The sequence below is a fragment of the Dendrobates tinctorius genome, unplaced genomic scaffold (assembly GCF_039654945.1).
Source record: "Dendrobates tinctorius isolate UK_male_01 unplaced genomic scaffold, ASM3965494v1 ptg000046l, whole genome shotgun sequence".
Lineage (NCBI taxonomy): Eukaryota > Metazoa > Chordata > Amphibia > Anura > Dendrobatidae > Dendrobates > Dendrobates tinctorius.
Genome location: NW_027361714.1, coordinates 14,769,654 through 14,913,832, shown reverse-complemented (window position 1 = coordinate 14,913,832; position 144,179 = coordinate 14,769,654). Strand labels below are relative to the sequence as shown.

Here is a 144,179-nt window from a genome sequence, read left to right as displayed (position 1 = left end):
AACAGAGACTTATGAAACACGTTATGGATCTTAAATGTAACAGGAAGAGCCAATCGAAAAGAGACCGGATTAAGAATCTCCAAAATCTTGTAAGGTCCGATAAATCTAGGTTTAAACTTTGGAGAAGCCACCTTCATAGAGAGATTCTTTGATGACAACCAAACCATATCACCCACCTTAAACCGGGGACCAATGGTCCTATGCCAGTTGGAAAACCGCTGGGCCTTTTCCTGGGAGAGAGACAACTTATCCACCACTTGGTCCCAAATCTGGTGCATTCTCTCCACCACAGTGTCAACACCTGGGCAAGCAGAAGACTCCACCTGCCCTGAAGAGAATCGAGGATGAAACCCAAAGTTACAAAAAAAGGGTGACATCAAAGTGGCAGAACTAGCTCTATTATTTAAAGCAAATTCGGCCAAGGGCAAAAATGAGACCCAATCATCCTGATCAGCAGAGATAAAACATCTCAAATAAGACTCCAAAGTCTGTTTTGTTCTCTCCGTCTGCCCATTGGTCTGAGTGTGAAGCGCAGAGGAGAAGGACAACTGAATTCCCAGCTTGGAACAAAACGTCCTCCAAAATCTAAAGACAAACTGAACTCCTCTGTCCGATACAATGTTCTCAGGAATCCCATGCAAGCAAACCACCTGTTGCAAAAACAAGGGCACCAACTCTGAAGAAGATTGCAACTTAGGGAGTGGTACAAGATGGACCATCTTAGAGAATCTATCACAAATCACCCAGATAACAGTCATTCTCTGAGAGACAGGTAGATCAGAAATAAAATCCATTGAAATATGGCCTCCTGGGCACCGGCAAAGGCATCAACAACCCACTAGAGCGAGAACAAGGTTTAGACCGAGAGCAAGTCCCACAGGACTGCACAAAATTCCTGACATCACGAGACAAGGTGGGCCACCAAAAAGACCGACTCACCAAATCTCTAGTACCAAAAATACCTGGATGACCAGCCAATGCGGAGCAATGAACTTCAGACATCACTCTCTTCCTCCACTGGTCAAGAACATACAATTTTCCAATGGGACAACGCTCAGGTTTGTCCTCCTGAAACTCTTCCAGAGCACGTCTCAGATCGGGCGAGATGGCAGAAAGAACTACCTAGGATGGTAGCAGGCTTGGTCACAATAGGAGACTCAGCAAAGAAACTCCTAGAGAGGGCGTCTGCCTTGACATTCTTAGTGCCCGGAAGAAAAGAGACCACAAAATCAAAACGTGTGAAAAACAAGGCCCACCTAGCCTGTCTAGGATTCAAGCGTTTGGCCGACTCCAGGTAAATCAAATTCTTGTGGTCAGTGAGGACCACGACTTGATGTCTAGCTCCCTCCAACCAATGTCTCCACTCCTCAAATGCGCATTTCATGGCTAACAGTTCCCGATTCCCCACATCATAGTTGCGTTCAGATGCGAAGAACTTTCGGGAAAAGAAAGCACAGGGATTCATTTTAGATGTTACCGGATCTTTTGGGGGCAAAACAGCTCCTGCACCAATCTCAGAAGCGTCCACCTCTGCCTGAAATGGGGGTGAGACATCAGGTTGCCGCAAAACCGGAGCAGAAGTGAACCTCCGCTTCAGCTCCTGAAAGGAAGAAACAGCGTCAGGAGACCAATTCAGCACATCAGCACCCTTCTTAGTCAAATCAGTCAATAGTTTGGCAATACCAGAAAAATTAGCTATAAATTTACGATAAAAATTAGCAAAACCCAAAAACTTCTGGAGGGCCTTCAAAGAAGAGGGCTGAACCCAATCATAAATGGCCTGTACCTTGGCCGGGTCCATTTCAATAGTTGACGGAGACAAAATAAATCCCAAAAATGAAATCCTCTGTACACCAAAAAGGCATTTCGATCCCTTAATATACAGGGAATTCTCCCTCAAAATCCGGAACACAGTCCGAACATGTTCCACATGAGAGTCCCAATCCCTGGAAAAGATCAAAATATCATCCAGATAGATGATCAAAAATGTATCCACAAAGTTCCGGAAAATATCATTCATGAAGCACTGGAAGACAGAAGGGGCATTAGTGAGCCCAAAAGGCATCACCAGGTACTCAAAATGTCCCTCCGGAGTATTAAACGCCGTCTTCCATTCATCCCCATGCTTAATGCGAATAAGATTATGCGCCCCCCTGAGGTCAAGCTTGGTAAACCAGCAAGCACCTTTAACTCTGGAGAATAAATCAGAAATCAGGGGTAATGGATACTGATATTTAACAGTAATTTTGTTGAGGGAACGATAGTCAATACAAGGCCTTAATGAACCATCTTTCTTGGCCACGAAAAAACCCCAGCACCCAAGGGTGAAGAGGATGGTCTAATATGACCCTTCTCCAACGACTCCTTAATATAAGATCGCATAGCCTCATGCTCGGGTACAGATAAATTGAAAAGTCGACCCTTGGGAAATTTACACCCAGGGCTCAGCTCAATTGCACAGTCATAACTCCTATGAGGAGGCAAAGACGCAGACTCATTCTCACTAAATACATCATAAAAATCAGCCAAATAGTCAGGAACATCCTGCGACTGGGGAGAGGTGGAGAAAATAGGAGCATCACTAAGGGCACACCAACAACCCCAACTCACCACAGACACAGATTTCCAATCCAAAACTGGATTATGGATTTGCAACCAGGGAAACCCCAGAACGATGGTATCATGCAAATTATGCAACAGCAAAAATCTGCAATTTTCTTGATGGTCTGGGGCGACCCGCATTATCACCTGGGTCCAAAACTGAGGTTTATTCTTCGCCAAAGGAGTATCATCAATACCCCTCAAAGGGATAGGCGTCTGCAGAGGTGTCATAGGAAACCCACAACGTTTAGCAAAATCCAAGTCCATCAGGGTCAGAGCTGCCCCTGAATCCACAAAAGCCTTAGCGGAAAATGTGGACAGGGAACAGATCAGAGTAATTGCCAGAAGAAACTTAGGTTGTACACCACCCACAGCAAATGTATGTGCAGAACGTTTCTCTCGTTTAGGGCAGACAGAAATAATATGAGAGGCATCTCCACAGAAAAAACACAGCTTATTACGCCTTCTGAACTCCTGATGTTGCGCCCTAGAAAAAACTCTATCACATTGCATAGGTTCAGACATTTGTTCAACATGTGGCAACATTTCTCGTGTAATTTTACGTTCATGTAAACGCCGATCAACCTGAATGGCTAATGACATAGAATCGTCAAGACCAGAGGGAACAGGAAATCCCACCATAGTATCTTTTACGGTTTCTGACAAACCCTTCCGAAAGAGAGCTGCCAAGGCACCATCATTCCAGGTAGTAAGGACCGTCCACTTTCGGAATTTTTGACAGTACAATGTTATGATTGAGTCACCGTAGGAGGCAGACACAAAAATAGAAGCTACGTCCAGAAAACCAGAGAAGTTGGCAACTATCAGATTGCAGACCCCTGAACCTATCAACACAACTAGCAGTAGCCGTGGGGGGTTCCTACGGTGCCCTAGACCCCTCGATCACAGCCGGAGAGCTAAATAGCCTAAAGACAGAAAAGGAAATCTAAACTGCCCCAGAGCAGACCCCAAAGTAAAAAGGCAGCCCCCAACATATAATGACGGTGAAGCAAGATGAAAAAACACTCACACAGATAGAAAGATAGGCTGAGCAAACGATGGGGCCCAAGCTAACTAAACAGAACAGGAAAGGAAGGTTGCTGTCTGCAATCTGCCAAAACCCTATCAAAGACATAAGCCAACAAGCTGATATGGAAAAAGACCCTGAAGCAGCTAGGCTTCAAAAACTAAATCAGCACTCAGGTATTTTCAGAAGACAGAGCTAAAGGAATTCAGCTCACCCCAGCAGGGAATGGCAGAAATCCAGAAAAACAAAGCAAAACAAAGTCAAAGCAGAAATGCAAAAAGCCGAGCAGAAAACTTAACTTCAGAAGAGCAGGAATTCAGACTGGTCTCCAAGGATCCCACAGAGAAATTACCCGCAGGGCTGAAGGGCGTCGGCAGCCTTATATCCAGTCAGTAACTCCACTCAGCCAGTCATCATCATCAGGCTCAGGTGTTTGATAATCAGGCTCACTACCTTTCTTCACCAGAAGAGGGAGTTCCTCGGGCCTCAGTAGTGAAGGGGAAAATGAACTCACAACAGTACCTCCCCCTTGAGGAGGGGTCACCGAACCCTCATCCATGCCACCAGGGCGATCCGGGTGAGCCCGATGAAAGGCACGCACCAATCTTTTGGCATGAATATCAGAGGCAGAGACCCAGGAATTATCCTCCTGACCATAACCCTTCCACTTAACCAAATACTGGAGTCTCCGTCTAGCCAGACGGGAATCTAGTACTTTCTCTACCTCATATTCCATGTTACCTTCAACCAATACAGGGTCTGGAGGTGCCACCCCCGGAACAACAGGTTCAACAAACCTCTTCAACAAAGATTTATGGAACACATTATGGATTTTAAATGTGACAGGAAGAGCCAAACGAAAAGAGACCGGATTAACAATCTCCAAAATCTTGTAAGGTCCAATAAATCTAGGCTTAAACTTAGGAGAAGCCACCTTCATAGCAATATTTTTTGATGATAACCACACCATATCACCAACCTTAAACTGGGGACCAATGGTCCTATGTCGGTTGGAAAACCGCTGGGCCTTTTCCTGGGAGAGAGATAACTTATCCACCACTTGGTCCCAGATCTGGTGCATTCTCTCCACCACAGTGTCAACACCTGGGCAGGCAGAGGGCTCCACCTGCCCTGAAGAAAATCGAGGATGAAACCCAAAGTTACAAAAAAAAGGTGACATCAAAGTGGCAGAACTAGCTCTATTATTTAAAGCAAATTCGGCCAAGGGCAAAAATGAAACCCAATCATCCTGATCAGCAGAAATAAAACATCTCAAATATGACTCCAAGGTCTGGTTTGTTCTCTCAGTCTGCCCATTGGTCTGAGGGTGAAAAGCAGAGGAGAAGGACAACTGAATTCCCAGCTTGGAACAGAAAGTTCTCCAAAATCTAGACACAAACTGAACTCCTCTGTCAGATACAATGTTCTCAGGAATCCCGTGCAAGCGAACCACCTGTTGCAAAAACAGGGGCACCAACTCAGAGGAAGACGGCAACTTAGGGAGTGGTACAAGATGAACCATCTTAGAGAACCTATCACAAATCACCCAAATAACAGTCATCCTTTGAGAGACAGGCATATCAGAGATGAAATCCATTGAAATATGGGTCCATGGCCTCTTGGGGACAGGCAAAGGCATCAACAACCCACTAGAGCGAGAACACGATTTAGACCGGGAGCACGTCTCACAGGACTGCACAAAATTCCTGACATCACGAGACAAGGAGGGCCACCAAAAAGACCGACTCACCAGATCTCTAGTACCAAAAATACCTGGATGACCAGCCAAAGCAGAGCAATGAACTTCAGACATCACTCTCTTCTTCCACTGGTCAGGAACATACAACTTTCCACTGGGACAACGCTCAGGTTTGTCCTCCTGGAACTCTTCCAGAGCACGTCTCAAATCGGGCGAGATGGCAGAAAGAACTACCCCTTCGCCTAAGATGGTAGCAGGCTTGATCACCACAGGAGAATCAGCAAAGAAGCTCCTAGAGAGGGCGTCTGCCTTGACATTCTTAATTCCAGGAAGAAAAGAAACCACAAAATCAAAACGTGTAAAAAACAAGGCCCACCTAGCCTGTCTAGGGTTCAAGCGCTTAGCCGACTCTAGGTAAATCAAATTCTTGTGGTCAGTGAGGACCACGACTTGATGCTTAGCTCCCTCCAACCAATGTCTCCACTCCTCAAATGCCCATTTCATGGCCAATAGTTCCCGATTCCCCACATCATAGTTACGTTCAGATGGAGAGAACTTTCGGGAGAAGAAAGCACAGGGATTCATTTTAGATGTTACAGGATCCTTTTGGGACAAAACAGCTCCTGCACCAATCTCAGAAGCATCCACCTCTACCTGGAACGGAAGTGAGACATCAGGTTGCCACAAAACCGGGGCGGAGGTGAATCTTCGCTTCAGCTCCTGAAAGGAAAAAACAGCCTCCGGAGACCAATTTAACACATCAGCACCCTTCTTAGTCAAATCAGTCAATGGCTTGGCAATACTAGAAATTTTGCTTTAAATTTCCGATAAAAATTAGCAAAACCCAAAAACTTCTGGAGGGCCTTCAAAGAAGTGGGCTGAACCCAATCATAAATGGCCTGTACCTTGGCCGGGTCCATTTCAATAGTTGACGGGGACAAAATAAATCCCGAAAAAAGAAATCCTCTGTACTCCAAAGAGGCATTTAGATCCTTTGACATACAGGGAATTCTCCCTCAAGATCCGGAACACAGTCCGAATATATTCCACATGAGAATCCCAATCCTTGGAGAAGATCAAAATATCATCCAGATAGATAATCAAAAATTTATCGACAAAATCTCAGAAAATATCGTTCATGAAGCACTGGAAGACAGAAGGGGCATTAGTGAGCCCAAAAGGCATCACCAGGTACTCAAAATGTCCCTCCGGAGTATTAAACGCCGTCTTCCATTCATCCTCATGCTTAATGCGAATAAGATTATACGCCCCCCCGAGGTCAAGCTTGGTAAACCAGCAAGCACCTTTAACTCTGGAGAATAGATCAGAAATCAGGGGTAACGGATACTGATATTTAACAGTAATTTTGTTGAGGGCACGATAATCAATACAAGGTCTTAATGATCCATCCTTTTTGGCTACAAAAAAAAAAGCGGCACCTAAGGGTGACGAGGATGGTCTAATATGACCCTTCTCCAACGCCTCCTTAATATAGGATCGCATAGCCTCGTGCTCGGGTACAGATAAATTGAAGAGCCGACCCTTGGGAAATTTACACCCCGGGCTCAGTTCAATTGCACAGTCATAACTCCTATGAGGAGGCAGAGACGCAGACTCATTCTCACTAAATACATCATAAACGTCCGCCAAATAATCAGGAACATCATGCGACTGAGGAGAGGTGGAAAACACCGGAGTCTCACTAAAGGCACACCAACAACCCCAACTCACCACAGACACAGATTTCCAATCTAAAACTGGATTATGAATTTGTAACCAGGGAAACCCCAGAACAATAGTATCATGCAGATTATGCAACACCAAAAATCTGCAATTTTCTTGATGGTCTGGGGCGACCTGCATTACCACCTGGGTCCAAAACTGAGGTTTATTTTTAGCCAAAGGAGTAGCATCAATCCCCCTCAAAGGGATAGGCGTCTGCAAAGGTGTCATCGGAAATCCACAACGTTTAGCAAAATCCAAGTCCATTAGGTTCAGGGCTGCTCCCGAATCCACAAAAGCCTTGGCGGAAAATGTGGACAGGGAGCAGATCAGCATAATAGCCAGAAGAAACTTAGGTTGAACACCACCAAGAGAAAACGTGTGTGCAAAGCGTTTCTCTCATTTAGGACAGACAGAAATAATATGCGAGGCATCTCCACAGAAAAAACACAACTTATTACGCCTTCTGAACTCCTGACGCTGCTCTCTGGACAAAACTCTATCACATTGCATAGGTTCAGACATTTGTTCAACAGGTGGCAACACCTCTCATGCAGCTTTGCGTTCAACCTGAATGGCTAATGACATAGAATCGTCAAGACCAGAGGGAACCGGAAATCCCACCATAGTATCTTTTACGGCTTCTGACAACCCCTTCCGAAAGAGAGCAGCCAAGGCATTATCATTCCAGGTAGTAAGTACTGCCCACTTTCAGAATTTTTGACAGTACAATTCTGCAGAATCTCGACCCTGGTTCAATGCCAGCAGGGTCTTTTCAGCCTGATCAATGGCATTAGGTTCGTCATACAACAACCCCAAGGCCTGAAAAAATGCGTTCACATTAGTCAGAATAGGATCATCTGGTTTCAAAGAAAACGCCCAATCCTGGGGATCGCCACGCAGCAAAGAGATGACAATTTTAACCTGCTGCGTGGAGCTCCCTGACGAGTTAGGCTTCAAGGCAAAAAATAATTTACAATTATTTTTGAAATTCAAAAATTTAGACCGATCCCCGAAAAATACATCATGTGTAGGAATCTTTGGTTCAGCAGCAGGTGAATGAGCAAGGTAGGCGGAAATTCCCCGCACTTCCGCAGCGAGCTGCTCCACACGATCAGACAATTGCTTTATCTCCATTGAGAGGAAAAAAAAATTCCCCCTACGGCCTCAGAGATATAGAGGAAAAAATATACACACTTTTTTTTTTTACAATTCTTTCCTGCTATTGAGTACCCTAGGATCTGCGGTATGGCGGGTGATTCTGTTATGATTGAGTCACCGTAGGAGGCAGACACAAAAATAGAAGCTACGTCCAGAAAACCAGAGAAGTTGGCAACTATCAGATTGCAGACCCCTGAACCTATCAACACAACTAGCAGTAACCGTGGGGGGTTCCTACGGTGCCCTAGACCCCTTGATCACAGCCGGAGAGCTAAATAGCCTAAAGACAGAAAAGGAAATCTAAACTGCCCCAGAGCAGACCCCAAAGTAAAAAGGCAGCCCCCAACATATAATGACGGTGAAGCAAGATGAAAAAACACTCACACAGATAGAAAGATAGGCTGAGCAAACGATGGGGCCCAAGCTAACTAAACAGAACAGGAAAGGAAGGTTGCTGTCTGCAATCTGCCAAAACCCTATCAAAGACATAAGCCAACAAGCTGATATGGAAAAAGACCCTGAAGCAGCTAGGCTTCAAAAACTAAATCAGCACTCAGGTATTTTCAGAAGACAGAGCTAAAGGAATTCAGCTCACCCCAGCAGGGAATGGCAGAAATCCAGAAAAGCAAAGCAAAACAAAGTCAAAGCACAAATGCAAAAAGCCGAGCAGAAAACTTAGCTTTAGAAGAGCAGGAATTCAGACTGGTCTCCGAGTAGATATTAGGAAAAACTTTTTGACAGTTAGAGTGATCAATGAGTGGAACAGGCTGCCACGAGAAGTGGTGAGTTCTCCTTCAATGGAAGTCTTCAAACAGAGGCTGGACAGACATCTGACTGGGATGATTTAGCGAATCCTGCTTTGAGCAGGGGGTTGGACCAGATGGCCCAGGAGGTCCCTTCCAACTCTACGATTCTATGATTCTATGATCCCACAGAGAAATCACCCGCAGGGCAGAAGGGCGTCGGCAGCCTTATATCCAGTCAGTAACTCCACTCAGCCAGTCATCATCATCAGGCTCAGGTGTTTGATAATCAGGCTCACTACCTTTCTTCACCAGAAGAGGGAGTTCCTCAGGCCTCAGTAGTGAAGGGGAAAATGAACTCACAACAGTACAACTCTGCAGATGCCTGACCATGGCTCAATGCCAACAGGGCTTTTTCAGCTTGATCAATAGCATTAGGTTCATCATACAACAACCCCAAGGCTTGAAAAAATGCGTCCACATTAGTTAGAATAGGATCATCAGGTGTCAAAGAAAACGCCCACTTCTGGGGATCGCCGCGCAGCAAAGAGATGACAATTTTAACCTGCTGTGCAGAGCTCCCCGATGAGTTAGGCTTCAAGGCAAGAAATAATTTACAATTATTCTTAAAATTCAAAAATTTATACCGATCCCCAAAAAACACATCAGGAGTAGGGATCTTTGGTTCAGCAGCATGTGAATGAGCAAGATAGGCAGAAATTCCCTGCACTTCAGCAGCGAGCTGCTCCACACGATCAGACAATTGCTTAATCTCCATTAAGAAAAAATTCCTCCTACGGCCCCAGAGAAAAAGAGGAAAAAATATACATAAAAAAAATTCTGACAAAATTTTTTTTTTTTTTTACAATTCTTTCCTGCTATTGAGTAACCTAGAATCTGCGGTATGGCTGGTGATTCTGTTATGAATGAGTCACCAGAGGAGGAGAAAACAAAAATGCAAGCTAAGTCCAGAAAACCGGAGAGGTTGGTAGCTAGCGGATTGCAGACCCCTGAACCTATTCACAACAACTAACAGTAGCCGTGGAGCGTTCCTACAGTGTTCTTGGACGCCTCGTCACAGCCGGAGAACTACATAAGCCTAAAGAAAGAAAGGGGAAATCTAAACTGCCCCAGAGCAGACCCCAAAGCAATAGACAGCCCCCAACATGTATTGTCGGTGAAAACAGATGAAAACACAGACACAGACAGAAAGAAAGGCAGAGCAAACGATGGGGCCCAACTAACTAGATAGGACAGGACAGAAAAGATGCTGGCTGCAATCCACAAAAACCCTACCAAAGATGTTCAAACACGTCTGATAGGAAAAATGGCCCTGAAGTCACTAGACTTCAAAATCCCTATATCAGCACTCCGATATATTCTGAAGACAGAGCAAAAGAGATTAAACCGATCAGGGTCAAAAATGGAAATTCAGCAAAGCCTCAGCCGGGGCGGCTGAACACAAAACTAAGCAAATCAGACAAAGTCTCATGGAACAATAACAGAGCAAAACTTAGCTTTAGAAGACCGGAACTGAACTGGAGACCAGAGCTCAGAGCAGAGAAATCACCAGCAACCCTACAGGGCGTCGGCTGCCTTATATCCACTCAGAGATTCCTGATGTCCAATCGCAATCCACCTGTTCAGGTGACAGGTCTCTCCCATCCAAATCAGTTTCACCACCTCCTTTCACCAGCAGAGGGAGTTCATCGGACATCAAAGGTGAACAAGAAAATGAGCTCACAACATTGCAGGAAACCGAGTTAACAAGTAGGCACAATGTAGGGGTGTGGGTCTCTGAAACTTTTAACCCCTCTCTGACATCAGACGTACTATCCCGTCCATGGGACCCGGGCCCCTATGGCCATGGACGGGATAGTACGTCTAGCGCGATCAGCGTCACCCACGCGGTGAGCACCGCTGATCGCGGCCGGGTGTCAGCTGATTATCACAGCTGACACCCGGCACAATGTGTCAGGGGCGGTCACGGACCGCCCCCGACACGTTAACCCCTTGCACACCGCGATCAAACATGATCACGGTGTACCGGGGGTTAAAGGGAAGCATCGGCAGGGAGGGGGCTCCCTCCGTGCTTCCCTGGGCCCCCCACGGCAGCGCAATGTGCAGCGCTGCTGCGGGGGGCTCGTTCCCTGCAGGCCCCCGAATCCAAGATGGCGACGGGGGCCTTCGGGGGCCTGCAGGGAGCTGACTTCCTCAGTACCTGCAAAGAGCAGGCATGAGGAAGTCTACAGCAGTGTCGGTGACAGATCGCTGATCTGTCACAGTGATCTGTGATGTGACAGATCAGCGATCTGTCACAGGACAGTGATGTCCCACCTGGGACTATGTAATAAAGTTTAAAAAAAAAAAAAGTGTTTAAATAATTTTTTAAAAAAAATCGCCAAATAAATTAGAAAAAAAAATAAATTCCCCCAATAAATCCATTTTTTGGAAATAAAAAAAAAATAAAAGTACACATATTAGGTATCGCCGCGTCCGTAATGACCTGCCCTATAAAACTGTCCCATTAGTTAACCCCTTTAGCAAACCCCTTAAAAAATAAAAAATAAAAAACGAAGCAAAAAATAATGATTTTTTATCATACCGCCAAACAAAAAGTGCAATAACGCGCGATCAAAAAGACGCATATAAATATCCATGGTACCGCTGAAAACGTCATCTTGTCCCGCAAAAAACGAGCTGCCATACAGCATCATCAGCGAAAATCAAAAAATTTATAGCTCGCAGAATAAAGCGATGCAAAAATAATTATTTTTTATATAAAATAGTTTTCATTGCATAAAACCGACAAAACATAAAAAAAGACCTAAATGAGGTATCGCTGTAACCGTACTGACCCGAAGAATAAAACCGCTTTATCAATTTTACCGCACGCGGAATGGTGTAAATGCACCCCCCCAAAAGAAATTCATGAAACACTGGTTTTTGTTCATTCTGCGTCCCAAAAATCGGAATAAAAAGCGATAAAAAAATGTCACGTGCCCGAAAATGGTACCAATAAAAACGTCAACTCGTCCCGCAAAAAATAAGACCTCACAAGACTCAGTGGGTCAAAATACGGAAAAATTATAGCTCTCAATATGTGGTGATGCAAATACTATTTTTACAATAAAAAGCGTCTTTTAGCGTATGACAGCTGCCAAACTTAAAAACCCGCTATAAATAGTAAATCAAACCACCCGTTATCATCCCCTTAGTTAGGGAAAAATAATAAAATTAAAAGAAAATGTATTTACCGTATTTTTCGCTTTATAAGACGCTCTGGATTATAAGACGCACCCCAAATTTTGAGGAGAAAAATAGGAAAAAAACTTTATTTTTAATAAAATGGTGGTGCATCTTATAATCCATGCGTCTTATTGCTTTCCAGGGGTGGTGATGGAGGAGGCCGGAGTGGAACATTGCTGCTGGGATGAGGGGGTGTTTTGATGTGCAGCGTGCCGCTGCCGGTGTCTGTTACTGCCGCCGCCCTCTGTCCCCTGATGCTTGCCACCACCGCCACGCTCTGTCCCCCGGTGCCTGCTTGCCACCACCGCCGCACTCTGTCCCCCAGTGCTTGCCACCACCGCCACGCTGTCCCCCGGTGCCTGCTTGCCACCACCGCCGCGCTCTCCCCCGGTTCTTACCGCCACCACCGCGCTCTGTCCCCCCGGTGTTTGCCGCCATCGCCGCGCTCTGTCCCGTTCTGAGGGTACTTGCCGCGGCACTCTGTGCCCTGATGCTGCCGCTGCGCTGTCCGCCACCGCCGCGCTCCTGTCCCCCGGTGGTTTCTTCCGCCCCACCGCCGCCGCCGCGCTCTGTCCCGTTCAGCGTGGGGGGGTCTCTGTCGCTCCATGCCTGCTTTCTTCCTGGAAAATGGCCGCCGTGCATGCGCAGACGGACATCTCGGCGCTGAAATCTATCTCCCGAGATTTCAGTGCCGAGATGTCCGTCTGCGCATGCGCGGCGGCCATTTTCCAGGAAGAAAGCAGGCATGGAGCGACAGAGACCCCCCCACGCTGAACGGGACAGAGCGCGGCGGCGGCGGTGGGGCGGAAGAAACCACCGGGGGACAGGAGCGCGGCGGTGGCGGACAGCGCAGCGGCAGCATCAGGGCACAGAGTGCCGCGGCAAGTACCCTCAGTGGCAGCGCAAATGTATATCCTCTTTGTAAGACGCACCCCCTTTTTCCCCTCAATTTTGGGGGAAAAAAAGTGCGTCTTACAAAGCGTAAAATACGGTATTTCCATTTTCCCATTAGGGCTAGGGTTAGGGCTGAGATTAGGGTTAGGGGTGTGTTGGGGTTAGGGTTGGAGTTAGAATTGGGGGTTTCCACTGTTTGGGCACATCAGGTGCTCTCCAAATGCAACTTGGCATCTGATCTCAATTCCAGCCAATTCTGAGTTGAAAAAGTCAAATGGTGCTCCTTCCCTTCCAAGCTCTGCCATGCACCCAAACAGTGTTTTACCCCCACATGTAGGGTATCAGCCTACTCAGGACAAATTACAAAACAACTTTTGGGGTCCAATTTCTCCTGTTACCCTTAGTAAAATAAAAAATTGGGGGCAAAAATATCATTTTTGTGGAAAAAAATGATTTTTTTATTTTCACGCCCAGGCGCTATAAACTTCTGTGAAGCACTTGGGGATTCAAAGTGCTCACCACACATCTAGATAAGTTCCGTTCCGTGGGGGGTCTAGTGTTCAAAATGAGGACACTTGTGGGGAGTTTCAATAGTTTAGGTACATTAGGGGCTCTCCAAAGGCAACATGACACCCGCAGACCATTCCATCAAAGTCTGCATTCCAAAACGTCACTACTTCCCTTCCGAGCCCCGACGTGTGTCCATACAGTAGTTTTCTCCCACATATGGGGTGTCAGCGTACTCAGGACAAATTGGACAACAACTTTTGGGGTCCAATTTCTCCTGTTACCCTTGGGAAAATAAAAAAAATTGGGGACTACTTGATCATGTTTGTGGAAAAAATACGATTTTTTAATTTTCATGCCCGGGCATTATAAACTTCTGTGAAGCCCTTGGGGGTTCAAAGTGCTCACCACACATCTAGATAAGTTCCTTGGGGGGTCTAGTTTCCAAAATGGTGTCATTTGTGGGGGTTTTCCACTGTTTTGGTACATCAGGGGTTTTCCAATCGCGACATGGTGTCCGATCTCAATTCCAGCCAAGAACGTCAAATGGCGCTGCTTCCCTTCCGAGCTCTGCCATGTGCCCAAATAGTGGTTTACCCCCACATGTGGGGTATCAGCGTACTCAGGACAAATTGCACAATAACTTTTAGAGTCCTGTTACCCTTGGTAAAATAAAAATTGGGGGTGAAAAGATCATTTTTGTGGAAAAAATATGATTTTTTAATTGTACCGCTGTACGTTATAAACTTCTGTGAAGCCCTTGTGGGTTCAAAGTTCTCACCACATATCTAGATACGTTCCTTGGGGGGTCTAGTTTCCAAAATGGGGTCACTTGTGGGGGGTTTCCACTGTTTAGGTACATCAGGGGCTCTCCAAACGTGACATGGTGTCCGATCTGAATTCCAGCCAATTTTGCATTGAAAAAGTCAAACGGCGCTCCTTCCCTTCTGAGCTCTGCCATGTGCCGAAACAGTGGTTCCCCCCCCACATATCAGGTATCAGTGTACTCAGGACAAATTGCACAATAACTTTTGCAGTCCAATTTCTCCTGTTACCTTGGTAAAATAAAAAAAAATTGAACCTGAAGTATTTTTTTGTGAAAAAAAGTTAGATGTTCATTTTTTTTTTAAATATTCAAAAAATTCCTGTGACGCACCTAAAGGGTTAATAAACTTCTTGTGGTTTTAAGCACCTTAAGGGGTGGTTTTTAGAATGGTGTCACTTTTGGGTATTTTCTATCATATAGACCCCTCAAAGTGGCTTCAAATATGATGTGGTCCGTAAAAATAAAATGGTGTTGCAAAAATGAGAAATTGCTGGTCAATTTTTAACCCTTATAACTTCCTAAAAATTTTGGTTCCAAAATTGTGCTGATGTAAAGTAAACATGTGGGAAATGTTACTTATCAAGTTTTTTGTGTGCCGTATCTCTGTGATTTAAGGGCATAAAAATTCTAAGTTGGAAAATTGCGAAATTTTCAAAATTTTTGCCAAACTTCCGTTTTTTTCACAAATAAATGCAAGTTATTTGAATGAAATTTTACCACTGCCGTGGACAATGAGTAGACATAATGAGAAACCATACTGAAGTTTAACAATTAAATTACAAATGTGAAGCCACTTATGAAAGAAAATAACAAAAGGGAGGGGCGAACACAGGTTCATCGATATAAAGCCACAATGTGTTCGACAAGATATGTTTGTCCCTAACAACAGCTCAGAGACAGTAATATAAATAGGAATATTATATGATAACCTTACCAAAAATTGAGTTACTTTTACATCACACAATCCCTTCTCCCTGGTGTTTTACTGTTGTGGATGATGAGGATAAGGAGGAGGCTAACAGCAAACAGACCAATTCAGGAAGCGGATACCCATGTGTGGTTGTGAAGAAGTGCCTGAGAATATACCTCCCCCAAAAAAGACAATGCATTTAAAGGTTATATTTCGGTGTTTTCATTTGGAGGTGTACAGAAGTCTTGCCCAATCCAGCCCTTGTTTATTTGATAAGGGTCAGCCTGTCAGCATTGTCAGTTGACAGGCAGATGTGCTTATCTGTTATAATTCCCCCAGCAGCACTAAAAACCCGCTCTGACAGAACGCTAGCAGCAGGGCAGACCAGGACCTCCAAGGCATAGAGAGGCAGTTCATGCCATGTATCCAGCTTGGATACCCAATAATTAAAAGGCACAGAGGAATCCCAGAGGACATCCCAAACATTTAACTTCTTGTGACAGCACCCCTTGCCTCAGTGGCGGCACAATGGGAGGGTCGGAGAAAATTTTCCCATGACTTAGCCATTGTTCCCCTGCCTGACCTGAATTCCTTGGCTGTACAACAAACTGACGTCTGCTGCCGGTGTTCTCACATAGGAATTTTTTCACTAATTCCAATACAAGGGCCCTATGGTAATGCACCATTTTTAGACCCCTGTCTGACCCTGGAATAAGAGATTGAATATTTTAGCGTGGGTCTAAAAGTGTCACCAACCAGTAATGAGTGTCACCGAAAATTTGTATAATGCGAGGGTCATAGGAAATGCAGTGCAACATAAAGTCAGCCATGCATGCCAGACTACTAACAGGCATGCCTTCCAGGTCCTCACCAACAGGACAACTGACCATGGTATCCTCCTCCTCCTCCCTGTCCTCAGGCCATTCCCGGTGAACAGATGGTATGACAGCTGTGCTTGTAGTACCGTCTACAGCGCATGAAAGTAGCTACTGTTCTTCCTCCTCCTCTTCATTGTCTACCAATCCACGTTGCAATGGCATGAGGCTGGGCTGAGTGTTATCAACCGGTATGTTTCCTGGCTCAATGTCCTAGTGCTCTTCCTGCAATGCATCCTCTTTTATTGTGAGCAGAGAGGTTTTCAGAATGCTGAGAAGCGGGATGGTGATGCTAATTATGGCATCATCGCCGCTCACCATCTTAGTGCAGTCCTCAAAGTTTTGTAGGATGGTACATATGTCTGACATCCATGTCCACTCCTGAGGTCTTATATGTGGAGTCTGACCTGAATATCAACGGCCTTGTTGAAGCTGGTACTCAACAACTGCCCTCTTCTGCTCACAAATCCTTTGCAACATATGCAGTGTAGAGTTCCAACGCGTGGGGACATCACACACCAGTCAGTGAGCCGGAAGATGCAAACGCTGCTGAAGCACAGCAAGGGCGGCCGAAGCTGTCGCTGACTCTCGAAAATGGGCAGACATACGATGTACTTTCAACAGCAGATCCAGCAGCTCCGGGTAGCTTTTAAGAAAACGTTGAACCATGATGTTAAGCACATGGGCCAGGCAAGGTACGTGTGTGAGCTGACCTTGCCTCAGAGCCGCCACCAGGTTCCGGACATTGTCACACCACCATGCCTGGCTGTAGGTTCAGCGGTGTCAGCCAAATATCTGATTGCTCCTTCAGCGCTGTCCACAACTCTTCTGCATTGTGCGGTTTGTCACCTATGCAGATTAGCTTCAGCACAGCCTGTTGCCGCTTGGCTGAGGCAGTGCTGCAATGCTTCCAGCTTCTGTGTTCATTTCAGATATGGAGTCTGAAGAAGAGGAGGAGGAGGTGCAGGAGCTGTAGACTGTGGGGGCAACCCTGACTGACATAGGGCCCGCAAGCCTCGGCCTGTGGAGGATGTGTTCCATCACAAGTTCCGACAGAGTGCCGTCAGTGAGATGTACGGTCCCTGCCCACGTGTCCGTGATTAGGTGGACTTTACCAGTAACAGCATTGTTAAGGGCACAGGTAATGTTGTGGGACACATGCTGGTGTAATGCCGGTATGGCACAATGGGAGAAATAGTGGCGACTGGGGACCGAGTACCTTGGGACGGCCGTCGCCATCAAGTTACGGAAAGTTTCCGTCTCAATGAGCCTAAAAGGCAACATTTCGAGCACAAGCAGACAAGAAATGTGCTAATTAAGTACTGTGACATGGGGGGTATTGGCTGGGTATTTCCGCTTGCGTTCCAATGACTGGGGTATAGACAACTGAAGGCTGGGCTGGGACAAGGACATGTTAGGCGTCGGGTTCCTGCAGCGGCACAGCAGGAATCCAGAGCTTCACATTCTGCGGTCTCCCATTTTCCATCGACCGCAGAGGAGCTTGCTCTGCCCAGACCTGCTCTGTGGGTCTGGCTGTTGCTACCACCTTTGGGCCAGCAATAGCAATGCAGGCTGCTCAGCAGCAAACCGCTCCAGAGGCTACTGTCGCTCCACTGAGCATGCTCACGAGACAATCTCCCATTGGAGATCGGGAGTCACATGCACAGGTCCTTCTCCAGATCTGATTGGTCCATCTCGGGGATCTGGAAGCTTCCGGAAGGTCCTGGCTATAAAAGGTTCGCATGGCCGCTCGGCCATGCGCTAGTATAGACTCTAGTTGCTAACTGTGTGAATGGTGATGGATGTATGGACTTGCAAATGACTCCCTTGCAAGATTCCCCTCCCTCTGATATTACGAGTGTGTATAGAGAACTAGTGATGGAGTCAGCGCCAGTCAGTGGCAAGCCATAGGCCACAGTGCACATCCTCCACAGTGCTAGCATCCGACAGTACGCCTGCTACCGGGCATTGTCGTATAGCGCCAGTGTCTGTCACCGCGCTGCAGTTAGCAGCTCTTCTTGGCATCCGCAGTTGCGGCGCCGCACGCACGGTAGGTCTAGACGGACGTGGACTCTGTCTCTTAGGCCAAGTCCTGTGACCATATACCGTGCGTGCATTCCTCTGAACCCTGTGACGTGAACAGGCTCAGCCTTTGTGTTTAACACTTCGGCGCCTCTGTGAAGGAACAGAGATCGCCCAGCGCACTCCGGGTGATGTTCAACCTGCGTGCATTATACCGCCATATAGTGTGTCTGCCATTACATAGCAGCAGTGCAACACCTACTGCACGGTGGACCCCAGGCGGCGAACGCACTTATTTAGTGCGTTCCGCCATCCCTAACAGGACGTGGACGGGCTTGATGATGGTGCTGGATGACTGTGGGCATCAACAGGTGCAGGGCCCGAGGCATCTTCACAGGCACGTGGAATTGGGAATTGGCATGTACTCAAAACAGTGGAAGAAGTGTTGTCACCTGGAGCCTGGGGTTCTGCCCACTTTGTTGGGTCCTTGGCTGCCATGTGCCTAATCATACTAGTGGTGGTCAGGCTGGTAGTTTTACTACCCCTGCTGATGCGGGCATGGCAAGTGCTGCAAATGGCCTGTTTGAGGTTATCGGCAGAGTCCTTAAAAAATAACCAGACTCGGGAAGATCTAACAGTTGGAAAGGCAACTCCTGTTGGTGTTACGGGGAACGGATGCATGCCTTCTGTCTGCGGCCACCACACTGCTTCATCCTGCCTGTTGCGGTGATATGCCTCCTTCCCCATGTGTGCTGCTGTCCTCGCTCTCCATGTCCTCCTGCCAGGTTGGGTCAGTATCTATGTCATCAACCACCTCGTCTTCAACATTCGCACCCAGCTCCTCCTCCTGACTTTCTGGCAATTGGGTCTCATCATCGTCCACCTCTTGTGACCGTGGCTGCTCAAAAATGTGGCCATCGCTACATGGAATATCATCTTGCCCCGCTTCAAGTGGAGCAGGCGAGAGGCCAGAATCTGCAAATGGGAAACTGAACAGCTATTTGGAGTGTCCGAGTGTGGGATCTGTTGTCTCAGGGCACTCGGCATGGTGGGAGGAAGGAGGATCAGGGTTAGTAATATCTGGTCCACACTCACGGCTACTCAGACTTGACCGTGTTGAAGACATGGTGGTGGTGGCTAAGTGACTGGTAGCATTAACCGCTATTCAACCAACAACCGTTTCACACTGCTCTGGCTTCAATAGTGGTGTGGTGCGGTCCCCTATAAACCTGGACAGGAATTTTGAGCGTGAAGATGTGAGTCTATGCTGTGGCCCACTGTCAGCTTGGCCACGGCCTCTGCATGCACCATCAGCATCATGTCCACTTCCCCGTCCCTTGCCTTGCCCATTTTAAATGGACTAATGAAATATGTGAAAAGCTGCCTACAAATAGATGTCTATGGAGAAAAATTAGATGTGGTAAGTAGGCCTCCAAAGCGAAGATTTTTCCAACACTGATACAGGCCTCAGCCTGAAATAACAGACTGTATTACTTAATTTTGTTTCTTTTTTTGGATACAAAAGACTGCTGGGTATAACAACAGTGACAGCCAGACCAAAAAGAAATAAGCCGTAAACTGCCCAAACTTTGAGCACACACAGATAGGAGATAGCACGAACATAGCACACCAAACAATATGTGGCCTGTATGTTTTTCTTTTGCCTAAATAATACTGTATTTTGACAAAAATGAGAGCCAGGAAAAACAGAAAAATAAGCCGTAAACTGGCCTAAATTGCTGCACGCACAGATATGAGCAGCCACGGAGATACCACTACAATGAATGTGTGGGTTTTTTTTTTAAATTTTGTGGGCTAAATAATGCTGTATTTAAACAAAAGTTACAGCTAGGCCCAAAAAATGAAACAGCCATAAACTGGCCAACGTTTGAGCACGCACAGATATGAGCTGCCATGGAGATACCACTACAATGACTGTGTATTTTTTTTGGGGGGGGCTAAGTACTGCTGTATTTAAACAAAAGTTACAGCTAGCCCCAAAAAATGAAAGAGCCGTAAACTGGCTATAGTTTGAGCATGCATAGATAGGAGCTGGCACCGAGACACCACTACAATGAATGTGTGGCCTGTATTCCAATTGCACCTGGGGCTAGCTATATGCTACCAATATATCCTACAGGTAGCAGCAGCTGCACCAGAAAACAGGAAGGGTATGGACCCTCTTGATGTATGCAATGCTCTATATACACACATACAGTGCCTGCAGGCCTTGCACTGATGTGTATACATTGACGTAAACTACCCTGCCTGCCTAAAACTGGAACCTACATACTCCAGAATTAGTCCTTAGAAGGACTGTTGGTTTAGCTGGATGTGAGGATATAGGATGCTAGACCCCACACTAATAAAGCACCAATTTTGACCCTATATCAGCTGCAGCTCTCCCTACTCTCTCTGATTCCGGACGTGACTGCGACGAGCAGGGCGGTGTCCAGTCTCTTATACCCCTGATGATGCTGTGTGGCCAGCCAATCACTGCACGACCACAACAAAGATGGCTGTGGCGTTTCATAGCCTGGCAGATAATCCCTGCAGCGTGATTGGGTCTCTAAAGTCTGCCAAAAAAGCTGGGTGGAGACACGAGTTCCCGCCGAGCAATCCCAGAAATGCTCGCTGCTTGCCGAGTACACCGAGCACACTAATACTCGGGCAAGTAACGAGTAGTGGAGAACACGTTCGCTCATCACTAGTAGTAAGCTATGTTCCCGCACTTAATACGCATGTAAGTAGGAAGATAATGCGGTTTTACCGCATCTAATGAAAGTCTATGGGTAATTTACACAGAAGAGAGTGAGCGTCTCCACTACAAAAATTGACATGCTGCGGTCTGGAAAGACACGCCTCCTGTCCATCTCTGCGGGTGAGCCGAGGGCATCGGTGCTCACATAGTGGGCATGGGATTTATTGAAATCCCTTCCAATATGTTGTAACATCTGGATGCTGCAGGTTGGACATTACAGATGTACGCAGCGTACAACCCACAGCGTTTACTGATCGTGGGAACATACCTCAATCAGGGCAGGTTTTAGGCAAAGTGGGGCCTGTGACGGTAATGTAAAATGTCAGGTATGATTTCTATGGAACATTCCAGAATCTTCCATTCTCTACACTTTGTAGAAGGAGTCATAGCAGCACAGACCCCCCCTTCTTCCCCCCCTGGTCACACATTGCAGCTCTGTGCCTGCATCTGTAACAGGACAAACAAAAAAACTGAACTGAAGTAGACTTGAATGACATGCATGATGTAAAAGCATGTTCACACTGGCCATAAGAGCAAGCAAAACCAAAGGAAAAACAATGTATGTATATACCCTAATGAAAATCAATAAGTAAAAAAGCAAGTGCATTAAATAACATAGGGTACTTGGTAAACACTATTTTGATCAAAAAAGTATAAAGCTGTCCCACCACGGCAAGGTGTACCCATTTGAGACAGTAACTACACTAACGGTTAAAACCTACCTAGTGTGAATAGTGGCAGAGTCTCTGGGTCCCAAACGGACACCCAGCTTCAGAGGGACTATAAATGAACTACACAGCTCAGTAGAAAGGAGGCCACACCCTATTTGTACTGAATACAAAAATGCTGAAGAAAAAACAAAAAAACTGAACTGAAGTAGACTTGAATGACATGCATGATGTAAAAGCATGTTCACACTGGCCATAAGAGCAAGCAAAACCAAAGGAAAAACAATGTATGTATATACCCTAATGAAAATCAATAAGTAAAAAAGCAAGTGCATTAAATAACATAGGGTACTTGGTAAACACTATTTTGATCAAAAAAGTATAAAGCTGTCCCACCACGGCAAGGTGTACCCATTTGAGACAGTAACTACACTAACGGTTAAAACCTACCTAGTGTGAGTCTCTGGGTCCCAAACGGACACCCAGCTTCAGACAGCTTTATACTTTTTTGATCAAAATAGTGTTTACCAAGTACCCTATGTTATTTAATGCACTTGCTTTTTTACTTATTGATTTTCATTAGGGTATATACATACATTGTTTTTCCTTTGGTTTTGCTTGCTCTTATGGCCAGTGTGAACATGCTTTTACATCATGCATGTCATTCAAGTCTACTTCAGTTCAGTTTTTTTGTTTTTTCTTCAGCATTTTTGTATTCAGTACAAATAGGGTGTGGCCTCCTTTCTACTGAGCTGTGTAGTTCATTTATAGTCCCTCTGAAGCTGGGTGTCCGTTTGGGACCCAGAGACTCTGCCACTATTCACACTAGGTAGGTTTTAACCGTTAGTGTAGTTACTGTCTCAAATGGGTACACCTTGCCGTGGTGGGACAGCTTTATACTTTTTTGATCAAAATAGTGTTTACCAAGTACCCTATGTTATTTAATGCACTTGCTTTTTACTTATTGATTTTCATTAGGGTATATACATACATTGTTTTTCCTTTGGTTTTATCTGTAACAGAACACCAGACCCTTCCTGCTCTTCCCCCCTCCCCAGCTAAGGAATACTCTTTGTTTGAGCCATGTGGTGAGGCATATGAATGGGAGATATTAGAGAAGCCATAATGCGAAGGCAGTCTGTGCTACAAAAATGAAAATGGCATATGGTAACGTGCTCCAATCCGGCTTCACTACGGTGGCTCTTGCTAAGTTCTAGCCCCAACAGAAACCGAGAAATGGATTTCTTTGGGACAGAGGCAAATAGACAGCCGGTGTGTGGACTGATTGGAAAGCTAAATTCAAGAGAAGATGAATGATGTGTCTGGGGATACCCTGCTAGGTTCTCACGCCCAGTTATATAGCCGAGAAGGTTTCAGAACCAAAATGTAACTTAGAGAAAAGGGGACGACCCCGGTAACTCAGCCCCTTTTATGATGTCATGACCCAGAACTATAGAGTACACTCACTCAGTTGGGAGGTCATTCCTGCCTGAGATGCCATGCAATAGGAAATCAAATGCATTGGGACATCTGGCTCCTCCCCCCAGCATGGTTCTGCCTGAAATGATCTAAGTACCATGTGAGTGTTTTCTTCTTTAACCCTGTTTTATTTTTAATTGTATTGTACATTGTTAGGCATCAGGTTTCTGTGTCTGCTCTGCAGGAATCCAGAGCCTCACATTCTGCGGTCTCCTGCTGTCTTTCTACAGCAGAGATTACTTTGCATCAGACCGCTCCAGAGACTAAGTCCCTCTATGCTCCTACTGGGCATGCTCATGAGACGATCTCCCATTGGGAGTCATGTGCCCAGATCTCATTGGTCCATCTCGGAGATCTGGAAGGTCCCGCACGGCTATAAAAAGTGCGCATGGCCGTTCCGCCATGCGCTAGTATAGACTATACTGCTATGTGTGAATGGTGACGGATGTATGATTCTCGTGACTGACTTATTATGAAACCCCTTCCCTCTGATATTACGCATGTGGTTAGGGAATTAGTTCAGTAGTCTGCGCCAGTGTGTGGCAAGCCTTAGGCCACTGTGCACACCGCACTTCTGCGCTAGCGTCCGATATAGCGCCTGCTTTGTAGCTGTGTCGTCCTGCAGCAGTGTCCTGCACCACGCTGCAGCCCTTCTTGGCGTTCGCAGTAGCGACGCCGCACACACGGTAGGTGTAGACGGACGCAGCCCCTCTGTCTTTAGTTCCTGCTCCTGTGACCTTATACCGTGTGTGCATTTACCTGAGGCCTGTGACTCTAACAGGCTCAGCCTTTTGTACGTTTTTGTTGCAGAGCCTCTGTGTGTGAACAGCGCCCGCTCTGCGCACTTCGGGTGAAGTTGAACCCGTGCGCATTATATCGCCATATTGCTCGTCTGCCATTACTCAGCAGCGGTTGTAACACCTGCTGCACGGTGGACCCCGAGCGGCGAACGCACTTTATTATTATTTTTATTTAGTGCGTTCCACCGTTCCTAACAGTACATATATTATTGTCTCATTTCGTAAAGCCTTTTTATCGTCTCTAAACACTGCCCTTCTTTTGGGAATAAACTACAAAATTTTATTAGTTCTGCCTCCATGCTCTGTGAGGAATTCATGCGCCTATAAGCTAGTTACGCTACTGATTCGGGTTTGCTTTGAACCCCTCTATTAATTTTAAATATTAATGAAGAAATTGAAGCTGGTGGCAGCGAAGTGTGATTTGGCCGGGTGGGCTAGCTGGCAGTGACGGAAGGGATTTTATAAGCTGGTTGTGTGGCTGCGGCCAAAGCATTTATAATTCCTTCACTGCAGCGGCCTAATCACCAGTACACAACAAACAGCCCGTCCGGCGACTAATTATCCTAGTTGTAGTTCCCTGACTGACCTGAGGGTAAGCGGGGCGCCGGAGAGCTGCAAGTCCCAAAGTGGAACTGGGAAAGTGGGATATCCATAAATCCCGACAGCTTGTAACATTTTGGCAGTGGCGGGATAACCAAAATAAACCCCCCTGCGGTAAATTGTTAGGGCAAGACCAGCTTGCTGTTTTTTTTAATCACATGGTGACAGCAGTGGGATAACTAAGATAAGCCCTCCTGTGCCTGTGATAGCCGTGTGCGGCCAAAGGTCACATCTCCCTGTCCATGACATATCGGTGTCAGGGGTAAGATTGTGACAGGGCCCTAGGCAAAGTTTAAAATGGGGCCCCAAATTCTAGCATATTGCACATCACACAGAAGTATTTTGATTGTATTTACATGCGCTGAGTTCAGGCCGCTAAATGAGTGTGATTGACAACATTGAAGTCATTCAACACTTGTTTCCCGGCCTCTTTCCACCGTCTGGGAAAGAATGATGGGGACAGAACAATCAATCACTAACAGATCCCCATACAGTATCATGTTATCAGCAGCACATCTACAGTTTACACCCCATAGTCCTCCATATAGTATAATACACTACCTATAGTCCTCCATATAATATAATGTGCCCCATAGTCCTCCATATAGTATAATACACTCCTCAGTCCTCCATATAGTATAATACACTCCCTATAGTCCTCCATAGTATAGTACACTCGTCATAGTCCTCCATATAGTATAATACTCTCCTCATAGCCCTCCATATCTTAAAATACACTGTCCTCCATATAGTATAATACACTACTCAGTCCTCCATATAATATAATACACTACTCATAGTTCTCCATATAGTATAATACACCGCCAGTCATCCATGTAGTACAATTCACTTCCCATAGTTCTTCATATAGTATAATTTATTCCCCATAGTCCTCGATACAGTATACCGCAGCCACCTCATAGAGCATAATGCAGCCACGCCATACATTATAATATAACCCACAGAGACTATAATGCAGCCACCCCACAGAATACAATGTAATCCCCCCCATAGAATATAATGCAGCCCCTCCATAGAATACAATGTAGCCCCCTCATAGAGTATGATGCAACCACCCCCCCATAGAATACAATACAGCCCACCTCCCCATAGAATATAATGTAGCCCCCCATATAACAGCCTCCCCCATAGAATATAATGTACCCCCCCATGGTATATAACACAGCCACATATAACACAGCCCCACATGGCATATAAGCCCGACCCACCGAGAATGGCCTCATAATCCAGTCCTCCCTGTTACTTTAAAAAAAAAAAAACACTCCTCACCTCTCCTCTTGCCCGTGCTGCTCCTGGCTCCTGTCTCAGCGGCTGCTCTGCCTGGCACACAGTGAGTGTGTGATGATGTCATCGCGCACCTGCTGTGTCAGAGGCAGAGCGGGGAATGATGGGAGAGGCAGCGTCAGCTGACACTCTCTCCTCCATCATTGCTTTGAACTGTACTGGCAGACACCGGTATAGTTCAATGCAGCGGCGGCAGGGGGAGTTGGTGCTGATGGCATGCATGGCCCCCTGCCTCATGGGCCCCATAGTGGCTGCATGATGTGCTCCTGGCTGGGGGGCCCCTGATGGCGCGGGGGCCCTAGGCAGCTGCCTGCCGCCAACGCCGGCCCTGACCCCAGTATATCTGCTCATAGGAAATTATTTTTTTTCCATCCCAGAAGCCAATTTTCAATTAGCTTTATTTCAAGTGACAAAAAAAAAGCGTGCAATGAAAAAATACATCAAAAACGCAGGTGACCTGCCAGTGACCTCAGATGCAAATTTGGTGAAAATTTCTGCATAAAAACAGGACTCCTTCCCAGAAAACGCGCGCTTTTTTCCACGTTTTATGCGTTTTTTTCGCGCGTCCCCAGACACATAGAAAATAGCAAGAAATGCAGAATTTTCCGCGAAATTAATGAGCATGCTGCGTTTTTTACCGCAAAGCGTTTTTTTTGCGGAAAAAAAAAATATGCACAAAAGTGCAAAATGCATTAAAATGAATGGGATGCTTCTTTTAAGTGAATTTTGTGGTAAATCTGCGAAAAAACGCAACGTGGGAACACAGCCTTATACTTCAACCTTACAAAACAAAAACTTCTACACTCATGGAAACCCCGTCTCCTTCTGTAAGGACCGTCCGGGCAGCTGCGGCACTGTGAGCAGAATCTGTGCAGCCTGGGAGCCATTTCTCCGGGTGCCCCCAGACAGGACCCTCACACCTAGCGGCCACAGCGCCCTCTCAGGCTGCGCCTACTTTCCCTCCATTCCATTGTGTCACGCTAGAATGCTGCAGCGCGCCCGCCCCACAACACCGCGCCCGCCGCCGATAGGGCCAAGCAGAGGGTGCGGCCACGCACAGGATTGGGGGCGGCCCTGAGGGACGAGGCAGTGACGTCACAAAGGGATGGGCCGCATGCCCGTGACGTCATGAGAGACAGGGAAAAATTGACAGAGGGGAGGGACAGAGTGCACGGAAAGCAGAATCAAAACAACGCGACACGCCTTCTGCCCCTGCTGCACACCGCCACCCATGTCCCCGGGCACACTGCATGCCACTCAGTGACGCTCAGTGCCTGCAAGGGCGACACCGGAGGCTGCGGCGCTTGTTTCCCGTAATGAAGGCCGGCGGGGCGAGCAGCGCTGCGCACTGAGCTACTGCGGGCTCCGAAATGCCTAACGTGAAGAACAGCAAGGGCAAGAAGAACAAGCGGGCGAACAGCAGCGGGGACGAGCAGGATAATGGAGCCACGGCGGCTGCAGCAGCGGTGGCGGCGGCGGCGGCAGGAGGAGGCATGGCCGCAGCCACAGCGGGAGCCGCAGCTTCATCCGCGCTCTCTGCAGCATCGGCGGCGCCGCCACTGGCAGCGGCCGCACCTTTCAGTGACAGCAGGACTGGTAAGAGCCCTTATCTGAGCCCAGCTCACCTGTCACTGCAGGCGGGGGCGGGAGCCTGGACGTGACCAACCCGGGGACACCACTCACAGGGTGACAGGGGCACAACCCTGGGCCATGAAAGGCGACACCTCACAGCTGAGGGACGTGAGCAGCTGAGCACCCAGTGCCACCTACTGTCCACTGGCTGCTGCCTACTGTGTGTTGGGTGCCACCTACTGTGTACTGGGTGCTGCCTACTGTGTACTGGGTGCTAACTGCTGCTAGGAAAGTACCTGTACAGCTGAGGACCCAGTGCCACCTACTATGTTTTGGGTGCTACCTACTGTGCACTGGGTGCTAACAGCTGCTGGGAAAGTGCCTGCACATTTGAGGACCCAGTGCCACCTACTGGGTACCACCTGCTGTGTACTGGGTGCTAACTACTGCTGGGAAAGTACTTGTACAGTTGAGGACCCAGTGTCACCTACTCTGTTCTGGGTGCTACCTACTGTGTACTGGCTGCCACCTACTGTGTACTGGGTGCTACCTGCTGCTAAGAAATTACCTGTACAGCTAAGGACCCAGTGCGACCTACTGTGTTCTGGGTGCTGCCTACTGTGTACTGGGTGCTAACTGCTGCTAGGAAAGTACTTGTACAGCTGAGGACCCAGTGCCACCTACCAGGGCCGGACTGGCCATCTGGCAATTCTGTCAAATGCCAGAAGGGCCTGTCTGATCGTGGGCCTGCCTTGTCTGCTATGTTGCTTACAGAATTGGTATTCTCAAGACACCCATACTGTTAAGAGTTGTGACGGAGCACCAAGTCGCTGACTCTTACCCCAGCAAGCCACGGGTATCATTAGAAATATGAGTCTTGTAGTAAATCTTCCTTTCCTCCATCCAGGGTAATATTGGTAATATATCATATCTGGCTCTTGGGGACAGGGACAGCATGGGCCTGTGTGATTTCAAATGCCAGGGCTGAATTTCAGCCCCAGTCTGTACCTGCCACCTACTGTGTATTGGTGCTACCTACCATTTTCTGACTGCTGAAAGGAAAGTACCTGTACTGCTAAGGACCTAGTGACACCTACTGTGTTCTGGGTGCTACCTGCTGCTGTGAAAATACCTGTACAGGTGATGACCCAATGTCACCTACTATGTTCTGGGTGCTACCTGCTGAAAGGAAAGTACCTGTACAAGTGATGACCCAATGTCACCTACTGTATTCTGGGTGTTACCTACTACCTACTGTGTTCTGGGTGCAGCCTACTGTGTTCTGGGTGCAGCCTACTGTGTTCTGGGTGCTGACTGCTGAAAAGAAATGACCTGTACAAGTGATGACCCAGTGTCAGCTACTGTGTACTGGGTGCTACCTACTGTCTTTTGGGTGCTGACTGGCTTCTTGGAAAGTACCTGTACAGGTGATGACCCAGTGTCACCTACAATGTTCTGGGTGCTACCTGCTGCAAGGTAAGTACCTGTACAGCTGAGGACCCAGCATAATCTACTTTGTTATAGATACTATCTACAGCCATGAAAATAATTGTACAGCTGAGGAGCGAATGCCACATCTATAATATAACCGTGGGAAAGTCACTCTGTCTGAAGCCTTTAAAGACTGCGCAAGCGCGACACGCCTGCGCAGTCTGACTCCAGACAGAATGAGGCATCCAGTGGTGAGGAGTGTGTATGGCGCTGGAGATGGCGCTACAGTGCACACTGCATACCGCGATTTCTGGCACCATACTTGCATATACTTACCTGACCGGGAGGAGCATTGCCGCAGCGCTTCTCTTTGGCCGGAGAACGGGTCCAGAGTGCGCGTGACTATCGCGCATGCGCATAGCGCTATCAAGTGCCAATTTACTGAAGACACATTTGCAGTGTGTCTTCAGCAATATGGTGCCGGACCGCGCGGTATGGGCATGTGGATCGTCCGCCAGGGCCGTGGGGTACTCTGTACCGGGCCCGTGGAGTTCAATGGGAGTTGTCACAGCGGCAGTGACCCGGTTTGGGGCCCTGGGCGTCCATGCAAAAGGGAGTAGAGTGATGGGGATAAAGTCGTTGAAATGATTTGTGACGCCACCTGTGGTTTCTGGTCTTTTTGACCAGCGCTGCAGAGTTTTTTCTCTGGGACAGATGTTGTGGTGCAGCAATGATGGTGTAGCCCTCCACAGGTAGGGCTGTAGTCCCAGGGCAGTGTAAATGGAGGGATAGTGAGGAGAGCGTAATGGTGCAGTGTTAAGGGCCAGTCACACTAAGAGATATCGCTAGCAATATCGCTATAACTAGTGACGTTATAGCGATATTGCTAGCGATATCTCTGTGTGTGTGATACTTACCTCCGACCGCTCCCCCGCTGGTTATCGCTGATCGCGCGAGAACGTTCAGGACTGTTTCTCGTCGTCAGCTTCCCGCGGCACTTCCTGCTGTGAAGACGAGCGACGCTTGGAGCCGGGCGGGAGGACGCAGGATCGCCTGGTCTGACAGGTAAGTAGCGACCCCCGTCCCCAGCGATGTCGCTAGTGAGATCTGCCTGTGTGGCAGCTCACTAGCGACCACTTAGCGATGCACCAGCGATCCTGACCGCGTCATATCGCTGGTCGGGATCGCTGGTACATCGCTAAGTGTGACCGTACCTTTAAGCACAGAGATGTAGCAGTGCTGAGTGGGTTGGCGCAGGAATAAGTGGAGGACACCAGGGCATGTAGTTCCAAAGCTTTACTCACAGTCTGTTGTGCATACAGGTGCCCGCCTCGGTGCTGTGTCCTCCAGGTCAGGGGCTCAGCCACCCTCCAGGCAAGATGAAGCACTCCATTCCAACACTCCGCCAACATATGCCTTTCCTGAACGTCTCCTTTCTAGCGCTTGTAATGAAGTACTTGTGGTTGTGTGTTAAACCCAAGTTCCTCCTTTATGATGTTCCTTTGAACTCTACTTGTACGGCAGACAGCTGTAGCCTGCTTCGGGGACTCCTTGCTACCAAGTCCTGGCTCACTCACGTTGCTGTTGTGTCCCCAAGTCTTGTGTGGGAATAAAGTGGTGACAACTTCTATTCCTCCGGTGTCTGCTGCAGGACCATTAGGCCGGCCATGCTCTTAGAACTGGAGGAAGGGTTCCACTCCGACCCTAGTCCTTAGTTCTCTTCTTCTCCTTACGTTCCGCACCAAACTATCTTCCTTTTGGAGAATCAGGCTTTCTATATCTCTTTCCTGTGCCAGCAGCTCCAGGTCACTGAGGTCTGCTGCAGCACCTCCTTCCATCCATCCCACTCAGGGGATCTTCTCTCACAGACTGACCTAGTCCTAATCATCTCCCGCTCTCTTGTGCAACTTAGCTCCACCCACCTCCCAGCACTCTTTGTGTTCCAAGCAGGGAGCCACCAAAGGTGCTTTGCTACACTACTATGTTGTGTGAGATGCAGGTGTTGGAGTGTGGTCAGGTGTCTCCACCTTACCTGAATGGTGGGGTACCACACCTCAGGAGGAGGTGCAGTACCTCTGTGGCGACTGAACCCTCAGGGGCGCCACATACACAGCACGCCCGCGGGCTGCAAGTGAAACAAAGATAAAACAAATAAGGAACATACAAAATTTTTGAAATGCTTGATAAACAGTTCTTAAACTAAGCTTCCCAATATGGGAGGCATTGACTCATGAACGTTGCAGAACAACATAACAGACTATAACTTAACATATTACCTAACTTAAAGTGCTATTTAAAGTAATTATTGCTAATAAGTTTACTACCAGTTCAAGTATTACCATTTTTCACTTCAACACATTTTCATTCACATTTTTACATACAACGGTCTCTGCTAAACCCAAAGGTGACAACCGCTTACTCCTGGGTCGTCAATGGATTCAAACCTTTATTCAAATTTTTTTTTTTTAATTCAGATCTTCACACATCTTTATTAAAACATTACTTATGAGACTAAACTCTGTAGAAAATATCCACTTCTAATCAGATACCTAAACATTGCTACCAGCTAAATTCTGTAGAAAATCTGTAACTATGCTCTATTGCTATTAATATTTTTAAGGCAAATTATACACATTAAGACAATAATTCTTGCACGTGCTGGACACCGCTCCCAGCCGGGATTTCTTGCAGTGTCCTTGGAATTGGAGCAGAACTCCAAGTCTGAGGTAGTTCTTATCTAAAGAAGACTTATGTAAAACCAAGAGAGGGCACCTTAAGAGGCGCAACTATTTACAAGACAGTTTGTGATTCATTTCCAGTTCATGATCACAGCAGTTCTGTATAAAAAAGGGGAAAAACTGATGCCAAAAACTAGGCAAAACTGGCAACATGATAAACAATGGGGCACAACGGTGCCAACACCCTCCTGGGTAGCAATACAGTTAGTTAGTTTTAGGCATGTTCTTTAGTGGTGGTCTCCTCCTGGGGTAGTAGAAGCAGATTTCTTTTGCTGCTTCCAAGGAAGACTGTCTGCTTTTCCACCTCCTGGTCGGTTAACAAATTGCTTGTATTCCTTCTCCCAAGTAGTTATGTTAGTGTCTGCCTGTGCAGATGGGGTGGCAGCTGGTGGAACTGCTGCCTGTGGTACAGCAGGGGTAGCAACTTCTACCTGGGGGTGTTGTACTCTGGTGGACGTGGCTTGCTTCGCCTTTGTAGGTACAACTACTACAGTGGGAGGCATCCCTGCCGGGGGAACGTATGTTTTTCCTTCTTGTAGGCCGCTATAAAGTCCTCCGGTATGCGGCGCACGTTCAGGGCATACCAGCCGCATAGCCCCTCATGCCGGGTGAAGGTGACATACTCTCCCGGGTACAGGTCACGAGCAGGGTGTCCCCTCCGGAGGTGGGACTCTACATCCCTCCGGCTGAAGAAGGGGTCAGAAATCCTCTGGGGGTCTGAGATAAAGCCAAACCCCCGTTCCTGGTTGACATTAAGGACCTGAACCCATCCTGCTGAGTCCCGGGGACCATAGTGACCGGCACGGACCCTTTCTTTCCAGTCCATGTCGGGGCCCAGCACTGCCAGTCTCCGCTGCTCCCGCTCTCTCTGCTCGGCTGCCAGCTTGCGGATAGTCTGTTGGCAGTAAGACTCTTCCTCCTCCACCTCTTGGGGCCGGCCTCTTCCCACCGTGGACAGGGGCACCACTGCCAGGGGTTCAGGTGTTTCCCCCCCCCCCCAGGGACTAGAATCTCGGTCCCAGACTAGGTCCAGCACGACCTGCCCAGACTTTGTAGCAGACAGCCACCCCGAGGCCTCCCCAGCTGCAGGGGCGGCGGTCATACCTGGCGTCTCCTGGCGGTGTCGTCTTGGCTCCGGTGCAGGTACTGGACGGCAGCTGGTGGCAGCAGTGGTCACTGGAGCTGCCTGGTCAGAGGCCAGAGACAGTGGTGAAGCGGATAGCGTCTCCGGGTCCGCAGGGGCCTCCAGCGGGACCTGCGCGGCTGCGCTAGGTCCAGGCAGGAGCACAGCTGCTTCCTCCTCAGCTCCCAGGCCCTCGGGTAACTCCTCCTGGCAGGCAGCACTCAGCGGCGGTTGCAGCGTGGAGGTGGTGACAGGCGCTGCCGATGGCATCCGCAGGTTCCGCAGGTGCTGCCTGAGGGAGAACCAGTGCAGCGGCGGTGGGTACCGGTGGTGAAGGTACCGTTGGTGTAAGCCCCTCCTGGGCGCGCTGCAAGTTCAGAGTCCACAAAGCCTCCTGCTTCAGCTGCAGATGGTGGGTCAGCTGGGCAATTTCATCCTCCAGCTGCTGGCGGTCCATGGAGGAAGCGGGGTTGGAGCCTTCAATCAGTGCGCCGAGGAAGATCTGCTCAGCCTCCTCGCGCTCTTCAGGCCTCTGTGCTTCTTCCAATATGGCATCCTGGTGTTCTCTCTCCTTCCTGGGCTCCCTTCCCGCCACAGGGCCTCGCTCCTCCTTCTGGGGGCGGCGTCTTCTTCCTCTGCCTCCATACCAAGCCAGTATACGAACCCCTCTGGGGGTGGGCCATGTTGCTGTTGCATAGAAGTTCAGGCAGGGGAGGCCCAGGACAGTTTGCGCTCTTTTCTTAGGGCCACCCATATTGTCACGCCCTTCTTCACCGCGCCGGCGGCCATTTGGAGAGTCCATTTTACAGTCTATTAATTTGGTTATTTTGCACATTTTCAACAATCTTAAGTCCAATGTAATAAATCTTCAACACACAGGACCCGGTGGTACCGGGTTTCGCCATCCTGTTCGTGACGCCAAAAATGGGTCGCCCGCCAGGGCCGTGGGGTACTCGGTACTGGGCCCGTGGCGTTCAATGGGAGATGTCACAGCGGCAGTGACCCGGTCCGTGGCCCTGGGCGTCCATGTAAAAAGGGTAGAGTTATGGGGATAAAGTTGTTTGATTTATGTGACGCCACCTGTGGTTTCTGGTCAGTTTGACCAGCGCTGCAGGGTTGCTTCTCTGAGACAGATGGTGTGGTGCAGCAATGATGGTGTAGCCCTCCACAGGTAGGGCTGTAGTCCCAGAGCAGTGTAGATGGAGAGATAGTGAGGAGAGCGTAATGGTGCAGTGTTAAGCACAGAGATGTAGCAGTGCTGAGTGGGTTGGCGCAGGAATAAGCGGAGGACACCAGGGCATGTAATTCCAAAGCTTTACTGAGTCTGTTGTGTATACAGGTGCCCGCCTCGGTGCCGTGTCCTCCAGGTCAGGGGCCCAGCCAACCTCCAGGCAAGATGAAGTACTCCGTTCCAACACTCCGCCAACATATGCCTTTCCTGAACGTCTCCTTTCTAGCGCTTGTAATGAAGTACTTGTGGTTGTGTGTTAAACTCAAGTCCCTCCTTTAAGCTCTTCCTTTGAACTCTACTTGCACGGCAGACAGCTGTAGTCTGCTTCGGGGACTCCTTGCTACCGCTCACTCACGTTGCTGTTGTGCCCCCAAGTCTTGTGTGAGAATAAAGTGGTGACAACTTCTATTCCTCCGGTGTCTGCTGCAGGAGCATTAGTATCCATACAACCTCGGGGACTGGACCCCGGCCATGCGCTTAGAACTTGAGGAAGGGTTCCACTCCGACCCTAGTCCTTAGTTCTATTTAATGCTCACTGGACCTACTTCCGGTGTCAGTTATACTCCTGCCCTCGGCTGAGTTAGTTGACCTTGTGCGTACGTGTGCCTTGTGCCTGATATCTTGCTTGCTTGTTTGGTTTTGATTCGGTTCTGTCTCTGTTACGAGTTCTGCCTGTCCCTCTTGTACTGTGCTACCTCTCGTGTATGACTCTCTGCTTGTGACCCGACTTCTCTCTGCTCATCCCCTTGGTACCGCGTCGCCCTCTTGTGTATGACCTTTGGCTTTGTCTGACTTCCCGTCTGTTTACCCCTTCTGTACCTCGCTGTCCGTACTGTGAACGACCTCCGTTTTGCCTGACTCTGAGTTTGCTGTCTTCTGTGAAAGCAGGACGCTAAACCCCGCCCCCTTGCAGTCACATGACCGTAGGTCCCCTGCCGGCTTGCTAAACTTCACCACTAAGGTCCTGTGCACCTATACCTTCTGGCTATTCTGGTCCCCAGAGGTCCCTACAGTGCGGGTAAGTCCCTGTTCAGCGGAGGCTGTACCCCGGCGCAGTCAGGATCCTGATATTATAACTGACCGATACCATTTTTTTCTCTTCGCCACGACAGCACCCACTGAGAGAGGGGATCCGCCCCCGGAACAGGAAACCTACAGAGAGATAAATGGGGCGGTCCCCCTCGCTCCCTCAGTTTGGTTTCCTGTTCCTGGATAGGAACCCGCAGAAGAGGATTCCTGGTCTGGTAGCCGCCTGCGTGCAGAATATGAGCAGCAGGGGCCCCAGGACTGGAGGCAGCATCGGGCGGAGAGGTGTATGTCCCCCCCCACAGCTGGTAATGCAGGTGAGGCCGGAGGTGACAGTGGTGCCAAGGCTCACTAGGGGAGAGGGACATGGCTATACCCCCCCCCCCCGAGGGGGCAGGCGCATTACAAAGTGCCAGATGGGCATACTGGGCCGCACGCCCCCCCCCGAGGCAGAAGAGCTCGAGCGCTGTGCTGAGCAGCGCCACCGGGAATCGTACCTGCAGCAGGGGTTAATGGACCCCGTGGATGGCGGAGCGCAGATGTGCGGTGAGCAGCGCCGGCCGTGCGACCAAGCGTTCCCCAGGTGAGGCAACCCGGAAGCGGTAGAGGACTTCCGGGGTCAGGACAGCAGGCAGAGACCGCGGGACAGCGCCCGCACATGCGCAGTGAGAGGGAAAAAAAAAAAATGGTGGACAAAAAAAAAAAACTAGAGTGGAGCAGCTATAGCGAGGCTTTAAGAGGAAGCCACTGACACAGCGCTAGTGCGCAGTCATGTCGTCCTTAGATGACCCAGCTTCGCTCCCGTTAGGTCAGCCAGTGGAATCCCCACATGGCAGTAGACAGAGCAGCGTTACAAGGAGAAGCAATAGCACCAGGAAAAGTGGCAGTTCCAGGAAGGAATCTAGTGGTCCTTCCAGGCAGGATGAGCCCTTAGAGAAAAAACGCAAAGAGAAGAAATCGTCCCATGCCTCGCCTCAGCCTGGATCGCGGACACCGCAGCCGGTAGTTACTGACGAGACTCACGGGTGAGTGTTTTTGGTCAGAATAAATAATTGATGGCCTTCTTTTCTGGTCCATACCCCTTTAGGCTAAAAGAACGGAGAAGGCGAAACATAGAGAGTGTGCCTTATGTTCTCAGCCCCTCCCAGACGGCCACCCTAAGAGATTATGCCAATCATGTATTGAGGAGGCCTTACAGGAGGAATCCTCACGGAAAAAGGAGGATATCCGGGCAATGATAAGAGAGGAGCTACGGGCCTTAGGCGGTACCAGTAGTTTGGGGGGGCCACTCCTCTGTGAGAGAAATGTGTTCGCCAAGAGGAGGAGTCTCACTGGCGTCAAGGTCGCCATCAGAAACCGGGGATCTAGATTCCGATAAGTCCCAGGAATACCTTTCCTCAGAGGACGAGGACCAGACGTGCTTCCCCACGGACAGTGTCAGTAATTTAGTGAAGTCTGTCCGGAATACCATGGGGTTGCCAGAGAGTAAGGACCCCAAGACCCCTCAAGACATAATGTTTGCCGGCATTCCCAGTGGTCCCAGCTGTAAAAGAGCTAGTGAAAAGGGAGTGGGAGAAACAAGGTCAGAGAACCTTCCTCCCCTTAACGTCAAAGCGTAAGTATCCCTTTGACGATGAGGACTTAACAGCCTGGTCGAGAGCCCCCAAGGTGGATGCGGCAGTGGCCTCTACCTCTCGTAGATCCTCCTTACCGGTAGAGGATTCGGGAACTTTGGCTGATTCTTTGGATCGTAAAACCGATACATTCCTTAAAAGATCCTGGGAAGCATGCACGGCAGCCTTTAAGCCCGCAATAGCAGCCACGTGCACGGCTAGATCAATGTTGGTGTGGCTGAATGACTTAGAGGACAATATTAAGAATGGAGTAGCTAGGAACAGACTCCTTTCCTCTATGCCCCTCATTAAGGGAGCAGCGGCTTTCCTCTCCGACTCCTCCGCAGACTCCCTCCGGTTATCGGCTAGAGCGGCAGGACTGACCAATGCTGGCAGGCGGGCCTTATGGTTGAAGGGGTGGAAAGGAGACACACAAACAAAAACTAGACTGTGTGCTATACCCTGCCAGGGTAAGTACCTGTTTGGCACGGAACTGGATGAGATTTTGACAAAAGCGGGGGAGAGGAAGAAGGGTTTTCCTAACCCGTATGTTCCGTTCAACAGGAGGGCCTACAGAAAGCCACCATTTGGTAAAAAGAAGGACTTTAGGCCCCAGGACCGCTGGGGAAATAAAGACCCCAAACAAAGGGGCAACCTATTCGGGAAACGTCCCTTCAGGGGAGACAGATCCCGATAAAACCATTACACCGGTAGGTGGCAGGCTATTGAAGTTCAGCCGCCAATGGGAGAAGGTGACATCAAACCCATGGGCCATAGATATTGTGTCATCAGGCCTAAAATTAGAATTTGTTCGGCATCCACCGAACTCCTTCCTATTGACTTCTATGAAGTCCGGGACACAGCAGGAAGCACTGGAGATGGAGATTGCAGTACTGCTAACTAAGGGTGGTTTCACATTAGCGCTTTTTAAGCGCGTGCACGGCCGGGGGTAGCTCCGCCCCCGAGCCGGCTCTCTGCCTGGCGTGCCCGCCCCTTGCTTGTAGCGCCGCCTCCTAGCGCACAGCGGCGCCTGCGATCGGCGCACCCTATCTTTAGCATAGGGTGCGCAGATCGTGCGCAGGCCGTGCGCTAGTTGCGCTTTGACCTGCGCTGCGCACTTTTGACGGTGCGCCGTGCGCGCCAAAATCAAACTTTTCGGATTTTGGCGCGCACGGCGCACCGTCAAAAGTGCGCAGCGCAGGTCAAAGCGCAACTTGCGCACGGCCTGCGCACGATCTGCGCACCCTATGCTAAAGATAGGGTGCGCCGATCGCAGGCGCCGCTGTGCGCTAGGAGGCGGCGCTACAAGCAAGGGGCGGGCACGCCGGGCAGAGAGCCGGCTCGGGGGCGGAGCTACCCCCGGCCGTGCGTGCGCTTAAAAAGGGCTAATGTGAAACCACCCTAAACAGGTCCTGGTAGAGGTCCCAGAGGACGAAATAGGAATGGGCTTTTATTCTCCTCTATTTTTAGTCCCAAAACCAGATGGCTCTTTTAGGACCATAATAAATTTAAAGAAGCTTAATATCTTCTTAAAGCTGAGGTCGTTTAAGATGGAGTCGATAAAGTCTGCAATAAAACTTTTGTTCCCCAGGTGTTATATGGCAGTCTTGGACTTAAAGGACGCCTATTACCATCTCCCCATATATCGGGGGCACCAGAGGTTCCTGCAGGTAGCAGTCTGGTTCAGAGGTCGGATTCAGCATTTCCAGTTTGCGGCAATGCCATTCGGGCTATCCATGGCTCCTTGGGTATTTACAAAATTGATGCTGGAGGTGATGTCGTATGTAAGGCTGAATGACACCCTAGTGATCCCTTACTTGGACGACCTACTCATAGTAGGAAAGTCTGTTTCACAGTGCGAAGCCAGAATAACTAAGATTATCTCATCCCTAAAAATACTAGGCTGGCTGATTAACTGGGAGAAATCTAGGCTAGAACCAGTAACCTGTCAGAGGTTTCTAGGCCTACAAGTAGACTCCGTGGCTGAGGAGTGTTTTCTGCCGCACGTCAAAGTGATATCCATAATCAATAAGATACGGAATACTACAGGAAAACCGGTAATATCATTAAGACAGGGTATGTCCTTGCTGGGGTCCTTGATATCATGCACTCCAGCGGTGCAATGGGCCCAGTTCCACTCCAGAGAACTACAGTGGGCTATTCTGCAGGAAACAGACTGCAGGGGCGGTTAGAGGGGAAGATGTCCCTATCGCCCGAGGTGGTTGAATCCCTAAGATGGTGGTTAAATCCTTCCAATTTATCGAAGGGAGTGCAATGGTGGGTGACTCCCTCCAAAATACTCACCACGGATGCAAGCCCCTTAGGTTGGGGGGCCCACCTAGAGGAGCACATGGTACAAGGCTGGTGGCGTAATGATGAAATAGAGTTCTCCTCTAATGTAAAGGAGCTAACAGCAATTTTCTATGCGATATCCCATTTTCTCCCGCAGTTAAGGGGCGCCCACGTAAGAATCCAGACAGACAATACCACCGCAGTGGCCTATATAAACCGACAAGGAGGCACGCGGTCAGTGCCACTGATGTCTATCGCGGGAGAGATCCTGGAAATAGCCGAGGTACATCTTCTCTCCTTGTCAGCACTCCATATAAGAGGAGTAGACAACTCCCGAGCAGACTATCTCAGTCGCCAAGCCCTATATCAGGGCGAGTGGGTCCTCAGCAGGCACGTCTTCGAAATAATAGCGTCAGAATGGGGCACACCAGAGATAGACCTATTCGCGACCAGAGCCAACAGGCGCGTAAGAAGGTTTGCTTCACTCTACAGGTCAGACAACCCGGACATTCTAGATGCCCTCCAAGCACCCTGGACATTCCAGCTAGCCTATGCCTTCCCTCCAATGGTTCTACTACCAACAGTAGTCAGGAAGATAAGGCAGGAGAGGGCGAGGGTCATCTTGATAGCCCCGTTTTGGCCCAAGAGGCCGTGGTTTTCATGGCTGAGAGCCATGTCAGTAACCGACCCGTGGATCCTGCCGCTGCACCAGAATCTTCTCTCGCAGGGACCCTGCTACCATCCACAGGCCAAAGCCCTGCACCTAGCGGCCTGGAATTTGAAAGGGAGCTACTAAGGCAGAAAGGTTTCTCAAAGAACCTAATCAATACCCTGCTGCAAAGTAGGAAAGAATCCACAACGAAAATATATGCTAAAGTGTGGAGAAAGTTCCTGGCCTTTCACCCAGCAAAACTAGCCGGGGAAATACCTATTACGACCATTCTAGAATTTCTGCAGAGAGGCCGAGAATTAAGGCTCTTGGTTAGCACTCTAAAGGTCCATGTGTCAGCCCTAGGAGCCCTATTTAACTATAACGTGGCAGCAAATAGATGGGTGACCCGTTTCATCTTGGCTTGTCAACGCTCGGAACCGGTGCATATTCCTCAGCTACCAGCATGGAACCTTACTCTAGTTTTGGATGCTTTCACTCAGGCACCATTTGAGCCCATAAACACAGCATCAATTAAGTGCCTCTCTTTAAAAACTGCCACGCTAGTAGCCTTAGTATCGGCTAGAAGAGTGAGTGACCTTCACGCTCTGTCAGTAGACCCTCCATTCCTGTCGATAACACGAGACAGTCTGATTTTAAAGACAGACCCGTCCTACCTTCCAAAACGGGCAATGAAATTCCATAGATCTCAGGAGATATACCTACCTTCCTTCTATGAGAACCCGTCAACACAAGACGAGGTGAAATATCACACTTTAGATGTGAAAAGAGTAGTGCTAGCCTACCTAGATAGGACCAGTCCCTGGAGGCAGAGTAGGTCTCTTTTTGTCTCCTTCCAGGGCAACAGGAAGGGGTCTGTGGTTACATCAGGCACGATATCCAGATGGATTAGAGATGCGATCACAATGGCATACTTGGCAAAAGGAGAAGACCCTCCACTGGGGATTAAGGCGCACTCTACTAGAGCCATATCATCCTCCTGGGCCGAGAGAGCAAACGTCCCAATTGAACAAATATGTAAGGCTGCAACCTGGTCTTCTCCATCTACCTTCTATAGTCACTATAGACTAGATTTGTCCTCTACCGAGGATCTAACCTTTGGTAGATCAGTCCTTAACACGGTGTGCCCTCCCAAGTGATTATCTCTGAAAATCTCTCAGTGGGTGCTGTCGTGGCGAAGAGGAAAAACCGGATTACTTACCGGTAATACTCTTTTGTAGAGTCCACGACAGCACCCGCTCACTTCCCTCCCGTATAAATTTTTCACACATGGGTCTCCTTGGTGGTGGAGATTATGAGTTAAGTTAGATATGTGATTAAACTTAGTAAACATAAAAAAAAAAAAAAAAAAGCTACATAGGGGTAAGATAGATGAATCGCCCAAACAAATTGACTAAAACATGTATGGCGGTTCCTCCGTTGTTCTCGGTAACACGAACTGACGGAGCGAGGGGGACTGCCCCATTTATCTCTGTAGGTTTCCTGTTCCGGGGGCGGATCCCCTCTCTCAGTGGGTGCTGTCGTGGACTCTACAAAAGAGTATTACCGGTAAGTAATCCGTTTTTTTTTCTCTGCTTCCATTCACCTGTGTGTGGTGATGGATCCTATGCACGCTCTTTCTGAGCAGGTTAAACACCTAACCCAGATGTCTCAGAAACTCCTTGGAGAACAACGAGTCCTGGCTCAGTCTCAGCAGCTGATCGCTGACACTGTGCAGGTGGCTTTTTCATCGGGGGCTCAGGATATTACATTTGTTTCCCCTGAGACTCCAGTGAAGTTACCAGATACCTATTCAGGAAATAAAAAAGAGTTCAGAGTTTTCAAGGAGGGCTGTAAGCTTTTTTTTTTTTCCTTAAGACCACACTCTTCTGGGGATGAAAGTCAGAGAGTGGGGGTCATTATATCTCTGTTAAGGGGAGCCCCCCAAGCTTGGGCTTTCTCCCTTCCGACCACGGCCCCTGAGCGTATGACGGTAGATGCATTTTTTAAGGCCCTGGGGCATATTTATGATGAGCCTGATTGCATGCGTATGGCTGAGGACATGGTGATGAGTGTGTGCCAGGGAAAGCACTCAGCCGAGTGGTTTTGTACAGAATTCAGACGCTGGGCAGCGGAGGTCTGTTGGAATGATGCCACCCTTCGGGGTTTGTTCCGTAGAGGCCTGTCTGAATATCTGAAAGATGCCTTGGCTCTCCACCCTCCGCCTGATTCCCTGGAGGAGGCTATGATACAGGCCGTCCGAATGGATCGCCGGCTACGGGCGAGGGGAGTGATGCAAAGTGAAAGACCGTTATTCTCCCAAGGAAGGGGACCCAGTCCTATTTTGGAGATCGCGGAGATGGGAACCATCGACCTCAAGGGAAGTGAAAGGAGACCACGACGCGTGGGAAAAGACTGTTTTCACTGTGGCGATTCTGGACATTGGAGAAAGGTGTGCCCCTCCCGTCCACTAACCAAGCGACTGAGCCCGGGTGATTGTCGTGGAGGTCACCCAGGCTCTCAGATACCTTTTTCTGCCTTCTCTAAAATGTTGTTGCAGGTGGAACTTTGTTGTGGGAGTGTCTCCACATCCACTTCTGCCTTCGTGGATTGCGGATCAACATTTAACTTTATTGACTCTTATTTGGTATCCAGGTGTAAGTTAGGGACAGTTAGGTTGGAGACTCCTATTCACCTTGTGGCCATTGACAAAACACCACTGGTAAAAAATGACATGTTTCGTACTGAAGAGTTTCTCCTTAAAGTGAGTTCCTTGCACCAGGAACGTATTTCATGTTTTGTGATGGACAACCTGCCAGCGGGACTGGTGTTGGGGTTCCCCTGGTTACAATTGCATAATCCTGTAATTAATTGGGAATGTCGGGACATTGTTAAATGAGGTCCTTATTGTTCTGAGAAATGTCTTGATACTGTGTCTGTGTCGTCCGTGAGTCTGGAAGGTATTCCGGAGTGCCTGATAGACTATACAGACGTTTTCTCCGAAAAGGAGGCTGAGGTTTTAGCACCACACCGCCCATTTGATTGTGCCATTGGTTCCAGGTGCTATATTGCCCAAGGCCCGCTTGTATAACCTTTCGGGTCCAAAACAGGCTGCGATGAAGGAGTATATTTCCGAGAGCCTCCGTAAGGGACACATTCATCCTTCTGTTTCTCCTGTGGCGGCGGGGTTCTTTTTTGTAAAGAAAAAAGACGGTGGTTTACGCCCATGCCTCGATTTTCATGAGTTAAATAAGATAACTGTGAGGAATACGTATCCCCTTCTACTTATTCCTGATTTATACAAACAATCGTCCGGAGCCAAGTGCTTTTCAAAATTAGATCTACGGGGAGCATATAACCTTATCCGAGTCCGAGACGGAGATGAATGGAAAACCGCTTTTCTCACTACTGAATGGTTGTTTGAAAATCTGCTCATGCCTTTCGGCTTGACGAATGCTCCAGCGGTCTTCCAAAACTTCATAAATCACGTGTTCTCTGATTTTATTGGATGTTTTTTGGTGGTATATTTGGATGACATATTGATCTATTCTCCTGATAAACAGACTCACATTGGTCATGTTCAGGCAGTTCTCCAAAGGCTCTGGGAGAACTGTCTCTTTGCTAAACTGGAAAAATGTTTGTTTTTTGTTCAGGAACTGTCGTTTCTGGGGTTCATCGTGTCTCCTGAAGGGTATCGCATGGATCCTAATAAGGTGCAGGCCATTGTCGAGTGGGTTCAACCTTGTGATTTGAAGGCTTTGCAGCGTTTCCTAGGATTTGCCAATTACTATCGCAAATTCATAAAGGGGTTCTCACAGACATGACTCAAAAGGGGTCTGATATCAAGAATTGGTCAACCGCAGCACTAGCGGCATTTCAGTTTTTGAAAACATGTTTCATGTCGGCCCCGGTTCTTGTTCAACCGGACCCGTCTGAACCATTTTTTGTTGAGGTAGATGCCTCAGAGGTGGGGGTGGGGGCGGTATTGTCCCAAGGACCCACCACTTTCACCAATTTAAGACCTTGCGCCTTTTTCTCAAAGAAATTCTCTCCTGCGGAGAGAAACTATGATGTGGGAAATCGAGAACTTCTAGCCGTTAAGTTGGCCTTTGAAGAATGGAGGCATTTTTTTGGAGGGGGCTGTCCATCCTATAACCGTAATTACGGACCACAAAAACCTAGCTTATATTGAGTCAGCTAAGAGGTTGACTCCTAGACAGGCTAGATGTTCACTTTTTTTTTCCCGATTCAACTTCTCGATCACTTTTCGGCCTGGATCTAAAAATGTCAGAGCAGATGCCTTGTCACGTAATCTAGATCCGGTGTCCCCCCCGGAACCTCCATTCTTCAGCCTGGGGTGGTGGTGGCAGGTATTTCGAATATGTTGGACCGAGAGATTCGGGAAGCCCAGTCTCTTGCACCGCCGGCTAAGCCGGTGGACAAACTTTTTGTGCCAGCTTTGCTTCGCCATAAGGTCCTCCGGGAGTTCCATGACTCAGTTCTAGGTGGACATCCAGGGATCTCGGCTACCCGGAAGGCCATTGCTAGAGTATTCTGGTGGTCTGCTTTAGCCTCTGATGTTGGGGAATATGTGTCTGCTTGTGATGTTTGTGCCCGTGCAAAAAACCCCCCATAACCGGCCGGCCAGGGAATTGGTACCACTGCCAATTCCTGAGAGACCATGGACGCATTTGTCCATGGATTTCATCACCAACCTTCCCCCCTCCAAGGGTAATACCGTCGTCTGGGTTGTGGTGGACAGGTTTAGTAAGCAGGCACATTTTGTACCTTTTGGCAGCTCTACCTAATGCAGAAACATTGTCCAGATTGTTTGTTGAGCATGTGGTGCGGTTGCATGGTGTACCCTTGAATGTGGTGTCTGATAGAGGAGTGCAATTTGTTTCCAGATTTTGGAGGGCTTTTTGTAAAAGGTTGGGTATTGGTCTGTCCTTTTCATCCGCTTATCATCCAGAGACTAATGGGCAGACCGAGCGGACCAATCAGTCTCTGGAGCAAATTCTGCGTTGCTTGACTCCAGACCGACAGGATGATTGGTGTTCTGTGTTACCGGTGGCTGAGTTTGCATTTAACAACCGTGTTAACCAGTCTACGGGTACATCTCCTTTTTTTTTTTGCAATTATGGGTTTCATCCTCATTTTGGAGAATTTTCCCGTTTGAATTCTGGGTGTCCTGGGGCGGATGAGACGATCCAGCGGTTGAGGGAGGTATGGTGAGAGGTCCAGAGTAATATTATGAAGGCCCAGGACAAGTTTAAATTTTTTGCGGACACAAAACGATCCGTGGGACCGGTATTGCAGATTGGGGATAAGGTATGGTTGTCCACCAAGAATATAAGACTCAAGGTCCCCTCTGCGAAGCTTGGACCCAAGTTTATCGGTCCTTATGAAATTACCGAGGCAGTTAACCCGGTGGCTTTTCGGTTGCATCTCCCGCCATCTCTGCGGATCCCAAATGTTTTTCATAAGGCCCTTTTGAAACCTGTGAGGTCCGCTGGGGAGGGATCATCAGCTTCCCCAACACCGGTTTTGGTAGACGGGCAGTCGGAGTACGAGGTGGAACGAATTGTCGACTCCAGGTTGGTCCGTCGTGCCCTTCAGTATCTGGTACATTGGAAAGGCTACGGTCCTGAAGAACGCTTGTGGGTTCCTGCTCGATCGGTTCATGCAGATCGGTTGGTCCGGGCCTTTCACGCCAAGTACCCTGAGAGACCTGGGGGTCCAGTGGCCCCCCATTGAGAGGAGGGTACTGTCATGATCCAGGACGGGGTTTCGCTTTGGCCCTTCCTGGTCTGATTGGGGGTTAATTATTCCGCCTCTCCTTGGCAGAGGGCGGCTATTTAATGCTCACTGGACCTAGGTCCGGTGTCAGTTATACTCCTGCCCTCGGCTGAGTTAGTTGACCTTGTGCGTACGTCTGCCTTGTGCCTGATATCTTGCTTGTTTGGTTTTGATTCGGTTCTGTCTCTGTTACGAGTTCTGCCTGTCCCTCTTGTACTGCGCTACCTCTCGTGTATGACTCTCTGCTTGTGACCCGACTTCTCTCTGCTCATCCCCTTGGTACCGCGTCGCCCTCTTGTGTATGACCTTTGGCTTTGTCTGACCTCCCGTCTGTTTACCCCTTCTGTACCTCGCTGTCCGTACTGTGAATGACCTCCCGTTTTGCCGGACTCTGAGTTTGCTGTCTTCTGTGAAAGCAGGATGCTAAGCCCCACCCCCTTGCAGTCACATGACCGTAGGTCCCGTGCCGGCTTGCTAAACTTCACCACTAAGGTCCTGTGCACCTATACTTTCTGGCTATTCTGGTCCCCAGGGGTCCCTACAGTGCGGGTGAGTCCCTGTTCAGCGGAGGCTGTAAACAAGCGCTGTCAGGATCCTGATACCTGTACAGTTGAAGACTCAGTGGCATGTCCTGTAATATGGTCTAGCTGCTGCCAGGAAATTACTTTTACAGTTCAGGAACCAGTACCATCTACTGTTTTACAGGTCAGTTCCTGCCAGGAAAGTACCTGTACAGTTGACAATTTAGTGTCATCTAATACAGGTGCTTCTCACAAAATTAGAATATCAAAAAATTAAATTATTTCAGTTCTTCAATACAAAAAGTGAAACTCATATATAATATGAGTCATTACAGAGTGATCTATTTCAAGGGTTTATTTCTGTTAATGTTGATGATTATGGCTTACAGCCAATGAAAACCTAAAAGTCATTATCTCAGTAAAATAGAATACTGCATAACACCAGCTTGAAAAATGTTCAATAAATGCACTCAATACTTAGTTGAGGCTCCTTTTGCATCAATTACTGCATCATTATTGTGTGGCATGGAGACGATCAGCAGGGCACTGCTGAGGTGTTATGGAAGCCCAGGTTGCTTTGATGGCAGCCTTCAGCTCGTCTGCATTGTTGGGTCTGGTGTCTCTCATCTTCCTCTTGACAATACTCTGTAGATTCTCTATGGGGTTAAGGTCAGGCGAGTTTGCTGGCCAATCAAGCACAGTGATACTGTTATTTTTAAACCAGGAATTGGTACTTTTGGCAGTGTGGACAGGTGCCAAGTCCTGCTGGAGAATGAAAATTCCATCTCCAAAAAGCTTGTTGGCTGAGGGAAGCATGAAGTGCTCTAAAATTTCCTGATAGACTGCTGCGCTGATTTTGGTCTTGATAAAACACAATGGACCTACACCAGCAGATGACATGGCTGCCGAAACCATCATTGATTGTGGAAACTTCACACTAGACCTCAAGCAGCTTGGATTGTGTGCCTCTCCACTCTTTTTCCAGACTCTGGGCCCTTGATTTACAGAGGGCCGGATGTGGCCAGCAGGCCTCATTTTGAATATTTATAACTTCATTTGTGGATATAAATTGGCATACTACATTTGGTTAAATATATATATATATATATATATATATATATATATATATATATATATATATTATTTATACACTTAATGCACCCCTAATGTGATGGTTGGAACTGCTTCTTTGGTGAGGCGTGAGATGTTAGGTGGCATTAATGATGTTACTACTTGAATCTGCCTTACCAGGTTTGCGTTGGTCAGTCTGGAGTGCAGACAACTCTTTGTGATGGTAAGTTTTGTATTGAATTCATTGCAGCAGTAAGTACACTTTAGGGTGACGGCCCATTTAAGAGTCAGGGAGCGCATGCCCTAAGCAAAGTGCCCGGAGGTCTGAGCATACCTAGGGCAGCTGACGGGAAAGAATGCAGGGACGCCGGCGCTACGTTGCTTATACATCACATACAATACAGTGAAACTGCTGTACACATATAGGATACACTAAGACTGGATACTGTTACACACATGTCTGGGCTCATCCATATGTAATCCTTTTGCCCTAGTGCCTTTTGATGTGCTCCACTTTGCTTTTGCAGATGACCAAGCGTGTTTATATGATCTGCAAAAATCTTGAATTTAATGGGGTTGTCCGGGCTTTTCACATAATCTCAGTGCATATCTGGGCTGCAGAATGCTGACAATAAGTAATTTACCTTCTGTGGCCAGTTTGCAGGGTTTCCAAGATATGATCTCTTGCTTCTAAGAATAACGTCCGGGGGGGGGGGTGTTCTGGCATTGAAATGACAACTGGTCGTACTTATTGTCAACATTCTGCAGCCCAGATATGCTCTGAGACTATATGAAAAGCCCGGACAACCCCTTTATGTCTGTTTGCATTCCCTGAATCTTCTGCATTCTTCCTACATCTGCCATACCTATTCCTTCACCGTACGCTTCTTAAACTGTTACAAGAGGCTGTTCAATTTACCTTCATCTGCTGCCATTTAATTAATTGACTGCTGTGAACGCATTGAACTGTTATTTGAGTCTATTTGTATTACCTGAATCTGCTGCTGTTTTCTTACACCGAGACTCTGCTCTTTACATCAGATAGACACACTGAGACTCTGCTCTTTACATCACATAGGACACACTGAGATGCTGCTCTGTACATCACATAGGACACAATGAGACACTGCTCTGTACATTGCATAGGACACACTGAGCCACTGCTCTCTACATCACATAAGCGAAACAAGAGTGCAGAACACCCTAACTCTTCCCAGCCAGTGTCAAGCTTTATCCAGCATGTGCAAGTGCGTTACAATAAAAATAGATAGGGCTGGTGGACCATGAACTGAAACCCACCATAAATCTGCACGAGGGCTGGAACAAATGATATACATGACTCATGCTCCGAATGTTCCTCACTCCTGGGCTATTTGCTGCTTGGAAAGTTCCTGTACTGCTGATGACCCATTTACTATATTATACTGTACTGTATTATGGGCTATCTGATGCCAGGAAAGTACCTGTACTAGTAGCTTACTTGCCTGGCACATGACTTCCTTATTGTAAATGCTTATAACCATCCCCAGCATAGATGTCTTTTTGTTGGCATCACTTCCTGTGACCTGGTTGCTGAGCAGGCGGTATCAATTTCAGGATAGTCCTTTATATCCATCCTGCTGGTGTGCAGAAGCCTCAGAATGTCTACAATGGGATAGTTAGTGCTGAAGAACTAACGTCTTATGCATGTCTTCTTAAGTTTCTGTTTGTAGGAAAGCTGGGTAACATGGAAAGACTTCCATTGCAGCTTCCACAGGAACTGACATACTGCTTTTTTAGACACATGAATGGTAAATGGGTCAAGACCCACAACAATCATCCCTTGAGCAAAACCACTGACTGAATTAAAGGGCTCGTCCACCTTTTGGAGTCCAGTTGGGTGTTATCAGATCATTTTCTCTGAGGGAGTGTACGTCTTTACCCTGTCTGATGATGACCAATAATAAGCAGGCAGCTATACTGAAGAGCACGACCCCACTATAGCTTAGAGCAGATTTCTCCGTGTGAGATGTACTGATGCCGCGCAGATCTCCTGGTCTATTATCCTGCATGAAAAGGCATACATCACCTGTTGGCTCTTTTGGACTTTTTTAGGCCGCAGCAGCATGCGCAGTCATGTAGCAGATTATGCATGTGGCTATTGGAGAGACTTTTTCTAGCCTTCGTAGCACTTTGATGGGGTGATTGACAGTGGACAAAGTGATCCACCTCCATTGATCAGACATTCAACTCCTCTAACAAAACATTGACTACTACCCCTAATATCCCACATCATCCCGTCAGAGCCAGTAAAAGTAGAATAGTGAAATTGCACAGAAACATGGTTTACTAAGATCCCAGGTTTTTTACTGATCAGGCTGATATTCTCACTTATCTGCCACCATAAATATCACAGTCATGCTTTTCACCAATGGACAGGCACAAACCTTATACATTAGTACAGTAGAGAAACCTTCATACACATTTTCATGCACCGTCAACTTGTAAGGCTGAGTTCACACGTGGCGTTGTTTTCGCGGCGGTTTTAACTGCGCGATTTTGCAGCGAAAACGCGAAAAATAAGCATCCCATGCATTCCTATGGGATTCCGCAATACTGCGGTTTTTACCGCGGCGGAATCGCTTCGCGGTAAAAAACGCAGCATGCTCATTAATTTTGCGGAATCGCGGCAATCCCTCACCCATAGGAATGCATTGTTCTTACTTTCCGCATGTGGCTGTGCACACCATGCGAAAAGTACGCAATTGCGGATGGTACCCACGGTCCGGAGGAGAGGAGACTGTCTTCCGGGCTCTGGGTACCATATCCCTGTAAAAGATAGAATTTAAAATAAAAAATGTTGTTATTTTCACCTTCCGACGTCCCGCGCAGCCTTCCCGCCTCGCTCCACGCTCTCGTTCCCAGTAACCCTTTGCGAAAATGCCCGCGATGGCGTCCGTTCTCGCGGGATCGCGAAGTCTCGCAGTCATTCGCGAGAACGGTGTTGTCAAGTTGCAAGGAAAAGTGATGGATCGTTTCATGAACCCGAAGAGGGTTCAATATTCGGACCAACTGCAATTCATAGCACGAGCAGGAACTTGCGTAGGTAAATTATAGATATATTTTTTATTTTGTTAAAATTTTAAGTAGTCTTTTATTAACATGTGTTTTTTCTTCCTTCTACGGAACTGACGGCAACATGAGGGCTGAAAAGCCTCCAGCCCAACCAAACAGCCTGGAGCAGGGTCTGGGAGAGGAGGCCGAGGACCTGGACCATCTGCTGTACTCCCCGGATGCTTCGGAGGCCAGGCCTTCATCATCGTCGCCCTCGGATGTCACCGCTTCAACGGCAACCTGTTCTGTGGCTGGGATTTCGCCATCTGGGGTGGAGGTGGCGTTAGAGTCCTGTGTTGCTGCTCCTGCCTTGGGCGCTGCCTGTAGCTCTGCTGGTGGCGTGTCAAAGCCCACTAAGATGGGGGCTGCTTCTGCCCGTCCCGTGCCATCGAGAAAGGCGGCACCCAAGAAGGACCAAAATATTGAGACTTCAACTAGTGCGTTACAAAACCTCAATAGCCGAACCCTCTGTATGCTCGACACTGCGTCGAAGCAAGATGAACTGGACAAATTCGGCTCATTTCTAGCCGGCCGCCTAAGATCCATGCCACGGGACCGGCAGAACCTGTTTATGTTAGCAGTCAATTTACTTTTAATGACTGTTGACGTCCCATCCCCAATTCCCTCGTCATCAGCTATAATGACGGGAATTCTTAATATTTTTAATCCCAAAAGTGGTCCTCCACCAGCAGCAGCTGCATCGCAGCGTTTTGGGCAGGCGGCAGCATCCAGGCCTGACGCTGCAGCAGCATTTTGTTATAGCCGACTACCTGCACCTCAAACCTCAGGCCATAATGTTATTGCCCCCAACTCTATGATGTCTTCACAAGACATGTTTCCAACATATGGATACGATCCAGATTATGAAAATTTTTATAAAGTTTTTTGGTCTCACCACCTACCAAGCTGGACGTCCCACCCCCCCTACTCTGCCCTGTTGACGGTGCTATTTGCTTGTCTTTTTTTTCTTTTCTTTTTTTAAATTTAAAACATTAATTTATGTTTATTAAAAACATTTTTCTAAAGAAACTCTTTGTGTGTGATAATTTTGTAAAAAATAAAAAGATTGATTACTTTTAACAGTAAAGGCCCATGACTGGGGATGATGTAACAGCTGGCAGCAGTATGGGGGCACTGTGTAACAGCTGGGAGCAGTATGGGGGCACTGGCTGGGAGCAGTATGGGGGCACTGGTTGGGAGCGGTATGGGGGCACTGGATGAAATTGGACAAATGCAATCCGATAAAAAATCGGAATGAATTCGGACCAAAGTTATTCTATGATTGTGTGTTCATCTGCGTTTTTTTTTTTCCAGCTCGAATTGGATCACGATCGGACTGGAAAAAAAGTCGCAGCATACTGTGATTGTAATCGGAAATCTGATCGCATCCTGCAATAGAAGTAAATGGGTGCGAGACAAAAATCACACAGCACTCAGACCGTGCGCTAGCGCTGTCCGATTTTTACACATCGATCGCATTTGAATAAGTCAGCAATTCATGTGCCGCGTACAGTAAAATCACACTGACACGTTAGAATAGATAGATATATAAACATAGAATACACAGATGTCAGTGACACACAGACTCTTACATAGAAGAAAAGCCGACAATTCATCTAGCCTGTATTGTAAAATCACTTCAGGAGCCGACAGGATAGAAGAAATGGATTACATACAGTAAATGCAAATAGAATAATTAGATATATAGATGTGACAAATACAATTAGTAGTGTGTGCAGCTTACTGTACATATATTTAATAAAAGATTATTTTTCAGAAAAAAATTCTCAAAATTTTCATAACCAGCAAAGGGAAAGCCGACGGCTGGGGGCAGATGTTTATAGCCTGGGAACGGGATAATACCCATGGAGCTTCCCAGGCTATTAATATCAGCTCACAACTGTATACTTAGCCTTTGCTTGGTAGTAAAAAGGGGGCCCCCCCAAAAAGATGATGTGGGGTTCCAAAATAATTAATAACCAGCATAGGCTATGCAGACAGCTGCGGGCTGATATTAATAGCCTAGGAAGGGGCCATTAATACTGACCACCCCGTCACATTGTATGAAAATACACCCAGAAAAAATCCTTTAATTGAAAGAAAGACACAGACTCCTTTAATAATCTAAATTAAACCATACTTAAGACCTCGCCTATTCCCCCGATGCCCTCATCATCTGCAAAAGAGGTAAACAAAAAACAAAATTCCTCCCTTTTCCACAGAGATGCTTTTAATCCATTTGTCCCACAACGGGTCTAGCTTTTCTACATCTAGATGGCATGCTGCATTGTTTCATGATGCAACCATACAGCCTGTCATCGAGCAGAGACACTAAGCAGCGTCTGCTACTGCTGCTCACTGTCTCGCGGTGAACTTGTATGACCTGACTGACGTCCCCACAAGCGTGAGAAAGTTCACACACTCGCGGTGCCGTCAGAATGGCCCTGGGAGCTCACAGCCACTAACTTACATCAGCGCGGTGGGAAAATTTCTAACGGGGCTTTAGCAGGTGACAGGGGCTTCGGGGAATAGGTGAGGACGTAAGCATGGTCTAATTAAGAATATTAAAGGAGTCTTTCAATTAAAGGACTTTTTTCTGTGTGTCTGTTTTCATGCAATGTGACTATGGTGTTAGTAAAGGGGGTGTCTTATTGATGCTTCTCCATTACTAACCTAGGGGCTTGATGTCGCCTGATAATACAAAGGTGACTTCAACCCCCCCCCCAACTATCACCCCACTTGCCACCGTTACAGGACAAGTGGGAAGAGTGAGGCTAAGTGGCAGAACTGGCGCATCTTAGAGATGCGTCTTTTCTGGAGTGGCTGAAAGCTGATGTTTTAGCCTGGGGGGCAGTATCCATGGCCCCTTCATAGGCTATTAATGTCAGCCTGCAGCTGTCTGCATAGCCTTTGCTGGTTATTAATTAAGGGGGAAGCCACATCATTTTTTTTTTGGGGGGGTACCCCTTTTAAATAGCCAGTAAAGGCTAAGAATAAAGGTGTGAGCTGATATAAATAGCCGAAAGGCGTAAAAAAAAAACAAAACGCATGTGCAGTCTTGCGCACGGAATGCGACAAGATAACGTATTACAATCTATGGGAATGCAGGCGTGCGCATAGACATGCGTTCATCTGCGTTTTCGTGCACTTGCGGTTTTGGCACAAAAATGTGTAGACACTGGCTTTAACCCCTAGAGAACCAATGTGCATAAAAAACGCAAACGCAAGCAAAAACGCATGATGCGTTTTTTGCATGCGTTTCTATTGCGCACAATGCGCTGCGCAAAAAAACGCTAGTGTGAAAGTAGCCTAATATATATTATAATGTGTGAGTTTTGAAGAATATTTCCTTTAAAAATGATGTGTAAATGAGAATTTCTCTGTTAAAGCTCATGTTAAAATCGCTTTGCAGTTGGATAGCAATCACACTGCATTCAGATGTAAATCCGATGCTAGGTGTGAAAAATCGGATTTTACTCACATAAAAACGCATGACACTCGCGTTACACTCGTCCGACTCTCCTGCATCAAAATCGGACCGATTTTAAGATCGCAAGGGTGTCTCCAGCCTAAAGGATGAAATCTGCTTTTATGTTTACAGTCTAAACTGAAATTCTGTGGATTTCGAATCCACAGCTGGTCAATTTACGATGCAGGTTAGTTCTGTGTTGTGTGAATGAGATTTACTAATACTGTAGCTGGGTCACAATTCTGTTATAGTAATACACTGCGTATTCGCTATGTGAGAGCGTACCCTACTCTTGGGCAGACGAATGTATTTACTGTCCGAGTGTGATCCGACAAAACATCAATGTTCGTCTATCGGGCCCAGCACATGTGTGCTTTATTTTTCCTTAGGCATAGACTGTTCGTGGAAAAGAAATCGCTGCATGGCTAAATTTGATCTGATATTCAGATTGCACTTAGCCGTGCAAGTCAATGAGTGCGTGGGAAACATTGGACTGCACTTAGATGACATCTGAGTGCAGTATGATTTCTGCACACTGACACAATGGAGAAGATGACGACTTTTTTTTTTTCTCCATCTTTTCATCTGAGCGAATCTGATCACACTGTGCTGATCGAACTCTGATCTGAGTGTCTTTTGCATAATCGTCCTGAATCTCTCGGATAAGAGAGCCTACGGCTGTCTGCACCTGCCCTAACAGTAAGTTCATATGTGAAGGAGATTTCTAGAATATTTCAGAATCTAAAAATCTATTCCATCAGCCTGACCAGGATTATTTCTAGTTCTACAACATGTGCATGGACCTCTGTGCTCCCCATTGTTATTTATGGAATAGTCACAGAATTTTCTGCAACAAATCTACCATGTGTGAATGTACCCTACAAGAGGAAATGGATAAAAGAAATCTTCTGCTTAAGAGCCAGGTTCAGGTTTAGTGTTTTCCAAAATGTTAGAGAATTGCTGTTCTCCGTACTGTCAATGGTACGTTTTATGACTCCTAGTACTTTAGCCGTATAAGCTTTCAGATAATAGCACAGAGTATTCAGGAAGTGTAAAATTCCACCATTCGCCTGCAAACCTGTCAGCACGTATCGGCTCATATTCCGGCTCGTACTCTGCATAGACTGTTTCTCTTCTTTATTGTTGATTTGTTAAAAATTGGTAGCCTGACATAACCTCATCAAATATATTGTGTTTCGCATTGATTGCCCCATGGAAAACTATTGACATTATAGTATATTGTTAGAAGGAGCCTGTCATGTCTGCAAACGCTATTAATCCCAGATTAACTGATATCTGCAGGATATATGACAGATTTCCTTTAAACTTGAAAATTGGCATTTTTTTTTTCCAGCTTTACTACTAATGAACTGAAATTTCCTGCAAAACATACTTTAACAACTACTTGTTGCATAGTTCCAAATATTCCCGATACCTCTTTTTTTTCTGTCATCCAGTGCAAACTTTTTATATATTGTTCACCATTTTTAAAAGGAAACTGTCAATGTGAAAATGCAATGCAATCTGCAAGCACCATGTTATAGAGCAGGGGAAGTTGAGTATATTCATAGTATAATAGACTCCATATAACCTTTGTTCTAATCATTTAAAGGGAACCTGTCAACCCCCCCCCCCCCCCCGCCTATTAAAGTAAAAGAGCCACCTTCAGCAGCACTAAGGCATTCTGTGAAGGTGGCTCTTATGTTTATTGTCCCAAGGAACGCTGAAATAAAAACTTTTATAAATTGCCCGCCATACCTCTATTGCGTCATGGAGGTATGTTTTCTCCCCCTGTCTCAACCGCCTCGCAGCCGTCCATCATCCCCCTCTTGCCTCCGTGCGCCGCCTCCTCTGTTCCTCGTTATGTGACCGGCGCCTGCTCGCTGCAAACATTTCTAGGGCTTGCGCCGTGCGCGCTGCCCGGGAACTCACATCAGGTGATAATGTATGGATATTGCACCTGCGTGTAGCGGAGGCCCCAGATCCCACCCTGCAGTGTGTTATGATGTATTCACACTGAGGGGCTGGGAATCTGGTGCCTGCACAGTGAGGATCTCTGCACCTGTCCCCATCTCCCTCCGCCTCTTTCCGATGTATTACGTTGGAGGAAAGAGGCGGAAGGAGATGGGGACAGGCGAACGTCGGTTGACAGCCATTTTCAGGTCTCTCCAGAGATGCTCATTTGGGTTTAGGTCAGGGCTCTGGCTGGGCCAGTCAAGAATGATCATAGAGTTGTTCTGAAGTCACTCCTTTGTTATTTTAACTGCGTGCTTAGGGTCATTGTTTTGTTGGAAGGTGAACCTTCGGCCAAGTCTGACGTCCAGAGCACTCTGGAAGAGGTATTCATTCAGGATTTCTCTGTACTTGGCCGCATTCATGTTTCCTTCAATTGCAACCAGTTGTCCTGTCCCTGTAGATGAAAAACACCCCCATAGCATGAGGCTGTCACCACCATGTTTCACTGTTGGAATTGTATTGGGCAGGTGATGAGCAGTTTCTGGTTTTATCCAGACATACAGATTAGAATTATCACCAAAAAATTCTATCTTTGTCTCATCAAACCAAAGAATCTTATTTCTTATAGTCTGGGAGTCCTTCATGTGTGTGTGCATTTGTGGAGCTAAACCACAGTGATCTTGGGGTTCTTCATTATCTCTCTCACCAAGACTCTTCTCCCACGATTGCTCAGTTTGGCTGAACGGCCAGGTCTAGGAAGACTTCTGGTGGTCCCAAACTTCTTGCAGGGAATCTTGGGCATGAGAGCCGCAGAGAACTACTGCGCATGCCCACGATTCCCAGCCCCGCAGAGTGAATAAATCATAAGCGACTGCGGGGCGGGATCTGTGGCTGCGCGATATGAAGGTCAGGATGTGATCTGAGAGCACGGGCACGTCGGGCAGCACTAACTGCACATGCCCACGAAACTATAGTACAGCGCAGGCGCCAGCATTTCAAAAGAACACTGAGGAGGCGGCGCCAAATACGAAATGACTGATGGATGCGAGGCGTCTGTCAGAGGGGAAAAGACCTGCTCCCCTGTCAAAATTCAGGTATTTTTGAACAATTTTAAAAACAATTATTTCTGCAGTGGAAGGGACGCTAAGTAAAAGAGCCACCTTGACAGAATGCAGCATTAGTGCTGCACAAAGTGGCTCTTTTACTTAAAAACGCCTGGGGGGGTGACCGGTTCCCTTTAAACACCGCTGGACTCCAATGAAGTAGAATCGGCTCAAGGAGGATCACAAGGAAATGGAGAGCATGTGATTTAAATATGAGTGTCTGAGCAAAGGGTCTGAGTACTTATGGCCAAGTGATATTTCAGTTTTTCTTTAATAAATTTGCAAAAATTTCTATATTTCTGTTTTTTTTTTTTCAGTGAAGATGGGGTGCAGAGTTTACAATAATGAGAAAAAAATGAAGTTTTTTGAATTTGCCAAATGGCTGCAATGAAACAGTGAAAAATTTAAAGGGATCTGAATAGTTTCCATACCCACTGTATGTCACATACGCTTATAGAACAAGCGCTATTAACCTGCAGATATGGGGTTAATCTGCAGGTTAACAACATCCTGAACCTGCGCCAATGCCAGAACTTAGACCTCCTCTGCTGGGAGGAAATTAACTTTTTTTTCCTCCTGGTAGCTTTACGGTTTTAGTCACGAGGGTACAGGGTACAGTCACTGCTCTGTGTATCTGTGTATAGTGTGCGGTAGCTGTAGCCGCAGCCCTCGCACTAACTGACAGCTGGTCCTAATGCTGAGTCATTTTCAGTCAGTGTTGGGGGTGTGGTTACAGTCACCACTCTCTATACACAGAACTGGCGCACCCCCTGTGACTGAAACCCAAATGTTACCAGGAGGAATAAAGTTCATTTCTTCCTGCCAGCGGGGTCTAAGTGCAGGTGCCGAGCAGGTTTAAAACACTATTAACCTGCAGATTAACCCCATATCTGCAGGATATTAGCACTTTTTATTCGGTCTCCCATGACAGCACCATAAGACAGGGGAGCCGCCCTTTAGGGACAGGAAACCTACAGATTCTAAAGGGTGGCACCTCTCCCACGCATCAGTTGGTTTCCTGTCCCTGACGGGGACCCTGTTCCTACAGATACCTGTGAGGAGTCGTTGGATCCTAGGCCCGGACGGTTGGTTCGGGTAGCAAGGGGCCCCTGCCTTGACCAGTGCGTGTTTCCTGGAAGCACCACGGTGGGTCCGGAGAGGATTCCACGACAGTGAGCGGGCAGCTGGAGCGGTGTCTGGAGGATTACAGTCTCCGGAGGGCCAGCACCAGAGAGTAAGTATATCCCTTTGGATCTGTGTGGCTCCTGGCATGTGCTGCCCGGCGTGCTGCTGAGTTTCTGGGTCTGGCGGTGTGCTGGATGACACTGGCAGGCGTCCGGGGGCTTTGCCGGTGACGCGTCCTGAGCGGTCCTCTGACGCGGCGGCGTCCTCGGCTGAGGTCGCCCTGGTGACGTATCAGGGGCGGGGCATGGGGGTGCATCCCGGGTGCTGGCCTTCCGGAATGACGCAGAGGTCGTGCGCCCTCAGTGGCGCCTAGGACTGCGGCCAGGGTCGGGGACACCAGGGTCTGTGGGTGGTGTGACGCTGGGGGTGTGTAGGGTCCAGGGAAGGAAGAGACGCCCCAAGCCAAGACCTGCTGACCTGGATATCTGGGGGGAGGTGCATTTAAAGAAGTGCGTATGCATCTGGGCTTCTGAGCCATTGGTCACAATGACATAAGTCTGGAACGTTCTGTACAGGAGGGTATGTTTGGGGGATTGGATCAGAGAAAACGTAGATCTTTTCCCTTACGTGAGGAAATTTAGAACCTGGTACACCGAGAATGCAAGAGGCCGGAAAAAAGGGGCTCCTGGCCTCCAGCAATTAAGCGAAGGTACCCCTTCGAGGGCCCATTGTAAGTACTTGGGATAAAGCCCAGAAACTTGATGCGGCGGTGGCCAAGGCTTCAAAGAAGTCCTCCTTGCCCTTTGAGGACCTGGGGACCCTGAAGGACCCTCTAGATAGGAAGGCTAACACTTTTCTTAAAGGGGCATGGGAGATGTCGGCTGGACCCCTGAGGCCAGCAGTGGCCTCCACTTGTAAGGCCAGGTCAATGATGATCTGGCTGGACGAACTAGAGACTGAATTGAAAGGGGGAGCCCCTCGTGAGACTATCCTAAAACCCTTACCGGTGATTCAGGGAGTTGCGACATTTTCTGTCCGATGCTTCAACGGATTCAGTCAGGATGGCTGCTAGAGCAGCAGGGCTTTCTCACGCAGCTCGGAGGGCATTATGGTTAAAGCGCTGGCCAGGGGATATTCAGGCTAGGTCCAGACTTTGTTCCATCTTATGTGAGAGGGAGTACCTCTTTGGTCTGGTCCTGGACGAGCTTCTGGAAAAGGCAGGGGACAATTAAAAAGAGATTCCCCAGCTTGTCACCTCTTCCTAACAGCGTCCCTTCAGCAGAAGAAGGTTCAGTCTTAGGAGGCCTTCCAGGGACTGATCCAAGTGGGATGAGAGGAAGAAAAGAGGTACGGTGTTTGTTTGGAGCCTCATTGCGAGACCATAAGAAGCTGTCCAAATGACTAGCGGTTCCCATGGGGGGTAGACTACCTGTCTTCTACCCAGCCTGGTCACGAATTACCAATAGTGACTGGGTTCAGAGTGTAATATCATTAGGATTCAAATTGGAATTCTCTTCTATTCCACAGGATAAATTCCGGGTAACCCCTTTCCTGTCTTCTCTCTCAGAGCAGGCTGCCTTAGAGGCGGAGGTCCGTGAACTATGTCATAAGGAGGTCCTGATGAAGGTTCCGGGATCGGAGAAAGTTGGAGGATTCCTCTCCCCCCCCCTATATTTGGTTTGGGAACCGGATGGTTCTTTCAGGGCTACCATTAATCTTAGAGCCCTGAATAAGTTTCTTATTATACGCCTCTTCAAGATGCAATCGATTGGCTCGGGAATAAAACTAATTTTTGAAAACTTTTATGGTGGTTTTAGATTAGAAAGATGCATACCACCATGTGCCTATTCACGTAGATCACCAGCGGTTCTTGAGGGTGGCAGAAACCATGGGGGGCTCGGCCCAGCACTTCCAGTGTAGGGCTCTCCCCTTTGGCCTTGCGGTTGCCCCTCGTGTGTCTACTAAAGTAGTTGCCGAAGTTATGGCCCACCTGCGTGAGTCCGACATCCTCATCATTCCGTAATTTTCTTATTGAAGGCAGGTCGGCAGACCGTTGTCTAGTTCAGGTAGAGAGGACAATGTCCACTCTAAAGCGCTTGGGGTGATTATTGAACATTTAAAAATCCCGGCTACAACCCTTGAGAGTGCAGCAGTTTTTGGGCATCATTTTAGACTCAGAAAAACAGGTGTTGTCTACTGTCTGACAAGCTGGTTCGCCTTCATCACCAGGTTTTGAAGGCATCCAACAATCCCACCATGTCCCTTAGGCAGGCTATGTCTCTGCTGGGTTCCCTAACTTCATGCATCCTGGCGGCCCGGTGGGCACAATTTCATACAAGGACCCTACAAAGAGACATCTTAATTAATGATAGGGCCCTTAGAGGGTTCCTGCAGGGACGGCTGACCTTATCCCGGGCTTCTGTAAGTTCCCTTAGGTGGTGGCTAGACCGGGGTAGCCTGTCCAAAGGGGTTCCCTGGGAGAATTATATAACCCGAGTGGTCACCACAGACACAAGCCCTTCTGGTTGGGGAGCACATATGGGTGAAGTCATGATCGAGGGCCTATGGGATCACCACGAAATAGAGAGTTCATCTAACCTGAAGGAACTAACAGCGGTAAAACTGGCAGTTAAAAGACTCCTTATATATCTTCAGGGTCATCACGTACGGATCCTCTCCGACAATCAGGTGGCAGTGGCCTACATCAACCACCAGGGAGGGACTCGATCCTGACCCCTAATGAAAGTGAGAGAGCGCCTGTTCCAGATAGCAGAGGAGCATTTTCTATCTTTAACAGCGCTGCACATAAAAGGACAGGGCAGACTTTTTGAGCTGCAACCTACTAAGGCAGGGAGAATGGACGCTGAAAGGTGCCATCTTCGACCAGATGTGGGGTCGGCTGGACGTGGACCTCTTCACCACCAGGAGAAACAGGAAAGTGAAACAATTCTGTTATGGACCCCAGAGACAGTCTTCTGGTGGTGGATCCCTTCCTGATGAAATGGGACTTCAACCTGGCCTACGCTTTTTTCCCCCTTATCTCTGTTGCATCTAGTGGTGAGGAAAATCAGGGAAGACATTGCAAGGATTATAGTAATTGCCCTGAAGGGCATGGTTCTCATGCCTAAGGACCATGTCGGTCTCCGATCCATGGGTGCTGCCTGAACATCCGGATCTCCTCTCCCAGGGTCCAGTCTACCATCCACAAGTGGGGGGGACTTCACCTGACGGCGTGGAATTTGAAAGGGCGTTACTGAGGGATAGAGGATTCTCCCCAAATTTAGTAGCCATCCTTCTAAAAAGTAGGAAGGTAATTACAACCTGGGGAGGGGGAGCCAATAGGCCAAATCTTGGAGTTCTTTCAAAAAGGTCTGGACATGGGTCTTTCCACTAGTACCATTAAGGTGCAGGTGTCAACCCCGGGGGCCTTATTTAGTTGCAACATCCCTAATAACTACTGGGTTGCCAGGTTTATTAAAGCAGCAGGCAGGTCTAGACTCGTACATAGAGAAAGGTTTATGCCATGGGAGTTGAACTTGGTACTCACGGCCATGACGGAGGCCCCGTTTGAGCCCATTACATCTACCTTGGTAAAAGTACTTTCCCTCAAGGTAGCCTACTTATTCGCATTATCATCGGTGCAGAGGATGAGTGATATCCAGGCTCTTTCTAGACTCCCTCCACATACACAGTTCCTGGATGACAGGGTGTTGCTTAGACCGGATCCAGCTTACTTGCCCAAGGTAGCCTCCAGATTTCACAGGTCACAGGAGATAGTTCTTCCTTCTTTCCTTCCCAATCCTATTAACCAGAAAGAAAGGAAGCTCCACACTTTAGATGTTAGTAGATGCCTACTACAGTATCTGTCAGCCACTAATTCTTAGAAGAGGGACAATGCCTTGTTTGTTTCCTTGCAAGGCGCCAGGAGAGATCTTAGAGTGTCAACGATCACTTTAGCTAGGTGGATTAGGGAGGCTATTTCTTTAGCATATACATCGAATGGCAGGCCGGCACCGGAAGGGCTGAGGGCACATTCTACTCGAGCCATGGCAGTCTCATGGGCAGAGAGGTTGGAAGTCTCCATCAACCATATATGTAAAGCATCTACTTGGTCTTCTTCCACCTTTTATAATCATTATAGGTTGGATATGGGTGCTTCCTCAGATCTCACCTTCGGTATAAGGGTGCTGCAGGCTGTAGTCCCTCCCTAAGGGCCCCGTCACACATACCGACTCACCAGCGATCCCGACAATGATATGAACTTGTCAGGATCACTGGTGTGTGGCTACATGATCGCTGGTGAGCTGCCAAACAGGCAGCTTCATCAGCGATCAGCACCAGCGACGAGCGCTCGCGTCGCTGTGTACCTTAGATACCAGTGCGCTGGTGCAGGGAGCTGGTAACCAAGGTATACATCGGGTTTTTGAGCGCCGCGCGGCACTTAGAAACCCGCTGTTTACCTTGGTTACCAGCTCCCTGCACCAGCGAGTTGGTATCTAAGAGACACAGAGGGTTTCTAAGTGCCGCATGGCGCTTAGAAACCCGCTGTTTACCTTGGATACGAGCTGGGAGCTCTCTGATCGCTGCTCTCCTGCCTGCCACACACAGCGATGTGTGCTGGCCAGTGGGAGACCAACGATCCAAAAAAAGTCCAGGGCATTCGAGCACGATCAGCGATACCCGGCAGGGGGGGCGGTCGCTGATACCTGTCACAGCGATCTCGCTGGTGAGATCACTGTTGCGTCACAAAACTTGTGACTCAGCAGCGATCTCGCTAGCGAGATCACTGTGTGTGATGGGGGCTTTAGACAGTTATTACCTCTGTAATTCTCTCGTGGTGCTGTCATGGGAGACCGAATAAAGTCTTAGTTGCTTCTCGGTAACGGTATTTTTCGGCGCCCATGACAGCACCCTTATTCCCTCCCTTCACCAGTGGGTGAGCACTTCTTCCAAGTTTTCACATGTGTGAAATTGTTAGCCATTAGAGTATTGTACATAATTTTGTCATTAACCATGGTGGTCCACTTGAGCTCTGTTATCCAACTGATGCGTGGGAGAGGTGCTGCCCTTTTGTATCTGTAGGTTTGGTGCTGTCATGGGCGCCGAAGACTTTTATAATATGACCAGTTCCCTTTAAGATTTAGTCTTACTCATTCTGCCCACGGTTTTGGATAGCATACAGGTGCATCTCACAAAATTAGAATATCATCAAAAAGTTAATTCAGTTCTTCAATACAAAAATGAAACTCATACTAGATAGTCATTACAAAAGAGTTATCTATTTCAAGTGTTTATTTCTGTTAATGATGATGATTATGCCTTGCGGCCAATGAAAACCCCAAAGTCGTCATCTCAGTAAATTAGAATACTTCATAACAGCAGCTTGAAAAAATGTTTTTAAAATCCGAAATGTTGGCCTACTGAAATGTATGTTCAGTAAATGCACTCAATACTTGGTGGGATTCCTTTTACATCAGTTACAGAATCAATGCGTGGGGCATGGAGGCGATCAGTCTGTGGCAGTGCTGAGGTGTTATGGAAGCCAAGGTTGCTTTGATAGCAGCCTTCAGCTCGTCTGCATTGTTGGATCTGGTGTCTCTCATCTTCCTCTTGACAATACCCCATAGATTCCCTATGCGGTTAAGGCCAGGTGAGTTTGCTGGCCAATCAAGCACAGTGATACTGTTGTTTTTAAATGAGGTATTGGTACTTCTGGCAATGTGGACAGGTGCCAAGTCCTGCTGGAGAATGAAAGTTCCATCTCCAAAAAGCTTGTCGGCAGAGGGAAGCATGAAGTGCTCTAAAATCTCCTGGTAGATGGCTGCGCTAGTCTTTATAAAACACAGTGGACCTACACCAGCAGATGACATGGCTCCCAAAATCATCATTGATTATGGATACTTCACACTAGACCTTGGAAATCAAGGTCTCAGAGTCTGGAGGAAGAGTGGAGAGGCACACAATCCAATCTGCTTGAGGTCTAGTTTGAAGTTTCCACAATCAGTAATGGTTTGTGGAGTCATGTCATCTGCTGGTGTAGGTCCACTGTGTTTTATCAAGACCAAAGTCAGCGCAGCCGTCTACCAGGAAATTTTAGAGCACTTCATGCTTCCCTCTGCCGACAAGCTTTTTGGAATTGGAAATTTCATTCTCCTGCAGGACTTGGCACATGTCCACACTGCCAAAAGAACCAATATCTGGTTTATGAACAACAGTATCACTGTGCTTGATTGGCCAGAGACACCAGACCCAACAATGCAGACAAGCTGAATGCTGCTATCAAAACAACCTGGGCTTCCATAACACCTCAGCAGTGCCACAGACTGTATGCCTCCATGCCACGCCACATTAATGCGGTAATTGATGCGAAAGGATCCAAGACCAAGTATTGAGTGCATTTACTGAACATACATTTCGGATTTTAAAATCATTTTTTCTTTTTCAAAGATTTTATTGTTTTAAACTTTAAACAGGAAAGGTATAAGGAGGAGGGGGGGAGGGGCAAGGGATAACAGGAAATTGGGAAATATGTATCAAGTTGACAAGGGATGCAACCCTTGAATGGTAAGCGTAATCAACATTATAACTTAAATTGTAATGCAAGGGTAAAAACTAATACATTACGGTATGAACCGCAGTGAAGAAAATAATAATATAAAGTAATACACAGCAAGAAATCTATAAAGCATTATAGAGCCTAAACTGAATAACGGTGTAATAAGATAGGTGTTTCAATATAACTCTGATGTGTCTTTGGAGAGAGTTAAGTCTGGCAAGCGGATAGATCTGAGACCTAGCATGATAATGTCTAAGTGGTGGGAGATGGGAAAATTTGGTCCCATTTTTTCCATTTTCTATGAAATGATTCGAACTGATTAATAGACAAAGCGAACTTTAGTTTGTGGGAACGATGGCGAGAAACTAATTGTACAATATCCTTTGAATTAATTAAGAAGTGTGGGTTTTTTCCCAATGTTAAAATCATTTTTTCAAGCTGGTGTTATAAAGTATTCTAATTTACTGAGATAATGACTTTTGGGTTTTCTTTGGCTGTAAGCCACAATCATCAACATTAACAGAAATCGATCACCCTGTTTATAATGACTCTAAGGCTACTTTCACACATCAGTTTTTTGCCGTCAGGCAGGATCCGGCTATTTTTAGAAAAAACGGATCCGGCATAAATTTTGGAGAACTGTAGAAACGGATCCGTTTTTTTGCTGGATCCGTCTAGCAGGTTATATCTGTTTCCCGGGGGCTGGCCAATTGGATCTGAGCATGCGCAGACTTAAAAAAACGGATCCGGTGGCTGGATCCGTCTTTTTCTGGATCCGGCGCATTCCGGCGCCCATAGACTTTCATTGTAGCAAAAAGCTGGAAGCGCCGGATCCGGCGCTTCCGGCTTTTTCGCCGGAGACAAAATACGTTACAGTAGCCGTTTTTTCCAGACGCCGGAATGAGACAAGTAGCCGGATCCGGCAAAAAACGGATGAAACGCAATGCCATCCGGCGCTAATGCAAGTCAATGGGGAAAAACTGGATCCGGCATTGCATTTTGCCGGATCCGGTTTTACAAAAAAAAAGCCGGATCGCGCCTGACGGCAAAAAACTGATGTGTGAAAGAGGCCTAATATATGAGTTTCAGTTTTTGAATTGAAAAGCTGAAATAAATTAACTTTTTGATGATATTCTAATTTTGTGAGATGCACCTGTATATCAGGTGACAGACTCCTTTCAAGGGCTATGGCTCCATCACTTTCCTTTTTTGTCTTGTGATGTTGTTGGTTGCTGTTTTCATGCCAAATTCATCAAAATTACGCACATGTCTCGTGAATTTAAAAAAAAAAGAAAAGAGAAGCCAGCGTTGCCAAGGTCAGAACGCATAACATAAAGTGCATTTGCACATAACATCTAACTGTATTCAAAATGAGATATTTAGCAAAAAAATTGATCAATTCAATTGAGCCACCCCGCCGCGCCAAGGCAATCTCATGTGGGGGGTCCTACTCTACGTTTTTAATAAACACTGTGCCATTACGGCCTCCTAGATACATTAAAAGCAAGATGACTTTAAATGCAATCCGTACCTGAGCATTTCTGGATCGCTCCCATGATGCCAGAAAAGGCAAGTGCGGATGAAGGCCAACCAGGTCTGAATGCAGACGTGTCAGGTTTTAGCCTCCACACATTGCCTGACCAGCAAGCATAGATGAAGGGCAATGGGGAAAAACTGGATCCGGCATTGCATTTTGCCGGATCCGGTTTTACAAAAAAAAGCCGGATCGCGCCTGACGGCAAAAAACTGATGTGTGAAAGAGGCCTAATATATGAGTTTCAGTTTTTGAATTGAAAAGCTGAAATAAATTAACTTTTTGATGATATTCTAATTTTGTGAGATGCACCTGTATATCAGGTGACAGACTCCTTTCAAGGGCTATGGCTCCATCACTTTCCTTTTTTGTCTTGTGATGTTGTTGGTTGCTGTTTTCATGCCAAATTCATCAAAATTACGCACATGTCTCGTGAATTTGGCACAAAGTAAAAAATGGCCTTTCTTCCTGCCTTGAAATCTTTTTGGCAACTTTTGCTGCCAAAAGTCTGAAAAATTGCGCTCAAATTCTGACGTACTCAAATACATTCAATGGGGAATATTTGGAGTGAAGTAGTGCCAAATTTTGCAACTTTCTGAAAAGTCGCAATTGTTGAATCAGTCTAAAACATCTGGAATTGCTAAACTCTGCTCACAAAGCGGAATAAAATTAAAAAACACATAAAAAAATCAAATTTCAAAAAAAATGTTCATCCCACCATCAAAACAGAAGCAATCCAAAATCTTGTATGTGCCCTAAAATGGTATCAAAGAAAATATAAACTCATCCTTAAAGGGCCAAAAAACATGCCCTCATATGGTTAAAAAAATGATGGCTCTCATATTATGCTAACCAAAAATAGACTTTTTAAAGGTATTATTATTGTCTAAAGGTAGTTAAAAAAAAAAAAATTGCTGTATTCGTACTGAATCACTGGAATAGAGTTTCAGTTATGCTAAATAGTTAAGGCATGTTATCTAAGTGGCTACATTGTACACAACCATCTATTGGACGTGGAAAAGTTGGGCCTGTTTCACACTTCAGTTGTTTGACGTCAGTTGCAAACCGCCAAAGTGTGAAAACCGATCCGTTTCCGTTTTGCAACAAACGGATGCCACTGGATCTGTTTCTTGGACGGATCCGTTGCAGCCGCCAAGTACATGAAATTTAAAGGAACCGATCGAGAGAGAGAGAGAGAGAGAGAGACTTATTTTTGCCGCTTCCAGAGAGAGAGAGAGAGAGACTTTTTTCGCCTCTTCCAGAACGCCTTGTAGGGTTAAACTGTATGAAAGACAAAATCTTCCGGGCATGTGCAGTTTAAAATAGTGGTCCGTCACTGGAAAAAAATGTTACATTGTCCGTCTACTCCAGCCCGGCGGACACTAAAATTCAAACGGATCCGTCAAAAAACGGATGCAAATGACGACCATCAGTCAAAATCCTTAGGTAATGTAAGTCTATGGGGGGAAAAAACGGATCCGTTTTTTTGTAAAAACAGCGGATTTTGACTGATGTCAAATAACTGAAGTGTGAAACAGGCCTAAAATGACTACTAGCATTGCTGAGTGTTTGAAATCAGATTTCATGGCAGTTTGTGTAATATTGGTGACTATGGGATCTATGGACTCGGGTCCCGATTCCTTCATCATTGCCTTTGCGCCTGTATTTTTTTTTTCTAGCTTTGTGCCTGTTTATTTGTACTCTATGCATTATTCTATTTGTGCCTTTTTATAAAGTCTATTTTTTTTAACTGTCCACATGCGAGTTGAATATTGTAATCATTTTATAGGTTTGGGTTGTTACAGATATAGTGTAGTATTTTTATTTTTTCTTTATACTATGCAGTGAAAATTGTCTTTAATATTTATAAGCTTTTTTTATATTTCTTTGTTTTTTGTTTTAATGCATGTATATATTTTAATATCACTAGGGACTTGATAATGATTTGTGCAGTTATTTTCTGTTGTACTGTAGGTATATTAATAAGGTGAACTAGAGGCCATTGTTAGTCTCTCAGTTGCCATAATAAACCATTGGAACCCCCTCACTTGTGTCACAGGGAGCCCACTCCCTCTGTTGAAACAATTATATGCCACTGATGCTATTAACCTTGGCACCTAATAGGTTCACTTGGCTGGAATCAGTGAAATATACAGCTGCAGGTGGCGTGGGTACAGCTGATAAGTCCACACCATCACTGCTTTGTATAGGTATAGCAGGTTGAGCTAATCATCAAGTGGTAGCACTGAATATATGTCAGCTAAGTGTTAAATAAGGAGAGGACACAGTACATCTGAGTCTACGGCCTGCTAATCTCTAATGACTTACTGTACCTTTCTGTTGTCCTGTAAAGAAAATAAACATATACATATTTAATGTATGTGTTTCCCAAAACATGACTTCTGGAATAGGCCCATTCTATTCTAGGGAAGCTGATAAGGAGACCTAGAAATATCTTGTGTATCAAGTCTCATTTGTTTGGTACATGTCTTCCCTGTGGGTAGTTTTCTCTATTCTCCAGCATGTGATTGTGCATTGGTTCTTGCATAGTAGTTACTGCTGTTTCTCCTTCGAGATTTAATACAGAAGCATTGGTCACTGCTGATCCTTCTTAGCTCCAGTATTAGAGCTAGGAGCAGATCTTAGGTATTCACATACTGCAGTACCAATCGGCAAGGGGCAGACATTGTTCTGTTTTATTGTGTCAAAGGAATGGGACTCCTGGTTCACTTCTTGGGGTAGTACTGTCTGGCAGTGGGGAAAAATGACCTAATGACCCTATGGTCAAGAGAGATGATAAAAGTTGGATTCAGGTTCCCGAGGCAATATTGGCAAAATTCATACTGTACTGAATAAGCAATAGCCCTTATTCTGATTGGTAGTCCCAGCCTAAATTACAGCTTCTGGAACCTCATCACTTACACAATAGTGATGCCTGCATTCATGCCAAAAGATGGTTATTTCCAATGCCAGCATTGCCAATGCCAGTCCCAGACCTCTAGACACCACACTTACCTTCTTCTCAGTATGACTTCTGCTGCAGTGAGGTTTACCGATTGCTTTCTGGTCATGTCTGATTTCCTGAAATAAGGCATCTATGAATAATGAATCTCTTCTGCGAGGATGGTAAGAAAGTTTTGAAGCCACCATGCACTTTAGACTAATGTTGGCCGAACCATCTGACGACTGCTGGCCAACTGAGGTTACATGTCAATTGGACATGTCTAATTTCAGACTGCCGATTGCTTTGATCTCCAGTAGATGAGCCGTGGCAGAGATGTCTATTGGCGGCTTCCTTATAGAGAACGAGACGGCTGTCTACTGAACTATTGGCCATAGCATCGTCCGGTCGACAGCTATCTAATGTGTATTGCTGGTTTTAGGCTAAGTACAATCAACATTCGAGCACTTATTGAAAGTATTTGTCAGCAGCCTTTTCTGGGGAATGCTTTAGTGTTCCCATAGGCAGTCATTTGCTGGACTAGAGCAAAAAGTGTGTTCCTTTGGCCTCAGTCTGGCTGGTTATGCATCTGCACAGCATTTATTTGACAGTACAGATGGGGCCACCACAAAAACATGATACGGTATAAGTTTTTTCTTATTTGCAGTAGCTTAGTCATCTGTCCAGACTCGCCACTGTTGAGAATATACTTCCTGAGTGTAAAAACCTGACAGCGTCCACAACTGCAGTATGCACTTCGCCTTATGGGACCCAGGAAACTTGATCAAGCCTTACTGACTCGGGCATTATTCTTTTTTTTTTTTTTTTTCCCTTATAGGTTTATAGTGTTCTTTGATGCACAGAATAGTATACTAACCAGTAACAATGGAAACTGGAATGAAACCTAGGTCCTTTATAATCTGAAGGTACTGTTGGGCTTTGCTACTGAATAAAGCCATGACGCCAGTGTGACCACAGCATTAAGTCACTTTTACATGGCAGAATTTTAGACAGTATTTTGCATTGGTATTTGCAATCCAAATCTAGGAGTGGGTATGACGCACAGAACAGGTGAGAATCTTTCTATTGCACTTCATACATACGTATGTAACGACTATTGTAACTCTCTTCTAATCGGTCTCCCTCTTACCAAACTCTCCCCTCTCCAATCTGTCTTGAATGCTGCAGCCAGGATCATATTCCTCACCAATCGTTACACCGATGCCTCTACCTTGGGCCAGTCATTACACTGGCTACCCATCCACTCCAGAATTCAGTATAAACTTATTACCCTCACTCACAAAGCCCTCCATGGCTCAGCACCACCCTACATCTCCTCCCTTGTTTCAGTATACCACCCTACCCGCGCCCTCCGTTCTGCTGATGACCTGAGGTTAGTATCCTCAATAGTCAGAACCTCCCACTCCGGTCTCCAAGACTTTACACGTGCCGCGCCAATTCTTTGGAATGCACTTCCCAGGTCAATACGATTAGTCCCCAATCCCCACAATTTTAAGCGTGTCCTGAAAACGCATTTATTCAGACTGGCCTATCGCCTCAACACATTAACCTAACCTATCCCTGTGTGGCAGAGCCAAAAGTTTTACCATAACCAGGTTCCCAGCATCATGTTCCCACATGCTTTATGCATCCATTAGCCCTCTGTGTCCGTACTGTTACACACCTAACATTATGGCTGGTCCATACAATCAGGGCAACCGTTACCACCCACCTTTCGTGTCTCCCTCTTTCCTCATAGACTGTAAGCTTGCGAGCAGGGCCCTCACTCCTCTTGATATTTGTTATAATCTACTGTATGTGATTATTGTTATGCTGTAATGTCTATTGTCTGTACAAATCCCCTCTGAAATGTAAAGTGCTGCGGAATATGTCGGCGCTATAAAAATAAAATGTATTATTATTATTATACGTAGTGGCCATGCTTTGGTTGGGATGGTTTTGCTGCTCTTCTGCACGATCACTTAATTTTGTAGGAAAACAGCTGCTTCATCTTCAAAACTGTGCAGTCATTGTGATCAGCCATGTGGTCCGTACAAATACAGCTTTTCCCTTTTGTAGGTTTCACTCCTTGTTGTAGCTCACAGACATTGAAGCAAAATGCTGACATCAGAATAAAGCCTTAGGCATTTTTGATACTGATCATCAAAGGGAGGCTCAAAGTGAAAGCAAAGCTCTACAAAGTGATTTACCGATACATTCATGGTAATTGTTAAACGCATAAACCAATGCATAAGTATGCACACTCAGATGAGATAAAAACTTGGTTCAACTATTTTCTACTTGTTCTGTGAACATTTGCAGCTAAGAGTGGCAAAGTGAAAGCCACATATATAAAAAAAATGTGAGAATATGGTTTATGCGGTATGGTAAGCTACAAACTCACTTTCAGTATTGCGTGGCATGGTGGCACGTAATTTTCGGGGACTCTCCAGAATCAGAAACTGAAAGACTAAAAGTGAGAAAAATACATGTATCAAAATATAGGAAAATCCTGAAAGAAAATTACTGAAATCTGTAATTTAAAGACTTGGGATCAGATTTATTGTGCTATAAGACTGGAACCCAAAGTCTGAGCAGCTGACTGCTCAATAGCAAGGGTTGACTTGGGCCATTAAATGTCTAGAACTTCCAGACCTCGCATGGTTCTACTAGACAGAACTTGCATCACTACAGAACCCTATGCCAAGCATTCTAAAGCCTGCTGTACACACTATATGGCTGTCAGCCAAGCAACGGTTAGGCCAAAAGCCATCTTGGTCAAGTCTCCCTTATAAGAGCGCTCGATTGGCCGAATGCTCCTGTGTTCTCTATGAAAGAGCCCTAGCCAAAGATCTCTGTTGGCTGCTAATCTCCAGGAGACAATATAATCGGCAGTCTGATTTCAGATATGCAGTATCAATATTTCCCCCCAATTTATAAATTGTCCGTGGCTCACATACGCATTAGACTGTTGGCCGTATCTGTTGATATTTGTGGGTTTGGCCAATATCAGTCTAATATGTATGGGGGTCTTTACATGGTATAATATTATGGCAAAGTTGAACTACTTAGAGAAAATTGTTTTTTTGATTAGACAGTAAAAAAAAATCAATCTTTCTGTTGTCCTGGTATATAAGTCATTGCCACAGGGTTCTTAACAGAGGCTTCTTCCCCAAGCCCACCATTGATGTCTATGGGTGAGTGTTTTGGGTCAAGTGTGTATGGCACCCTCATATGGAAACTCCAAAAAATGTTTGTCTATTTTTTCGAATATCTATAGTTCCGTTGGCATACAATGGCCGTCTTTTTAGATAATCAGTGAATTGGCTAAGACCATGACTTTTATGGTAATAAACCTTCCCCGACTCAGTGTTCTGGATAATATGTTGCCTATGTCTCATCTCAAAATGTAATTTTCTTTAAAATTAAAGTTTTCTTTTGTTGGTATATTTTGAAGGAGAAAAATAGAAGTACACTACCTAATGGCAGCTCAACAACAGCTGTAGTAAGATGATCGTTGGTGGAAAATGGTTGTTATTGTTGACCTCTATTTAGTGTTACTCTTCAGTAACCAGATGGTTGCTACCTCTTACGTAGTGGTTCTACTTTAGGAAATGTTGATCTTATAAGCAGAGTTTAAAGGAGTATTCTGAACTTGGTTCCCTTTTAATGAGGCAAACTGTCAAAAAACTGAAACGTGCTCTTTGGTGATTTAAGGCTAGTTTCACACTAGCGTTTTGGAGCGCAGCGACGGCCTGCGCACGGCCGCCACTAAGCCCCACCCCCGCCGCGCCCCCGCCTGTAGCTCCGCCCACCGGCGCATGACGCTGCATGCGCCCTGCGTCCCCTATCTTTATCACAGGGGGCGCAGGCCGTGCGCAGTATGCGTTTGGCGGCGCATGCGTCCTTTTGACGGTGCGCCGACCTGCGCAGTTTGGTTGCGTCGGCGCACCGTCAAAAAGGCGCATGCGCCGCCAAACGCATACTGCGCACGGCCTGCGCCCCCTGTGATAAAGATAGGGGGCTCATGCAGCGTCATGCGCCGGTGGGCGGAGCTACCGGTGAGGGCGCGGCGGGGGGGCGGGGATTAGCGGCGGCCGTGCTCAGGCCGTCGCTGCGCTCCAAAACGCTAGTGTGAAACTAGCCTAAGCTGTGGCCACCGCCATCAGGGGCTTATCTACAGCATTCTGTACAGCATTGGTACAGCATTCTATAATGCTGTAGATAAGCCCCAAATGTAACCTGAAAGAGAAGAAAAACAAGTTAGATTATACTCACCGGGGGGCGGGGGCAGGTGCGGTGGGTGTTGTGGTGCGGTCTGGCGCCTCCCTTCTTCTAGAGATGACGTCCTCCTCCTTACTTTTGCCGTGGCTCCTGCGCAGGCGTTCTTTATCTGCCCTGTTGAGGGCAGTGTAAAGTACTGCAGTGCGCAGGCGCTGGGAAAGGTCAGAGAGGTTCGGCACCTGGGCTCTGCAGTACTTTACTCTGCCCTCAACAGGGCAGAGAAAGTATGCCTGCGCAGGAGCCACGGCAGAAGTAAGAAGGAGGACGTCATCGTATGAAGATGGGAGGCGCCAGACCGGACCGCGACACCCATCGGACCGGATCCCCGGGTGAGTATAATCGAACTAGTTTTTCTTCTCTTTCAGGCTACATCGGGGGCTTATCTACAGAATGCTGTAAATAAGCCCCTGATGGCTGTGGCTGCATCTTATAGGCCAAAAATGGGGTGACAGATTCCCTTTAAAGGGAACCTGGCAGCAGTTTTGGACGATATGAGATACGGCCACTGCCTTTCAGGGCTTATCTACAGCATTATATAATGCTGTAGAGAAGCCCCGATCCGACTTGAAAGTTAAGAAAAATGTTTTATTATACTCTGCCGGGGGGGGGTCTGCTGCGGTCCGATGGGTGTCGCAGGTCTGGGTCCGGCACCTCCCATCTTCTTGCGATGCCGCCCTCCTGTTGCTTCATCGCTCCCTGGTATCGCGCCTCTGTTGAGAGCAGAGCAAAGTACTGCAGTGCACAGGCGCTGGGCCTCTCCGACCTTTCCCAGCGCCTGCGCACTGTAGTACTTTACTCTTTGAGAGAGAGGTGTTTTTTTTTAATTATTTATTTAAATAATCTTAAAAAACTGCTTGGGGACCCCTCTATTCTTGATAACCAGCCTTGCTAATGCTGAGAGCTGAGGTTTGCAGCCAGCATCTGTCAGTTTTGCCTGGCTGGTTATTAAAAATAAAGGGAAACTCGCATTTTTTTTTTTAAATTCTTTATTTAGAGCACCGGACTATGAATACTCCCATCAGCTGCCACATGCTCTCGCTGTAATTAGCGGCAGTAAGTACAGGCTTATAGGAGGAGAAGTCCCTTCAGCCAACGCAAGTGACCGGAGGTGAACTTTTTACCTCCGATCACAGCTGCGGGCTCACTCTGTCGTTTGACAGCGTGGGAACCGCGACCCTCTGACCGGTGGTAATGATTTTACCGCTGATCAGAGGCAGTGTTTGCCACACTGTCATGAAAATGACAGTGTGGCAAACACTGGATGATCTGGCCCCATACTCAAGGGGTCCCGAACGGCCGGGCCCGAACATCCAGGGATCTCTCCATCTTTACTCATCACTAGTCTAATATCATGTAGTGACATTATTAGTTGCCGTGATATAATTTATACAAATTAGATCTGCCTGTGGTCTTAGAAATCCCCACACCAAGCCAGAAGACCTACACACCCATGCATAACTAGTTTGCTATGATCAGTCCTCCAGTCTGATTCTTAAAGAACACTTGTAAAATAAGACACTCGACCATTTGGCACAACATCGTCTGTCATGCTTCTGGAATATTTATGAAGTCAAAATAGGAAGCATGAAGGCTGTAACAGGACAAACTAATTCTTATCTCATAATATGGAATAAATATAGTATTATACTTTACACCCTTTGATATATTTTTTTAGAATTCCTTCCTTTATAAAATGCAGCAGGTCATTACAAAATATAATAGCAATACTCAGCAAATCGTTGGCACAAAGGCCCGTGCCCATTGATATCATAATATAGGCTGCCATCAATAGAGTAGCAGTATAAAGGCCCAGAAACTAGAACCTTACACAAGCCTGATTTCAATTTATCCTTCTCAAATGTAACATTTGTAATAAAAGGCGTCTTTAGGGCACTGCTTTATATGTATTATTCCTATCTGCACATTTCCCAGCACAGTGTAATGTAGTGATGGAAATGGGAGCATCGCATTTATGGTTTTGCCTGTATGACGAGAATGTTTGAGGAGGCTTAGCTGGGATTACCAGTTGTGCCAAGCTGACCTCTTTCTGCATTGTTAAAAGTACACAATATGCCGGCATTTCAAGTTGTTTTTTTTTTTAAACCCTATAACAATTATTCTTACAGTGAAATAATAAAGCCTTATGTCTGGTGAAATATGCTAGCCACTGCTATAATTTTCTTGTCACTTATGATGCATTTGATAGCTGTAATTTATACTTCTGTACTGTGAATAATAAGAAAGATTATTGACCTGAAGAGTGCAACTAAACGGCTGTCACATCAATGTCTATCCACAGGTTAGGTAATACATGTTTGATCACTGATGGCCAGACTATTGTGGATAGGTGGAGGATAACTGTGGCCCGAACATTTCGCCATTTAAAGGGAACCTGTCGCCAGGTTTTCCCAATATAAACTATGGCCACCACCCTTAATACCTCTCTTATAGCAGTGTAAAAGACTGTGTATAATCCCCCCCCCCACTGCATAGCCAAAAAATAAAATTATCCAAACTGAAGGGCCCACTCCTGTCCCATGAGCGTTCCTGGTCTTGATTCTGCACCTCCTCTCTCCGCGCAATTGCTGTCCTCCTGCTGGATTCACGTGGATGACGCGTTCTACATCATCCACATTGTGTCCCCCAAGTGTGCTGCTCCGTAGGCGTATACCGCTCTGCGCAACTGAGCGCAGAGCAAAGTACTATAATGCATATGCACGAGGAGAGGCCGCAGAGCGCCGGTGACCTGGAAGTAAAGCTGGCTCATGTGCATTACAGTACTTTGCTCTGCCCTCAGCAAGGAAGATCGTATTACGCCTTTACAGGAGTGCTATGGAGGACACTGTATGGATGACGTAGGATGCCTCCGTCACATGACGCAAGCGAGAGGATGGTGATTGTGACGAGAGAAGGCTCCGAAGCAAGATCAGTGACGCCCGTCGGACTGGACTGCACCGTATGGGGGATAATAAAAGGTATTTTTGGGGCTATGCAAATGACATGTGGGACCTACATACGGCTTACTGGACTGCTGTAAAAGAGGCACTTAAAGGAAACCTGTGACTAGAAAAAATGTTATTAACCTGCAGAAATGGGTTAAATCTGCATATTAATAGCAGTACTAATCTGCCTGTCACCCGCAGTTAGTCGAATGGTGCGGGGAGAAAATTTTCTTTATTCCCCCCCGTCTGTGTTGGATTTCAGTCATGGGGGCAGCACCGGTGCAGGTTCAGTCACTGATATGAGTATAGAGAGCGGCTTCTATAACCACGCCCCCGGCCCTGACTGACAGCCGGCCTCAATGCAGAGCCAGTGTCTGTCAGGGCCAGGGGTGCGGTTACAGCTGTTCTCTATGCTATGCTCAATGTGGTGAATGGACTTGTGCCGGCGCTGTCCTCGTGACTTAAACCCAAATGCTGCCGGATATATATATATAATATATATTTTATTTTGTATGTGAACGCATGCAAAACTACCAGTGTATATCTACTACTGCATATAAATCACAACACTTCTCAAATAAATCTGTCATCTAGTTTATTCGACAACCTCATGTTACAAAAGATGGGGGGATGCTATTTTTGTTGTTGTTTGAGACAGTACCCTCTATGATTACCATGGAAACGATAGGATGAATATGGGCCACATTCTTCTCCGCGCTTTGTCAGTAAATGCAGCTTTTATTGGATACAGTGTATTTTTTATTGCATATACTGAGACTTGTCTAATAGAAAAAACAATAATAGAATGTACATAATGAGCATAAGAATACACTGAAGCTTTTCAGATCCGATACGTGCAGCCATGAATCTACTCTCTTTGTGAAGGTTAGGCCTCCTTCCCAAAATTGAATTGAATATTGTTAGTGTGTACAGAAATATGGACCCCTAATATGGATTTTCTACTATCTGTATTTTTTTCAGTAATTGCTCTGTGTTTATAAAAATACAGAGAGTAAATTAAAGGGAATGAGTCAGCTGATACATGCTGCCCAACCTGTAGGCAACATGTATCAGCCACTAGCTGTGTAATCACAGCCATATGTGTTTTTCTTTTTGTAGCCACCGGGGACCAAGCAGGCTGCTATTGACTAGTCATACAGGAGGGTCCCAGTTGGCTTCTCCCCACTTGCTGACAGTAACTGGCAAGCCTCTGCCTATGTGCTCATATACACCGAGGCTTGCCAGTCACTGTTAGCGGTTGGGAAGAAGTCTATCTGACCTAATACTGGACCCACCAGGGATGCTGAGAAAGAAGAGGCTGCTCACACTGCTGTCCTCCCCGTCTTTGTGATCTAACACTGGTGGTACCAGGGTAGTTGAGCTAAGAGATAAGTCACACTGCTGTCTACCCATTCTTTCTGATCTAATACTGGTGGTACTAGGTTAGTTAAGCTAAGAGACTAGTCATACTGCTGTCCACCCTGTCATTCTGTATGACAATATGTAGTACAGGTAATCTGCAGTTCACTTCACAGGAGTCAATGCTCACAGGTTCATGCCCTTAAACTACCAGAAACACTTGTCATTGAGATGGTACCTGTAATAATATGAAGCCTTGTTGTAAACCATTCTTGAAAGGGCAGGACGTATGAATCTAAAAAAATAAATAATTCCCAGTGTGCAAATTGCAATATTGCAAATTTGTATTTTTATTCTTTAATATTATCATACTGTCCTCTTACAGGTAGCTAGACCCTCCTGTCTCAAGAAAGGCAATGAAGTTGTAACCTTTTTATTGAATAAAGGTGAAACGATAAGATGTAATAACAGCAGTATTTCAGAATATATAACTGTATAGCTGAGTTAATAATGCTAGTTGACGATTATCTATCTAATACAACAAGCATACTTATGAAAAACAGCATTGTAACACACAGCTAGTGGCTTCCCAACTATGCTTGGAACAGGCTGTTTGCAAGCAGCACCAGGTAGAAAAATGACTCTTAACCCCTTTCTGACATCGGGCGTAATAGTACGCCGATGTTGGACTCCCCCCTTCACCTTTCCGGGTATATGTCAGATCATCTATGCACCTGACATGTACCCGCAACAGCCACAGGTGGAATCGCGAACCTCCTGCGGCTGTCAGCTAGATAAATGCCACCGTCCATCTCTGACAGCGGCATTTAACTTGCGCTTACCGGAAGCGCGTCACTAAACCCGCCCATCGGTGACCCCGTCACATGATCGCGGGTCGGCGTGACAACCAGAGGTCTCCAGCAGACCTCTATGGTTGTCATTGCTGGATTATTATGAGCGCTGCCCGGTGGACGGCGCTCATAGCAAGTGAGCATTTCTGTGATCAGCTCATCGCCTGTGTGTAGTAGAGGCGATCAGACAACTGCAGCTTTTAGTCTCCTATAGATACTATTGAAGAATGCTAAAAGTACATAAAAAATGTTTAAAAATATTAAAAATAAAAAATATAAAAGTTCAAATGTCCTCCCTTTTGCCCCATTCTAAATAAAGCAATAAAAAAAAATCAAATATGCGCATATTTGTTATTGCCACGTTCAGAATCGCCAGATCTATCAATATAAAAAAGAATTAACCCAATCGTTAAATGGCGTAACGAGAAAAAAAAGTCAAAACGCCTGAATTGCTTTTTCGGTCGCCGCAACATTGCATTAAAATGCAATAACGGGCGATCAAAAGAAGATCTCGGCACCAAAATGGTATCATTGAAAACATCAGCTCGGCACGCAAAAAATAAGCCCCCACCCAACCTGAGATCACCAAAAATAGAGATGCTATGGTTATCGGAAAATGGCGCAGTTTTTATTTTTTTAACAAACTATGGAATTTTTTTCATCACTTAAATAAAAAAGAACCTAGACATCTTTGGTGTCTATGAACTTGTATTGACCTGGGGAATCATAATGGCAGGTCAGTTTTAGCATTTAGTGAACATGGTAAAAAAAAAAAACCACAAAAGACCTGTGGGATTGCACTTTTTTTTGCAATTTCACTGCACTTGGAATTTTTTTCCTGTTTTCCAGTACACGATATGTAAAAAACTAATGGTGCCGTTCAAAAGTATAAGTTGTCCTGCAAAAAACAAGCCCTCACGTGGCCATATTGACCGAAAAATAAAAAAAGTTATGGCCGTGGGAAGAAGGGGAGCAAAAATTGAAAATACATCTGGTCATTAAGGGGTTAAATGAAACTTGCTATCTGGAAATTCCATTTCTGCTAAATCATGTGGTGGAGCTTACTTGGCTACAAAAATCATTGTTTTTTTTTTCTGTAAAGATACTATAGAACAATAGTATGAAGAGTAATGATGCATTTTCTTGATAACTTTTTAACGTCTTTATCGTTTTTTTTTCTTTTTTCACAGAAACAGTTTGTGCCACTCCACTCATTTGTAGTCTAGGTAGATCTGTCGACTTGGAAAAAGACGACTACCAGAAAGTCATTTGTAATAATGAGCACTGCCCTTTTAGTACATGGATGCATCTACAGTGCTTTTATGAATGGGAAAGTAGTATTCTTGTCCAGTTCAACTGCATTGGCAGAGCACGGAGCTGGAATGAGAAACAGTGTCGCCAGAACATGTGGACTAAAAAGGGATATGATCTGGCTTTTCGGTTCTGCTCTTGTCGCTGTGGTCAGGGCCACCTGAAGAAAGATACGGACTGGTATCAAGTAAAGCGAATGCATGATGAAAAAAAGAAGAAATCTGGCCCAGAAAAGACCACTGGTAGATCCATGTCTGAGTCCTCCGATGATGTAAAGAAATGTCGGGGGTCATCAAAACCTCAAAAAGGGATGAACTTTGAACTCCCACGCAGACATTCTGTGGACAGACAGAACTCCCAAGAAAAATGCAGTGGCGGTTCACATGGGCTACGGTCTCCATGTATTTCTCCCGGTCAGTCTCCGCCTGCTGGCTATCCTATCCTTTCCCCTTCTCACTTTAATGTCCCCCGCAGTTCTAGATACTTAGGTGAATTTTTAAAGAACGCTATTCATTTGGAGCCTCACAAGAAAAATATTGCCACCGGTGGCATGCTCAGGAATACTCACTTTGATTACAGTATTTCTGGGTTGCAGGCTCACAGATCTGGGCGATTAGATGCACCAGTACAATTCCTCCGGAGACTTGACCTTTCCGAATTATTAGCTCATATACCACGGCATAAACTGAATACGTTTCATGTACGTATGGAAGATGACGCGCAGGTTGGACAGGGGGAGGATCTCCGGAAATTTATCCTATCAGCCCTCAGTGCTAGTCATCGAAACGTAGTCAACTGTGCATTATGCCATCGGGTGCTCCCTGTGTTTGAGCAGTTCCCATTAGTGGATGGAACATTATTTCTCAGCCCCTCAAGGCATGATGAGATTGACTACGACGTTCCTTGTCATCTTCAAGGTAAATTATACAATGTTATAAAATGTTTTCTGGTGAATTACTTTTTTATAATTGCTGGCCAGGTGTTTTACTTATGTTATAGCATACAGTATGCTACGATTGTAAACGGTGACTGTGTTCTCACATCCCCAGTTATACAATTCTGCCTAAAATATTAGGGCTCATGCAGACCATAATAATCGGACAGCACACTGACCCATGCTAATTAATAGGGCTTGTCATTCGGCCCGATTCACACATTCAAGTCTACGGGGGCATAAAAATATAAAAAAAGGGATGATATACGGAACATCCGAGTGCATCCGATTAATTTTTTTATGGATGTGTGTTTATTATAATCCTCGGAAACTGGATTTGCTGCTCATGTACATTTTTTAGTATAAATGTATGAAAATGGACACGCAGCACACGGATGAAAAAAAAATATATCGTCTGAGTTTTCTGGATGAAACTTAAATGATTTCTCATACGCTCCTCTGCAGTGGTTCAAAAGGAGTGGATTTTCCCGTGAAATTCTCCCACTTAAAAATGACATGTCTTTTAGTTTTTACACCATATTTGTACTATGATATGCACTTGTACTTAGTACCTTTTCAAGGGCAAGATGTACAGTACATGTAAGTTCAAGCAGGATTGCACACATTTAGACGTGTTTCCAGTTTCTTGCACTCACTAGTTAAAGTGTGATTGCCAAATGTACACATTACCATTTTTAATGACTTGACAATCCAACTCATCAACTCATTGAAGGGGAGCCCTCACGTACCCACCCTACAGCTCAGTCCCAGATAAATCAATGAGAGAGGATAGTCATACCTAGAGGATAGGCCTTCAATATAAAAGCCTGAAAAACCTCGAGTTGGAGTTGAAAAATAAAGCTTTTTACTGCAAACGCTGCTGTGTTTTTTCAGCTGCAGAGCTTCAGATTTTCTTGTGGAACGTTTTTCCCACTTAGCTGATTAGAACCAATTTTTAGTTGCAGAAATGTTTGCATTAAAATCTGCAACGTGTGAATTCACCCTTTACCTAAGTTCACATGGCCGTAGTGAAACAGAGCCCGATACCACTTGTAGAATAAACCTACATCGGTTGTGTCCCTGCCTTTGATGCAGGTGTTGGTGCTGAGCACGCATCTTTCCCTGCACGTGACATCTGATCAGCTGTCATGTGTCCTCAACAGCCGTGGACAGATCTGTGATCCACCAGCAGCTGTTGGGTTCAAATGTTAATTCAATCTCTGACAGCAGCATTTAACATGCGCTGGCCGTAACCGGGTCACAAGACCCACCCATGACCGCATGCGGTCTGCAGAAGACAAAAATGGTTCCAGTTTACCCTAATAGACATTCTTAGGTGTTCGGAGCACAGGAAGCACTGCCTCAAGGTGTGGAGCAATCACGAGAAAATCGAGCTCAACGAACTTGTGAAGAAACTTCTTTATTCACTGAAAGTGCTTAGTAGAGGACAAAACAAAATCGGCTATGTAAGTTATATGGTATGCAATATCAACGCGTTTCAGGCAACTTCGTACCCTTATTCATGACTAAGGATGCACAGTCACCTGAAACCAGGTATGGACTGGGGCCGAAATTCAGCCCTGGCATTTGAAATCACACAGGCCCATGCTGTCCCCATCCCTAAGCACCAGATGGGGATATATTACTAATATTACCCTGGATGAAGGAAAGCTCCAAAGACATACTGATAGGGAATTTAGATTGTGAGCCCCATCGGGGACAGTGGTGAAAATGTGTGCAAACTGTAAAGCGCTGTGGAATATGTTAGCGCTATATAAAAGTAAAGATTATTATTATTAAAGCTAGATTTGGTACAAGACCAATAATTCTAATGATACCCATGGCCTGCTGGGGTACGTGATGGCGTTTGCGACTTTGTGCTCCATCACAACTCTTAACAGTATGGGTGTCTTGAGAACGCTGATTCTTTTAACAGCGTAGCAGACAAGACAGCCCACGACCAGACAGGCCCTTCTGGCATTTGCCAGAAATGCCAATTGGCCAGTCCGGCCCTGCCTGAAACGCAACGATAAGGGTGTGCAATCACCTGAAACGCGTTTATCGCGTACCATGTAACTTAACTGATTCTCTTTTTATTCTCTGCTGAGCACTTTCAGTGAATAAAGAAAGAATTTTGTTCACAAGTTCGTTGAGCTGGATTTTTTTCTGTTTTGTGTCTGCTGAAATACCCCCACGCCTGTCATTGTAGTCTCCTATGAACACTGGCCCGTGACCATGATTTATGCTACACATAGCAGGGCTGATGCACTGCTATGTGTAGCACAAACGATCAGATGATCATAGCTTCAAGGCTCCTAAAGAGACTATTGCAGCAAGTAAAAAAAAAAAAAAGTGCAAATCACCTCCCTTTTGCCCCATTCAAAATAAAAAACAAACAAACACATATTTAGTTTCACTGCATTCACAAATGTCTGCTCTATCAAAGTATAAAGTAAATCAATCTGATCAGTATGTGGCGTAATGAGGAAAAGATTTGAAACTTCAGTTATGTTTTTTTTTGGCCACCATAACATTGCAGTAAAATGCAATAACAGGAGATCAAAACAACGTATCTACCCCAAAATGGTATCAATAAAAACTTTGGCTCTGCGCATGAAAAAAAAATAAGCCGCCATTCGTCCCCAGATCCCAAAAAATGGAGACGCTACAAGTCTCGGAAAATGGTGAAATAAGCAAATTTATTTTTTCTTACAAATTTTTTTTTTTTTTTTTCTTCACCACTTAAATAAACAGATAACTAGTACATGTTTTGAATTTGCATACTCTTACTGACCTGGAGAATCATAATGACAGGTCAGTTTTAGCATTTAGTGAACATGGTAAATAAAAAAAACAATTGTAGAATTGCAATTTTTTTTTTTTTTTTTTTTTGCAATTTCATATAAGAGTTTTCCAGTACTCTTATATGGTAAAATCAATGGTGGCATTCAAAAATACAACTCCTACTGCAAAAACAAGCCATGATAGCAAAATAAAAAAAAAATTATGGCTCTTAGAAGAAGGGGGAGGCAAAAACAAAAACGAAAAATGGAAAATTGCTTGGAGGTGAAGGGGTTAAGGATGTGACTGGCTCCGGTTGCTAGTCCGCATGATAGACGGGTGCAGGAGCTTCCTATTGTTTACATGCACTAATCTGTTCTATGAATCGGACCAGCGCATGCCACCGTTTTTTCATGTGTTCTTTGATGGCCATGTGAGCTAGCACATAGGTTAACTCTGGTCTGGGAGCTAAAAAAAAAACCATTTTTGTGAATGTACCCTTCGGCTGTGTGCTCACAGTGAGTTTTTGGTGAGTTGTTAATACAGTTCCAGCAAAGTGGATGGGATTTCTAGAAATCTCCTGCCCACTGGGCTTATTTTTACACAACGTAATCTGACCTGCTGTGCGAGTTTCAAATCCACAACATGTTACTTTCTCTTGCGGGTAGGCTGCGTTTTCTGTGCAGATTTCCTCATACACTTGCATTAGATGCGGAAAATCCGCAGGTAAACAACGCACACGCGTTTTTAGTGCATTTCTACAAAGGAAAGGGAATCAAAACCACATGTATCCAGCAACTACATAGCTCAATAAAGTTTTGTCAAAGCCAAATACCAAGAAGTATCGAAAACAAAGTATCTTTATTTTAGACATAACGCACCAACAAGTGACAAAAAATGCAGCGTCAAAAAGGCGTATGTAAAAAAAAAAAAAAGCGCAAGTAGCCTAAAACTCATTGTGTGAATGTAAGCCTTAGTCCATGTTCCCAGGATGAGTATTTGGTGAGTTTTTGATGCTGAAGATTCTCTGCACCTATTATGCTAATTAGTTACGTGTTTTTATTGCATTTTGGATGCCGCGGTTTTTATCTCTTGACGATGTGTTGTGTTTTCAATAGAGCGTCTTTGTTTTTTGTGCCTCTCATTATTTAGCTGTCACAAAACTTTATTGACAGTCATGTGCAGATTACATGCCTTTTGTTGTGTTTCTGCAGTGGAATTGACTGAAATTTCATGTGTGTTATTTACCTGCGGATTTTCCACATCTGATGCAAGTCTGTGGGGAAAATCTGCACAGAAAACTCAGCGTATTTACAATTGCAAGAGAGATTGACATCTTGCTAATTGGTAACTCACACCGCAGGTCAGATTATGAGGAGTAAGAAGCACCGTGGGCAGGAGATTTCTAGAAGTCCCATCCACTTTGCTGGAACTGTAAGACACTGCGTTTCTGATGCAGCGAAAATACGCAGTGGAATAAACTCGCCAAAAACTCTTCATTGGAATGTAGCCTTCTAATGCATATGTGCAGCACACATTCACAGCCAAATGCTTGATTTATTTTTACCTCTCATTTATCAACAGCAGATACATTTCTGATATCTTCCATATAAGGCCTTGTTCACACATTCAGTATTTGGTCAGTATTTTACCTCAGTATCTGTAAGCCAAAACCAGGAGTGGAACAGTCAGAGGAAAAGTAGAATAGAAACCCGTCACCACTTCTGTATTATCACCACTCCTGGTTTTGGCTTACAGATACTGAGGTAAAAAACTGACCAAATACTGAACATGTGAACATGGCCTAACCCTGATTTTGGTCAAACTAGTACATTAAAATGCATGTGATTAAAACAATCTTAATGGGATTTAAGAAACAGAACAGAAAAGTATCATATCATTTAACCCATTTCTGCCATTAGACGTAGTATCCCATCCATGGGCCCTGGGACTTAATTCCCATGGACGGGAGGAGCGTGGCTGATCACGGCCGGGTGTCAGCTGATTCTCGCAGCTGACACCCGGCTCTAAGTGCCAGGAGTGGTCACACTTTAACCCCCGAAACACTGCGATCAAACAAGACAGCCCTTCTGCCTTTGGATCGGAGACCCAGTGGCATGACGCGGGGTCCCGATTGCAGCCATGGAGACCCGATGTTGTCATGACGACATCCGGGTCTCCAGACCTGAGAGACTTCCTGTCATGCGCAGTAATGACCAGGAAGTCTCTCAGTAGTGATGTGTCGGTTGCGAGCGATCTGACACAAAGAGCCGGCTCCCTGCTGTGAAGTATGGGAGTCGGCACCCCAGTGAGAGCCACTAAAATCCCCGAATGGCTCTCACTGGGCCTAAAATCCCTATGTACGGCAGGCGTAACTCCGCCCACCCGGACAAAACTCCGTCCACTCAGCAAACTAATTGGTTCATAGAAAGTGGGCCGCCTGCACATGTAAGTAATAGGGATCCATTTAGGATCCAAAAAGAGCCGGCTCTTTTTGGTGAGCGGAGCCATGAGAGCCAGATCACCAAAAAGATCCGGACTGCCCCATCACTATCTCTCAGGTCAGTGTAATAGAACCTACAGCGCTGACAGCTTCTATAGCATGCAGATCTGCATGCTATAGAAGCAATCAGCCTGCAGAAAATGAGTGTCCCATAGTGGGACAAGGTGTAAAATTATTAATGAAATTATTTTTTTTAAATAATTGTAAAAATATAAAAAAAAAATTTGTTCATTTGATCACTAAATAAATATTTGAATGGAAATAAAATCTAAACAATAAAAGTACACATATTTGGTATTGCCGTGTCCGTACCGACCCGACCTATAAAACTGTCCCACTAGTTAACCCCTTTAGTGAACCCCATAAAAGAAAAAAACAAGGCAAAAAAACAATGCTTTATCATCATACCGCCGAACAAAAAATGGAATAACACCTGATCAAAAAGACGGATATAATAAACATGGTACCGCTGAAAACGTCAACTTGTCCCGCAAAAAACGAGCTGCCATACAGCATCATCAGCAACAAGATAAAAAAGTTATAGCTGTCAGAATAAAGTAATGCAAAAACAATTATTTTTTTCTATAAAATAGTTTTTATTATATAAAAGCTCAAAACATAAAAAAAATATAAATGAGGTATCGCTGTAATCATACTGACCCGAAGAATAAAACTGCCTTATCAATTTTACCACACGCGGAATGGTGTAAATGGCCCCCCAAAAGAAATTCATGAATTGCTGTTTTTTGCTCATTGTCTCCCAAAAATCGGAATAAAAAGCGATCAAAAAATGTCATGTTCCCAAAATTGGTACCAATAAAAACGTCAACTCGTGCCGCAAAAAACAAGACCTCAAGTGACTCAGTGGGTTAAAATATGGAAAAATTACAGCTCTCAAAATAAAAAGCGTCTTTTAGTGTGTGACAGCTGCCAAACATAAAAACCCGCTATAAATAGTAAATCAAACCCCCCTTTATCACCCCCTTATTTCGGGGGAAAATAATAAAATAAAAAAAGTATTTATTTCAATTTTCCCATTAGGGATAGGGTTAGGGTTGGTATTAGAGTTATGGTTAGGGTTGGGATTAGGGTTAGGCGGTTTCCACAGTTTAGGCACATCAGGGACTCTCCAAATGCAACATTGCGTCTCATCTCAATTCCAGCCAAATCTGCGTTGAAACTTTAGAGCTCTGCCATGCGCCCAAACAGTGGTTCCCCCCCACAAGAAAGTGAAAGAACTGGGAGCGCAGGTGGTCTTCTCTTCCATCCTCCCAGTGGATGGCCATGGAACAAGGAGGTGGAATAAGATTATACAGGTGAACAACTGGCTACGTCGATGGTGCCGTCAGCAACGATTTGGATTTCTGGATCACGGAGTGAACTACTTATACGATGGACTACTTGCTAGAGATGGGGTGCACCTTACGAAGACTGGAAAGCATGCATTTGGAAGTCGCCTTGCTACACTTGTAAGGAGAGCTTTAAACTAGAACAACATGGGAAGGGAAGCAAAAGACCAGAAAAAGCCATACACCTGACAAATGCTATTGAGAACTCTGCTATTAGAAGTGGAAAGGAAGAACAAAGACGAAAGAATCTAATTAATAAAAATATTGGAGAAAGAGAAACCAATCACAAACTAAAATGTTTCTATACTAATGCACAAAGCATGGGCAACAAACAAGGAAAATTGGAACTACTAACACAGGAAAAGAAATATGTCATTGGAATCACTGAAACTTGGTGGAACAATACACATGATTGGAATACTAGACTAGAAGGATACAACTTATTTGCAAGAAACAGACTTGATAAACGAGGAGGGGGTGTCGCATTGTATGTTAGAAACGCGTATATCTGCACAGAGATTGAAACTTCAGAGACTGGGAGTTCTGTGGAAACTGTTTGGGTAAGAATACAAGGACAGAACAATGGAAAGGACACCATTGTAGGCATTTACTACAGGCCGCCTGTGCAAGCTGAAGATATGGATGAACTCTTTATGCATCAAATGGCCAAGTTCTCCAAAAAATATGACATAGTTGTCATGGGAGATTTCAACTATCCAGACATTTGTTGGGAATCTCTCTCAGGCAAAAATAACAGGTCAAGGAAATTCTTATCCTCTCTTGCTGACAACTTTATCTTCCAAAAGGTAAGGGAGAAAACAAGGGGAACTGCTACCTTGGATCTAATCCTTATAAACAGGGAGGAAATGGTTGAGGAGGTAAAAGTGGCTGGGACCCTAGGAGGTAGCGACCATGCTATTTTAGAATTTTGGATAACTAGAGGCGGAAGACCTGTGAAGACTCAGACGTCAAGGATAGATTTCAGAAAGGCAGATTTTAAGGGATTCAGAAAGAGAATTGGAGGGATCCAATGGCTGGATATCCTTAAAGACAAAAATGTCCAGGAAGGATGGGAAATCTTGAAAAATGAAATTCTCAAAGCACAGTTGTTAACAATTCCGAAAAGAGGGAAGAATAGGAAGCATTTAAGGAAACCAGGATGGATGAACACAGAACTTAAGCACATGCTAAAAAGGAAGAAAAAAATGTTTATAAAATGGAAAGAGGGAGGCATATCTAAAGAAGAATATAATGCTGTCTGCAGAACCTGCAGGGCACAAATCATATTATCTAAAGCTGAAAATGAATTGAGGCTTGCAAGAGATGTCAAAAGCAATAATAAAGGATTTTGGGGATATGTCAAAAGTAAAAGAAAAGTCAAAGATGCTATAGGATTTTTACAGGATGAAAATGATGAAATGGTAAGACAGGATGTTGAGAAGGCTGAACTTTTAAATTCCTATTTTGCATCTGTTTTCTCTCAGAAAGGAAATGTAACATCAACTGTTATTCACTGTCCTATTAAGGGAATAGAAGAATCCAGGATATCTATAAACAGAAAGATAGTGAGGAAACACTTAGCTAACCTAAATGAATTCAAGTCTCCAGGTCCAGATGAATTACACCCCAGAGTACTGAAGGAGATAGCAGAAGAAATTTTTGAACCCCTCTCCATAATCTTTGAAAATTCTTGGAGAACAGGAGAAGTGCCAGAAGACTGGAGAAGAGCAAATGTTGTTCCTATCTTCAAAAAGGGGAAGAAGGTGGACCCAGGCAACTATAGGCCGGTGAGTCTGACTTCTATACCAGGAAAGATCTTTGAACAAATTATTAAACAACATGTATGTCAATACCTGGATAAGAATGAAGTGATTAAACAGAGTCAGCATGGGTTTGTAACTAATAAGTCATGTCAGACTAACTTAAATTCCTTCTATGACGGTATCACTGATTGGGTGGATCAAGGAAATGCTGTAGATATAGTATATCTTGACTTCAGCAAAGCATTTGACAAAGTCTCTCATACAATCCTTATTGAAAAAATGACTAAGTATGGAATGGACAAGGCAACTGTTAGGTGGATTCATAACTGGCTTAGTGATCGGACCCAAAGAGTGGTCGTAAATGGCTGCACATCCAGTTGGAAGAATGTCTCAAGTGGGGTACCACAGGGCTCTGTCCTGGGCCCTGTATTGTTCAACATCTTTATCAACGATTTAGATGAAGGAATTGAGGGTAAACTGATTAAATTTGCTGATGACACAAAGCTCGGAGGGATAGCTAATACTAGAGAAGAGAGAGAGAGGATTCAAAAAGATTTAAATAAACTGGAGAAGTGGGCAGCAACTAACAGAATGGTTTTTAACAGGGAGAAATGCAAAGTACTACATCTGGGCAATAAAAATGAAAAAAGCATATATAGAATGGGAGGAATAGGGCTAAGTGACAGCACATGTGAAAAATACTTGGGTATACTAATAGATCACAGACTGAATATGAGTCAACAGTGTGATGCAGCAGCAAAAAAGGCAAATGCAATTCTAGGATGTATTAACAGAAGCATACAGTCTAGATCACGTGAAGTCATTATTTCCCTCTACTCCTCTTTGGTCAGACCTCATCTGGAATATTGTGTCCAGTTTTGGGCACCACATTTTAAAAAAGACATCAACAAACTGGAGCAAGTTCAGAAAAGAGCGACCAGAATGGTGACTGGTCTGCAAACCCTGTCTTATGAGGAAAGGTTGCAGGATTTGGGAATGTTTAGTTTGCAAAAGAGAAGACTGAGAGGAGACTTAATAGCTGTCTACAAATATCTAAAGGGCTGTCACATTGTAGAAGGATCAACTTTATTCTCATTTGCACAAGGAAAGACTAGAAGCAATGGGATGAAACTGAATGGGAGGAGACACAGATTAGATATTAGAAAAAACTTTTTGACTGTTAGAGTGATCAATGAGTGGAACAGGCTGCCACGAGAAGTGGTGAGTTCTCCTTCAATGGAAGTCTTCAAACAGAGGCTGGACAGACATCTGACTGGGATGATTTAGCGAATCCTGCTTTGAGCAGGGGGTTGGACCAGATGGCCCAGGAGGTCCCTTCCAACTCTACGATTCTATGATTCTATATGGGACATCAGCGTACTCAGGACAAATTGCACAACAACTTTTGGGGTCCAAATTCTCCTGTTACCCTTGGGAAAATAAAAAATTGGGTCGAAAAGATCATTTTTGTGGAAAAAGTGATTTTTGTTTTTTATTTTCACAGCTCTATGTTAAAAACTTCTGTGAAGCTCTTGGGGGTTCAAAGTGCTCACCACACATCTAGATAGGCTCCTTGGGGGGGTCTAGTTTCCAAAGTGGTGTCACTTGTGGGGGGTTTCCACTGTTTAGGCACATCAGGGGCTCTCCAAACGCGACATGGTGTCCGATCTCAATTCCAGCCAATATTGATCAGCGTACTCGGGACAAATTGTACAACAAGTTTTGGGGTCCAATTTCTCCTGTTACCCTTGGTAAAATAAAACAAATTGGATCTGAAGTAAGTTTTTTGTGAAAAAAAGTTAAATGTTCATTTTTTTTTTAAAACATTCCAAAAATTCCTGTTAAGCACCTGAAGGGTTAATGAACTTCTTGACTGTGGTTTTGAGCACCTTAAGGGGTGCAGTTTTTAGAATGGTGTCACTTTTGGGTATTTTCTATCATATAGACCCCTCAAAGTGGCTTCAAATGTGATGTGGTCCCTAAAAAAAAATGGTGTTGTAGAAATGAGAAATCGCTGGTCAACTTTTAACCCTTATAACTTTGTAACAAACAAAAAATTGGGGTTCCAAAATTGTGCTGATGTAAAGTAAACATGTGGGAAATGTTACTTATTAAGTTTTCTGTGTGCCGTATCTCTGTGATTTAAGGGCATGAAAATTTGAAGTTGGGAAATTGCGAAATTTTCAAACCTTTCCCCAAATTTCCGTTTTTTTCACAAATAAACGCAAGTCATATCAAAGAAATGTTACCACTGTCATGAAGTACAATATGTCACTAGAAAACAATGTCAGAATCACCAGGATCCATGGAAGCGTTCCAGAGTTATGACCTCATAAAGGGACAGTGGTCAGAATTGTAAAAATTGTCCTGGTCATTAACATGCAAACCACTCTTGGGGGTAAAGGGGTTAATGTAATTATACCCCATAATGATGTCTAAAATAATTTAACTTGACCTAAAAAAAAATGACGGAAGAGACAAGTAACTGATTTTGATCCTTCAGATTAGCTCCGTATTACAAGAGATTAACATGCCACTCTTGAAGCCCTGATGCTGGATATTTCATGTGCTTATTACTGGCTTCAGACATTTTATAAGTGAAGATTTTAGGCTGGATGGTTTGTGAAGTTGCTTTACCATGGTGCGTTTTGGACAATTTAGTGTCTGAGCAATACATAAGATGGTCTAATGGTATCTGTCACATGGCTGCATAAAGAGCAAATGGTCTTTGTAAGGGGCAGCGGTTACCCAGTTTCAATGGTAAGTAACCATGAAATTACTGTACAGCTGATTATAGAGCAAGTGAATCAGGCTAAAGCTCCTAAATCTTCTTAGGCCTTTTGTAGACATAGATCACTAAGCCACAGAATCCCAGGTGAAAATGGAATGGTTAAAGAGACCGACGCGAGATTGAAAACGTGCGAATCAGCTGAAAATATTAATAACACATTTTTATTAAGATCTATAAAATTTAAACAATTTATACAAAAAAATAAAACATAGCTGCCATAAAGAATGAACATTGGCCACCTGTGAAATTCCCTATGGCTCTAGATCAGATGCTCCTGTAGCCCCCGCCACTCTTTGTTTTGTCTTTGTTTTGTTTTCTAAACCAGTGATTTGTCGTACATCCACATGAGCGCTGCAGCTAATCACTGACCTCATCGATCAGGTGCTGTAAATACTAGCATCGCCTCTGAGGTCACTTATTGGCTACAGTGATCATGTGAAGTTATCACTAAATAGCAATAGTGCATGAAAAAAAAAAAAAAAAGCTCCGGTCACCCTGTCGTAGCTTATAAAACAGCCAAAAAAATACAAAAATATATTATATCTTTATTGATCATCCAAAATGAACACACAGATTAAAAAGAATTAAAAATAAAACTATATGCAATAACACCTTGGGGGGGGGGAATAAAAAATAAATATATACATACATATGTATATAATAAATTTTAGAGGGTTGAAAACATCTCACTAATTAGAGAGTTATATATAAACATATGCTTATGGTAATTAGGTCCATAAATATAGATATACACCATAAGTCATAAGTAACCAACTGTTGGTCACACAAAATGTCATGAAAGAGAGAACCAACATATAAATAACTCAACACACAGTCATTAATATACAAAACGCTGGCAAAAAATTTATGCCGATGTCGGGCTCCCTCCGGCGGTGAGCACACATTTTTCCCTGCACATGTCAGCTGTTCAAAACAGCTGACATGTGCCTGGAATGGCCACGGGTGGAATCGCGATCCACCCGCGGCTATTAACCCGTTAAATACTGCTGTTAATCTCTGATAGCGGCATTTAACATGTGATTCCGGCAATCGCACCGGAAACCCGCCCATCAGTGACCCCAGTCACGTGATCACTGGTTACCCATGGGTCGGCATGACAACCAGAGGTCTTCTGCAGACCTCTATAGTTGTTAGTGCCGGCTTGCTGTGAGCACCACCCAGTGGTCGGCTCTCTTAGCAAGTCAGCAATCCATCTACATACAGGTGATCTGATCATCGTCTGTATGTAGCAGAGCTGATTGGGTTATTGCAGCTTCTAGTCTCCCATGAAGACTATTGAAGCATGCCAAAAGTAAAAAAACAAAAACAAAACCACTGCTCAAAAAAATAAAGGGAACACATCCTAGTATATTGTGTTTAAGTGTTCCCTTTATTTTTTTGAGCAGTATATATAAAAGTTCAAATCATCCCCCTTTCACTCCATTCAAAGTAAAATAAAAAAAATCAAGCATAAACATATTTGGTATCGCCGTGTTCAGAATCATCAGATCAATATAAAAAAAAAAAAGATTAACCTGATCGCTAAACGACGTAACGAAAAAAAGTCAAAACACCAGAATTACATTTTTTTTTTTGGGTCTCCAAAACATTGCATTAAAATACAATAACGGGCGATCAAAAGACCGTATCTGCACCAAAATGGTATCATTAAAAACCTCAGCTCGGCACGCAAATAATAAGCCCTCACATGGCCATTTTGGCCAAAAAATAAAAACGTTATGGCTCTGGGAAGAAGGGGGCCAAAAAATGAAGATGCAAAACCAAAAATAGCTCTGGTCATTAAGGGGTTATGCGAGTGACCTATGGTGCTACGACAGTCCGAAAAAAAACAAAACATGAACATGTGAATAGCAATTTAATGGGCATGTGTTCTATCCATGAAAAAAGGGGATAGGACATTCACATGAAAAACGGGCTACGAAGTGGTCAGAATTGACATATATGGTGGGTGTCCACAAGGTGGAGCCATACATCCTATTTTTAATGTTGACTTTACTCATTTGCTCATTTTGTAATCTGACTTTGTTCTGTCTCTTGTACTGATTGTCGCTGTGTTTTTAATCACAGGAAGACTTATGCACTTATATGCTGTCTGTGTGGACTGCTTAGAAGGTGTTCATAAAATCATCTGCATTAAATGCAAGTCTCGATGGGATGGGAGCTGGCATCAGCTGGGAACAATGTATACTTATGATATATTGGCAGCATCTCCGTGTTGTCAGGTTTGTAAAACACTAATTTGATTCTTTTTTTTTTTTTTTCTTCTTGTTTTATGGTACAGTATATACTTTGTAAAGTGACACCTGAAAATAAAATGTAAAGATATGTTTATACATAGCAGGTCCGATTCTGAAATCTCTATAATCTCTTATATAACGCTATGTAGAAGCCATGTTCTGCAGACTTGCCCCAATGTACATGGGATGTAAGATTTGGAAATAGTTGCTATTGAGATAATGCATGATTTTAACACAAAGGTGTGCCAAAAAAATGTTAAAAAGGTATGTGCAAATGGGTGATGTCATTGTAAACTTGCTAAATGGAAAGGCAAGTCCCTGCTAAGTGTGCAAACAAATGTTATTGGTACAAGGTTCATTAGTACATTGGAAAAAGCTCTCATCAGTTACCCGGTCCTCGTGGGGCAAAATACACAAATATGAAGAATTACAGTGGGTACGGAAAGTATTCAGACCCCTTTCAATTTTTCACTGCTGCCATTTTGTAAATTCAAGAGTTCATTTTTTCTCATTAATGTATACCCTGCACCCCTTCTCGACTGAAAAAAAACAGAAGTGCAGAATTTTTTGCAAATATATTAAAAAAGAAAAAACGAAATATCACATGGTCATAAGTATTCAGTCCCTTTGCTCAGACACTCATATTTAAGTCACATGCTGCCCATTTCCATGTGGCCGTGAGAAGTGACTATCGTCCCAATTCCTATTACCATAAAGTGCTTTCTTTTTAATACTTCCTGGTATTTGGCTTGGACAAAACTTTAATGCAATCTATCATTTAAATCCTCTTAGGCCTCTTTCACGCTTCAGTTGCTTGACGTCAGTTGAAATCCGCCAAAGTGTGAAAAAACGGATCCGTTTCCGCTATGTAACAAATGGCTGCACCGGATCCGTTTTGTGGACGGATCCGCCAGTGTATGTAATTTAAAGAAACAGAACTCTGGAAAAAAGAAGAGAGACCTAGAGAGAGAGAGAGAGACCTAGGGAGACCTAGAGAGAGAGAGAGATTTTCTCCGTTGCCAGTACGGCGTTTAGGGTTAAAATGCATGAGAGGAAAGATCGTCTGGGCATGTGCATTTTAAAATAGCGGTTCCGCTGCTGAAAAAAAGCGTTCCTTTGTCCGTCTACTCCAGACGGCGGACGCTAAAATTCAAACGGATCCGTCAAAAAACAGATGCAACGGACGACCATCAGTCATAATCCGCCACTAATGCAGGTTAATGAGGAAAAAAAACGGATCCGCCAAAAAACATGGCGGATCCGATTTTTTCTAACAATGGCGGATTTTGACTGACGTCAAACAACTGAAGTGTGAAAAAGGCCTTAGAAAACTCCATGTCAAACACCTTGTCTGTAGAAACGTATGACACATTCGGCAGACCTTTCCAGGTGTATCTCTTAAATGTGCAATAAGGGTACATGGGGCACCATTTGGATCTGGTGCAGCTTTGGGCATCGGTTATGAACGTAAGCCCCAATGCAGCTGTATACAGAGCCGGTGGCTTCTTGAATGCATCATAGTTGTTGCTGACACAGATATTACAGGCTGAATTCCTCTAATCCCTATATGTTCTGACATTGTCTGCTAGTTAATCGTCTTCTCTTGGTTATTTTAGGCCCGGCTGAACTGCAAGCATTGTGGGAAGCCCGTCATCGATGTACGCATTGGAATGCAGTATTTTTCTGAATACAGCAACGTTCAACAGTGCCCTCACTGCGGGAATCTAGACTACCACTTTGTGAAGCCATTTTCCTCATTCAAAGTACTAGAGGCCTATTGACGAAAGCTTTGTTTTAGTAATAGCCATTTTATAGGTATTACTACTTTGTTACATATCTTTTATAGGAAATATTGTGAAGAAAATAACTCTCGTTTTCTATTTCTAAAAAAACTATTGCAGCGTTTTTCCTTTGAGTTATGTTGCTAAATCTTGTACATAGAGATTGCAATTTCCCCTTTTTTAAGTGGGAAGTGTAACATGACAATGTGACGGGTGAATGTAAGTCTACGCCAGCAAAAGTGTATTTTTTTTTCTGTCTTGTTTAACTATTTGGGGTTAGTACTGTAATTTCTATTTAAATTATGCCCCACTGATTTAGCACTTAAGTGAAAAAAAAAAAATATCTCCCTTTCCACCAAAGTAAATTTTAGCTATTTTTTAAAATGAATTTGATATTTGAAGCCATTTGCTTTTTTGGTAGGATTTTTTCTAGTTGGATAAATGGTATAATTCTTGAAATTGTTTTTTAATATATTTTAAAATGGTTTGCATAAAACTCAAGGTATTAGAATTAATCCCTTTGGTCAGATGGAAACAAAAAGTCAAAGACGATGTTAATTCTCCCTTCTCTGTCTATGGCAGGCTTTACATTTTCCCTTGAATTTAAAGAGTACCGTAATTTTAGAAAAAGTTTGACATGTCATAGAGAGATGTTACTTAGCGAATAAAAATACAGGGCACTCCATAGCCTAGATAACCTCATCTAATGGTAGCAAGGTAGTGTGCTCACCTTATGAGAATATGCTATGATCAGGCACAAAGTTCCTCAAGACCAAAGTATGTTAAATCCGCTGCACTTTGACCCCCAAATCCCTGTCTGTTATATTGTCAGTTGGACAATAAATGGTTAAAGAAAAAATTTCTAACCAATGGCGCTGCTGACTTAGAAGATAGAATAGTAATGTCATTAATGTAATTTTTTAATCTCAAGATAAAATGGCATATACGTTTCGCCACTGGGCCAGAGCCTTCCTCAGGCCATATTACGATAACAAACAGTAGCGGTTTATATACGGTATATATGAGACAGGTAAAGAGAATAAAGTCATGGGGTTGGTTGGGTCAAAGGTCCAGATGTGATGGAAGAAAAATAAATAACCCTGGTTGGATTTGAATCCAGGATACATGCATAGGAAGTTAACTCCATCAGGACTGGGTGATTTTTCATTTTTTGCACTTTTGGTTTTTTCTCCCCTTTTTCCAAGAGTCATAACTTTATTTTTCTACTGACATAGCTAACTGAGGGCTTTTTTGTTTTGTAATACTATATAAGTGAGAAAAAATGAATAAAAAGCATCCCCTAAAAAGCTGTTTCAACAACAACTTCATTGAGTTCATTGGATATTATGAGAGCGTTTAAAAATCTCAAACGCCTGATGCTGCTTGAGATTTTGCAGTCTGCTTTGCGCCTCCAATGGAATTTCATCCATATTTGAGAGTAAAAGGTTTAGACCCACTGACTCCGATTCACCAAAGTACATATGCCGGAACTTGCCAAATTGCTTTTTTAAAAGTCACAACGTTTTTGTGAGATACCGAAGCAAAAATGTTGCAGTGTTTGGCATTTTCATGCCAATTTGGCTCAGCTCCTCCAAAATGGGCAGAGCTCGGTTGTGACATGTCCCTTTCCCTAAGTCATGGTGAGCTGTGGCATGCTTTACGCCAGAAATATTCCTCCAGTCCCTGACTAGAGTAAGATTAGTGGCAAGGCGCCTTTTAATGAATTAGGAGCATCTAACTCCAGCAATCCCTCCCTCATCATGACCGGTGTGAACATCACCGGTCTTGAAGAATCGCGACCATAGTGCTGTAAAAACTCTGTTTCCCAGTCGACTCAGAAAGGAGTTTAAAAAAACAAAAGAAAAAACACTGTTCTCTACATTAAAAAGTTCCTACAGGTGTAGTAATAAAATCGCACAGTCCAACAGCTGCGATAATGGATGAACAAATGAACAAATGGTGATTTTACAGCACTGTATGTCTAGACATTTTACCCTTGAACATGTATGAGAGGTCAACAGAATTATGATCCGTCCTATAGAACAAATTCTAGTGAAGACTCCAAACAGCCTTTAAAAACTCAGGCCGTGTAGGACATTTTTTATTTATAAACTCTAATCATTGTTTCTTAATGGATTTAATGAAGTTCTTCAAGCCGTTTTTTAGATGATAGCTTTATTCCTTTTAGGGCTATTAATTGAAGTCATTTTCTCTACAAATGCATGTATATGTGTACACATGTATGTATATGGTGTACTGTGCAAAGGTTTAAGACAGGTAGAAAAATGGTGCAAAGTATGAATGCTTTCAAAATTAAGTGTTATTAGTTTATTTTTTATCAATTAACAAAATGCTAAGTGAATACACAAAATAGAAATTTATATCAAATCAATATTTGGTGTGACTACCTTTTTGCCTTGAAAATATTATCTGTTCTTCTCGGTACACTTGCAGAAAGTTCGTGATTTTATAGAATTATAGTCAGGTATAGTAGTTGCACCAATCGTCACCAGTTATAACAAACAGGTGACGATTATCATCATTTTCACATGTAGGTTGAATCACAGTCAAACAGAAATGGCTGTCTAGGAAGTTTAGACTGGAGGTTTAAACTTGGTGAGGAACATCTAAACTCTGCTACAAAGATGTGGAAGACCGTTTGAAATCACAGGTTGTAAGCCATGGAAAGACTGAGCACGGCAACAAGACACAAGGTAGTTATACTGCATCAGCAATATCTCTTGCAAGCAAAGATTTCAAAGCAGACTAGGGTTTGAAGATGGGGTGTTTAAGCTATTTTGAAGAAACACAAAGAATTGGGCATCATTGAGGACTGTAGATGTAGTAGTGGGACAAGAAAACATAGTGCAATAGGTCCAAGACAGGTCACGCTTGTTTCTTGTCCAAATCAAAAGCTGTCGAGCATTGCTTTCAGTTGAGAACTGGCAGCAACCATTAAGACCCAGTTATACCTATCTACTCTGAGAAGTCTGCCCAAAAGTGGTCTTCAAAAAATTGTGGCTAAAAGCCATAAGTTTGACATGGAAACAACTTTTAATTATGTATGAAAACATAGGAACGGGGTAATTTGGTTAGGATTAAATACAGTCATACAGTGTTACACACATGTTTAATTACTTTGTATATATTGAAAGAACACAAAAAAAAGTAAGGGTGGTTTCACATTTGCGTTTAAGGCCGCAGCGTCGGCCTGCGCACGGCCGCCGCTAAGCTTCGCCCCCTGCCGTGCCTCCGCCAGTAGCTCCGCCTACGGGCGCATGATGCTGCATGCGTCCTGCGTCCCCTATCTTTAGCACTGGGGACGCAGGCCGTGCGCAGGTATGCGTTCGGCAGCGCATGCGTCCTTTTGTCGTTGCGCCGACCAGCGCCAAACACAACAGGTTGCAATTTAGTGCGCTCGGCGCAGCGTCAGAAGGACGCATGCGCCACCAAACGCATGCCTGCGCACGGCCTGCGTCCCCAGTGCTAAAGATAGGGGACGCAGGACGCATGCAGCGTCTTGCGCCAGTAGGCGGAGCTACTGGCGGAGGCACGGCAGGGGGCGAGGCTTAGCGGCGTCCTTGCGCAGGCCGCCGCTGCTGCCTTAAACGCAAATGTGAAACCACCTTAACTTGGACATAATTTCACACAAAAACCCCCAAAATGGGCAGGAAGAAATTGTTGGCACTCATCCTTGCAAAACTGTAAGTATACAACTTTGTTTCAAGCATGTGATGCTCGTTCAAACTCATCTGTGGAAAGCAACAGGTCAGGGCAATATGAAACTCACACCTGAAACCAGATAAAAAGGGTAAACGTTGACTCAATCTTTGCATTTTGTGTCTGTGTGCTACACTAAGCATGGAAAACAGAAAGGACAATAGTCTGAGGACTTGAGAACCAAAAACGTTGAAAAATAAATAAAATATCAAGGTTACATGTCCATCTCCAGAGATCTTGATGTTCCTTTGTCCACGGTGCGCAACATAATCAAGAAGTTTACAAAACATGGCAGTGGAGCTAATCTCCCTGGAAGTGGACGGCAAGGAAAAATTGGTGAAAGGTTTCAACGCAGAGTTGTCCGGATGATGGATAAGCAGCGCCAATCAAGTTTCAGAAAGATGCAAGGTGTTCTGCAGGATCAGGTACATCATTGTCAGCGCAAACTATCCGTTGATGTTTGATTTAAATAAATCGCTATTGCAGGAGGCCTAACAGGACCCCACTGATGACATAGAAACATAAAAAAGCTAGACCCCAGTTTGCCAAAATGTACATGAGTAAGCCAAAATTATTGTGGGAAAACGTATTGTGGACAGATGAGATTAAGATGGTGCTTTTTTTGTAAAGCAAATCATTCTACTGTTTACTGAAAACGAAATGAGGCCTTCATTGAAAAGAACACAGTGCATAAAATCAAATATGGTGGGGATTCAAAGATGTTTTGGGGTTATTTTGCTGCCTCTATCACTGGATGCCTTGACTGTGTGTAAGGCATCATGAATTCTGAAGATTACCAAAGGATTTTTGGTCATAGTGCCTGGTGTCAGAAGGCTGAGTTTGTGTCGTAGGTCATGGGTCTTTCAGCAGGACAATGGCATCTAACCTACTTCAAGAAGCACACAGAAATGAATGGAAACAAAGCGCTGGAGAGTTCTGAAGTGGCCAGCAATGAGTTTGCATTTAATTCCCATTGAACAAATGTGGAGAGATTTTAAAACTGTTGTGGGAGATGGCACCTTTCAAGTATGAGCAACCTGGAGCAGTTTGCAAAAGAAAAAAGTCCAAAATTCTAGGTGAAAGAAGCTTGTTGATGGTTACAGGAAGCTATTATTTGCAGTTATTTGTTCCAACGTAAACCAAATTTTAAGTTCAGGGTGCCAGCAATTTTTTCTGACCCATTTTGGGGGTTTTGTTTGAAATTATTTCCATTTTGACTTTTTTTGTGTTGTTTCAATACACACAAAGGAAATAAATGTGTATAATAAAACCTGTGTAATTGCAATAATTTTCTGGGAGAAATACTGCATTTTCTGGAACAGTTTCAAGAGTGACAACACTTTCGGCCATGACTAATATGTCCTCGGTACAGCTGGACAACAACCCTAAACATACAATTAATATCATTAAAAAACCATCTTCAGTGTGAAGAACAAGGAGAACTGTAAATGATGATATGGCCCCCACAGAGCACTAATCTCAATATCACCGAATCTGTGTGGTATTACATGAAAAGACAGAAGGATTTGTGCAAGCCTACATCCCCAGAAGATCTGTATTCTACAAGATGTTTGAAACAACCTCCCTTCTGAGTTCTGTCAAACTGTGTGCTTGTGTGCCTAGAGGAATTGATGCTCCTTTGAAGGTAGAGGACGTTGACACCAAATATTGATGAGATTTAGGGTACATTCCCACAATCTATTTGATCAGGCTTTCACGCAGCTGAATGTCAGCATTAAATCTCATATCTCTGTTCACTTGCATTTTAGCATGCATTTCTGCCATTTCCTTTTTTGTTTTCTTTGGTATATTGAGTAGGTGTGCAAAGAGATAGAAAGATATCTGTGAGATATATAATTGGTGCCTTGCGTATGGAGTTTACAGTACATGGATTAACCTAATAAATAAAAGAAGAAAATTATGTGGAGTCCCCCCCCCCTATTTTAGATAACCAGCCAAGGTAAAGCAGACAGCTGCGGGATTATATTATCAGTCTGGGAAGGTGCATGGATATTGGGCCCTTCCCAGCATAAGAATACAAGCTCACAGTTGACACAGAATTGGTTCATCACATTAGATGCGTCAAGTCTGGCGCTTTTGCCTGGCTCTTCCTGATTGCCCTGATGTGGTGGCAATTGGGTTAATGGTTTATGGCGCTGATGACAGCTATGATTTGTCTAAAATCAAATCTGCTATGAAGCCCTGGGGTTAGTAATGGAGAGGTGTCTGTCACACACCCTCATTACTAACCCAGTAATAAAAAATGAAAACACAAACAGAAAAAAAACCCAAACACTTTATTTGAATAAAGTCTCTCCCACACTGTCCCTCGTTCACCAATTTATTGAAAAAAATAAAAATAGTAGGTCCGAAGTAATCAAGGAGATAACTGAAAAACATGAAAAGGCAGAAAAACCATAGACAGTTCCTTCTCCGTCAATTTATTACCCAAAATGTTCCCATGACACTCCGACGTTGCTCAAATCTTGCTGCAGCGTCTGTGAATAGCAGTAAAGTTACCGCTATTCACAGGCCCTCAACGCTTGGAGCCTTAGATTTCTCTTTTCTTCACTCACTTTACATTTTCTTAATTGATTGATAGAACTTAACTATGAACATTTCTATTTCTTAAAGCATTCTTAAATAAAAAATAAACTGATAATACTTCTATTTTTGGAAGCATTCCTACTTGTGCAGCCTTTTATCCCACAACTGATAGGCGTGTTATCAGTTTATTTTTTTCAATTAGCCGAATGAACGAACAAAATAGAGGTCTAAATTAAATCTCTTCTATCCTAAATATACCTGATATTTCCATTATTCTTCTTAAGTCGGCAGCGCTACTGATGGCCTTTTTATTTTTTTAACTATTTACAGAAAGATATTTGAACTTTTGTGTAGTGGAAGTCTGGGTGCTGACAACCCAGAAGTAGTGCAAAGTTCCGGTGAGAGCTTCTACTCCATTTAAGCCATCAATGGGGTCTCAGTACTTCAACTCTCACCAATCAAATCTATGACATGTCAAAAGTCTTCTAAACATGACAATTTTGCATCTCCTATTTGTTTTTTTGCCCTAATGAATCTACAATAAAAAAATAAAGCAATTTTGCTTATCGATTTTTATTTAACTTGTTAAACGGTTTTGTGTATTCCGCTTCTATGCAATCCTATCATGGTTACAAATTCTCTGTGGTCCATTTCTGAGGTCATGTTTTACACGTCCTTCTGATCTTTTTTTTTCTTGCTAACATACTGACATTATGAGAGGAGACAAGGGAAGGTGAATGAGACATCACAAATAGGTATGCATAGGAGCAACACGATAGGATTTTCTTAAGGGTGCGTACACACGTTAATTATTTGTTGCAGACATTTCGGCATCTCTAGGCAGAAAAGGCGCTGGGTAAAAAAAAAATGGATGCATTCTTTTTCCAGTCATTAGAATAGGTGGAAAAAAAAGGCAAAAATGCTGAAAGGATTGACATGCCGCAGTTTGAAACTGCTTTAAATCTGCAAGGAAAAAGAAGCGTCATGTATTTGAGCTTTCCCAAATCTCATTTACTTTCCTAGACAGTAAAATAATGCATTTTTCGCAGCAAAAAATGTGGGGGAAAAAAACGCAACATGTGCACATACCCTTAAACTTTTTTTTATTGTAGATGCATTTGAAGCAGAGAAATGGCTGGCGCACGTAGTGCTGCTGTAGGAGAGCGTTAATACACTGTTAATCTGCGCTACACTGATGCATCGCAGCCCACCTTTCCTTTCTAATAGCGGTCCTGCGGTGTGACTGTTCCTTTAGAAAGTGTGTGCGTCACCTCTTTACACCATGTAAATGCTTCGGAACCCACCACATTTTTAAGCGCATGATCAATGACTTATCAGTGGGTAGACTTGGATATTTAATATTTCTTCATTAAAAAAACTTTTGTTCAGACTTTTCTATTTTAATTATGAAAAGCACTGTCTTTTTTAATCAGGTGCTCTGCTTGTTTAGTGCCACAGAAATCTAAAAAAATGTTTGATGTAACAATATTTCAATACATTTCTTGAGTTTGAAAGAAATAGTAAACTAATTAAAATGTGGATTGAATAGATTGCACAGATGAAGCCATGACAATCTCAGTACAGTAAAAGCTGTATGATAATCTAGAACATGTATGCTGTAACCATTTGTAGAAAACTGTGATGTCATCATCATGTATGCATAATTAGCCATCAGCAAAATTAGACCTAGCCAAGCAATTATTTATAGACCTGCGGAATGAAATACAAATTGTGTATGTGAATTGTACAGTGGAGGTTCCTGCATGGCATTTATCACAAGCGTCTATTTAACTAGTATGTTATGATCATTTCAATAGCTTTTCATGACGTGTATTTTTTTAAAGGGAAACACGGGCAGCATGAATCAGAACTTTTTCTGCACAATTGCAGCCAGATATGTCTTTCTAAAAAGATCTTGCATTTCAGAGAAAACCTAGTTTGATGTTTCAGCCAGGGACTGTAGGGAGAGACTAGTCCGGTGCCACCCCAGGAAGACTTCTTCCTGCACCGCCCTAGTTGATTGACTGGACAGTCACCTGGAGTGGAGATGGGAGAAGCCGGCTGGGGGCAGCTCTGGACTTGTCAGATCTCTCCTTATAGTTCCCAGCCAACTTTTCAAAGTGTTCTCAAACTCCCAAGGATTTTGGATAAAGCTATATGTGGCTACAACTGTGCACCCAGGCTCTGATTCATGCTGGTCGTAGCTTTGGCAGCATGAGTCTAATGACGGGTTCCCCCTTTTAAACGGATGCTATTATAGTCTGTTAGGCATCTGTCACAGCCTTCATCTACCATACACATAGGAAGTGTAAAAATTAAAATAAGACAAAAAACTATGAACAGGGCCTTAGTTATATTAGTTCCCTTGTTCTGATCCGGGGTTACAGCCTATTTTAGGATCTGAATTTGCAATTTTTCTGGACATCTTTGCAAAGTCTTCTTTTCTTAACACACAAACTTCTTGACTCAACAGTGTAGCTCTCACAATCTAGTGGGAAAGTGATTTTTTTTTCTTCTTCCTACACTACGGCATCTGGTAGGAATAAGTCAGTTCTACGAATAGAAATTAAGTTGTGTGGTGTCAAAAATGCTCTTACTATTGTGTAACTTTTTGTCATGCTTCTCACCCCTTTGTCACTTTTCTTAAAAGTAGGAAGGCTTAGTTGGAAGGGTGGGACCAAAAAGAAGCCAACCAATTGACTAGAATGTATGCCTAAAAGGAGGATAATTTTTTGCAGAACTCTAAATCGGCTGCAATTTCCATTTGTGGTGTACGAACCACCCAAGGTTCAACAAATGTATTAGTAATAGTACATCTTGATTAATTTGGTGCATTTTATGTAGCGCTGTAGTAATTAAATGTGCCATTATGTATGCTGAAATTTCAGCTCTGAAGCAGAAATGTGAATGCAGTGCTGGCTATGACTCGGGATCTGTAGAACACTTGTAATTTAAACATGTAGGATTAACCCATATATAAACCGTAGAATGGTTTCATGCATACTTACAAAATGAAGCAAAAATGAATTTGGGGAAAAAAAAATGTTTTGTATCTATCCAACATTCCAAATGTAACTTTGTTCTTCATTTTTAGAAATGTATTTCTTTTCTTATGTAGATGGCTTCAGTTATGTGGAAAACATGTTCTAATATGCAATGTAAAAAGAACAAAACGCGGCTGAAATAATTGTGCTACTTAGGTTGAGACTCTGGATCTCTGCATTGAAGCGAAATTATGAAAGTTTAGCACTTCAAGAATGAATAGGCAAGCATATTTTAACAAACGTGGAACTGCAGGATAATTTTTAACTTTTTAGATCCCATTTAATCACATTTTTATTGATATGACCACTCAAATTGCTGTAGTTAATGATAGATTTGTGACATCTTCTGTAGCTTTAAGTTGAAAGAGGACTTATCACCTGAGGTAAAAGGAAACCAAACATTTATAATTAGGAAAACCTAAGAAAATGTCTCACTGATTTAATAATAAAAGCTCTGGCCCTTTGAGAGTTGGGGGGCTTTCCACTCTCACTATCTTGACCGATTGCCTCTGAGCTGGGAGATACCACTCTCTAGGGGAAGACTGTATACAACATATAAACTTGGGAGATTTATCTGTTAGTCATTCTGGATGTTGTAATTAGTGATGAGCGAACATGCTCAGATAACATGTCATCCGAGTATCTTGGCCGTGCTTGGAAAATATATATGAGTCCCTGCGGCTGCATGTTTTACAGCGGTATAACATCTCCCCAGTGTGTCTGTTGCGGGATCTGCTTGTGTGCATTGAGAAACCTTGATCAGCCCTTTAAAGCAGCTGTCTCCCTCCCATTAGTATATTAACCTTTTAGATGCAGACATGGCCTCCTTTTGAAAATCAACCGTTTAGAAGTTATGTCCTTCTTATTATGTGGCTGAGAAATGCTAATATGCAGGTTGGAGGTGGGGAAAATGTAATTGATCTGAAGCAAATTGGTGAAATAGTTTACATTTGTGTTTTTCTTTTCTTATATGACAAAAATAGGTGAATTGATTCTCCAACTGTATTCTGTAAACCCACAGTTTTGACAAAGTAGTGACATAAGTTGTTTGATTTGTTCATCCTGATTCCTGACCAGATTAGAGTACCTGGATCCATTATCCGTTGATATTTTGCATAGAATCCACACCCCTCCCCCACCAGTTGGTTTATTCCAGAATCTCACCAAATTTTCTACTCTAATAGAATGAAAATAATATGTGCATCACGGTAAGACACATTCACTCACATATCTGTTTTTCTCATCCAAGTTCTATATACAAACTGACATCACACTGTCCTAGAAAGTTTATTGGAATCCTTCACACATCAGTTTGTTTTTTAACAGTTCCTTGTTTTCATTTCCTTTAGACCATGTTCACACATTCAGGATTTGAGTTTTTTGCCTCAGTATTTGTAAGCCAAAACCAGTGGAACAATCGGAGAGGGCAAGTATAATAGCATCAATAACATCTCCACTTCTGAATTTTTCGCCTGCTCCTGTTTTAGCTTACAAACACTGATGAAAAATACTGAATGTGTGAACGTGGCCTTAGTCTCCATGCATGTCCTAGTCTCTTCTCTGGTGATCAAACTTGTCTATTCAAGTGGGAAGCCATGAATAGCTGGAAACATCAGTTTTCTGTCTATTTTTCGTGAGAAAAACAGATTTAAAACAATAGCAAAATGGATGAAACATGATAGAAAAATTGACGGTTCTTGATGGATGTAAAGATGGACACTCGTTCTATGCGTTTTTTAAACATATAGCACACGGACCATAGGATTTCATTGATTCATGTACACATCTGTTTTTAAATCTGATCTGTGTGCTCAATCTGCGAGACTCGCTTATGGTAATTTTTAAAAACGGAACAGATTTTAATGCTAAGAGTCAATGGAGAAAAAAGTAAAAAAAAGCTTGCTTCAGTGAAAAAAAAACGGAAGCAAAACAGATGATATATGGGAGAAAAGCGAAAATTGATGTGTGAATGCTGCTTAAAGAGGCACTCCCATGAATTGTTTTTAATTAAATGTGTGTATACAGTCATATGTAAAAGTTTGGGCACCCCTATTAATATTAACCTTTTTTCTTTATAACAATTTTGGTTTTTGCAACAGCTATTTCACTTTCATATATCTAATAACTGATGGACTCAGTTATATTTCTGGATTCAAATGAGGTTTATTGTACTAACAGAAAATGTGCAATCTGCATTTTAACAAAATTTGACTGGTGCAAAAGTATGGGCACCTCAACATAAAAGTGACATTAATATTTTGTAGATCCTCCTTTTGCAAAAATAACAGCCTCTAGTCGCTTCCTGTAGCTATTAATGAGTTCCTGGATCCTGGATGAAGGTATTTGTGACCATTCCTGTTTACAAAACAATTCCAGTTCAGTTAAGTTTGATGGTCGCTGAGCATGGACAGCCCGCTTCAAATCATCCCACAGATGTTCAATGATATTCAGGTCTGGGGACTGGGATGGCCATTCCAGAACATTGTAATTGTTCCTCTGCATGAATGCTTGAGTAGATTTGGAGCTGTGTTTTGGATCATTGCCTTGCTGAAATATCCATCCCCTGCGTCACTTCAACTTCGTCACTGATTCTTGCACATTATTGTCAAGAATCTGCTGATACTGAGTTGAATCCATGTGACCCTCAACTTTAACAAGATTCCCGTTGCCAGCATTGGCCACACAGCCCCAAAGCATGATGGAACCTCCACCAAATTTTACTGTGGGTAGCAAGTGTTTTTCTTGGAATGCTGTGTTTTTTAGCCTCCATGCATAACGCCTTTTTGTATGACCAAACAATTCAATCTTTGTTTCATCAGTCCACAGGACCTTCTTCCAAAATGTAACTGGCTTGTCCAAATGTGCTTTTGCGTACCTCAGGCGACTCTTTGTGGCGTGCTTGCAGAAACGGCTGCTTTCGCATCACTCTCCCATACAGCTTCTCCTTGTGCAAAGTGCGCTGTATTGTTGACCGATGCACAGTGACACCATCTGCAGCAAGATGATGCTGCAGGTCTTTGGAGGTGGTCCGTGGATTGTCCTTGACTGTTCTCACCATTCTTCTTCTCTGCCTTTCTGATATTTTTCTTGGCCTGCCACTTCTGGGCTTAACAAGAACTGTACCTGTGTTCTTCCATTTCCTTACTATGTTCCTCACAGTGGAAACTGACAGGTTAAATCTCTGAGACAACTTTTTGTATCCTTCCCCTGAAAAGCTATGTTGAATAATCTTTGTTTTCAGATCATTTGAGAGTTGTTTTGAGGAGCCCATGATGCCACTCTTCATAGGAGAATCAAATAGGAGAACTACTTGCAAGTGGCCACCTTAAATACCTTTTCTCATGATTTGATACACCTGGCTATGAAGTTCAAAGCTCAATGAGGTTACAAAACCAGTTTAGTGCTTCAGGAAGTCAGTAAAAAGTAGTTAGGAGTGTTCAAATCAAGAAAATGATAAGGGTGCCCATACTTTTGCACCAGTCAAATTTTGTTTCAATGCAGATTGCACATTTTCTGTTACTACAATAAACCTCATTTGAATCCAGAAATATAACTGAGTCCATCAGTTATTAGATATATGAAACTGAAATAGCTGTTGCAAAAACCGAAATTGTTATAAAGAAAAAAGGTTAACATTAGTAGGGGTGCCCAAACTTTTACATATGACTGTATATACTTGTAATGTAATGTGAGTCTATTAATATACACCTACCACTGCTCTCTCTGGTGTCTAGTTCTGTTCTTCTCCTCTTCTGAATGACGTCACTGCTTTTATAACTTCCAATGTGAGCCTATGAAGAGTCAGAACAAGACTCCATAGGCTTTCATTGTAAAAAGACTTCTGGCTCATGCATAGAGGGAGCTGGCTCGCCGCAATTGCGCTGGATCCCTGAGAGAGCAGGAGCAGCGGTAGGTGAGTATAGTAATAAACTCTCTACAGTACATGCGCATATATTTGCATTTATAAAAAATGCTTCTTTAAGGCCTGGTCCGATTTTCATCCTGACAGCTCAGACGATCTGTCATCTGTATTTATGCACTAACAGTTTAAAATATCCATGATCAAATACAATTTCTAGGTTAATAACGTCAATGTATCTGTAACTATTGGATGCAATATCGATGATCCGTACAGGATTTTTTTTTTTGCGCATCCATAGACTTATAGGCAAGTCTCATCCAAAATGCGGAAGAGAATTGTGTATGCTGCAAATTTTTGTAAAATAAATATTCGTCTGAATAGCCCTATTGAATCACTTTGGACAGCACATGTGCATAAAATCTGTTCTTCTGAATGAACCCTACATCAGAAAAAAATAATTTGATTTGCTGATGACATATGTGAGAAAAGAATTCTAATTCCACTGTCACTTTTTGTGTTTTTTTCAAAAATAATCTGTCCTCTATTATAAAAAATGCAAATTAAAGGAGAGCTCCAAAAAAGTAATAGGAAAATTACCGGTACATCTGTGAACCATGTAAAATGATATCCTTACAGCCATTCAATTTTTCTTGTGCTGCACAGCGTACTGCTAGCGCACATGCTGTAGAGCGCAGTTCCTCCTCAGTCATTAGTGCCTCCTCCTACCTCATCCCCTGCAAATAACAGCTTCTTTACACTGCCCTATTCACACTTTGCATTGTTTAGTCTTGGCATAACAAGAAGTGAATCCTAAAATCAGAAGTTTTAGTCTTTCCTTGATGCCACCCTACCGGGGCCGAACAGCTTTGTTCACACAGTGCAATTTTGACATCGATTTTAATCTTATTTTTTTTTAGCTAAAACTAGAAATTGGTCATGAGCGCACATGCTCAGATGGTGTTATCTGTAGCCTAATCACAGGTACAGGCATGTACTGTCTAGATTCCCTTTGTCAACCAATGTGATTCCCTCATAGGTTTCTGTGATTGCATGCCCACCATATTGGTGTTCTTATATTCAACTTTTTATGACGTATACACAGTATATGCCGTGAATATCAGAATACTACTATATGGATTTTTCTGTCATTGCTTCAAATACAGCTTTGTTTTCCTGAAAGCATGAACTCGGGAGGCTAAATGTGCCCATGGTCTATGATTCCATACTTTGGGGACATAGCCCAACATTTGATGACAGCGACTACACGGATTGTTCATGATCTTTAAAGGAGTTTCTTCATAATCTTTAATGCGAAAAATTACAAAGTGATTAAAAAATCAAGCTACTTTACAATTTACATCTTATTAATAAGAGCCTCTCAGCTCTTAATTTAATTGTTTATCTCTCGTAGCTTCAGTATCCATGCTCTCAATCTAATGAAGCAATACTGCCTCTACGTGCAGTATCAGAGAGCACAGTTCACATTTTTGCAAAGACATTTGTGCATTTTTGCGGTTTTCTGCCAGTTTTGTTGCTTTTCTAAAGTGGACATGGTCAGCCATGCAAATTAGATTTTAGCCAGATTTATAAGTTGTTACTAAACTTGCTCAAGTAATGTGATGTCTTAAAAAGTGGACTAAATTTTTAGACAGATGTGTAATAACTCAAAGGGAACACATTGATAATGTACTACCTCGCCCGCTCTAATGAGCAGTGACAAGCTGGCAAGAGTGCATTATGAGTGCACATTGAAAAGGAAAGAATGAGCGAATGCGGCATGAAGAGAGAGCAGAGACAACCCCCGAAAAAAAACGTTACTGTTGATGTTGTGGTGATGCCTGTTTTAGGGAGTGGTCTCTGCTCATCCTGCTTGTTGAGTTGACTTATCTCCTTTTTATTGTACACGGACAGTGCGCTCTCTTGCCTGCTCATCACTTCTCATGAGAGCTGGTGAGGGAGAGCACTGTCACTGCATGTTCAAAGGTAATCTAGCACTGATCATACTGAGCATGCCTTGGATTTGGCAAACAACGCCTACTTAGTAGAGCAGGGACCAACCCAACCCCTGAAATTCACTGATGTATCTTTGTTCAGTGTGGGGAAAGCAGCTGCAGCAGTTACCCCAGCCCCTGATGACGTCCCACTGAGGATTCTAAAATGAAACATTCATCTGAACCGATGTTAAAAAAAAATAAAAATGTTTAATTAAAGTACATTAGAGAACTTAGATTATTGCATTAGACACATTTAGGTTGAATTCAAATTTGATGTGGTTTGGACCAGTCTTACAACATGCTCCCAATTTATCAAATAGGCACCACTTTGATCATTTTGGCACAAATAAAGGCAACTCAGCCACAAAATGAAGAGACTTTTAGATGTTCTCTCTTATTAACTTCTCCCGATAGTGTTTGTACTCAATTTTTAGCATGTACATCAGGTAAATGTTCCCAGTCTACACATTATCAGTTTTAACAGATAGCGGCTGAAAGCGTTATATTAGCCCAAGTCTTGCCGATATTTGTCTGCATACTGTTTATTCAACTTATAGGTAAGTGCAGCAAATTGTAGTTTACTATACAGAGGGTCACTACAAAAAAGTGTCTTTTTTATTGTTTGCGTGTTTCTTTTTACCATGGAGCCCTACAATGGACTGATTCCAGAGCATCAAGAAAGACTAACCGCTGTCAGACCTATACCTCATGGATGTATATGCTGGACAGTAGGTGCGGAAACATTGCGCACTTGGCCTAACAGACATCTGATTAGACTATGCTAACAGTAGCATTTCACTTCAAATATGATGGTTAGTTTTTTTTGCTTGTGCTCATAATTAACAAAAGCTGCATGCAAAGGGAGCTGTATCTGCCACTTTATAAGGGGGTGAGCCGAATTTGAATGTAAAATATTTACCACTGGTCCTAAACGTTTTATAATACCGGCACCCTAATTGTGCAAGCTCAGGTTTCCTTAAACGAGATATCCAGGACTCCAAAAAAACAAATAATGTACCTAAGGTTATCTGCTACCTGCATGCCTCTTGTGCCCGTCGCTGTTCATCACCGGCACAAAGCGATCACAGACTGCTCCTGCCTTGGATTCAGCTGCATGTGCTAATGTCACGTTGACAGAGTGGTGACTTCTTTTCCACCTTGCTCTGTTGATGGGGCACGGCTTGCAATCTTCTGATTGACAGTTGGCTCCCACAGTTCCAACTGGAATGCGGCTATCCATCAGAATGACGTAGAAATCCTGCTCCGTCGACAGAGCAGAGAAGAAAAATGCCACGCTGTCGACGTGACTTAAGCAGAGGCAGCTGAATTGCCAGCAGGAGCAGCCTTACTGCTCTGTGCCGGGCATACCAAGCAGGTAGTTAGCAACCACCTGCCTGTTCGTGAAAAGCAAAGTGTGCCTAAGCACTAAGTCCCGGATATCTCCTTTAAGGCCCTCATAAACATTAGCTCTTGGCTGACCGCTATCTTTCAACTATCCCCCATACACAAGATTTCACAGGTCAGCAGAGCTTTGCCGTGTTCTCTATGAGAGAGCTGCTGCCAACCTCCTCTGGCTGCGGCTTTCTCCAAGTAGGACAAAAAGATTGGCCCTAAGAATTCAAAAGGCCGGGTAGTTCTTCCCCCTTATCTGTTGGAGGAAAGTATGTACATATTACATTGTGAAGGGTGTTGGCTATTCTTGCCGATATCGGCAGGCTCAGATAATATTGACCTACAGTATTGTGTATGAGCCTTTACTCAGAAGCCAGCCTGCAGACTGCTCTGTTCTGTAAGTGAGGGATTTATATTGCTAAGTAACATGCTTGATTTTATGACGAGTGATAAACTTTCAAGAGCTGACTGTAAAAAAAATATATAGTTAAATTGATTTCTTGGCATTAAATGTAACCTACTCTACAGTGCTTATCATGAAACCGTGCTATAAATTAAACTTTAGGAAATACGCCATCAGTTTATACTGTATTTAACGATAGACCTGCTCCTATTGCATGTCTAAAAGGTTTTGGTCTATCTCAAATTGCTATGCATACTGCTTCAAGGGTCTGTCTATATCGATGGGGCTGCATGAAAAGCGGTACATTGACATCATGCACAAAATGTGTCAATTTTAAGCTGGTGATATCTTGTAATGCTTTATTTATAGTAGTATATGGAAACTGTCACTCAAACACTATATTTTATGGGAAAGTACTGATAATTAGAGTTGAGTGAAACAGGTCGGCCAGATTCATAAGTCGCCGACTTATGGCAAAGTTGGGTTTTGTCGACCGAAACCCAACCACAGCGTGAAGTCGGCCATGCGGTCGGCAAAACGAGTACCAAAGTCGGATTTCCCAGAATGCTTGCATGTGACTTTTTTCAGCAACTGAGCAAGGACGTACACTGTGGGCAACGAGATGACATGTGCAGCGGAGAGAGAGAGTTTGCGCACTTTAAAAAAGCGGTCCAGCATGTAGGTGTGTTTACTGTCCTCCACTCCCTGCCGACTTTGCTTCCCCATTGACTTGCGTTGGGTTTTGTGTTTCAGTCGGACCTTCGACTTTTCCTGATAGTTAGCCGATTTAGTTCGACTCGACTTTTGAGAAAGTCGGGTTTCATGAGACCCGACTTGACCCTAAAAAAGGTAAAGTCGCTCATCTCTACTGATAATGGTAAATTTTCCTCCTTTAGAAAGGCTTACATCAGGTGAAAAGCAGCCTGTACTTGTTTTAGAAGGATGTAAAAAGACAGTAGTTCTATGCTGTTATTACCTGAAGGACCAGGAAACAAAGTCCTGTAAGGTTACGTGCCCACGATCCAGAGTTGCTCAGAGTTTGATGCTGTGTACTTGTGCACCATCAAATCCCCAGTGTCCAAATGTTAACAGCATAGGGGATGGGATTTCAAGAAATCCCATGCCCACTATACATCCACAGACGCCCGCGGCTTCCCTGCGGAGACTGACAAGCGGTTTGTCTCTCCAGACTGCAGCCTGTCAATTTCTCGCAAGTCTCCGCAAGAGAAATTTCGCCAATAGAATGTATTGGACGCGGTGATTCTGCACGGTTCAGTGACAACATGCGAATTCACCTGCGTTCAATAGATGGCAGCGCTTTGGACACAGCAAACATGCTCTGCATCCAAAGCGCTGCTAGTTTTGGCTCGTGGGCATCCAGCATAAGGCTCCCTTCACAGTTGTGTAATAGTTTACACAACACCTTGCTGAAACGTTTTCACTACAAATACAACGGACGCCCTGACGGACCCCTAGTGACGTGCAATAGAGTATACATTGTTGTTTTAGCAAGAAGAACAGCAGCACGTGCTAATTTCTAAATATATACTGCATATAAATGTGAACTGAGCCCAAGTATTTTTGAACGATTTCTATTTTACAGCATCCAGCACATTAGAATGCTTTTTCCTCAAATCATGTTGCCTTTTAGTGTTAATACATAAAGTTACTATGCCTCCCAAATGGGAAAACCTTTTGTAGAGAACTTAGCTAACTTTTAGCCACGCAACATGCTGAATGATCCTAACAGCAAGCTTGGATATTTCCATCCTTTAGAGTATGTTCCCACGGTCAGTCAACGCTGCGGGTTGGGCGCTGCGTACATTCACAGCGTCCAAATGTTACAGCATAGTAGATAGGGTTTCAAGAAATCCCATGCCCACTATGCGTGCACCAGCACCCGCAGCTTCCCTGCGTAGACGCACATTCAGCACATCTTTCCAGACCGCAGCATGTCTGTATCTTGCAGAGATGCTCAGTCTCCGCAAGATAAACGTCCCCCATACAATGTATTGGACACGGTGGTTCCGCACGATTCAATGAACACATACGGAATCACCTGCGTTCAAAAGTCGACAGCGCTTTGGCCGCAGCGGACATGTGCTGCGTCTAAAGCGCTGCAGAATACTGAACGTGTGCACATACCCTTAGGCTTCTTTTTTAATGCAACCTCCCGACTTCACTGCCTCCTGCTGTAAAGTCAGTGAAATATTTGAGCCATAATTGGGCAGTTATGTACTCATGAGCATAAAAATATTATACATGGTAAAAACACTGATATGCAAAATGACGGCTACCCTATAATGCAAATGAAAATTGGATTTTCAAAGGATTCAGTAGTTGTAAGAGAGGACAGTGTCAGAATGTTTATGTAATAGTTAAATCCCCTGTTTTATGGGATAATATATGTATTGGGTTTGAATTTTACAGTCTCTGTTTACAGTGATAAATCTCTGAATACAGGGTTTCATATGGATGTGCAAAATGCTTCCCATGTTGGTTCCACATGCGTTTATTTTGCTTTGTATTATGCTTTCTTTCAGAAAAAAACGAGTTATTTTGCATATAGCAGTACATTGCACTTTGAATAAAAACAAAAATACTGCACTCCCACATAAGTTACATTTTGTGGTCTCCATTTTTTTCTTAAAGGATGGTGTACAAAAATACTATAATAAATGTACCGTACATAAGTTGTGCACAAGCCTATAGATTAACATGAACATTCCGAACCTACATTGCTGGTTCAAATCTTGCTACCCCTGATGAACAGCTGATTATAGATTCATTGTTTTCAAAGTGCAGCTCAATATATATATTGGTGACTAGGTCTGGTATTGTAGCTGAGTTTAACTAAGGCCACAATTAGGCTTCTGTGTTTCTCACATATGCAAAAAATGGTACTGTGCCAGTATTTCATCATTGTTTTTCAAGTATGGATAAATAAGTTATAAAACTTATCCCATACTTTACAGTGTTACAAAATGTATTCATTATAATCTATGAGTATCTGTGAACAATATGCATAGAACACTGACATCTGAATAAGGTCTAAGTCCTATTATATACTTGCCAACAGTCCCAAAAATAGTCATTTTCGAGTGCAGAACCTCAAGTAGGACATGGCTTCTGAAATCCATCCCAGGAGTGGATATCCTGGGATTGTTTTTTGAAACAGGCCATGAAAATCTTTAGTTTAGCTATTTAAATAAAAGTAAATATGGCATTCAAGTTGATGGGGCTGATCTGCAATACCAGACAAAACCACTTTATGGTTAACCCCTTCATGACATTTGACCTAACTGTACGTCATTATTACCGCAGCTCCAAAATTGCCGAAGTCCAGAAAACCCTTCGGTCAAGGCAGTAAAAGAAATCTCCAAAATAAGCAAAAACTGATAACGTCGTAAAATTTGAAATTATTGTAAGTGAATTAAAAATTCAACATGGCAGAGTAAAATGAACGTTGACGCATTTTGACACAGAGGTCTTAATTGTAGCATTTTTTTCAATAGTCTTCAGAATATCTAAAGCCACTTGAACACTCCCTCTTGATATTGTTGAATTATTAGAAATATCAAAGTTAGTAAATCTTAGACTACATTAACCCCTTCACACCCGAGCCTGTTTTTGCCTTCGTGACCGGGCCAATTTTTTCAATTCTGACCAGTGTCACTTTATATGAGGTCATAACTCTAGAACGCTTCAACGGATCCTACTGATTCTGACAATGTTTTCTCATGACATATTGTACTTCATGATGGTGGTAAAAATTTTTAGATATGATCTGCGCTTATTTGTTAAAAAAATCAAAATTTGGTGAAAATTTAGAAAATTTTGCAATTTTCAAAATTTTAATTTTTATGCCCTTAAATCAGAGAATGATATCGCACAAAATAGTTAACAAATAACATTTCCCACATGTCTACTTTACATCTGCACAATTTTGGAAACATAATTTTTTTTTTTAGGAAGTTATAAGGGTTAAAAGTTGACCAGCGATTTCTCATTTTTACAACAAAATTTGCAACACCATTTTTTTTAGGGACCACCTCACATTTGAAGTGAGTTTGGGGGGTTAATATGACAGAAAATACCCAAAAGTGACACCATTCTAAAAACTGCACCTCTCAATGTACTCAAAACCACATTCAAGAAGTTTATTAACCCTTCAGGTGCTTCACATGAATGAATGGAATATGGAAGGAAAAAATAAACATTTAACTTTTTTTCACAAACATTTTACTTCAAAACCATTTTTTTTTAATTTTCACAAGGTAAAAAGAGAAAATGAACCACAAAATTTTTGGTGCAATTTCTCCCGAATACGCCAATACCCCGTATGTGGGGCTAAACCACTGTTTGAGCACACAGCAGAGCTCAGAACAAAAGGAGTGCCGTTTGACTTTTTCAATGCAGAATTGGCTGGAATTGAGATCGGATGCCATGTCGCATTTGGAGAGCCCCTGATGTACCTAAACAGTGGAAACCCCCCCACAAGTGACCCCATTTTGGAAATTAGACCCCCCAAGGGACTTATCTAGATGTGTGGTGAGCACTTTGAACCCCCAAGTGTTTCAGTAAAGTTTATAATGTAGAGGCGTGAAAATAAAAAAATCATTTTTTTTTCCACAAAAATGATCTTTTAGCCCCCAATTTTTATTTTCACAAGGGTAACAGGAGAAATTGGACTCTAAGAGTTGTTGTCCAATTTGTCCTGAGTACGCTAGTACCCCATATGTGGGAGAAAACTGTTTGGGCACATGGTGGGGCTCGGAAGGGAAGTAGTGATGTTCTGAAATGCAGACTTTGATGGAATGATCTGCGGGCGTCATATTGCATTTACAGAGCCCCTGATGTACCTAAACAGTGGAAACCCCCAATTCTAATTCCAACCCTAACCCCAACACACCCCTAACCCTAATCTCAGCCCTAACCATAACCCTAACCACAAACCTAACACCAACACACCCATAACCTTAATCCCTAGCCCTAACCCTAGCCCGTGTACCTGCTTTTTTTTTTCTTTACTTTTTATTTTTGTGACAAGATCGCTGCCCTGCGATCTGACTCATAGTAACGCCATTTCTCCTCTGATCTCACACTGACAGATGATCAGAGGTGAAGCAGCGTTACTATGTGACAAGATCGCTGCCTGGCACATAATAACGCGACTTCTCTGATCTCACAATGACAGATGATCAGAGGTGAAGCAGCGTTACTGTGTGACAAGATCGCTGCCTGGCACAGCTGTGCCAGGCAGCGATCAGCTGTGCCAGGCAGCGATCTAGTCACACAGTAACGCTGCTTCACCTCTGATCATCTGTCAGTGTTAGATCAGAGGAGAAGCCGTGTTACAATGAGTGAGATCGCCGGGAAACAAGCAGCTTTCCCAGCGATCGCTCCCATTGGCTGCTGTGACGCTGACGTCATCAGGACCTGAACCAATCAGGTCTCGATGACGTCGGGGGTCCCAGCATGCATTGTGCACCGGGATCCCCGCGTTGTAAGGTATGTGGGGGTCCCGGGGGGCACAAAACCACCGACAGTAGATAAACGTCGGCGCTGCACAAAGCCCAGCAAGCGCCAACGTTTACTGTGGGCGGTCGGGAAGAGGTTAATTGTAATTCATGTATTGCATGAAGTCTGTCAAGGCCATTCAATTGCCAGACCAAATAATCAGAATATCATCGATGAAACAGCTGTACTAGAAAAAATAAACATCCAACAAAAAGAATCGCCAAAAAAGGAGAAAATTTGGAATCCATCGGGACATCCCGAATCTGAAGATACTAAGTCTGGTCAAACATAGAAAAATTATATCGCAATAATCCTTCAATATACATTTTTTTTCTTTTTGTGGTTTTCAAAAATTAATAAGCCTAAACGGGGAGGTAATTTGAAGAAAATACAAGTGCATCTCAAAAAATTAGAATATCATCAAAAAGTTAATTTATTTCAGTTCTTCAATACAAAAAGTGAAACTCATATATTATATAGAGTAATTACAAATATAGTGATCTATTTCAAGTGTTCATTTCTGGTAATGTTGATGATTATGGCTTACAGCCAATAAAAACCCAAAAGTCATTATCTCAGTAAATTAGAATACTTTATAACACCAGCTTGAAAAAATGATTTTAAAATCCGAAATGTTGGCCTACAGAAATGCATGTTCAGTAAATGTGCTCATTACTTGGTTGGGGCTCCTTTTGCATCAATTACTGCATCAATGCAGAGTGGCATGGAGGCGAACAGCCTATGGCACTTCTGAGGTGTTATGGAAGCCCAGGTTGCTTTGATAGTAGCCTTCAGATCGTCTGCATTGTTGGGTCTGGTGTCTCATCTTCTTCTTGACAATACCCTATAGATTCTATGTGGGGTCAAGGTCAGGCGAGTTTGCTGGCCAATCAAGCACAGTGATACTGTTGTTTTTAAATGAGGTATTGGTACTTATGGCAGAGTGGACAGGTGCCAAGTCCTGCTTGAGAATTAAATTTCCATCTCCAAAAAGCTTGCTGGCAGAGGGAAGCATGAAGTGCTCTAAAATTTCCTGGTAGACGGCTCCGCTGACTTTGATCTTGATAAAACACAGTGGACCTACACCAGATCACTGTGCTTGATTGATGAGCAAATTCGTCTGACCTTGACCCTATGGGTTATTGTCAAGAGGAAGATAAGATACCAGACCCAACTATGAAGGTTGCTATCAAAGCAACCTGGGCTTCCATAACACCTCAGCAGTGCCACAGGTTGATTGCCTCCATGCCACGCTGCATTGATGCAGTAATTGATGCAAAAGAAGCCCTGACCAATTATTGAGTGCATTTACTGAACATAAATTACAGTAGGCCAACATTTCGGATTCTAAAATCATTTTTGAAGCTGGATTTATAAAGTATTCTAATTTACTGAGATAATGACTTTTGGGTTTTCATTGGCTGTAAGCCATAATCTTCAACATTAACAGAAATAAACACTTGAAATAGATCACTATGTTTGTAACTAATGACTCTATATAATATGAGTTTCACTTTTTGAATCGAAGAACTGAAATAAATTAACTTTTTGATGATATTCTAATTTGTTGAGATGCACTTTTACTTTTGAAAAATGAGGCACAATGGATAATGATAATATATCCAAAGAATTGGGCCTAAATAAATGGCACTTCCAATCAACTACAACATCAAATAAGACTCAGGAAGTACATAGCCATAAAATTAATAGCCTTTATTAAAGTATAATAACAAAACATTTAAAAATACATAAAAGGAGATATGTCCAATATGCTTACATAAGGTATGTATGCAAATATAGATATACATGTGTTCACATAGTGCCTATACAAAACATGAAAACGCTCTTTTAAACAAGCATAAGAAATGCACCGTAGTGCAATCACAAAAAGACCCATACCAGTCAAGTCATCACTACTTCCATAGAAAATAGGACTGGAAAGTATAGACTGCAGAGTACAACAAAAGGAAAGCATACAACCTTGTGAAGTGAGGCTCCCCGACGCGCGATTCACGTTAGCTTCGTCTTCGGGAGTTAATGAATTAATAAAAAAAAAGTACACATTTCACGTTTGGAGCATCCCGATTAATAAAACTGGCACACTAAGCCCTTCAGTAAACACCGTAAAAAAGAAATAAAAACATGACACAAATCTATGCTTTTTTTTTATCTTACCTTGATAAAGATGAATGTAAATAAAAGTGATATAGCTGAAAAAGTCATCTTGTCCCGCAAAAGACAAGCTGCAATACAATCCTGTCAGTACGGAGTTAAAAAAAGCTATATGTTACACACATTGTTGTGGAACCACTGTGCCATGGTCCGGGGAGAGCCTGGAGCGGGCAAAACTAAGCGACCACCTGGTTCTCCATTAGAGCCCTGATGCTCTATGGTTGGACTTGAACCCAGGTGGACACCAGGTGTTACTGCAGGACAGAACCCAGAGCGACAGCAGCTGACCTTAAAGGGGCATGGAAGCAGGACTGGCTAGGAACTGGTTAACAAACTGGAGGATGTGCTGGTTAGACAACTGGTTCCTTATAGAACTACATGGCTGGTAGTTCTGAATCGGGAATGAACAGGATATGTTTGGGAACACAGGGTGGACTCGGGTGCAGGTTTAGACTGGACTGGTAAGGACATTGGTATAGGTGTGAACAAGGCGGGTCAGGCTCAAGACTTTGTAGCGGCAGGACAGAATTGATTTGGCAACAGATTGTGGACAGGATCAGATGCAATCAGGATGGACAGAATCTGATTCAGAGAGCACAGGTACAGGAACCTTTACAACTAGGAAACAGGATACACACTGATAACTAAAGTGGCAGGGAGAGCACCCCCCCCCAAGTACACTCCCAGGAGACTACGTGTCGTGAGCAGGTCCAGGGAGGTAACTGACTCCACGGTAGCACAGGCAGATAAGTGAACATACCATCATCTGTGCTGGGAGGAGGAAGGTGACTCGCGCAGAGGAACGGCGCTGTTGTAACAATACCCACCCTCTATGCCCCCTCTTCTTAAAGCCTGCTAGGAATTCCTGTAAAAGAAGTGGAGCACAAATATTTTCTTTGGGCTCCCAAGATCTTTCTTCAGGTCCAAATCCCTTCCAATCAACTAGGAAAAATGTTTTTCCTCTCACCTTCTTCAAGGCTAAGATATTTTTTGCCTCAAAGATATCCTTGGAGCAGATGGGAGGAGGCTTAGTACTAGGATCCTTGAAGAAGGGACTCATGATGACCGGCTTCAGGAGGGACACATGGAAGGTATTGGATACTTGCAAAGAGGCTGGCAACTTACAAGATACTGGATTAATTTGCTTCATTACTTCAATGGGACCGAAGAAGCAAGAGCCCAACTTGTAGGATAGAATCTTGATATGAATGTACTTAGAATATAGCCACACCTTATCCCCTCGATGATGACAAGGTGAATCTAAGCATCTTTTGTTCGCATGCTTCTTTATAGGATCAGACAATTTATCTAAAATGGCTTTGGTGTCTTCCCATATCATTGAGAAATCCTTTGTGAGAGCTTCAGCTGCTGCTGTGCCAGAAGCAGCTGACACCAGAAGAAGCACTCCTAGCTGTTGACCAAAGACAAAGAATGGAGAGCTTGCAGAAGACTCACATGGTTGATATAGGAGAACTCTGCCCATGGTAAGAGCTTCATGATGCGTGTTCATGAAGTGCCTCAGAAAATTGGCCAGAACCTGGTTGACTTTCTCTACTTGTCCGTTGGATTGAGGGTGGTATACAGACAACAAGTTCAGCACTACATTCAGAAGTTTGCACAAGACTCGCCACAATCTGGATGTGAACTGGACACATTGGTTGGACACGATGTGAAGGGGAAACCCATGAAGATGGAAGATGTGCTAGATGAATTTCTGTGCTAGCTATGGAGCGGACGGGAAGCTCGGCAACGAAGTAAAGTGTGACATTTTTTGAGAAGCGATCCACCACTATCCAGATGACAGAGCAGCCTGAGGACACAGGGAGGTCCATAATAAGTCCATGGAGATATGCGGCCAAGTGCACAGGAAATGGCAGGAGTTGCCAGGATGGGAGTTGCTTAGGAATTTTGTTGCGTGCACAAGAAAGACAGGTGGAAATGAACTCCATAATCTCCTTACACGTGGTAGGCTACCAATAGTGAGATGAGCTGCAAAGTCTCTGCCTGGTGTTCTCTGAGAGGGAAGATCTGGAGAGAAGACCAAGATATTGTCTAGATAAATCACGACACAAGTGTAGAGGAGGTCACAGAAGATGTCATTCACAAATTCTTGGAAGGCAGCTGGGGCATTGCTGCGCCAAAACGGCATAACTTGGTACTCCTAATGACCATCATGGGTTTTGAAAGCCATATTCCATTCATCTAAGTGTATCCGGATTAGATTGTATGTTCCTCTCAGATCCAGTTTGGTAAAAATCCTGGCACCTTTGAGGCGGTCGAACATCTTCAGGATCAACTGTAATGGATCCTTGTTTGTAACCATGATCTGATTGAGACCTGTATAATCAATGCAAAGACAGTTCCATCCTTTTCCTTGACAAAGAAGAAGCCAGCTCCTGCTGGTGAGAGGACTTCTGAATGAATCCCTTTGCCAGATTTTGCCTAATATAATAATAAATATTCTGTATATAGCGCTAACATATTCCACAGCGCTTTATAGTTTTACACACATTATCGTCACTGTCCCCGATGTAGCTCACAATCTAAATTCCCTATCAGTATGTCTTTGCAGTGTGGGAGGAAACCGGAGTGCCCGGATTAAACCCACGCAAACACGGTGAGCATTTACAAACTCCTTGCAGATGTTGTCCTTGGTGGGATTTGAACCCAGGCCCCCAGCGCTGCAAGGCTACTGTGCTGCCCATAATATACTAGGGTCTCTGCCTGAGAAGCATTTGGAAGGACGGAGCCAGATGAAGCTGTTTTCTCTCAAGTGCCGTCTCTCGGGAGCGCTCCTGGAACTGGAGGTCGACTCGGATGAACTAGATCGTCCAGTATAGCGGGAATGTCTCAACCTGCTAGCTTACCCTTGAGCCTTCTGTACAATTCCTTCCAAAAGGTGACTGCCAGTGTCTCATTCTTCCAGCCGGGTTCAGAAACCAGGGTACGGAACCAGATGGCATACTCAGCCCTGCTCATCAAATAACTTGGAGAACGCCTCCAGGAAGACCTGCAGATTTGAGATTATAGCATCTCACCTCTCCCACTAGGGGTTGAGCTCCTAAAAGATGGGACATTAGGAAGGCTACTATTGCCCAATCGGAGGGGAACAGGTGGGCCAGCAGTTCGTAGTCCATTCATAACAGAATCACCAGCCTGACCATAGACTCTAGTGTTATGATTGAGTCACCGTAGGAGGCAAAAACAGAACTGCTAGCTAAGTCCAGAAAACCAGAGAGGTTGGCAGCTATCGGATTGCAGACCCCTGATCCTATCACAACAACTAACAGTAGCCGTGGGGGGTTCCTACGATGCCCTAGACCCCTCGATCACAGCCGGAGAATTAAATAGGCCTAAAGAAAGAAAGGGGAAATCTAAACTGCCCCAGAGCAGACCCCAAAGCAATAGGCAGCCCCCAACATATAATGAGGTGAAGCAAGATGAAAACACTAACACAGACAGAAAGATAGACTGAGCAAAGACGGGGCCCAAACTACCTAGATAGGAAAGGACAGGAAGGCTGCTGACTGCAATCCGTGAAAAACCCTATGAAAATAAGAGCCAACCGACTGACAGTGAAAAAGGCCCTGAAGACGCTAGGCTTCAAAAAAGCTATGTCAGTACTCAGGAATATTCTGAAGACAGAGCAACCAGCAAAAGGAGATTCAGCTCACCCCAGCAGGGAATGGCAGAATCCAGAAAAGCAAGGAAAACAAAAACAAAACATAAATGCAAACAGGCAAAGCAGAAAACTTAGCTTTAGGGAAGCAGGAATCAGACTGGTGTCCTAGAAGTCCACAGAGAAATCACCCGCAGGGCAGAAGGGCTTCGGCAGCCTTATATCCAGTCAGTGACTCCACTCAGCCAGTCATCCTCATTAGACTCAGGTGCCTGATAATCAGGCTCATTACCTTCCTTTACCAGAATAGGGAGTTCACCAGACCTCAGTGACGAAGGGGAAAATGAACTCACAACACTCTAGGGTACTCAAAAGAAGGAAAGAATTGTAAAAAAAAAAAAAGGCACAACCAGATTAGATGCAAAGGATTAGCAAAAGAATCACTTAACTGAACCATGCAGATCAGGCAGGGGACAAAAGAACTCCAAATGCACAAGGAGGAAATCACCAGCAACCACCAAGAGCAGCCAGTTCAATTATATGCTCCCAGCCAGTAATCCCAGGTTCCCAATTATTGTCGTCAGGTGGCGAACTTCCATCATCCTGGCCAGCTCCACTACTCTCAGTAACCACCAGAGGGAGCAGAGGGAGCTTCGGCTCAGAAATCCGAGCAAGGGAGTTCACAACAGAACTGGTTAACTGGAGAATGCGCGGCTGGTTAGACCAAGCAGGTTCTGTATAGCACTGCACGGCTGCTAGACAGAACATGTTTTGGATCAGGAGCAGACAGAATAGTTTCAGGAATACAGGGCAGACTCTGGTGCAATATCATAGGTGCAGGTTCAGCCTGAACAGATGAGGATAGTGGTATAGGTGCAGACATGGTTGGTCAGGCTCAGGAATGGGTAGCAAGATGGACTCAGGAACAGGTTGCAGACAGGATCAAATGCGGACATGACCAAAATGCAACATGCTGAGTTTGGCGTAGGTATCCGCACCATCAAAAGGACTCATGCGGCGGCAAAAGCATACCTGATCACGGCCTGCGTACCCAATGCTAAAGATAGGGTATGCAGGCCGCATGCAGCGGCATGTGCCCATAGGCGGAGCTGGCCAGAGGAGACGTGACAGAGGGCGGAGCTTCACGGCGAGCGTCCACTGCGCCTCCAAACGCAAATGTGAAGCCAGTCTTAAATAGCGCTCCTTCCCTACCGAGTCTCGCAATGTGGCTGAGCAGTACTATACAGGCACATATGGGGTATTGCCATGGTCATCAGAAATTGTGTGACCAATTTTTTCATTATTACCCATTTGCCCTTGTGAAAATGTAAAATCTGGGGCTAAGACAATGCCCAATGCTGTAAAATTTTGTGAGACACCCATGGTATCAATATGATCATTGCACCCTTGGATTAATTCTTTGAGAAGTGTAGTTTGTAAAATGGGGACACTTCTTGTGGGGTTCCACTGTTGTGACACCAAAGATGTTCTGCCAATGTGACATGGCACCTTCAAGCCATTCAACCGATGCCTGAACACCAATATGGTGCTTCTTCCCTCTGAGCTTTGCTCTGTGCATCAAATTAGTTTGACCACGTGACGTATTGCTGTACTTGTCAGAAATCGTATAACAAATTGCACCATTCATATTTTTCCTATTATACATATTGAAAATTAAAAACTGGTGCCAAAACAACATTTTAGTGTAAAAATCACTACACCCCTAGATGAATTCCTTGAGAGGTGTAGTTTCCAAAATTACATCACTTGTGGGGGTTTCTTGTTATGAATGAGTCACCGTAGGAGGCAAAAACAGAAATACTAGCTAAGTCCAGAAAACCAGAGAAGTTGGCAGCTATCCGATTGCAGACCCCTGAACCTATCAACAACAACTAGCAGTAGCCGTTGGGGGTTCCTACGATGCCCTAGACCCCTCGATCACAGCCAGAGAACTGCCTAGCCTAAAGACAGAAAGGGAAATCTAAACTGCCCCAGAGCAGACCCCAAAGCAATAGGCAGCCCCCAACATATAATGACGGTGAAGCAAGAAGAAAAAACATTAACACACAGATAGAAAGATAGACTGAGCAAATGATGGGGCCCAAGCTAACTAGATAGGACAGGATAGGAAAGCTGCTGTCTGCAATCCGCGAAAAACCCTATGAAAATAAGAGCCAACAGACTGACAGGGAAAAAGGCCCTGAAGACGCTAGGCTTCAAAAAGACTATGTCAGTACTCAGGTATTTTCTGAAGACAGAGCAAACCGACAAAAAAGGAATTCAGCTCACCCCAGCAGGGAATGGCAGAATCCAGAAAAGCAAGGCAAAATAAAAGCAAAACACAAATGCAAAAAGGCAAAGCAGAAAACTTAGCTTTTGAGGAGCAGGAATCAGACTGGTCTCCTTGAATTCCACAGAGAAATCACCAGCGAAGCAGAAGGGCGTCGGCTGCCTTATATCCAGTCAGAGATCCCCGTCGCCCAGTCATCTCCCAGCTCAGGTGCTTGGTAATCAGCCTCACTACCTTCCTTCACCAGAAGAGGGAGTTCATCAGACCTCAATGGTGAAGGGGAAAATGAACTCCTAACAGTACCTCCCCCTTGAGGAGGGGTCACCGAACCCTCATCTACGCCACCAGGGCGATCAGGGTGAGCCCGATGAAAGGCACGCACCAATCTTTTGGCATGAATATCAGAGGCAGAGACCCAGGAATTATCCTCCTGACCATAACCCTTCCACTTAACCAAATACTGGAGTCTCCGTCTAGCCAGACGGGAATCCAGTATCTTCTCTACCTCATATTCCATGTTACCTTCAACCAATACAGGGTCCGGAGGTGCCACCCCAGGAACTACTGGTTCAACAAACCTCTTCAACAAGGACTTATGAAACACATTATGGATTTTAAATGTGACAGGAAGAGCCAACCGAAAAGAGACCGGATTAATGATCTCCAAAATCTTGTAAGGCCCAATAAATCTAGGCTTAAACTTAGGAGAAGCTACCTTCATAGCGATATTTTTTGATGATAACCAAACCATATCACCCACCTTAAACTGGGGACCAACGGTCCTATGTCGGTTGGAAAACCGCTGGGCCTTTTCCTGGGAGAGAGATAACTTATCCACCACTTGGTCCCAGATCTGGTGCATTCTCTCCACTACAGTGTCAACACCTGGGCAGGCAGAAGGCTCCACCTGCCCTGAAGAAAATCGAGGATGAAACCCAAAGTTACAAAAAAAAGGTGACATCAAAGTGGCAGAACTAGCTCTATTATTTAAAGCAAATTCGGCCAAGGGCAAAAATGAAACCCAATCATCCTGATCAGCGGAAATAAAACATCTCAAATACGACTTCAAGGTCTGGTTTGTTCTCTCCGTCTGACCATTGGTCTGAGGGTGAAACGCAGAGGAGAAGGACAACTGAATTCCCAGCTTGGAACAGAACGTCCTCCAAAATCTAGACACAAACTGAACTCCTCTGTCAGATACAATGTTCTCAGGAATCCCGTGCAAGCGAACCACCTGTTGCAAAAACAGGGGCACCAACTCAGAAGAAGATGGCAACTTAGGGAGTGGTACAAGATGAACCATCTTAGAGAACCTATCACAAATCACCCAAATAACAGTCATTCTCTGAGAGACAGGCATATCAGAGATGAAATCCATTGAAATATGGGTCCATGGCCTCCTGGGGATCGGCAAAGGCATCAACAACCCACTAGAGTGAGAACAAGGTTTAGACCGGGAGCAAGTCCCACAGGACTGCACAAAATTCCTGACATCACGAGACAAGGTGGGCCACCAAAAAGACTGACTCACCAAATCTCTAGTACCAAAAATACCTGGATGACCAGCCAATGCAGAGCAATGAACTTCAGACATCACTCTCTTCTTCCACTGGTCAGGAACATACAACTTTCCACTGGGACAACGCTCAGGTTTGTCCTCATGGAACTCTTCCAGAGCACGTCTCAAATCGGGCGAGATGGCAGAAAGAACTACCCCTTCGCCTAAGATGGTAGCAGGCTTGGTCACCACAGGAGAATCAGCAAAGAAGCTCCTAGGAAGAGCGTCAGCCTTGATATTCTTAGTGCCAGGAAGAAAAGAGACCACAAAATCAAAACGTGTAAAAAAACAAGGCCCATCTAGCCTGTCTAGGGTTCAAGCGTTTGGCCGACTCCAGGTAAATCAAATTCTTGTGGTCAGTGAGGACCACGACTTGATGTTTAGCTCCCTCCAACCAATGTCTCCACTCCTCAAATGCCCATTTCATGGCTAACAGTTCCCGATTCCCCACATCATAGTTACGTTCAGATGGGGAGAACTTTCGGGAAAAGAAAGCACAGGGATTCATTTTAGATGTTACAGGATCCTTTTGGGACAAAACAGCTCCTGCACCAATCTCAGAAGCGTCCACCTCTACCTGGAACGGGAGTGAGACATCAGGTTGCCGCAAAACCGGGGCAGAAGTGAATCTTCGCTTCAGCTCCTGAAAGGAAGAAACAGCCTCCGGAGACCAATTCAACACATCAGCACCCTTCTTAGTCAGATCAGTCAATGGCTTGGCAATACTAGAAAATTTTGCTATAAATTTCCGATAAAAATTAGCAAAACCCAAAAACTTCTGAAGGGCCTTCAAAGAAGTGGGCTGAACCCAATCATAAATGGCCTGTACATTGGCCGGATCCATTTCAATAGTTGACGGAGACAAAATAAATCCCAAAAATGAAATCCTCTGTACCCCAAAAATGCATTTCGATCCTTTGACATACAGGGAATTCTCCCTCAAGATCCGGAACACCGTCCGAACATGTTCCACATGAGAATCCCAATCCTTGGAGAAGATCAAAATATCATCCAGATAGATAATCAAAAATTTATCCACAAAGTCTCGGAAAATGTCATTCATGAAGCACTGGAAGACAGAAGGGGCATTAGTGATCCCAAAAGGCATCACCAGGTACTCAAAATGTCCCTCTGGAGTATTAAACGCCGTCTTCCATTCATCCCCATGCTTAATGCGGATAAGATTATACGCCCCCTGAGGTCAAGCTTGGTAAACCAGCAAGCACCTTTAACTCTGGAGAATAGATCTGAAATCAGGGGTAACGGATACGGATATTTAATGGTAATTTTGTTGAGGGCACGATAATCAATACAAGGCCTTAATGAACCATCCTTTTTGGCCACGAAAAAAAAACCAGCACCTAATGGTGAAGAGGATGGTCTAATATGACCCTTCTCCAACGCCTCCTTAATATAGGATCACATAGCCTCGTGCTCGGGTACAGATAAATTGAAGAGCCGACCCTTGGGAAATTTACACCCCGGGCTCAGTTCAATTGTACAGTCATAACTCCTATGAGGAGGCAAAGACGCAGACTCATTCTCACTAAATACATCATAAAAGTCCGCCAAATAGTCAGCAACATCATGCGACTGAGGAGAGGTGGAAAAAAACAGAGCCTCACTAAGGGCACACCGACAACCCCAACTCACCACAGACACAGATTTCCAGTCCAAAACTGGATTATGAATTTGCAACCAGGGAAACCCCAGAACAATGGTATCATGCAAATTATGCAACACCAAAAATCTGCAATTTTCTTGATGGTTTGGGGCGACCCGCATTACCACCTGGGTCCAAAACTGAGGTTTATTTTTCGCCAAAGGAGTAGCATCAATCCCCCTCAAAGGGATAGGCGTCCGCAGAGGTGTCATAGGAAATCCACAACGTTTAGCAAAATCCAAGTCCCTTAGGTTCAGGGCTGCTCCCGAATCCACAAAAGCCTTGGCGGAAAATGTGGACAGGGAGCAGATCAGAGTAATTGCCAGAAGAAACTTAGGTTGAACACCACCCACATTAAACGTGTGTGCAAAACGTTTCTCTCGTTTAGGACAGACAGAAATAATATGCGAGGCATCTCCACAAAAAACCCCACTTTAAACGTGTGTGCAAAACGTTTCTCTCGTTTAGGACAGACAGAAATAATATGCGAGGCATCTCCACAAAAAAAACACAGCTTATTACGCTTTCTGAACTCCTGACGTTGCTCCCTGGACAAAACTCTATCACATTGCATAGGTTCAGACACTTGTTCAACAGGTGGCAACACCTCTCGTGCAGTCCTGCGTTCACGAAAACGCCGATCAACCTGAATGGCTAATGACATAGAATCGTCCAGACCAGAGGGAACAGGAAATCCCACCATAGTATCTTTTACGGCTTCTGACACCCTTCCGAAAGAGAGCTGCCAAGGCATTATCATTCCAGGCAGTAAGGACCACCCACTTTTGGAATTTTTGACAGTACAATTCTGCAGAATCTTGACCCTGGCTCAATGCCAACAGGGTCTTTTCAGCCTGATCAATAGCATTAGGTTCGTCATACAACAACCCCAAGGCTTGAAAAAATGCGTTCACATTAGTCAGACTAGGATTATCAGGTTTCAAAGAAAACGCCCAATCCTGGGGATTGCAATGCAGCAAAGAGATGACAATTTTAACCTGCTGCGCGGAGCTCCCTGACGAGTTAGGCTTCAAGGCAAAAAATAATTTACAATTATTTTTGAAATTCAAAAATTTAGACCGATCCCCAAAAAACACATCAGGAGTAGGGATCTTTGGTTCAGCAGCATGTGAATGAGCAAGGTAGGTGGAAATTCCCTGCACTTCCGCAGCGAGCTGGTCCACACGATCAGACAATTGCTTTATCTCCATTGAGAGAAAAAAAAATTCCCCCTACGGCCTCAGAGATATAGAGGAAAAAATCTACACACTTTTTTTTTTTCCTGCTATTGAGTACCCTAGGATCTGCGGTATGGCTGGTGATTCTGTTATGAATGAGTCACTGTAGGAGGCAAAAACAGAAATGCTAGCTAAGTTCAGAAAACCAGAGAAGTTGGCAGCTATCGGATTGCAGACCCCTGAACCTATCAACAACAACTAGCAGTAGCCGTGGGGGGTTCCTACAATGCTCTAGACCCCTCAATCACAGCCGGAGAACTGCCTAGCCTAAAGACAGAAAGGGAAATCTAAACTGCCCCAGAGCAGACCCCAAAGCAATAGGCAGCCCCCAACATATAATGACGGTGAAGCAAGAAGAAAAAACATTAACACAGATAGAAAGATAGACTGAGCAAATGATGGGGCCCAAGCTAACTAGATAGGACAGGATAGGAAAGCTGCTGTCTGCAATCCGTGAAAAACCCTATGAAAATAAGAGCCAACAGACTGACAGGGAAAAAGGCCCTGAAGACGCTAGGCTTCAAAAAGACTATGTCAGTACTCAGGTATTTTCTGAAGACAGAGCAAACCGACAAAAAAGGAATTCAGCTCACCTCAGCAGGGAATGGCAGAATCCAGAAAAGCAAGGCAAACTAAAACCAAAACACAAATGCAAAAAGGCAAAGCAGAAAACTTAGCTTTTGAGGAGCAGGAATCAGACTGGTCTCCTAGAATTCCACAGAGAAATCACCAGCGAGGCAGAAGGGCGTCGGCTGCCTTATATCCAGTCAGAGATCCCCGTCGCCCAGTCATCCTCTCCCAGCTCAGGTGCTTGGTAATCAGCCTCACTACCTTCCTTCACCAGAAGAGGGAGTTCATCAGACCTCAATGGTGAAGGGGAAAATGAACTCATAACAGTTTCTGCTATTTTGGCATGTCAGGACTCTTCAAACGTGACATCCACAATCTATTTTATCCAAAATAACACTACAGAATTTAATTTGCGCTCTTTCCCTTCCAAGACATGCCGTGTGCGCAAACAGTAGTTTTCGAACACATATGGGGTGTTGGTGTACTCAAGAGAAAATAAGCCATACAATTTGTTGCTATAAAAATAAAAAATATTAATTTGTTGTACAATTTGTTGTTACCCCTTGAAAATGAAAAATTTGAAGCTAAAGCAACATTTTTGTGGGAAAAATTTATTTTTTCATTTTCACGGCTCAACGTTTTTAAAATTTTGTGATGATCTATGGGTTCAAGGTGCTCACCACACCTCTAGATAAGTTCCTTGAGCAGTATAGTTTCCAAAATGGAGTCACTTGTGGGAGGTTTCCATTGTTTAGGCACATCAGGGACTCTGGAATATCAAACTTGCACCAATATTAGATCATCCAGTAGGATATCAGATGAACAAATACTGAAACTTAGATCCTCCAATAGGATATCAGATTAAACAGCTGAAAAATTAGCCCAGACCCTTCAATAGGATATGAGATGAACATTTGATAAACACAAAGCCTAAATCCTTCAGTAGGATATCAGATTAACAAAACAAAGAGTTCACAGGTATGTAACATGATTCAATCCTCCAATAGGATGTGCAATCTATAATCAATGATAACAGCCAGAGGGGAATACTTAGGGTTCAGATGTCATGTGACCTCAACACGTTTCACCATACGGCTCATCAGTGTCACGTCGCCATCAGACTCGGGGCCTGCTGTCCCGGCCTCAGCCACTAGGAGGCGCCGGACCGTCACATCGCCGTCAGACTCAGGGCCTACTGTCCCGACCTCGGCCACCAGGAGGCCCCGGACTGTCACGTCGCCGTCTGACTCGGGGCCTGCTGTTCCTGCCTCGGCCACTGGGAGGCGCCGTAGTTTGCCCCCGAGTGATGGCGACAGAGAAGGGGCTCCTGCGCAGGCATCTGGTGGACGCAGGCTCCACTCCTCTGTCAGTCATGAAGGGATTGGTGCATCACTATCTGGCCTGGTCCTGGGGGTGGTCCTGATGACATCAGTTCAGGAACCTGTGAGGGATGACCTGATCCCTCAAATACCTTGGGACTGGTCTTGCAAGCCGCCGGATATATTCTTGGTTCCCCTGTGTGCTACAGTGTGATATGCTATTGTTTGACTCTGACCTCGGCCTGGATTTCTGACCCCTCTACTGCCTGACAATTTTGTAGCTCTGCTACTCTCTTGGTTTGTGACCTTGGCCTGGATATTCGACTCTGCTACTGCCTGTCGTTTTTGTGACCTTGGCCTGGATTGTTTACTCTGCCACTGCCTGCCGATTCGGTACCTCCGCTGCTCTCCCGATTTCTGTCTACGTTTTTGGTTCCCTGCCTTTTTCCCTTGGCGACCGTCCACTGCTCCTCTAGACAGCCACCCCCTGGGCCTTGCTACAAATCCAGATCCCTGTATAGGGGTTAAGGGTCTCGGGGTTTCTCGGGGTGCTGTCCCTATTGCACCCCAGATTTGCGAATGGACGTCACAATCAGGAGGTTGGATGGATAGATAGTGCATGCACTATCCATGTGCAGATGGAGATCTTGGCACCAAGATCTCGGGAGATGAGATTTCAGCACTGAAATCTCATCTCCCGAGATCTCCATCTGCACGTGCACCGCCTTCTGGCAACCATTTCCCCGGAGTCCACCGCACAGGAAACCCTGGAAGAACTCCAGGGGGCTCTGGCCTTTCGTAAAATGCCGGCAGAGCCCTCTGCAGCATTGGGGACACAGCGCGGCACCGCCACCGGGACACAGTTTTTTTAATTTGCCACTTTTTGGGATTTTGTAATCTTTCTATGGTAATTCAATGCTAATGTAGAGTTCAATATAACTGCAGGACATCACAGACTCCAAGAAAAAGCAGCTATTAATTTCTATTTAAATAAAAGTAAATAGTTTGGGATGTTAAAAATTTAATCATTGATAATTGATGGTTTTAATGAAATTTTACAATGTGTTCTATTTTAGAGTGTGTATTGTGCTTCTCCCTTTTTGATCTTTGTTCATATGACACAGATATACAGGTAGCTCCTGAAATATTTGGACAGTGACACAAGTTTGGGCATTTTAGCTGTTTTGCCAAAACTTATCTTGATACAGTTATGTAATCAATATGAGCTTCAAGTGCACACTCTCAGCTTTATTCACACATCAGTATTTCATCAGTATTTATGTAACCAGCAGTGCCTCCAAAACACAATCCAGGTGTCAATCTTTAAATTATAGAAAATGAGAAAACGAGGCAACAAATAACTTAAAACATACATTTTCAAGCTTACTCAGTGGACCAGCAGTGTACGGCTTGCAAAATCCTGGGTGCAACACCTGAAATGATCAGTGTGGTACAAAATCAAGGCCATAGAGAGAAAAATAGGTGGCACTCCATTCGGCAGTAAAACAATCCTTTCTTTATTCAATGCAAGTAGTATAAGTAGTACGTGGATGCAGGGGAGCAGCTGCAGCGAAGGACAACGGCCGTTTCGCGTGAATCAGATGCGGCAACTGGTTTTTCAGTTATAGTTGCTCTGTAAGTTCCACTCCTGGTTTTGGCATACAAACACTGATGCAAAATACCGACGTATGAATGAGGCCTTAATTTGAGAATATTCACATCCTAATTGGTGTAAGGGTTTAGGAAGTACAGCTCCTTATTATGTAGCTGCCTCTTTTAAAAGGGACAAAAAGTAATTGAACAGTGATCTCAAATGCTTTTTAATAGGCTACATGGACTATTCCCTTGTTAATCTAGCATCAATGAAGCAGGTAAAAGGTCTGAAACTGATTCTAAGTGTGGCATTTGTATGTGAAAGCTGTTGCTGTGAACCCAAAACATAAGATCAAAGGAGCTCTCAATGGAAGAGAAATCAGCTTTTTCATTAGGCTGAAAAAAGGAGAAATCCATCAGAAAGATAGCAGAAATGTTAGGAGTGGCCAAATCAACAGTCTGGTCTCCAATAAAAGAGCGCACTGATGAGCTTGAGAATGCAAAATGTCAAGGATATCCACAGAAGACAACAGTGGTGGATTCCAAGGTGAAGAAAAATCCCTTCACATCATGCACTCAAGTGAAGAACACTCTCCAGGAAGTAGGTGTTTTAGTATCTAAGTCTGTCATAAAGAGAAGACTTAAAGGGGTTTTCCTATGAACAAAAGTTCATTTTAATCAAAAGATCTTGGAATAATACTAAGTTCAACAATTGGTTTATATAAAATGTTTCTGTGCTGAGATAATCTTATAAATGTGGCCTTGCTATGTACTGTGCTAAAAAAAAGTATTACAAAAAATGAACATTTTACTTATGATAAAGTTAACTTGTCTTATTACTTTTGAGCCCATGAAATGAGGAGGCTTTGAAGACAAATGGTTGCAATTCCTAAACGTTTCACAAAATATTTTTGCTCAACCCCTTTAATTAAAACTGAAAGTCTACACTTCAATTTTAATCTCAGTTGTTTAATTTTAAATAAAGAAAATAGTGGCATGTAGAGCCCAAATCACGAACATTCAGTCACTGTTCAAAGATTTCTGGGCCTAACCATACATATATGGATACCATATGGTTGTCAAAAATAGACGTACATATGGCATATGGTTGACAATATAGATTAAAAATTATCTATTTTTTCCCGGCTGAAAAATGGACAATTTTACATATGATTGTCTGAACAGCCAATATGAAGACAGAGGGGTACTGTTCATAAGGAGCTGATTCTAGAATTTAGTCTTTTGATTTTTGCCTTTACTCCTATTTAAGATGTGGATCAGTGAATCATTTTCATCCCTACCTTTTATTTTATAAAGTGTCAATGCCTGGCACATTCATCTTTCTACAATGTCAAGAACAAATCTTTCAATGGAATAAACCCATTATTTTTACTTACTGAATTATTAATTTTGCCAAGGTTAAAGCTGTCAATCTTTTTATTCATGTTCAAAGATGGTACACTGCTGTGTGCCTTCTTTATATAAAATATCCTTTTTCAGCACAAAAAGGTCAAAGACAAAAAGTTCTATACAGAACTATGTAGAATGTATACAGATTGGTGATTTACTGCTGAACAAAGTGTAATTAACCAGCAGTGATATCACTTTGATCTGTGGTAAACCTTAATCATTCTTAAATGAAAACATATGTATCTTTATAATGTACATTGTTTTTAGGTCTTGAATCTCATGAAAAATGTAATAAAATTACTAGTAATAAGGTTTATTGTGAAAGATTTTTGCATGAATGTCTGCTTTTTTCGACATTGGGTCTGAAAATTGTATGTGGGTGTGGACATTAACAAAAATGGTCCTAAAATGTAATTATCCTTACACAGCCTTGAAAGGGACATGACAGGAAGCGGGGATGAGCATCAAAGGATCAGGGTTTAACATTTTTGTAAGACTTTGGATGTTGATCATTTCTTGGGGATCAATTGAATTGAATATTTTGGTTTCCGCCTTCCACAAGACACTAGATCCTATAGACAAGACGTGTTCAGTTTCTGGTTTATTTCCTTTTACTTTAAGGGACTTTTATGCAACTTTTATTGCATATTATACAACCTATCAAAAGACGAAAAAATAGGCCCTCCTAAAAAAACCTTATATATAATCTTCATGAAGTGATAGTAAAGCAGCCATGTATAAAATCCAAAAAAATTTATTAAGTACATATAAAACATATATGGGTGTTCTTCTCTGGTATGTATTGCTGTACATGCTGTATTGTGCATAAATATGTGACTCTTCAGATTTTGTATTAGTCGATGCCTGATGAAGAGACCTGAGTAGTCTCGAAAGCTTGCAATGTGTTACCATCTTTTCAGTTAGCCATTAAAAGGTATCAACTACTGAGGACTCTCAATTCTGAATATTTTTCTTCTCGGGTATGATCCTTTACCTTGGGCTCATTATGCCACTCTTGGGCTTTATAGGGATTAGTGTGTGCAGTGAATGACTATTACATTTTCGCAGGGCCGGACTGACTATCGGGCATTTCTGGCATTTGCCAGAGGGGCCGCCCCCTACCATCGGCCACTCCCTCTTCATTAGCACCATTCTTGTGGTGATAGGACATGAGCCACTCAGGACAGAGCAGGAGAAGGAGGCGCGGCCACAACTGCTCTTTTCATGTGAGCAGTAGCAGAGGGACAGAAGTCGGCAGTCAGGAGGAAGGCTGGAGGCAAGGTGGAGGGGGCAGGGAGGCATTTATCCCTGGACCATCTCTCAGCTCCTGTTCATGGCCAGCGGGGATAATTTACATACCTCTCTAGGAGGCCACACTAGATCCACATCTCCAGCACAGCTGCTGTCTGTAGCCCCAGCCAATGAAATCAAGCAGGAAAGCTACAGAAACCAATGAGAGGAGGTGGGCGGGGCCAGTGCTGTGAGGAGAAAAAGCCTATGGAAGATCCCAGCACTGAGCTCCTCCAATAGCAGCTGCAGTGTTCCCTCCTCTGCTGGGTCAGTGCTGGAGGATGCAGGGCCGAGAGCAGGACAGGAGGGCTCAGGCCTGTGTGTGCGGCCACTAGAGATGGAGCTGAAATCCCCTGCTCCTAGGAAGTGACGTCACATGAAGAAATCCAGCTGCCAGCAGAAAGGAGTATATATGTGTGTGCTCAATGTGTGAAGTGTGTATATGTGCAAGTCATGTGTTTGTAGTTTGTGTGTATGTGCATATATATATATATATATATATATATGTACTGTCTGTAAATATATATATATATGTGTAAAGTGTATATGTGTATATATATATATATATACTGTATATATGCACCTTATGTGTCTGTATATGTAATGTATATGTGTATATATATATATATATATATATATATATATATACACACACACACAACCTTACAGTACATATACACACATATACTATGTGCACACGTGCAGATTTTTTGCAGAATTTTCCGCAGCAATTCCGCAACTCCCTGCAGCGGGAAATACGTGAAAAATTTGCAAGCTGATTGACAAGTTGGTCATACTCGTCAAACATAGTGTTTGACGAGTGTGACCAACTTTTACTATTGAGGCCACCTATGCTGCATCAGTAGTAAAAAGATATAATGTTAAAAATAATAAAAAAAAATAAAAAAACGTGATATTCTCACCTTCCAGTGGCCCTCACAGCGTTCCCAGGCCTCAGCGATGCTCCCGCCAACTCCCGTTCACAGTGATGCCTTGCGACAATGACCTCTGATGAGTTGGTCTCGCGAGACCGCGACGTCATCAAAGGTCATTGTCGCGCAAGGCATCACTGTGAACGGGAGTTGGCGGGAGCATCGCTGAGGCCTGGGGACGCCGGAAGCTGAAAATATCAACAATTTTTTATTTTAATTCTTTTTTTTAACAGGGATATGGTACCCAGGGCCTGGAGGAGAGTCTCCTCTCCTCCAGACCCTGGGTACCATTCGCACATTTTCCGCAAAAATAATTAGCCTGCTGCGTATTTTTCCGCGATGCGATTTTGCCGCGGAAAAATACGCAGCATTAGCACAGCATGTGCGGAATGCCATTGAATACAATGGCTTGCTTATTTTATGTGTTTTTGCAGCGTTTTTGTGGCAAAAATGCATAAAATCCGCGGGAATTCCGGATGTGTGCACATAGCCTAATGCTGCAAAATCATGACCCCCCCAGACTGGCTGCCCACCCTGTATGTCTGTGACTTGCATTTTACAGCCTTGTGTTGCAGATTTGCGGACACAAATATATATTTAAAGGGAACTTCTTACCAGTGTTTGAGTCTTTCAACAAATGCAGCCGCCTTTATCTGCACTGTGCTGCATTACACCCACATGAATATTGTCTCCTGACCGCCTGTTTACCCCTAAACAAAACATCTGAGTTGCTCCCACGCTGCATTTCAGTGAGACTGGTCAGGCATCATGTCTTCGCTGTGTGCCTTTCTGCTCCTAAATGCCATCCTTCGACTCTGATAAATATGGATGACTTGTCAGCCACATAGCACAGCAAAATCTTATGCCTGCACAGTAGCATCGCCGTCCCGTGCAGGCGCACTTTCACCGGTGCTGGAATTACATCTTATGCAATAATGTGCCTTGCTCCAGCCGCAGGGCCAAGTGGACAGGCCGGCGATGCTACTGCACTGGCATAAGATTTCGTTGCACTATGTGGATGACGCAGGAGGAGTCATCCACACCAATCAGCTGGAGAGCGGCGATTAGAAGCAGAGAGGAGGCGCACACACAACAGATGGTTTTGGGGCTATACACGGGGAAGGCAGGAGTCAGACTCAGTATACACATTTGTGTAATGCAGCACAGAGCAGATAAAAGTGATGACATTTGTTGAGAGGTTCCCTTTGAATTTATAAAAAGCTTTAAACCCTTTTTTTTCTTTTCAGTTTGCTTTTTTTGTGGGGTAGGCGGGGTGGTCCTATGCCTCTGTCTACCCTTTTCTTAAAATGACGCATCCTTTTAAAATGCAGCAATTTTCACATCATTTCCGTGTGATTTGGTCAGCTAGGTTTGTTGCCATTTGTGTATAGTAAACCTGGTTCTTGTATTCTGTTATTTGTATTGGTGTAATAAGTTGGTTCTTTGGCCAGATCACATTTTTAGTCGTGTATTGTTAGGGTTTGTGCAGACGCCGTATTATTGGTCCAAGTATGTGAGAAAAAAACATTGGATCTCACTCGGACCAGTGTTAGTGTATGGGGCCCTGCACATGTTCAATGTTTTCCTCAGACAGACGAAGCCATTGCTGCATGTCCGAGTTTGATCTGATATTCTGATCACACTCAGTAATGCAATTCAATGAGTGCGTGGAAAACATCGGTCTGCACTCTGATGACACAATGGAGAATATTTTGTTATCCATCTTTTCCTAAGTGTTCTCTGATTCTCTCATCCTAGACAATCAGACCACACTATGCTGACACTCGGGTCAGAGCTTGATCCAAGTGTCAGTTGTACAGCATAATTGGCCGATTCTCTCAGATGAGATAATATACAGTCATGGCCAAAAGTATTGACACCCCTGCATTTCTGTCAGATAATATTCAGTTTCTTCCTGAAAATGATTGCAAACACAAGTTCTTTGGTATAATTATCTTCATTTAATTTGTCTTAAATGAAAAAACACAAAAGAGAATGAAGCAAAAAGCAAAACATTGATCATTTCACACAAAACTCCAAAAATGGGCCGGACAAAAGTATTGGCACCCTCAGCCTAATACTTGGTTGCACAACCTTTAGCCAAAATAACTGCGACCAACCGCTTCCGGTAACCATCAATGAGTTTCTTACAATGCTCTGCTGGAATTTTCGACCATTCTTCTTTGGCAAACTACTCCAGGTCCCTGATATTTGAAGGGTGCCTTCTCCAAACTGCCATTTTTAGATCTCGTCACAGGTGTTCTATGGGATTCAGGTCTGGACTCATTGCTGGCCACCTTAGATGTCTCCAGTGCTTTCTCTCAAACCATTTTCTAGTGCTTTTTGAAGTGTGTTTTGGGTCATTGTCCTGCTGGAAGACCCATGACCTCTGAGGGAGACCCAGCTTTCTCACACTGGGCCCTACATTATGCTGCAAAATTTGTTGGTAGTCTTCAGACTTCATAATGCCATGCACACAGTCAAGCAGTCCAGTGCCAGAGGCAGCAAAGCAACCCCAAAACATCAGGGAACCTCCGCCATGTTTGACTGTAGGGACCCTGTACTTTTCTTTGAATGCTTCTTTTTTCTCCTGTAAACTCTATGTTGATGCTTTTGCCCTAAAAGCTCTACTTTTGTCTCATCTGACCAGAGAAAATTCTTCCAAAATGTTTTAGGCTTTTTCAGGTAAGTTTTGGCAAACTCCAGCCTGGCTTTTTTATGTCTCGGGGTAAGAAGTGGAGTCTTCCTGGGTCTCCTACCATACAGTCCCTTTTCATTCAGACGCCGACGGATTGTACGGGTTGACACCGTTGTACCCTCGGACTGCAGGGCAGCTTGAACTTGTTTGGATGTTAGTGGAGGTTCTTTATCCAACATCCGCACAATCTTGCGTTGAAATCTCTTGTCAATTTTTCTTTTCCGGCCACATCTAGGGAGGTTAGCCACAGTGCCATGGGCTTTAAACTTCTTGATGACACTGTGCACGGTAGACACAGGAACATTCAGGTCTTTGGAGATGGACTTGTAGCCTTGAAATTGCTTATGCTTCCTCACAATTTGGTTTCTCAAGTTCTCAGACAGTTCTTTGGTCTTCTTTCTTTTCTCCATGCTCAATGTGGTACACACAAGGACACAGGACAGAGGTTGAGTCAACTTTAATCCATGTTAACTGGCTGCAAGTGTGATTTAGTTATTGCCAACACCTGTTAGGTGCCACAGGTAAGTTACAGGTGCTGTTAATTACATAAATTAGAGAAGCATCACATGATTTTTCAAACAGTGCCAATACTTTTGTCCACCCTCTTTGTTATGTTTGGTGTGGAATTATATCCAATTTGGATTTAGGACAATTCTTTTTGTGTTTTTTCATTTAAGACAAATTAAATGAAGATAATAATACCAAAGAATTTGTGTTTGCAATCATTTTCAGGAAGAAACTGAGTATTATCTGACAGAATTGCAGGGGTGTCAATACTTTTGGCCATGACTGTATATGGCAGTCTGCATTGGCCCTTAGAAATACATGTAGCCCCACACTCCAGTCCGAGTGCTGGCGGCAGTGCCGGGTGTTGATGCGAGAGACTCATACGAGTTTCTCACATCACACACGCTAATGTGACCCCGGCCTTAGAATGATTCTTGTATTCAGCATTTGCAGGGTGCTGTAGCCTAGTGTTTGTATCTAGGGTATATGTAGACAGTTTTATTTCAGGGGGCAAAGCTGCTTAAGGAAAGTGTCTCAAGTCTTTTACCTGAAGGCGCCATGTTTTTTTGTGCCACCGGCGTCTTTTCTCAATAGTTTATATTAGGCTATATGCACTCGTTGCGGAATTGCAGCGGAAATTTCCGCAGCAATTCCGCAACTCCCTGCCATGGGAAATATGCTAGAATTCCGCATGTGTATTTCCTGCATTTTAACTAGCGTTTTGCAAGCGTAATTAGCTTGCAGAATGCTAGTGTTTTCCAAGCGATCTGTAGCATCACTTGGAAAACTGATTGACAGGTTGGTCACACTCGTCAAACATAGTGTTTGACAAGCGTGACCAACTTTTTACTATTGAAGCTGCCTATGCAGCCTCAATAGTAAAAAGATTTAATGTTAAAAATAATTTAAAAAAATTAAAAATCGTGTTTTTCTCACCTTTTGGCGTCCCCCGCAGTGTCCCCAGGCCTCAGCGATGCTCCTGGAAAGTCCCGTTCCCAGCGATGACTTGCGACAATGACCTTTGATGATGTAGCGGTCTTGCGAGACCGCTACGTCATCATAGGTCATTGTCACAAGACATCGCTGGGAACAGAACTTGCCGGGAGAATCGCTGAGGCCTAGAGACGCTGCGTGGGTCGCCGGAAGGTGAGAATATCAAGATTTTTTACTTTAATTCTTTTTTTACAGGGATATGGTACCCAGGGCCTGGAGGAGACTCCACCATCACCTCCCGCAGTGCACAGCAGGCCGGAGATCCCCAGTTGGGAGGAGGAGGAGACTGACATCATGGGCTTCCCCATAACCACCGAAGAGTTCTGTGACTGGCAAATGTTAAAATTAGAGCAGGAGGAGAGGGAGCGGCAAAGGCAGAAGATGGCCCTGGCAGAGTGCAATCTTAGAGGCAAAATCCAGGCCCGGATGGAGAGCGTTTGGAGAGCTGGAACCCCGTGGGTTGGGGCAGAGTTTTCTGTTTCGACCTGGAGAGGGGATTTGGCTTTATTCTGGACTCTTGGAAAGCTTCTGATCTGTTCTTAAACAGGCGGGATGTTGAAGTCCACCTCATCCGGGGACATCCAGAGCGCGATCTGTTTCCTGGAGAGTATGTCTCCTTCACCCGCCATCTATGTCGTAGGGGATGGTACGCACTTCATGTGTGCAGGATCCCCGCTGAGCTAATAGCCCCGCAGGAACACCAGGGGGCGACAGCAACAACGGCTCCATCATCTACAACATCAACTGTGCCACCTCCAACTCCAAACACAGCAGCAGTGACACCAGCTGCAGTGATGCAGATAATTCCCCAGGTTGCAGTTGCACCTTCGAAAGTGCCACAAGCTGCACCTATTTTACCATCATCTCCAACAGCAGGATCAGAGGAGATAATACCGGATGAAGCTCCTCAAGCAGCATATACCTAGGCTGCTACAGCAGTTATTATGGCTACAAGGCGCAGTCACCCAGAAGTCTTACCCTGGAAGCAAAAGAGCACCAACGCTTCCACTGCATCAGGAGGCTGCATGCCTCAGCCCCATTGAATCAAGGAAAAGTGAACAGAAACTTTGGCAAGTCCTTTGTAAATAGTTCACCCCAGGAGGGTTTGTGGCAAAAGGTTCCATCAGGTTAGACTTGTTTTCTTCTAGTAATTGGCATAAAGAATAAAAACTGAGAGATCATGAACACTGAGCGATCCGGACACCCCATTTATATATAGTCCAGCATCTATTTAGGTGCTCCTTCTTGGTTTTACACAGACCTTGGTTGGAGACCACCAGAGACCCCATCTGCCTGTATGTCCTTATCCACACTTTTTCTGTTCGATTTTAAGAATTTACAATAAATGATGTATTTTTAACTGAAGTCCAGCGCTGGAGATTCCATCCTTTATTTTGCTTCAGTCAACACCCCTGATCAAGGTGACTCCGTGCGCAGGAGGATTATGGATCGCAACCGAGACTGGTGAGCTGACCTCCCTTCATTTTCCCTATCCTTCTATAATTATTTTCTTGGTTTTACACATACCTTTTGCAAAGTAAAGGTTTCATCATTGCACAACAATTACAGACCAGAAGAAAAACCCATTAGGTGTGGCCGAAGATGAGGTCTAAAGGAGAGACCAGTTATGTTTTGCAGCCCACCCAAGACCAACGTTGGAGGTTTTGAGCGGGTCCTCCATACATCACAAGGACATTAGAAGATACCCCGGCTGGGACAGCATCTTCAAGTTACCTCAAATGATGACAGTATTTGATTGTACTTAATAAAAATGTTATTATGCTTGTAACAAATTGTTTTATAATGTAAAATGTATATTGATATTGTATAGGATTATTGAAAAATTCTACTATAGCACTTGTAGACATAGGAAATAATAGGTATCAGTAGCAGGTACCACTTGGTGAATGATATGACTGTTATGTAGGAACTGAAAGCACTTTTTGTAAAATATGCTATAGAAATAGTAATGCCTAATAGTGAATAGGAAAAGTATTGTTTCAGGGACAGTGTCCAGATAGGTGGCGAACCTCGTAGCAACGGTTGTCACCCAAACAGTTTAGGGATAAGGATAAGTGTCAGTAATGCATAAGTAGATGTGACAATATAGTGTATAAGGTAGAATAATTTAACAAGGAATATTCTTGATAAGGTGAAGTTGAGTAACGTTAAAGAGAGAGTACCTCCAATAAAGGGAAGTAGTATTTGATAAGTTTTTATTTACTGATAGGCCTGTTTAAAATATT

General features: G+C 44.3%; 1 protein-coding gene across 3 annotated transcripts; it reads left to right on the top strand.

Moving 5' to 3' along the window:
* Positions 1–26,953: 26,953 nt before the first annotated feature.
* HECA (hdc homolog, cell cycle regulator) lies at positions 26,954–143,712 on the top strand. Of its 3 annotated transcripts, none has more exons than XM_073575701.1 (5): positions 26,954–27,445; positions 79,319–80,356; positions 93,649–93,803; positions 95,435–95,633; positions 142,129–143,712. In XM_073575701.1, exons 1-4 carry the CDS (start codon positions 27,220–27,222, stop codon positions 95,597–95,599), a joined length of 1,584 nt encoding a protein of 527 aa, XP_073431802.1. In that variant the 5' UTR covers positions 26,954–27,219; the 3' UTR covers positions 95,600–95,633; positions 142,129–143,712. The 3 variants fall into 3 exon arrangements, with proteins under 3 accessions (XP_073431802.1, XP_073431801.1, XP_073431800.1); XM_073575700.1 differs by lacking the exon at positions 142,129–143,712 and adding an exon at positions 98,155–98,805; XM_073575699.1 differs by lacking the exon at positions 142,129–143,712 and having other exon boundaries at positions 95,435–97,991.
* Positions 143,713–144,179: the final 467 nt, after the last annotated feature.

What these genes read in the sequence shown, in the direction of transcription:
- HECA (XM_073575701.1), top strand. Translation starts at nt 27,220, where the DNA reads ATGCCTAACGTGAAGAACAGCAAGGGCAAGAAGAACAAGCGGGCGAAC. An exon ending in CGTTCCTTGTCATCTTCAAG is followed by an intron (nt 80,357 to 93,648) that starts GTAAATTATACA and finishes TTTTAATCACAG; the next exon opens with GAAGACTTATGCACTTATAT. An exon ending in CAGCATCTCCGTGTTGTCAG is followed by an intron (nt 93,804 to 95,434) that starts GTTTGTAAAACA and finishes TGGTTATTTTAG; the next exon opens with GCCCGGCTGAACTGCAAGCA.